Here is a 144,179-nt window from a genome sequence, read left to right on the forward strand (position 1 = left end):
TGTATATTAATTGTTGAAAATAAGTAAATTGCGTACAAAAGTTATGAAATTGACCTGAGTATTTCAGAGGAACGGAACGCAGGAAATGAGTACGATCTTTCAGTGAAAAAGATGAATTGACGGTAAATTACCCACGCAAACCGAGATTCAACATTTGTTTCGAATTCTCATGTTTTCTTTCTATTTAGCTCTTACGAGCTTCCGTTAACTCATATGAGTTTCAGTTAACCCTTTTGGGGTTTCAGTTCAGCTCTGGTGAGCTTCAGTTAGCCTTCGGGCTTCCGTTTAGCACTTATTTGCTTCAGTTAGCTTTCGAGCTTTCGTTTAGCACTTATGTGCTTCAGTTAGACTTCGGGCTTCAGATCACGATGTACTCAAATCCATAAGCCATTCTTTAAATAGACAAGTTGGTAAGTCATAATTGTAACGTGTGGAAAAAGAAATGTAAGTAATGTTATCATTATTTTTTAGCTCAATTAAGTAAATTATTTTTTAAAATGAGATTATGACTTACAGGATGAAAGTAACTTACTTGAAATGTCCATATGATTTGAATTTTGGGAACTAATATTTGGTAAGGTTTATGGTTTAAGTGTAACGCCCCCACGCCCGAGACCATCGCCGGAGTCGAGTATGAGGTGTTACTAAACTTAGTTTAACATTTTTAGAACTTTGGATTATTGTTTCTACATTCACAGCTTTTAAGCTACTTGCGTCACAGTCACAAGAAAAATCATATCTTGAGTTACGAAACTTGAAATCAAGATCCGTAAATTTTCCCTGAATCTAGACTCATATACCTATCTACTAATTGTTTTCTAGAATTTTTGGTTGGGCCAATTAGTACAGTTTATTAGTTAAAGTTACCCCTATTTTAGGACTCGACTGGTCTGACCTCTGTTTACTACGAACCACATTTCTCTCTGTAAAAAATTCATATGACTATGAGATTTGTTTCTACTAAAACTAGACTCAACAAGGATTCTAAGGATATAAAATATACCACCTAATTATATCTTTATAATTTATGATGAATTTCTAAAGTTGGAACAGGGGATTCAAAAACTACTATGACCCTGTTTCACTAAAATTCAAATATCTTCTAACATATAATTCCTTTACCTGTTTCATTTATTTCATGTGAAACTAGACATAATAAGCTTAAATTTGATATGTAGTCCATCACTAAATTCAATTTCTATGATTTTTAGTAAATTTTCAAACTCGTGTCAGTGTTGCTGCAGTATTCTGTTTATGGCAAATTTCATCCTTTTTATGAGTTTTTATGCACTAAGTATCTTAATAGTTTTCCTTAACATCAAACATAATCTACACTAACCATTTTCATAATTTATCATGATCAAGCATTTCCTCAACCATTCCACAACCATACCATAAGATCATTTACACAAAATAGGTATATTGCTATACATGCCATACTTAAATTTACAAGCCATTTACCAAAAGTCTTCCGGATAGTGTGGCTGAGCCTTCGACCTATCCCGACTCCTGAGCTGGCTTGTCCAAAACTACAATGAGTAAGAAGGAGGGAGTAAGCATAAATGCTTAGTAAGTTCATATGCAAATAATAAGTAACATAACAAACAGTTATACCAATCAACATTAGCATACATCACTAAAACACATATCACATTTCTGATCATTTTTCATCATCTTATTACCTTATAGTGGTTGTATCAATACTCAACCCGAGGGTTAAATACATACCTGTCCAAAATAACCATTTCACATCACTCACCAATACTTCTCTTTACATCTCAAATATTCCTCCATTGAGTAGAACTTTACCCGTTGAACACATCGGAATATAATTCGGATACATGGATAATTTGCATATAAGTGCCACATATTCAATCAAGCAATCATGTAACCCGCCCATAAGCGAACTCGAACTCAACTCAACGAGCTCGGGCGTTCGCACCCATAAGTGAACTCGGACTCAACTCAACGAGTTCGGATGCCTAGTTACATCTCACGAACTCGGACTCAACTCAACGAGTTCGGACATTCGCATCCATAAGTGAACTCGGACTCAACTCAACGAGTTCGGATGCTCAACCATCCTAGTGACATGTCACTTGTATCCTAATCTATTCCTAAGGTTCAAATGGGCTTTTCCTCGAACACTTATCCTTGCCGTCTTCCGTAGAATGCCAAATCAATACTCAGTAACAATTATATTTAACAAGTAGTTCACATAATTTACATATTATTTGAAATTAACCACAAAGCATACATTTCATAATAAAATTCAGCTTAACATATAATTAACATCAATAACTTAAAATAACCATTATGCTACATTATTTACACATGAACTTACCTTGGTACCAAAATACAAAGATTTTGCAATTTAGTCCACAATCTTTTCTTTTCCTCGATTGAGGTCGATTCCACGTCTTTCTTGATCTAAAATAACACATTTAGCTTATTTAATACTCACATTATCAAATTAATCCTTAACTCAAATTTTGGCAAAATTACAATTTTACCCTAAACTTTTGCATATTTACATTTTTGCCCCTAGGCTCTGGATTAAACTTTATTCCTTATTCTTATGTTTTACAACATGCTGATCACTTTTCTCTTCTATGGCAACATCAAATTCTCACTCTAACATGTACTTGTGACTATTAGGTATTTTTACCGATTAAGCCCTTTTACTCGTTTTTGCTTAAAATCGAGTAGTACAAGTTGTCTAACATAATTTAAAACTTCATATTCTATCATAAAACATCAAAATACACAAATTTCACCTATGGGTATTTTTCCAAATATAAACCCTAGGTTAAATTATTGCTAACATAAGCTTTATCGAGTTACCGGGATCTCAAAAACGTAAAAATCATTAAAAACGGGGCTTGGAATCACTTACTATGGAGCTTGGAAGCTTGAAACAAACCCTAGCTATGGAGAACCCTTGAAATTTCGGCCTAATGAAGAAGATGGACAAAAATTGGCTTTTAATTTTGTTTTTAATTCATTTTAATAACTAAATGACCAAAATACCCTTACTACTAAACTTTCCAAAAATTCCTTCCATGTCCTAATTTTGTCCATGAACTTAAAATTGGTCAAATTGATATTTAAGACTCCTCATTAATATTCCAAAACAATTTCATACTAAAAAACTTCTAGAATGCAAGTTTTGCAACTTATTCGATTTAGTCCCTACTTTCAATTTAAGCACTTTAGGCATAGAATTTCATCACGAAATTTTCACACAATCATGCAATCATATCATAAACCTCAAAATAATTATAAAATAATTATTTCTATCTCGGATTTATGGTCACGAAACCACTATTCCGATTAGGCCCTAATTCGGGATATTACATAAGCCGACGAACTTACTAAGCTATAGTCAGCTTACTTGTAATGTTTATTGCTCTTTGTAGATTAACGGGAGGGTCAGAGGATCGGATCATCACATTCAAGTTACACTATCTCGACTTTCCGGTAGATTTTGTTATAAATACTTTAAATGGTTTATATGGCATGTATATGAGCTTATATGACTGTTTTGTATCAATTCATGAATATATTAGTTAAGTTAATATAAGTTGATATATAATATGAATGAAAATTAATTAAGATGTTTAAATACTACTTGAAAGTATGAATGGATATAATGTTAGATAAAATAAGGATTAGTGATATTGTTATGAAACGAATGTGATTTGGATGAAGATTGTATTTGTTGAGTTGTTGTTGTGTTGAATTGGTTGCAAATTTGAAATTGCAGGGAAGGTTAGATGTTTCTAGAGGGGTTATATTGAATTTTTTTTAAAAATAATAATAATAATTATTATATTACGAAAAATTTTCGGAGTACTTGAATAAGTCCCTATTCATTTATAATACGTGATTTAGGCCTTGGGGGTTCATAAAAGAGACTTAATGATTTAATTTTAATATATTTGTTGTTTATTCATGAATTGTTTGTAAATTAACCAATATGTTCGGTAATGCCTCGTAACCCTATTTTGGCGACAGTTTGGGATTAGAGGGTGTTACAATAATGGAAAAAGAATGAAGAGTACAAAAGACGGAGATAAAAACTAAACCCCGAAAACCTAAAAACAAAGAACCCTCAAAACGTAAAAACAAAATTCTCTAAATGTGTTATGAGTTCTAATCTCTAATGGATGTATATTCTAAGGTTGTAAAAGAGCCTATTTATAGGCTAAATTCATAGGTCAAATAATAATGAAATAATCTAAACTAATTATTGTTTGATTGAAACAAATAAACGAAGTTTAACTAGAAGATTATTTCTCAAATTTGACTAAAATAGGAGTCATACTTAACAAATCTCCACCTTAACTCATATTTTCACAACGTCATCTTTGCTAAAACCCACCACGAGCCTCTCTTGAACTATGCAGGGAAGTAACTGAGTCGAATCTGTGCTTAGAAATTGGAAGACTTCTAGCCATCGACTTGTACACTGCCAAATCAAAACTAACCCAGGTTTGATTTTCACGAATACAGTGTCCTAACTTTTCAAAACCTGCATCCAAAAGAAAACCTCTCTTCAACAAAACGGTCGTACCTTTTTCCCTCCTATGACCAAGTTGCCTTCGTTCTAAACGAGTTGACTTCAACTTCGTAACGGACGAGGGACGTCCGATTTCACCGGTCACTGTAGAACCTTCCAGAATATAAAGACTGCCGGTTGTTTTACCGTTTAACAAAACGAGAGCTCCATGAGATACTTTAATGTCGCTCGACTCGATGTTGATTCTATATCCTTTCAAGTCTAAAATACTTAAGGAGATGAGATTCTTTCGTAAATCAGGTACATACCTGGCATCTGAGAGTGTCCTAATCGTCCCATTGTGTATCCTAATTTTAACAGTACCAATACCAATTTCCTTACTAGATGAATCGTTTCCCATGCGCACAACTCCACCTTCAACTGAACTGTATGTAGAGAACCATTCTCTATTGGGACACATGTGGAAAGAACATCCGGAATCTAGGATCCACTCGGACATGAGCTTGGAGTAAGAACATCCGGAATCTAGGATCCACTCGGACATGAGCTTGGAGTTATCGCTCGTTGACACAACAAGAAATCATCACTGCTTTCATCGACCAAATTAACACCAGCTACATCTTCCTCGTTACTCTCAGCAGCTATTTTATTTCGCAGTTTATAATAATCTGCTTTGACGTGACCTAACTTTTTACAATAACGACACCTTTTGTCTTATTTCTTTGATGCTACCAAAATGGAAGCTTGCTTATCTGCCTTGCTATCCAAACCAAACTCATTGTCGAGTTTGTTTCTACTCAACAAATGACCATTCACATCTTTAAACGAGAGTTTGTCTCTGCCATAAATCAGGGTTTCCTTGAAAGACTTGTATGCAGGGGGTAAAGAGCACAATAATCGCATAGCCTGATCTTCATCGTCAATATAAATCTCAACGTTCTTTAAATCATTTAAAAGAGTAATGAATTGACTGATGTGATCTCTAAGAAGCTCACATTTGTTCATGCAAAACGTAAATAGACGTTGTTTCAATACTAAACGGTTAGCTAGAGACTTAGTCGCATAAAGAGTTTCTAACCTTTTCCACAAGGCAAATGAGGTTTTCTCCATCAATACCTCCTACAATACTGTATTCGCGAAGCACAACTGGATTGCAGACAAGGCCTTTTCATCAAGCTCTTCCCTTTCTGTTTGATTTAGATTCTTAGACTTTTTCCCAGTAACAACATTTTTCAAGCAATTTGAACTAGAATTGCCATCATCCGAACTTGCCACAGATTGAAATTTATCTCACCATCGAACTTATCAATTTCAAACCTTGTTGCTGCTATACCTGAATGAGTTGATCTATGAAAAATTGAACTAGCTCTGATACCACTTGTTGGGATCGACCTGATTAAGCAATAAGTAAAAAAAGTAGCTGAATAAATTGAGAAATTGAATAGACAAATTTAACGTGAAAAAATCCCTCCAAAGAGGATAAAAAACCACGAGCAAAAATAATTTTACTATAATGGCAAAAAAATAAAGAGTACAAAAGATGGAGATAAAAACTAAACCCCGAAAACCCGAAAACAAAGAACTCTCAAAACGTAAACACAAAAGTCTCTAAATGTGTTATGAGTTCTAACCTCTAATGGGTGTATATTCTAAGGTTGTAAAAGAGCCTATTTATAGGCTAAATTCATAGGTCAAATAATAATGAAATAATCTAAACTAATCAATGTTTGATTGAAACAAATAAACAGAGTTTAACTAGAAGATTATTTTTCAAATTTGACTGAAGTAGGAGTCACACTTCAAAGGATATACTATTAAATCTAAATTGGGGTTATCCTCTAAAAACTACGGTATAGCAGTTTATAAATGTCTACGTGGCAAACTTGATTTTACCAAAGATGATAAGAATGTGAACTCCCAACCACTTATGTGCTAGAAAGACCGTTTTTTATTTTGTGCCGAAATAATTTATAGAGCATATGTTAAAATAGGTGGTGAAATCAAAAAATATTACTTGAATGTTACTATAGATACGTACATCTGAAGAAATGGTAAAAAAAGACCGTGTGTCATAGAATTAAGAGTTACTATCATAATGCACAACTACTTAATAGGTGGGTTTAGTACAAATATTAGCTTGGCTTATTATTTTTCAGATAATGGTCTATTTATTTACATCGATTGCAGTGAACACAATTATTAATAGACAGAAAAAATATGAAATGCACTTTCGTGTATTAACTAAAGTTTTATGTATATCTGGTGGAGATTATATTCACAATAATATTTATCATATTTAATATTATCATATAAATATGTATTAAATCGATAAGGGTTGTGGGATGGAATTATTGGGAGAATAATCCAACTAGCAAAATCAAATAAAAAACTGGAAAAAACCCCAAAAATCACGGGTGGACTAAATAAATTAACCACAAAACGTGTGACATGTGAACGAATTTTTTTTTGTTTTACAATTAAACAGACGTTTACAACACATAATGATAATTTAAAACCTTCAACAGACTTCATAATAAGAATAAGAATAAGAATAAGAATAATAACAAGCTTCAACAAAGGTGAGCTCGGGGTTATTACCATGGTGTTCAACAATGGATGATGATGGTCTTCAATCTTCATGCTTTTTCACACTAGAATTCCTTATAAATACGGTGTTTGATCCTCGGATGCTTCTCATAACTAACTTAATCACGTATTTTAACTTCAATCTTTGGGTTGGGATTAAAAAAAATGGCTAGTCCTTTTGCGAAAAGGAAGATGACAACGGTGCTGAGTATTGATGGAGGTGGCATTCGAGGCATTATCCCATCCACTCTTCTTGCTTTCCTTGAAACCAAGCTTCAGGTTCTTCATGAATCTCTACTTAATTTTTTCACAATAAATCATGTCTTCTATACTCATATGTGGGGAAACACAAGCTAAAGTTTTGTTACATGTGGTTGAGTTATGTTTTGGTAGGAGTTGGATGGACCAAATGCAAGAATTGCAGATTATTTCGACCTCATTGCAGGCACAAGCACTGGTGGGTTGATAGCCACCATGCTTACTACTCCAAACCAACAGAACAGGCCTTCGTTCGCTGCAAAAGATATCAACAATTTCTATTTAGAGCATAGCCCCAAGATTTTCCCCCAGCATAGGTGAATTCTAATGGCAATATTGCTTCTCTTTTGTTACTAATTTCTTCATGCAGAATCAATTTTAACGTATTTGTTTATTCTTTAGTCGCTTTAATTTCCTGGCATCAATGGGGAATTCAATCAAAGCAGCATTCTTGGGTCCCAAATATGATGGAAAGTACCTACGATCATTGACGAACCAATTATTACAAGACACTACACTCAAACAGACACTCACAAATGTGCTTATCTCAGCTTTCGATATCAAGCTTCTTCAGCCAGTCATCTTCTCAACCAACAATGTAGGTTTAGCTTATTATGGAGCTTTCCCATTTCAGTTTAAACAAGAATCCAACTTATATTCTTACATTTTTCTTCTCGAGTTGTAATTACAGGGAAAGTCGGATGTTGCGAAGAATGCAAGGTTAGCTGATGTGTGCATGAGCACCTCCGCTGCTCCCACTTATCTTCCGGCACACTACTTTGAAACTAAAGATGCTGACGGTAAAACCCGCACATTTGATCTCATTGACGGTGGAGTTGCTGCAAATAATCCTGTCCGTACGATTTCTTCATTTCGGCTTGTTGGTTTATGTTGGACACATGCATGACTGTCACAATCTCAAAGAGATGAAATTTAAACAAAAAGTATATAATATATTTGCAGACATTGCTAGCCATTACCCAGATTACCAAAGACATGTGGAAGGAAAAGAGTGAGATTGTGGGAAATGAGGCGATTGATTGCAGGAGGATGCTAGTGTTGTCACTGGGAGCAGGTGCAGCCAAGCATGAAGAGAAATACAATGCAGCAGCGGCATCCAAATGGGGTAGGACCGACTGGCTGTACAACGGTGGCAAAACTCCGATTATTGATGTGTTTTTGGACGCAAGCTCCGACATGGTTGATTTCCATACCGCTACTCTCTTCCACTCTTTTCAATCCGAGTGTAATTATCTTCGTATACAGGTACCAGGGTTCATTGGCCAAGTAGCTTCTTTAAACGTTATTTTTCAAACCTAATATCTTTATGGAAACCCTCCATCTCAAATATTGAACAGACTTGAGGGAGTACCACAAGTGTTTATATAATATTTCTACTCATTTTGGTGGCAAAACAGGACGACGCATTGACGGGGGATGCATCGTCGGTAGACATTGCAACTGAGAAAAATCTGAAATATCTTGTGCAAATTGGGGCAAAGCTGTTAAAGAAACCAGTCTCAAGAGTGAATCGGGAGACCGGCAAATATGAAGCTGTTGAAGGAGAGTCTTCCACCAATGAAGAAGCTCTTGTTGATTTTGCTAAGAAGCTTTCCCAAGAACGAAAGCTTAGGCTTGCTTCATAAATTTCAAACTTTTTTTTAATGTAGCGTTTCCTCTTATAAAGCTATTCAAACCATTTTCTTTTTAATGGGATGCACGGTTTTTATTTATTTTTATTGTAATTTTTTGGTTAAATTATTATTTGGGGTTTGAACTTGACAATAAATTTTATATTGGGTTTTAAATTTTTTTTCTAAATTAAGCATTGAACTTTATAAGTATTTCTATATTGGACTTTGAACTAAACAATTATTCTCATATTGGGCTTGAATATATTTTTTTGTTTAAGTTATTAGTTCCTAAACTTGGTAATTATTTTCATATTAGGACATGTACGAGGCAACCATTTCCACATTGGAGCTTAAATTTTAAGGGTTTCAAAGAAATATCATAAATTAACTTAGATAAAAAAAAATTCATGCCCCAATATAAAAATAATTGTCAAATTTATGAGCCCAAATATAGAGACAATTGCCAAGTTCATGACTTAACTTGGACCAAAAAATAGTTCTAAGTCCAATGTAGTAGTTGTCAAATTCAAACAATTTAACCCTAATTTTTTTATTCAATTATTTATGTAGTCATATATTAAAATTTAAAAAAATTAGAATTTTCGTCATTTAAAAAATTATAAAATAATAAACCTTAAAGAAAATTAAAAATAATAAAAATAAAATACATATATTGAAAAATACATACCGTTTACAATTTCTCGGACCATTCTTGACTAGTATTCTATATAACAGTTTTGAAAAAAAACCATAAATGTATAACCTAACAAATAAATGAAGAAGCATACAAAATTTAGTGAATAATGAAATATGTTTCCAAATCAATTTTTTTAATTATTCATCATTAAAATCTTAAATCTCATTTGTCGAAAATTTAAAACTAGTTAAAAAAAATACATGCTATACATTAAGCCTACTTATATTTAAAATTCATCCGATTTTAGTTTTAAATTTTTGAGGTTGTGTTTTAATGGATCTAATTTATTTCTTCAAACTTATTTTTCGAATCTAATATTTTTGTTAAAACCTAATTAAATTTCAATTAAGTCTTTGGGATTGCTTATGTTTATTTTTCATGCTATACATTAAGCTTTTGACGAAGGTGTTGTCACAAATCAATTAAGCACCGATTCAATTAAATAATGATTAAAATACAATTATTTTATAAAATAAATTATATTATTTTGAGGGTATTTTGTCCTTTTACATTTCATAAAAAAATAAAAAATGCACATAATATGATTTGAACTTAAAACTTTAAAAAACTTTATCATTTCAACCAAAGTCTCCTTTGTTTTTTATATCAAATTTTATAAATATATTTGTTACGTAATGTTTAGGAGTCTAAGGAGGGCCCTCTGTTAGTCATCTGTTAGTCTATTATACTCAAGTTGTTATACAGTTGCTGAATTGTTAGCAACAAATTACTCATACAACACTTATAAATACTTGTAATTGTACAGATTCAAGAAATAACAACAATCAATTCAATTTCTCTATTCAATTTCTGAATTACTTTTCAATCTTACTAGAGATATTAACATGGTATTAGTTGCCTACCTTTTGGAGACCTGATATATTGTGATTTCATGTCTACCACTGCTTCCGCCGACTCAACCACTGCTCCTCCTTGCTGCTCAATGTTCACTAGCACTCAGTTGGTTCAGTCCTTTCCTCATCACGATACTGTTAAGCTAGATGAAAATAATTTTGTGCAATGGCAACAGCACATACGTTTGATTACAAAAGGATATAATTTGACCCAGTTTTTAGAAGGCACATTACCTGCTCCATCAAGGTTCGTACAGTCACTGGATGGATTTTGGTGGCAAATCCGGAAGCCTCGGCTTATGTTTAACAGGATAAGTTGCTTGCTTCTTGGCTTCTTTCTACTATTAGCTCATCTCTTTTGTCTAGTTTCAAAGATGCGAAGTCGGCGTGTGACGTTTGGACCACCGCTACTCGTCTCTTTGCTGCTGTCTCCGGTGCGAAGCTCTCCCGAATCCGTCATGATCTCCACTTGATCAAGAAAGGTGCGATGTCAATCACGGAGTACATCGCGAAGATCTAGAACACATGTGCCTTGATAGATGCAGCTGGATCTCGGATTTCAAAAACAGAGAAGGTAGAGATCGTGTTTGCCGGGTTACCATCGGAGTTTGACGCTGTACTCACTCTTGCGTCCTTTTCGTCCGAACCTCTGCCATTGCAACGTTTGGTTGATATCTTGTTGGAGTTTGAGAGTAGGTAGATTCGTGCGATTCAGGAGGCACCGTTACATACACATCTGGTCGAGGCAACTCCGTCAACAATGGTGGTCGATTCCGCGCGTAGAGGCCGTTCGCTTGTTGGTTGTGGGAGAGGTTTTAGATCTTGCATTCCATGCCAAATATGTGGTCAGTCTGGGCACTTGGCTCAACGGTGTTATTACCATTTCAACCGTGACTATGGTGGTCCGGCGTCGGGGGCAAGGGTCTCATCTTCGTCCAGTTTTGCCAATCAAGGTTCTGGTGTGCTGTATGCTGCTGTGCCCGCCCCGATGTCAATCTCCAGTGCTGGTCTCCCCTCGATGGTGCCACAGTTGAATTTTCCTAATGGATGGTGGGGTGGTTCTCTACCAGTTGCAGCTCTCTTATTTTTGCAACAGACCAGGGTTCCTCAACATTTTATTTCACATGAGGATGGGGCTGGCTATTCGTTTTGGCCATCCGTTGGGCCTAGTGTAATGTGTCATCCGTTGAGCCTAGTCCTTTAATTGGACCTTCTAATCAAGCTGGGCCATATTCAGCAGGCACTAATTTTGGGCACCATTTCCACAATATTGGATCGTCCACCACTTTAGCTCTCCATGAGCCGATTTCGAACTGTATTCAATTTGAGGGGTCTATTGATCATGGTCTGGGTTTTCGGCCTATAAGTGGCGAGGATTTTGGGCCGAATTATGGGTCCCGCATTCCATGGATGAGAAAACCACGTGCTCGTGTTTTTCCTACATCGGCTCTGCCGTGTGTTGGGTTGCCCCATGTTCCCAACTTTCACACATCTAATGTCTCAAATTCCACTGGATCTAATATTAATTCAACTAATTTTGGGTCTAATTTTGATGATGATTCATATATTCCTATGCTTGTAGGGATGTCATCTTGGTCTCCAAATTTAGGGGCTACGTATCACGTCTGTCCAGAGGCTTCTGCCTTAAATGAGTTTACACCGTATTCAGGTATATCTCTTCTCCTCATGGGTGATGGGACTCCCACAAAAATTTTGAGTATTGGTAATTCTATTTTGTCCACGAAGACTAAATTGCTTTACTTGTCTAATGTTCTATATGTGCTGACTAATCTCCTGTCTTGTAACAGCTCGATTTAGACCCTATTTAGAAAAGTGGTTTCAGGACCACAAATCTGACTCAGAAAAATATTTTAATATTATTTTTGGTGTCTACAGCATGTTAATTTATATGTGTGAACTTTTCGTGATTTAATTTTATCGTTTGAGTGTTCGATTTAATAAAAGGACTTAATTGCGTAAAATGTAAAAGTAGCTTTCCATATGTTAAAGTGCTTATTTGCTTTGAGGAATTAATTATGGGGTCCTTATGTGGCAAATTGGAAATTAACTAATAGCATGGCCGGTTTTGGGCTTGAAATATATGGTTTACTAACTAAATTTATAAGGTTAAAATGGTAATTAATATATTAATATGTATTAAATAAAAAAAAAAACAAATGGCCATGCATGTGTTCATCTTTCTTGGTCAAATCTAAGAAGGAAATAAAGATTTGGAAGCTTGGAACATTCGGCATCTTTGGGAGCTTAATCAGGTATGTGTTTTGCTCGGTTTTTTATGATTTTTATGTTTTGAGATCGTTGCTTTGAATACTAGCTAGCCCATGCTTGCATTTTTGAATTTGATGATGTATTCATGAATTGCCATTGATGATAGGTTGTGGTTTTTGTTGTTTGGTGATGGAAAATAAAAATATGTTGTTAGATTAATATGTTTAATGAAGTAATTTTTAGTAAAAATGCCTAATTAGGATTAAATTGTGAATTTTGTAAATTGAGGGGCCAAAATGTGAAATAAATGAAAGAAATGGGCCTTGATGAAATTCGGTCAAGCATGGGTGTGATGAAATTTTGAATATTTTGTGTTTTGTGAAATAGGGACTAAATTGTGAAAAATGTGAAATGTCAGGGGCAAAAGTGTAATTAACCCATTTATGTGTTTTTGGATGAATTTGATTGAATATATGATTAAATAATTCGAATTTATATTGAATTAGATTAAGAAAAGAGGAAATCAGAATTGGATCAGGGGAAATCTAAAGTTGTCGAATAGTCGTCTCGGTTCATTCGTCTTTGTCCGAGGCAAGTTCATAAGTGAATAAATGATGTTAAATTGAATGTATTTATTTTATACATAGCCAATTAAATTGTATAAATGTGTAACTACCTAGCCGAATTATATTTAGCATAGAATGATTTGTTAAGAGTATGAAAAAATGATCGAGTTACGACGTCTGAAAGCCCTATACAACCTTAGGAATATTTAGGATACATATGTCATGACATAGGATTCTGATATGTGATTATGTGTAAGACCAAGTTTGGAACGTTGGCTCGATTTGTGATTTCCGTGTAAGACCATGTCTGGGACATCGACATCGTATATGAGTTCATGTAAGATCCTGTCTGGGACAGTGGCATCAATATGTGATTATGTGTAAGACCACGTCTGAGACGTTAGTGTTGTACGAGCTTTTCGACTATCCGAGTATCCTTATTAATTTTGAATGGTTTAACGGGAAATATCAAGTTAAGATCGAATGTGAAATTGAGCTAAAAGGTTAAGGTACGTGCTAAGTTAGATGATTATGAAAGTAAGGTATATACTTGATATGAATACATGAACCATGCATGATAAAAAAAGAAATTTATATATATGCTTATGAGCATGTTTGTATTCGGTCAAGTTTAGTATAATATGTTATTGTTATGTGATGATATATGAACTTGCAAATATGATAAATGTATATGTGATTAAGGTTTGTTTGATTCGGCTTAGTTTAATTGAATTATGTATGTCATTGAAATGATTTATTTGCTTATGACTTACTAAGCTATTCAAGCTTACTATGTTTGTTCGTTCAATGTTTTATAGATTTTTGGAAGCTAATTACGAGCTCGGGTATCGTCAAGGAAATTCATCACATTATCGATCGCTATTTCGGTATTTTATAAGTTAAAACTTTGAACCTATGGCATATATAGGCTAGATGACATATTTAATCTTGGAGTATGTATATATATTTAGCCATGCGAAAATGGCTTGATCATAATGTTAATATCTATGTGTATTGTTTGTGACTTAAACTTATTTTTGGAGGTATGTTTCATGGTTAATATGCTTGGAGTGATTGGTTTATGTTTCGGCAAAGGTGATTAAATCATATAGCTAATTGTTTAGTTATATGTAAATGTTGAATTTGGTGGTATTCACTATGTGTGGACTATGATGAATTGATTTGGAAATAGTGAATAATTTGCACGTGAGTATTCAACTATGGTTTTAGGTTCATGTTGATGAGTATGTAATATTGGTATTTGGTATGTATATATATAATTATGTGATCTTGCCGTATGCATTGGTCATTTTTTTTATTGAGTTGAAATGGAAATTTTAGCTTAATTTGAAGAGTAAGAACTCGTATCATTTTTGTGGTTATATTTGATTGCCGAATAGATGAGATGAGATTTGATTTTGTGTATGTATTCTAGGCATGATAAGTAGCATGTGGTTTAGGTGAAATTCAAATTGTTCTATGTGCTCAAAATGTTTTGAAATGATATGGTAAATTTTGCTATGGAAATTAAGCCATGTAAATTGGATGGTTTGGTTACAGGTGAGCATGAATAAAAGTATGGAGTAATATGTATGATTTTAGTTCTAAAATAAAGGTAACATCATATGCTTGGATGTATTAATGTATGCGTATATAATTTGTAATGTATAAGTTATTAAGTTAGACATGTTAGGTTCTGCAATTGAGTTTAGATTTGGTTATTGAGACCATGGTTAAATGTGCATATGGCTAATATGTTTAAAAAAATAAAACTTGACCATCTTATGAAGTTGTTTGTGCCGATTATAATATGATCAAAATCTTTGATTTATGATTCATTTGGTATAAAATGTGCATGGATGATTTATGAAGTAAAATAATTATTTTTATTAGGTGTTTGAATATTATTAACATGATAAGCACATGATTTGAATGATGTATTATTAAAGCAATTATGATATGACTTTGGGACTTGTTTATTGACTTGTAATTATGATATATGTTTGATATGGGTTCAATTGAACCTTGTGATATGATTTGTATACGATGGTCGTGTAACTAACTAAAAATTCAACTTAAGGCAAGCGCACCTATTGAACAGTAGTATAGTTATGGTGAGACCAGAAATATCGTATCCACGAGGACTAAAAGTACTAGTAATTACTATCTTTTTATTATCTAGCCTAAGAATTAAAGTGTGTTTTTAAACTAAACTAATTTTCTAATTTAACTAAGATTATGACAGAGATGAAAGTTGGAAAATACTTTAGAAAAAACCAATGGAGAAGACAATACCCAAGAAAGAATCCACCTAGACTTCACTTATTACCTTTGACTTAGATGATTTATTCACTTGATTTATTCCGTAGAAATCTTTGATTTATGTTATTATCCCTTTCGAGACTAAAAACAACTGACTCTAAGTTGATTAATTGAAATCTCTTTCTAATTAAAACCCTTATTGTCCCATTAACTCGATCTATGGATTCCCTTATTAGATTTGACTCTAATCCGACATATTTATGTCGTCCTATCTCTAGGAGTGCATTCAACTCCGCTTAATTATGGATGATCTACTCTTAAACAAGAACTTTTTCTCCACTGATTAAGTACATCAAAACCTGAATTAATACCCTGGAATATTAAAATAAAAATTTAGAACTCACAATTAAGAATAAGAATAAGTCTTTATCATATAATTCAAATAGTAATAAGATTCATCATAGGGTTCATCTCTCTTAGATATTTAAGGAGTTTAGTTCATAATAATAATGGAAGACATCTCAAAGTTTGGAAAACAACAAAACATAAAGAAAACCCAAAGAACTTCTAGGAAATTAGGTGGAAATCTTTAGTCTTGATGTCGATCTTGGCTCCGAGGTGATTTCGATGGCTATTCGCGAGTATTTTCTGCCTCCAACTCTGTGTGTCCCCCCTCATCCTCCTAAGGTGTTTATATAGGCTTTAAAATGCTTCAAAACTCTCAAAAGTGCCCTTTTTCAAATAGAACTAGGCTTGGGCTCGACAGGGACACGGCCGTGTGCCATGCCCGTGTGAAGGTGCTCAGGCCGTGTGCAATATTGAGTTGGTTTTTAATTGACACGGCCTTGACACACGGGCATGTATTCTACCCGTGTGTCACACACGGGCGTGTGGATTACCCGTGTGGAAGTGTCTAGGCCGTGTGCAACACTGATTTAGGCCCAATTTGTCCGTTTTTGGCCCGTTTCTTGCTCTTTTTGCTATCCTAAGCTCTCCTGAGTATAAAACATGAAATTAAAGGATTAGGAGCATCGAATTCAATAAAACCAAGGAAAAATCGTCCATAAATCTGCCAAGCATGGGGTAAAAATATGTATATCTTACGGTTTATCAAATAAAAAATATGTATATCTTACGGTTTATCAAATATCCTCACACTTAAGCATTTGCTTGTCCTCAAGCAAAATCCTCAACTCACAATTAAAATAAGTTCTTCTCAACTTATAATTCTTGCTAATAATGTTCGAAATAATCCACAAGTAATCATATGTTAAGGGCTTAACTATAAGAACATTAAATTTTCAAACAATCTAAATCAAGCATTTTAATCATAAAATTATAGGTATCCCCCTTTATCTAAGTAATCACCTTTAATTCCAAATCGACAAGGTTGACATCTTCACCATTGATTCACTCAAATCACCCAAAGTGTTTAGGGTTTAATAATTAAGCACTCAATAGTCAAACATGGAAAGTTATTACCATAGGCTTGCATGAAAATCAAACCTCCACCACTATAACGAAATGATACACAAATCAAAAGGTTTTTAACAGGGTTGTAATGGGGCTTAGGTTAAAGGTGTGGATAAAGGCTGAAAAAGATGGTTAAAATCGAGATTAATTTAACTAAATTACCAAATTTAGAAGAGTGAGGCGAAGTGCTGAATTGCAAGAGAGTGCCAGAATTTGGACTATCTAAAGCAAAAAATGTGAGCTTCTTTTTCATAAAATAACAACTTTAACTCATCTAAGCTCTTTAGAACAATATGTAACTGTATGAATATAAATATACGTTTTTTTTTTAAGAATAAGAATAAATAATGGAACATACATAATAAGAATTAATTCAGCAACTGGAATGAACGAAAAAGAAATAAATAACTAATCAAATTAAATCTCAATAAAAAAAGAAGTCAATAAAAAGGGAAAAATTCTTAATGAATCAAAAAGGGTTAAGTTATGGGTTAATATTAAGGGAAGAATTCAAGAAATAATAGTTAAGGCTCAAAGGGGTTCACTAGGGGTCAATTATGTGGGTAGGCTTTTTATGGGGTAGATGGGTTAAAACCTAGGTGCCTTTATCATTTTCGCATATCAAATTAAAGGTGTGGTCTCGACATGTATAATAAATGCAAGTTCTAGAATAACAAATCAATGTTGACACACTCATAACCAATAAAATCAGTAAGCAAGAAAGATATATGATCTAAAAGGCTTAAAATCTCACGAAAATTATGGGTATTTGATGTCAATCCTGTAAATTCAAAACTTCAATATAATACCTCAATTTAGGGAAACAACCTAGCAATTTTATTTCTCAAAAATCAACTCATCATGCTTGATTCCTTAATTTCTTAAAGTTTAAACAATTAATGCACAATTACCTATGGTTTAATTCAAAACATATCAATAAAAATCATAGATCAATCAGAATTTACTCTAATAATGATATGAGAAAATTATTTAAGAACAAGATAAGATAAAAAATTCAGTGATTTCTAATAATCACATAAATATCCTCCCCACACTTAAGGTGTGCATTGTTTTCAATGTACAGAGATAGATAATAGCAATATAAGCATAAGATTAGAAGAGAGGGAGAGAATAGAAACTGCCCTGAATTTGAATGTAATCCTTGGAAGAGTGGAAACAGGTTTAGAAGCATTGAAAGTGATGTGTATATGACATGTAGATAGAGGTGAAGGTGGTGGTAGAGGTTTGGTTCCACAATCACAGTGCCTAGCGAAGAGGTTATCGTGGTGGTCGATGTCGTGGTGGCTATGGTCGTGGTCGAGCAGGACATGGTAGTCATGGATGATTGTATGTATATGCCTTAGTAGTACCCATCGACTGAACCTTTTGAAACTACGATGCTATTGATAATATTTAAGGGATTTATATGTATATGGTTATTAGGATTAGTAATAATGAAATAACTATATTTAAGGGATTTATATGTATATGGTTATTAGGATTTATATGTATATGCCATTGATAATATTTGTAAGTAATGGATAATGAAAGTGCAAAAGAAATGTCAAAATAAAAATAAAAGAAAAAGAAAAGTAATTTAAAAATTAGATGGACTTAATAGTCCCTGTCGATAGTTGGATCGTGAGGTGGTTGTGCTGGAGGCGATATGTGAAAATGTTAGCAGATTTTTTGTAGTGTCGCCTCGATGTTGTCGAATTGCTGAGCGCAATACTGCTCAAAGCGATAAAGATGATCAAAAACTTCAGATATTGAAGCAGTCGCATGAACTGGTTGGTGACTCGGTAGTGGCTGTGAAGGTGGGTCCTCCTGAAATGCAGGGATATCATCAGGAATATCCTCGGCGTCATCCTCATCGGTAGCTCGTGCAAGTCGATACTGAGAAGGGTCGAACCCACGATGATGCTCAATCATTCACATGTGGAGCATACATTGGATGCTCTATGGGGACATCTGACCAATGGGAGTGAGCGATGAAGACTACGCCACTGTATTCAGGAGCCCGAAGTAGCGCGCTAGACGAGTTACATATAGGCCTAAGCTGATGACTTCCTTCCGGTGTCGCTCGGTTTGATGGCGAAAGGCAAGGGAAATTAAGTTGGCGAGGTCAAAAATGTGCCACTGCCTCATGCTCCACACGAAGTATGCATCGTGAGTGTTTACTACACCAGTTCTCTCTCGTCTCCCTATTAAGGTGTGTGCCAAAAGAGCATGGAGATATCACAAAGCTGGAGCTAGCGCCGATGCCTTGGAACAACTGGGGTCATAGATGCCTGTAGCAGGCATCATGACATTCCAACAGGATGAAGGTGTATAGTGGATATGGCGGTGGAGGTGAGGAAATTTTTCGGCCTCTATGAACTCGTTCGTATATAGTCCCAAAGCGACGCCAAATTCTGGGACACTCAACTGTCGTACTAGACCGCCAAGTCGGAATTGGACTGTTCTTGGGTCGTCATGCTCCGCCATAACTATTTGCATGTGAAATTTCAAGCATAATTCCAAAGTGAACTCTAGGTACATCGGCTTGACGATGTCAAAGAATCAGTCCCATGGAGCGGTGGCTAAGAGGGCTCGAACCGAATCAGCTAGATGGACCTGCTCTAGTACGGTCCAATCAATGCAACGGCTCACACTTAGGGGTCGGGCCTGTAGTATCTGGAGTAATTCCTCTTGGGGTCCCGGTGGAAATTAAAGGAATGGGTGTCGTATCTCAGCGGTAGGGCCAGAGGAAGATGTCGCTCTTTTTCATTTTTCAAGGCAGGAACCACAGTTTTCTTGCCTTTTGGGTTTGTCATGATATTTACAAATATGAGTTTAATCATCAAAATAATCCCTAAATCAAGAAGTCACCTTAATAGTCCAAAATACTAACTTGCTCGTAAGATAATTATGAACGAATATTCAAGCATTTCAAAACCAAATGGTAATACTGCATATGAAACAAAGAGCCAAAGAAATAGAAACTAACTAATGAATCACTCAATATAAGTTACTGCGAATCTTATTTAAAACAAATGGTCCTAATATCTATATAATATATTCCTACGTTCGATTTGAAACAATGAAAAGGAAGGAACCTTAAAAATATTAAAGCAAGAGTAGTAGTAATTATAAAAATACAGTCATATAGAACATGAAATAAAGATTTACTAATGAACTAAGAAAATTAATATTAAAATAGTAAAACAGAGCTAAGGATGCAAGAAAGAAAATCGAGAGTGGTGGTCAGCGATGGGGTGCGGTGGTGCGTGGCGGCGTGTGCGAGGTGGTCGAAGGTGGATGGGGAAGAAATGAGAAGAATAGAATAGAAAGGGAAAGAGAAGAGAAAGAAAAGTGGAAAAGAAAGGATGAGGGTGAAGAAAATTGAGGAGTAGTGGGGAGAAAAAGGGAGAAGGAGAAGGGAGTTTGTGGGTGAAGGGAAAAGGTTTAAATGGTGAAAAGGGGGGAAAGGGGAAAGAAAGATGAAGAAAAAGAAAGGAGGAAAAAGGGTAGCTGGAGGAAGAAGATGATGAATAGTAAATAGGATAGGGAAAAAGTTAGGGTTAAGGGTAATTTAAAAGGGGCCATGGTTGTGTAAGCCCCATTTTGGGCTACACGGCCATGGCCCATGCCCGTGTGTCTGGGTTGTGTGGTTCGTAGTCGTGTGCACGTTCATTCGCTTCTCCCACGTCCGTGCTGGATTCTCCATGCCCATGTTCATGGTTTATGCTTATGAATTGATGTTTCAAGTCAGTATCGCAAACTGCCGATGGACACGCCCTTGTCTCTAGATCACACGGCCACATCGCATGGCCATGTGGTGCTCCCTTTGTTTCTCCCACGCCCGTGTCCCATCCAACACGCCCGCGTCTATTAGTTAGGATTATGCATGACCCTTAAGCACGGCTGTGGCTTTCATCCGTGTTCTATCCTGACTTCATTTATTATTTTGATTTTTGGGCAAGTCCTCACACGGCCTTACATACGCCTGTGTATCAGGCCATGTGACTCCCACGGCCAACTTGTACGATCGTGGTGTTTTATCGTAGGTCGTGTCTCTGCTAAATTTTTGTGAAAATTAAGGTGCAGTTTTACCACAGTCTAGGACACGTCTGTGTCCCTTAACCGTGGGCTTCACACGGCCGTATCGCATGGCCGTGGCTCCCTTGTCACAACCCGTGTACCTCTATTTTGGGAAAAATGTAAGTCCTGTTTCAGTACGGCCTTGGCCACGCCCGTGGGTCCAGGCCATGTTCAATACTATTAATCATCTCATTAAAGTGCTCAAGGTCTACACGGTTCCAAGCATGCCCGTGTCTCCATCCCATGGGTGTCACACGGCCTAGGACATGCCCATGGGTCCAGGCCGTGTTCGCCCCTGTCAAATGCCATAATTACCTACAGTTGAACTATGAACAGTTAAAGAAAAAGTAAACCCTATTTAGTGAGGTTAGTGCTTGGGTTGCCTCCCAAAAAGTGCTTATTTAAAGTCTAAGCTCGACTTTACCTTGTGACATATTTAGGCAGGTTCGTGGAGCCGTAGCTCCTCTCTATTATCCTTAAAATCCTCACTATTATAAAGTTTAAGACGATTTCCATTGACCTTGAAGGTGCCGTGAGTTGGATGACTTACCTCTACTATGCCATATGGAAAAATAGTTTGGACGATGAATGGACCTAACCATCGTGATTTTACCTTCCCAGGAAATAATTTGAGCCTTGAGTTGTATAGCAAGACAAGATCTCCAGCTTCAAATTGCTTGTGTTGCTTTAAACGAGCATCATGGCGACGTTTCGTGGCTTCCTTGTATAGGCATGAATTCTCATATGCATTAGTTCGTCACTCACCTAACTCGTTCAACTGCATCAACCTGTTTTCACCTACAAGTTTGAGATCAAAGTTTAGAAACTTTATGGCCCAGACTGCCTTATGTTCTAACTCAAACAGTAGATGACAACTTTTTCCATAAACAAGTTTGTAAGGGGATGTTCCTATGGGGGTTTTAAAAGCAGTTCTATAAGCCTAAATCATCATCTACTTTCATCGTCCAATCCTTCCTGTTTGATTCTACTGTCTTTTCTAGGATACTTTTAAGTTCTCGGTTGGCTACTTCGACTTGTCCACTAGTTTGAGGATGGTAAGGTGTAGCTGTTCTATGGTGAACTCCGTATTTCTTAAGGGTCTTATCAAATTGGGCATTACAAAAATGAGTACCTCTATCACTGATAATTTCTCTAGGTGTTCCAAATCAAGAGAAGAGTTTCTTAAGGAATCGTACTACCACTCTAACATCATTAGTAGGTAAAGCTTGGGCTTCCACCCATTTGGACATATAATCGATGGCTACTAAGATGTATTTATTCCCAAATGAACTAGGGAATGAACTCATAAATTCGATACCCCAAACGTCAAATATTTCACATGAAAGCATGTACGTTTGGGGCATTTCGTCATGTTTAGAGATATTACCTGTTCGTTGGAATTTATCGCATTAGCAACATACCTGTTGGCGTCTTTGAATAGTGTATGCCAATAAAAACCTGATTCGAGTGTTTTATGTGCGGTCTTATTTCCACTGTAATGTCCTCCAGTCGGTCTTGAGTGGAAATACTCTAATATTTTAAATGCTTCTGACCTTGTAACGCATCTCCTAATGACTTGATCTACACATATACGGAAAAGAAAAAGGTCTTCCCAAAAGTAGTTTTTCACATCAGTAAAGAATCGCTTCTTTTGCTGATGTGTCAACCCTTTTTGGATAACGTTAGCGGCTAAAAAATTCGCAATGTCTGCAAACCAAGGTACTTCAGAATAAGATATAGCAAAGAATTGTTCTTCAGGAAATGAATCATTTATTTCAACTTCATCTAGCTCTTTGGTACTTGATTTTTCAAGCCTGGAAAGATGATTAGCCGCGAGATTTTCAGCTCCTTTCTTATCCTGAATCTCTAAGTCAAATTCCTGCAATAACAGAATCCATCGAATGAGTCGAGGTCTTGCATCAGTCTTAGTTAAAAGGTAGCGAAGAGCAGAATGGTCAGTATAAACAACAACTCTAGACAATATTAGATATGACCTAAATTTATCGAATGCAAAAACCACAGCTAGCAGCTCTTTCTCCATGGTGGTGTAGTTTTCTTGTGCGGCTGTCAAAGTTTTGCTAGCATAATAGATAGGTTGAAAATTCTTGTCTCTTTGCTGTCAAAACTGCACCTACTACAAAATCACTCGCATCGCATATTAGTTCGAAAGGTAAATTCCAATCAGGTGTGATTATAATTGGAGCATTAATCAATTTATCCTTTAAAGTATTAAACGCTTCTAAACATTCCTGATCGACATTAAAGGGCACATCTTTTTCTAGTAATTTAGTCAAAGGCTTAGCTATTTTAGAAAAGTCTTTAATAAATTTTCTATAAAACCCAGTATGTTCTAAAAAGCTTCTAATAGCCTTAACCGAATTAGGGGGAGGTAGCTTTTCAATGGTTTTAATTTTAGATTTATCAACATCAACCCCTTTACTAGAGATTTTATGTCCTAACACAATACCTTCTTGAACCATAAAGTGACATTTTTCCCAATTAAGTACAAGGTTCGTTTCCTCACATTTTATTAGAACTCGTTCTAAATTTTTAGGGCAAAGATGGAAAGAGTTACTGAATACTGAGAAGTCATCCATAAATACCTCCATGATGTCTTCTACGAATTCGTCAAAAATGGCCATCATGTAGCGCTAAAAAGTAGTAGGAGCATTGCATAATCCAAAAGGCATTCTACGATAAGCAAACGTATCGTATGGACATATAAATTTCGTATTTACTTGATCTTCAAGAGCTATTGGGATTTGAAAATAACCAGAGAGTCCGTCTAAAAAGCAGTAGTACATGTGCCATGATAATCTTTCCAACATTTGGTCAATGAATGGCAGGGGGAAGTGATCTTTTCATGTGGCATCATTCAGCTTCCTATAGTCAATGCAAACTCTCCAACCTGTGACTGTCCTTGTTGGGATTAATTTATTCTCCTCATTGGCTACAACAGTCATGCCACTTTTCTTAGGAACAACTTGTACTGGACTTACCCAATAACTATCAGAAATAGAATAAATAATTCCAACATCTAGGAGTTTAATTACCTCAGCTTTAACAACTTCTTTCATGTTAGGGTTCAGTCGTCTTTGAGCTTGCACACATGGCTTATATTCATCTTCCATTAAAATTTTTTGGGTGCAAAAAGAAGGGCTGATCCCTTTAATGTCAGAAATTTTCCAAGCTATGGCCCTTTTATGCTCTATTAATACTTAGAGTAATTCATCTTTCTCATTGGTTTACAAGTTAGAAGTAATAATCACTGGTAATGTAGATTTATTTCCAAGGAATGCGTATTCCAAGTGATTTGGCAATTGTTTAAGTTTCAATTTAGGAGGTTCTTCAATAGAGGGTTTTTGCTTAATTTCATCGTTTGCCTTAATACCCTCATATTCTGTTTGTCTTGGGAAGGGCTTATTAGAATTTAGTTCAGCTTTTATCTTACCTATCTCAAAATGATCATCATCTACCTCCTCTCCTTGAGTAAGACACAGTTCCAACGTATCCTTATGTACGATTTCCAGAAAAGAATCTTGAGTAGCATGATCAATAGAGTCAATAAAATAACATGAATCATCCTGTTCCCTAGAAAATCTCATGGCATCATAAATTTTAAAAAAATCTCTTCGTCACCTACTTTAAGCACAAGTTTACCATCACCCACATCAATAATAGCCCTAGCGGTGGCTAAAAATGGATGACCTAAGATTAAAGGCACTTCAACATCTTCATCCATGTCAAGCACAATGAAATCAACAGGGAATATAAATTTATCTACTTTTATAAGTACATCCTCTATAATACCCCTAGGATATTTAACAGATCTATCAGCTAGTTGAATACTCATCCTAGTGGGTTTAGGTTCCCCAAAACCAAGTTGTTTAAATATTTTATACGGCATCAGATTAATGCTAGCGCCTAAATCAGCTAGTGCCTTATCAACATTCAAACTACCAATTAAGTAGGGAATAGTAAAGCTTCCTGGATCTTTCAGTTTGGTTGGCAGTTTATCTGGAGTATGGCCGAGCACTTCTCGTTAAGTTCCACTGTAGATAAGTCTTCAAACTTCCTTTTATTTGTTAGCGCTCTTCTTTAAAAAATTTTCATATGTAGGCATATGCGATATAGCTTCAACAAAAGGTAAGTTAATATGCAGTTGTTTAAAAAGTTCAAGAAATTTACCAAATTGTGCATCCATGCGGTCTTTCTTCAACTTTGCTGGATATGGGATTGGTGGTTTGTATTCCTTTGGCATTGGATTGTCATTGTTTTCGAGTTTTCCCTCCTCTACTTCAGTTTTGTCAGCTTCTTGTGGTGGCTTCTTTTCAAATCCGGCTAACAATTTCCCACTCCTTAATGTAACTACTTTCACATGTTCTTTTGGATTGGGTTCAGTGTTACTAGGAATACTTCCTAGTGGTCTCTCTGAAATCATCTTAGCCAACTGTCTAATTCGATTCTCGAGCCCTTGAACTGATGCTTGCTGATTTTTAAGTGTAGTTTCAGTGTTCTAAAAATGAGTTTCCGTTACTGAAATAAATTTTGTCATCATCTCCTCAAGTTTCGGCTTTTTCTTTTGCTGGTAAGGTTGTTGTTGGAAGCCTGGAGGGGATTGTGGTCTCTGATTCCCTTGGCCTCCCCATGAGAAATTTGGGTGGTTCCTCCAACTTGTATTGTAAGTATTACTATAAGGATTATTTTGATGTCGAGGATTATTACCCATATAATTCATTTGTTCATTCTCCATTTTATGGCCATAGGGTGGGTATTCTAAATTTTTTGTTCCACCTCCACTTGCATCACACTGCATTACTGGATGAACCTATGAAGAACCAAGTAAACCATCAATTTTTCTATTCAAAAGTTCTACCTGATTAGAGAGCATACTAACCGAATCGACGTTAAACACGCTGGCCGCTTTCGTCGGCTTTGCCCTCATGACTTTCCACTGATAATTATTCAATGACATCTCTTCTACAAATTCATAGGCCTCTTCAGGTGTCTTATTATTAATAGTCCCACCAGCAGCTGCGTCAATCATCTGTGTAGTCGAAGGATTTAGGCTGTTGTGAAAAGTTTGAACCTGTAGCCAAAGTGGTAAACCATGGTGAGGGCACCTTCTCAATAGATCCTTGTATCCCTCCCATGCATCATAGAGTGTTTCTAAATTCATCTGCACAAAAGAAGAAATATCATTCCTTAGTTTAGTTGTTTTAACCGGCGGGAAATATTTAAGCAAAAACTTTTCGGTCATTTGTTCCCAAGCAGTGATTGATCCTCGTGGTAACGAGTTCAACCACTGTTTAGCCTTATTCCTCAATAAAAAGGTAAATAACCGAAGGCGAATGGCATCATTAGAAATGCCATTGATCTTAAAGGTGTCGCATAATTCCAGAAAGTTTGCTAAATGAGTGTTTAGATCCTCATCCTGTAAACCATCAAACTGAGCAAACTGTTGTATCATTTGAATCGTGTTAGGTTTCAGTTCAAAATTATTTACAGCAATAGCAGGTCTAACTATACTCGATTCAACTCCTGTTAAACTAGGTTTAGCATAATCATACATAGTACGAGGAGAAGGATTCGGATTTATTGGGTCTGCAATAGCCATAGGAGGTAACTGATTATTTTGATTATCAGCTATCTCCTCGGTTGTGGTTCGAATATCGTTCTCTTGTCCTTCCTCTATGTATCGTAGGCTTCGCCTTATTTCTCTTCGATTTCTGCGAGCTGTGCTTTCGATCTCACTATTAAAAAGTAGAGGTCCTGACGGGTTTCTTCTAGTCATAAACTATAAAAACCTCCCAGAAGTAAATAAAAGAAAATTTAGTGATATAAACAAAATTAAAATTAAGTTAAATTACAATAAAATAAATGGCTAAAGTAATAAAAATTAAGCGTTCTTAATATTTTAATCCTCGGCATCGACGCCAAAAACTTGATGGTCGTGTAACTAACTAAAAATTTGACTTAAGTCAAGCACACCTATCGAACAGTAGTATAGTTGTGGTGAGACCGAAAATATCGTATCCACGAGGACTAAAAGTACTAGTAATTACTATGTTTTTATTATCTAGCCTAAGAATTAAAGTGTGTTTTTAAACTAAACTAATTTTCTAATTTAACTAAGATTATAACAGAGATGAAAGTTGGAAAATACTTTAGAAAAAACTAATGGGGAAGACAATACCCAAGAAAGAATCCACCTAGACTTCACTTATTATCTTTGACTTAGATGATTTATTCACTTGACTTATTCCGTAGAAATCCATGATTTATGTTATTATCCCTTTTTAGACTAAAACCAACTGACTCTAGGTTGATTAATTGAAATCTCTTTCTAATTAAAACCCCTATTGTCGCATTAACTCGATCTATGGATTCCCTTATTAGATTTGACTCTAATCCGGCAGATTTATGCCGTCCTATCTCTAGGAGTGCATTCAACTCTGCTTAATTATGGATGATCTACTCTTAAACAGAGAGTTTTTCTCCACTGATTAAGCACATCAAAACCTGAATTAATACCCTGGAATATTAAAACAAGAATTTAGAACTCACAATTAAGAATAAGAATAAGTCTTTATCATATAATTCAAATAGTAATAAAATTCATCATAGGGTTCATCTCCCTTATGTATTTAGGGAGTTTAGTTCATAATAATAATAGAAGACATCTCAAAGTTTGAAAAACAACAAAACATAAAGAATACACAAAGAACTTCTACGAAATTGGATGGAAATCTTCAGTCTTGATGTAGATCTTGGCTCCGAGGTGATTCCGATGGCTATTCACGAGTATTTTCTGCCTCCAACTCTATGTGTCCCCCCTCATCCTCTTCTAAGGTGTTTATATAGGCTTCAAAATGGTTCAAAACTCTCAAAAGTGCCTTTTTCTGAATAGAACTAGGTTTGGGCTCCAGGGACACGACTGTGTGCCACGCCCGTGTGAAGGTGCTCAGACCGTGTGCAATACTGAGTTGGTTCTTAGTCGATAAGGCGTGTAGTCTACCCGTGTGTCACACACGGGCGTGTGGATTACCCGTGTGGAAGTGCTTAGGCTGTGTGCAACACTGATTTAGGCCCAATTTATCCGTTTTTGGCCCGTTTCTTGCTCTTTTTGCTATCCTAAGCTCTCATGAGTATAAAACATGAAATTAAAGGATTAGGAGCATCGAATTCAATAAAACCAAGGAAAAATCATCCATAAATATGTCAAGATGGGGTAAAAATATGTATATCTTATGATTTATTTGTATATGCAGTATGATTTATGTTAAATATTTAATTAGTAATAATATATATACGAATATGACTTATGTTTTATATGGTCGTGAAATATTCTGGTTTGTCCAGTAATGCCTCTTAACCCTAGTTTGGTGACGGATATGGGTTAAAATGTTACATTTAGTTGGTATCAGAGCTACGATTTAGTCGGTTCTAGGACTAACGTAGCGCATGTTAGTCTAGCTATACATGCCATATTTATAAATTACAATAGTGTGATGATTCCTGACAATTAAAATGTGTTTTCGTATAGTAAATGGATCCCGACTGAGCCATAGCAGATGACGTAGAAAGTAATGCGCCAGCTCTTGCTCAAGGGGCAGTGCCGACTGATTCTAGGCCGATTATGAGTAACCACGAGGGAGAGGCTAAGCAAGCCTTCTTCCAGATGATGAATGAGTGGTTCACTCAATATATTACTACTAATTCAACTGCTCAAGAACCTCCACCCCCGCCTAATCCTCCTCAGATACCTATAATACCTCAAGTTATTGATCCGATGAGATTAAATAAGCCCCAAGTTGATAAAATAAAAAAAACGGGGCTGAATAATTCAGAGCCACTGTTAATGATGATGCTGACTGATCTGAATCCTTTGTAAAAAAATGGCGTCATTCAATGGGTAAGGATCCGTACATTGACTCGATTAGTAGGCCAGATCCACGCCCTTTTGCTTAAAACGGGGAATGTGCGCGCTTGGTCCTCCACATTTGCACAAGTCTTCGATTGCGCCTTATGCATCTTACTTCGTTTTTTTTGAATTGGACTCTGTAATTTGTGTGTATATGCAATTTGGTCCGTGCTTCAATGCTGTGTTTTGGGATCTGGATTATTTCCAGCTTTAGTCCCTTGGCCTTTACGCGCATTACGCATTAGTTCTCTGTTTAATTTCCAGAATTTGTAAATTATCCCTTTTATTATGATTTTATTTCAATTAAGGTTTTTCATCATTTTTTAAATTCATTTCACATACATTTTTAATTCTTGCTTAATTATTTTTATATTTTGAGCTCCTTTGATAATTGTATTTTGTTTTAAAGTCATTATTGTACAATTTTTTTATATCATATCATTTTAACATTTTGTATAATATTTTATATAAATTTTTTGTACATTATTATTTATATATATGTAATTCATGATAAAATTAATTTTATTCCATGTATATTATTAATCTTATATTATTTTATACATATAATTTCTTTTAAATTTATTCCTATATTTTATTATATATCTTTGTTGTTTATAGAAAAATCCTACATATCTCATGTATTTTTAAATTATTATTATATATGCATGTACATATATTGGTACATATGTTTGACCTATATATATTATTAAATTCACGTATTTTATACATATAGTTTTTCTTTGTGTACATAATTATATATATATATTTAAAATCATTACATATATAATTTATAGCAAAATTAATTTAATTTTATAACTATTAATTTCATGCTATTTTTACAAATAATTGTTCCCAAATCAATTTATATACATATACATTTTGTAAATCCATTATGTGTATAATTTAGTTCTTAGGTTTATATCTTATTATGTGTTTTACTATCCATTCATATTTTATATATTATTTAAATTCTCTTTTATTGGGTGAATTGTTATTTTAAACAAATGTTTTTTTTACATTTTGCATGTTATTTAATTCAAATGTCTTAATTCTACAATATTCATTTTAATGATTGTAAATATCTCTAGTTTTTATACAAATTATTTCAAATTCATCAACTCATCAATTCATCTATTATATATTATGCATTCACTAATTTATTACTATTTTGAAATTGTCTTATACCACATTGACTTCTAATTTCCATCTTATTTTGTACATGTTTTGGGGATTGTTTTATATTGTGCCATATTTATTGTTGTTGTATATTATTTATTCATTGTTTTATTTGTTATATCAATTGTTGTCCATTCATGATTAAGAATTTGGTTACATTTTACTTAGAATAGTTGTACTTAATTGTTGGACTTATTAATTATGGTTTATTGTACTTTATGTGTGCATATTATCTCAGGTTTATTAATCCTTTTTTATACAAATGTTTTGTTACAATACATTAAATATTCCACCATATTTTAAAACGAATAAATGTGTTTTGAGCTAATTTTCCTTATTATGCAAAAATTTTAAAATTAGGCAATATCCAATATTTGGGAATTTGGGAAATCGTGCCCTACCGTGCTAGGTATGATTTTTTCATTGGACTAAATATTTGGATATCCTTTTATAATTTTAATGCATGAGTTTTTAAAAGTCAAAAATCAATCGTATTTTTGAAGGTATAAAGGATCGTGTCCAATCGTGCTGGATATGATGCTGCATATCTTTGAAACGAGAGAATTTTGACGACTGATTTGAACTACCCAAACATTTTAAAAAAAAAAACCATACTTTGAAAGATCTTTTTTAAAATCTTTTATATAAGGATAGCATTGAATCAATATGGTACCAATTTTTGGGCGTAATGAGGGTGCCAACCCTTCATCATGCGTAACCGACTCTCGAACCCATTTTTTTAATTTTACGTGAACCAAAATTGTTTTAAGTAAAGCAAAACATTTTAGTAGGTGACCCAATTACACTTAAACAAAGAGATTGGTGACGACTCCACATTTTGGTTTTAAAACGTCGATTTCTGTTTTTTCTTTCAAATGAAAAATGGTTTCGACACCCAGATTTTTAGCGTGATTTCAAGGAGATGTTCAGTCCTGTTGTCAAACCTACTACGATTCGAACCATATTATCTGTTGCTGTCTCTAAGGGCTGGCAACTTCATCAAGTTGATGTTACTAATGCCCTTTTAAATAGAGATCTCACTAGCGAGGTGTTTATGCAGCAACCTCTAGGATATGTTCAATATGGTCCCTATAGTAAGCACTTGGTGTGTCGTCTGACTAAAGCTTTATATGGACTACATCCAGCTCCTCGTGCCTGGTTCGATAAATTGAAATTCTTCATTTTTTCTGCTAGGTTTGTCTTATCTAAATCTGATGGTTCTTTATTAGTTCGTGTTACACCTGCCTCCACTTTATATGTCTTGGTATATGTGGACGATATTGTTGTTACTGAAAGTCTATCATATAGCATTGATATCTTTGTTCAACAATTACATAGTGAATTTTATCTTAAAGACATGGATGACCTCCATTACTTTCTCGGTTTTGAAGTTACACGGTCCTCCACTGGATGTATCCATTTATATCAGCGCAAATATATTCGAGAACTCCTTGACAGAAGTGGCTTGGTTAATGCAAAAAGTGTTCACACACCAATGATCAGTTCATCTGTTTTATCAAAGGATGAAGAAGATTGTTTAAGTGATCCTACTGAATATAGGAGTCTTGCTGGTGCTTTACAATATATAGTATTAACTCGACCTAATATTGCCTATGCCATAAATCGAGTTTGCCAATTCATGTATGCTCCAACTACTGTGCATCTGGTTGCGTTAAAATGAATTTTACAGTATTTACATGGCACTATTGATTTTGGGCTAGTTTTTCGTCCATCTAATAGTCTGTCCTTAGTGGGTTATGCCGATGCCAACTGGGGATTTGATGTTGACGATCGTCGGTCAACGACAGGGTATTGTGTGTACTTTGGACATACACCAGTCTCATGGTCATCCAAAAAGCAACAAGTAGTGTCTCGATCTACTACAGAGGTTGAGTACCGGAGTTTGGATGCCGTTACCAGTGATGTTACTTGGTTACTTTCATTGCTACAAAACCTACACCTGTGTTCTGCTGATCTACTTACTATTTGGTGTGACAATTCTAATGTCGTTGCTGTCGCAGCCAATCATGTTCTTCACTCTAAATTCAAACATGTTGAGCTCAACCTCTTCTTTGTTCACAAAAAAGTTGCTAATAGATCACTTGTTGTTGGTGAGGTTCTAGCTTGTGATTAGGTGGCTGACGTGTAATACCCTGAAAATTTTTACAGTAAGATATTATCCTTGATATAGAAAAATAAGGAAATAAAGTGACAAAAAGGGAAATTTTGAGTTATGTAAATATTGAGAAGTATATTATGATATATTAATTTAAGAAAAGACTAAATTATAAAAGTGAGAAAAGTTTTGTTGCACAAGAGTAAATACTCAAAATTTGAGGGGTTAAAGTGTAAATATAAAAAATTTGAAGGACCAATAGTGTAAATATTTTAAGAGTGGAATGATCTAGAAACTAAGGAAAATGGATGAATTAGGACCAAATTGAATAGGTGAAGAACTATGAAGGACTAAATTGTAATTTTACCAAATTAAATGATGACTCAAGGATGAAATTTTAAAAGATAATAAAGGGCAAAATGGTCAATTGGAAGAGAGAGAAATATAGAAAATAATGATGATGTTGATGATATTTTATGATTATTTAATTAGATATATATTATTTTAATGAGATATTTTATTATTTTATTATTATTTTTTATTAATTATTTAGTATAAAAGGAAGGAAAGATGAAGAATTTTCATCATTTTTCCATGCATGCAACCAACGTTAGAAGAGAAGGAAAAGAAAGAAATTTTCTTTTCTTTACAATTTGGTCCTTCTACCAAAAATTCACCATTTTCACCTAGAAATCAAAAGAATTTTCATAGCTACTAAAAGAGAAAAATGTTAAGGAGACCATGGGGAGTTAGAATATCAAGTTGGATTCAAGAAATAGAAGCTGGAGGAGAGAGAAAATCAAGTTAAAGATTAGTATCAATAGAATAAGGTAAGTATATCAAGATTTCAATATGTTTTTAAGTTTGTTATTATTGACAAAGTATGGAAATAATGTTATAGTAGAGTTTTCTTACATAAGGTCCTATGTTCTAACATGGTAAATAACATGGTAATTAATATCTTGTACTAAAACAGTTTTGGACAGCAGCAGTAGTCTAAATTTGAAAAATCATCAAAATTGTAGAAATTTAATTATAGGATGAATAAAATATGAAATTAAATCTTATTAAGTCTAGTTTCTTATAGAATAAATGATGTAAGTAATAGAATTGTAAATCATGAGATATGATGAATTTTGTGAGATAAGGTCAGAATGATTTCGGGTTCCCCTGTTCTGACTTTGTAAAATCATAACAAATTGGATAAAAATAATTAGGGGCTTAAATTTATATTTTTAGAATTCTTAATGAGTCTATTTCCAATAGAAACAAACAGGAACATCATTCAAATTTTTTACGAGGAGATAATTAATTTTTAGCGAAGAAGGGCCAGAACTATCAGACAGTAGAACAGGGGTAACTTTAAAGAATAAACCGTACTTATTGGATAAACTAAAAATTCTTAAAATTTTATGGTAAGAAGATATATGAGTCTAGTTTCAGGAAAAATTAGCGGATCTTAATTTGGAGTTCTATAGCTCCAGATATAAATAATTTAGTGACTATGACGCAGATAGACAGCTTGAATATTCATAAAAGTAAATAATAAAAATTATGGATAATGTTACTTACAAGTGTGTTATCTATATTAAGGATGTGGAATGGAGAGGAGGAGGAGGAAAAATATGTATGAATATTCATCTAGCATGGCTAATTTGTATATTTTAGGCTCAGGGACTAAATTGAATAAAAGTAAAACTTTATGGGCAATTTTGTAAAAATGACAGAAATGACCAAATTGCATGAAATGGATTATTTTATTATTTAAATTACAAAAGTGAATGAAATTATTAATTTAGTTCAAGATCGAGGGAAAACATGTTTTAGGGATTAAATTGAAAAGTGTTGAAATTATGAAAAATTCTGATATTTTATAGAATTCATGGACTGTTATCAATATGTATGAGAATAATAGCTAGAAATAAGGATTAAATTGTAAGAATTTTATTTTCCTGACCCTAAGGATGAAACCGTCATTAATTAAAAGTTTAGGGGAAAAATAGTAATTTTGCCTAGAGCATTAATTAAATGCATTAGAATATGAAATGAATGAAAATGATGATCAAATTTATTTATAAAGATCCGGACGACCCAAATATGAGACTTAATCATGGAAAAGAAAAGATATCAGATTAATGAAATTTTAAACACAAACAAGCAAGGAGGTAAGTTCGTATAACTTGAATTATATTCTTAAATGCTTGAAATGTATGTTTTTGATATGAATATGATTTGAATGTTCATTGTATGAAAATTGATGAAACATTAACATATTTGATAAAAAGGGAAAGAAATCCCGGTTGAATGAAAGGAAAATTCGATGGATCCTTGAAAAGGAATTGACGGTAAAAAGGATCTAGCCCGGATGGGTGATCCTATCCTGATATAGCCCTCCCGAAGAATACGTGTAAATGGATTTAGCCCGGACGGGTAATCCGAATTAGGGTCTGAATTTAGCCTAGGCTGGTAATTCAGATCCAAGCTCATTAGAGTAATTGTCGTTGCAGGGGATTTAGCCTGGATTGGTAATCCCGACAATACTCTATGAGTTTATATTACAGGGGATTTAGCCTAGACTGGTAATTCCACTGTAAGGATGAGGTTCGCGGGAGTGTGCTCTCTGATATGAAATGTGTAAGACCATGGTTGAAAGATACCATGGCAACCTGATATGAAATGTGTAAGGCCATGGTTGAAAGATACCATGGAAACCTGATATGAAATGTGTAAGACCATGGTTGAAAGATACCATGGCAACGTGATATGAAATGAATAAGACCATGGTTGAAAGATACCATGGCAGCGTGACATGAAATGAATAAGACCATGGTTGAAAGATACCACGGCAACATGACATAAAATGAGTAAGACCATAGTTGAAAGACACTATGGCATCATGTCAAAGATAAATAAGACCGTGGATGGGAGACGCGATGACATCTATTGAACAATTGATATTCAGGTAATATGTATCAGATGATGAATGGTTATATGAAATGGTTGTGTGAAATGTTTACAAGAACTGGTCATATGGAAATATATGTACAAAATAGTTGTATGAAATAATTATGAAGATAGATAGAAATAAGTATAAGTACATGGAATATAATTTATGTTAAGATATAAGCTATTACCGGAATAAATATACATAAAATATATGGAAATGATGGAGCATGAAATATTGATATAATGAAATGAATGATATATGCTTATGAAGAAACGGTAAGAGCATGATATGTTTCATGACATGTACATATATGATTATCTTTGATATGCTGATACAAGGAAATTATGTAAGTTGAGACTATTATTAAACTCAAGTGCGATATGTCGAGAAAATAGATATATCAATGTTGAATTTATATGAGATATGTGCAAGTATACTAACAATGTTGCTGTTTGATGCTTATACAAGTGTCAAACTGTTGATTGAATGGTAATATATTTATTTATATGATGCATTGAATCGGTAAGTATTTAAATTTTTTTTAGTGATCTGTAAATGGTAGTAATGCTCCGAAACCCTGTTCTAGCAGCGGATACGGGTTAGGGGTGTTACATGACGTCCTCACCAAACCCCTATCTGTTTCATCCTTTGTGTGTTTTCGCAATTTTCTTCAAATTTTACCTGTAGAGAAGTTGGGAGAATGTTAGGAGTCTAAGGAAGGCCTTCTGTTAGTCATCTGTTAGTCTATTAGTCTATTATACTCAAGTTGTTATGCAGTTGCTGAATTGTTAGCAACAATTACTCATACAACACTTATAAATACTTGTAATTGTACAGATTCAAGATATAACAACAATCAATTCAATTTCTCAATTCAATTTCTAAATTACTTTTCAATCTTACTTGAGATATTAACACATAATTTTGTTTTTCACCCATTTTGTAATTGTAGATTATGACAAATTTTAGGAAATATTATTATTTTAACATATTTGTAATATTAATGAGTAAATTATACTAGTAGTCACTTAACTATTAGTCTGTTTCTATTTTCGCCAACCAGTGTGTAAAGATTCTATTTTAGTTAATAACATTATCAAGTATTGTCATTTGATATTTTAGTCACTCCTCCATAAAATCATAAAAGAAATGTTAACATGACTTTTTATTGACATAATAATAAATTTAGTCTGCTAATATTTATAAATTCTATCAATTTAGTCCTAATTTTGAAAAATTCAACAAAATTGACTCTCAACTTTACACATTCTATCACTTCAGTCCTCATTTTAAAAAAATAAAATACTTTTAAAAATAGAAAATTATCTAAAAAATTCGATAAAAACACCTAAAAATATTAAATATGTATATAAATTTTAAAGGGTAAACTATAAAGTAGTCACTTTTGTTTGCCTCAGATTACATTTTAGTCACTTTTGTTTGAAATGTTAGATTTTAGTCACGTTATCGTTTTGTTACGAAGTGATCACTCTACTGTTAAACTTCATTACCTCCCTAACAGCAGTCCAAATAGGTTTTAAATGCCAACTTGGATGTTCAGTTGCTGGGATGAAAATAGGTTTTTAATTAAATAAATTTAATTTGGACTGCCACATAGGACATCCAGTTGGCATTTAAAATCCATTTGGACTGTCACGTAGAATCGCAGTTAGGGAGATAACAGAGTTTAATAGTAGGATGGTCACTTCGTAACAAAACAATAACATAAGTGACTAAAATGTAACATTTTAAACATAATGACTAAAAAGTAATACGAGGCAAACAAAAATGACTATTTTTATAGTTTACCCATTTTAAAAACCATATTTTGACTAATAAACAAATCAACACCTGAGAACAATAGTTTTCTTCTTGTCTTGTGTAATTTTTTATGATGATAAGCTCTACTGGAGTTGATTTTGCAAACTGCTTCTTAGTATTAGCATCTTTAGATTTTCACCTCCTTTAAATTTTTGTGCTGTACTATTGTTTTTTTCATTGATGAATAAATGGCTTTTGAAGCTTTTCTTACTAATTTTCATTGAAGCTTTTTTATTTTTACCTTTTTTTATTAACGGAAACATACTAATTTAAATATAAAATAATTCAATATAAAATTTAGTTTTTTATTATTTAAATTCTTTTAATAAAATTAAAATTTATTTTTAAATATGACGACTTTTATTATCAAATAAATTTTAAGCCAATTTTTTAATAAAATTAAAATTCTTATTTATAAATATAATAAACCTTATAAGTAATAGCAAATATTTAAACTGATAAATTCAAGAATATAATGAAGAGGAAAGACTATATTAGTCAGTTCAAAATTTTCTCTAGATTTGTGCTTTTTATCATTATTATGTTCTTCATCAATCTATCTATCTATTTATATTCAATTGTGAAATTACTAAAAATCCTCTCATACTTTTACTTTTTATATACTAAATCAATAAAAATTAATTATGAGATTTTAACCTAAAACTGTAACTTTACCATTTCTAATTAAAAATCAATTAATTATTATTTAAAATTTTAAAATATATATTTTTTCGTATGCCATGAATCTAATATTACATAGAATAGGTATAGATCATAGATAAAATATAAAAATAATTAGTAACAGAAAATGTAATTAGATTAGAACTCTAAATCTGATTAACTACAACGAAAGACTGCCTACCGGTTCGACTGGGAAGTTGAGTCCGAAATTTTTTTATTCCTTGTGATTACAATGACACATGAGACAAATTCTTCAACCGTAAAATCTGGACTTGCAGCCACTGATAGCCACAAACAGCGTTTCAAAAGAGATGTGTATTGCAGGAGGATGCTAGTGCTGTCACTAGGAGCCATGTTTGAAGAGAAATATAATGCAGATATCGCCCTCCAAATAGGGCTCCATCAACTGCCTCATTTACAATGGAAATTCTCCATTGCTTGATGCTGTTGGGAATGGTTGACTTTAATATCACTGAGAGTTCCGGCTAAGGAACGCTTAGGCTTGCTTCACAAATTGGGACCTTTAGAGGCCTTTTCTTACTAGTAACTTTATGCGTCAAATAAATGTAAAATCGGTTTCAAGCTTTGCTCGATTGTGTGGTTCAGTATGGTCTACGTCAATCAAATATAAGGTTGTCCTGTGTCTGTAAGAAGAAAGTTCAAACCAGCTCAAAACATGTAAAGAACAATCCAGTTTCTACTAGGAATAAAATGCCAATCCGCTTGATTAGGAATGAAAGAATAGGAATGAAAGAAAGTAACATTCCCAATTAATATTCATCCAAGTTTGAGTATGTCCTAAACAGATATCCTGCAACTTTTTGCTGATGCTGAAGCCTGCCCATTGGAATAAAACCAGTAAGACATTAGGATATAAAAGCATGCTCCAGTCCATGGGAAAAGTTGGAACAAGAATTCATACCTGATTTTCCTCCCAACCAAACAGTAATCAGCAGAACTAGTAAGGATTTACATGGTTTTGGCTAAGAATCTACTGAAACATTCTAGAGTATGCTTGTTTCTCTCGGTCTCTTCGATCAGCAATCTGCAGTAGGTTTACAAATTCAATCACCTCATGAGATGAAATCAAAGGTACGTGCAGGGATGAAAGTATCAAATATTTGACAAGTTTCACAAAGGAAACAGTGATGATAATTTACCTTCTTCTTTGCAGCTGCAAGCTCTTTTTTTATTCCACCTGAAGGGTCGAAAACACGGTATGAGATGAAAATCATCGCGGAGTTCTACTAGAAGTATATAATTGTATGGTTTTGCCAAACTAATACCAAGGGTAATAGCAACAATTTATTGAGGGATGAGATACTCTAGGCTGTAGATCCATACTGGAGTAATGGTCCGTAAGCAATTTTACCATGGCAATGATACCAATTACATTAACAAAATATTACCTCCTTCCAAGCCTCAAAACAGTAAAAAGGGAGCTAGGAGTCGAGGGGCTTAAAAGTGAATTATGCTGGACAAATGTGTTAAATGAAGACTGCTATTTTGCAAGAAACAATATTGCACTGACCATCATTTGGCTCCAAGTCCAATGCCTTTTTAAAGCTCTCAATTGCGGCATCTATGTCATTAAGTGCCATATGTGCCTGACATTGATGAAAAATTGAAAAGCATTTTGAGAGACAAAGCATCTTAGGAAAAGTGGAGTTTAACCATTCAATAGTTTGGACAATTGTGTGTAACTGCAATAGCATGCAATGCCAAAGAATGAATGAACAAGGCTTTGAATGTCATTCAGATAGTAAGCACTGAGACCTGGCCTTGTCGAAAAAAAGCTTTCACATTATCTTCACCATCACGAATTGCAAAGTCCGCATCCAACAATGCTCCTTTTAAGTCTCCGAGTTTCAACTTGCAGGCCTGAGGCAAACAACACAGACTGCGCTTTTATTAAAGAAAACAAACATCAATAAAGTGGAAACTATATGTATGATTGTCATCCAATATTTGAGGAACTCCACACTGCCACATACTTTCAGTCCAACATTACAGAGCAGATTCAACAAATGAGAATCTGAAACACGACAAAGAATATTGAAATGATCTAAAGTTTTCATTTTAGATGCCAAGACCTATGAATTATCTATGAGCTAACATTTTCAAGGATTTCAGAGATCTTACGGAACAATTTGTAAATATCTGTGACCTGGTCTTCCGCAAAGTCGAGCTCTTCCCTGTGCAAAGACAAATAGGAAATGAAGAATTTTTCTTTAAAAAAAAACAACCCAAGGATTCATGGCAATCACAATATAAATCACGATCGTCAAATAAAGAAACTAAATTATGCACCTGCATCAATGCCCTTCAGCTCCCAGCAAACATCCAAGTAGCGCAAAGCCTTGCAATATTTTCTAAGAGCAATCTTATAATCTTGTTTCTATAAGAGGCAAAACCATTCATTATAATGAATATTGTACCATGTTTAGTCTAGGAAAAAGGTTAAAAAAAGAGAACTATACCACAGATAACCATATAATCATATTGAATACCTTGAATTGCTCATTCCCAAAAGCTTTGATAGAGTCTACTGCCTTCATCCACCAAGATATTTCATCCGGTTTGTTGTCGACATCAGCTGGCCAATCAGGATAAATATCACCATCCTTGAAAAAGTTGGATATTCCATCATCCACTCCCTCAGGAATTTCTCCACAATCTGCAATTACAACCTCTTGAGTGGGGTAATTAGTACCATCCTCACCAGCAACGTGTTCGATGGAACGAACAACACCCATTCCTTTTATAACCTTCCCAAAAACCACATGTTTTCCATCGAGATGAGAGGTTCTATTAGTGGTAATAAAGAATTGAGATCCATTGGTGTTAGGCCCCATATTAGACATTGATAACATTCCTTTTCGTTCATGCTTTAAGTCAAAGTTTTCATCTTCAAATTTCAAGCCATAAATGGATTCTCCCCCAGTTCCATCACCAGCTGATATATCCCCACCTTGTATCATAAAACCCCTGATAATTCGATGAAATCGGACACCCTGTATATTAATATTGCACTATAATTAGGAATAATTAGGAAACAAAGAAAGAATAGCAGTATAATTTACAGCCTTCCTAGTATAAACATTCATCTTAACATTCCCATTGCAGCTACACATATATTGTTTTTGAATATGCAGTATTACATCACATAATACACAATATGCAAACACAAAAACATGTAAGCTCTACCAAATAACCATTCATTAAGATCAAACACTGCAGACACTTTAAATTTCATTGTATAAACACAAAAAGCAAAAAGGGTTTTACTTCACTCAAACTAAAGATCGTTAACGCTTTAACATTCCATGAAGAAGAAGAAGAAGAATAAAAAGAGTAAATACCAATCAAGACATACTTCCATGCATTTACACGTCTATTTGTGTGTGTGTGTGTGTGTGTGTGTGTGTGTGCATATAAGAAAGGGAAAGAAAAGAACCTTGTAATGCAGGGGAACAGAAGTATTAGGTCCAATGCCTTTCTCACCAGTACACAAAGCCCTGAAATTTTCAGCAGTTTTAGGGACAACATCCTTGTATAACTCCACTATCAACCTCCCTTCTACTTCTCCTCCTATACTTATGTCCAAATAACATCTGGGGTTCACCATTTTCGCCCAAAAAGAAAACCCAAAACAAGCCGAAACCCGCTTCTCCTTTTGAACTCAGAAAAAAAAAGGAATGAAAGAAAGAAAAGGGCTGTTGTGGGTTAGTTGATGTTATGGTTAGAGGGTTTGAGGGTTATTTAGGGTGGGACAGTAACATTGGTTTTCAAGCTTTGTCCTTTTAGTGTAGGTTAAGGGAGAGGATACAGATGTTGGGGCCGTCACAAAGTTGGCTTTTCGTACCGTACAATAGTGTCTGTCTTACCTTAACAGAGCCCCGCCTGTCCGCTGATTTTCCGGATATTATTATTATTGTCAAGATTCTCAGTACATTGTAATTTATTGACAGTTGAATAGCAAAGAAACGATTGAAATTCGCAAAGACTATGCATGCCTATGGACTCGCGATAAGAATGGGCAGTAAAAGAAGACAAAAAAGGATTACAAGTAATTTTAATAATTTGGTTAAATTCTGGTCAATTAAACATTTTCTTTTTGTTACATCGCTATCCAACTTCTTTTTTTTAATTTGAAAATATCACATCAACCTGATACTCTTTCGACGCCGGTAACGATGGAGAAAGTTACAAATGACACGGTTCCGTTGAAGGCACCAAAAATTGATGGGTTGAATGTCCTATTTTTCCAATAAAAATTATCTGTCACCGAGATGGTTCGATTGGTGTTTTGTGGACATCCTGTTGAACACAACCTTAATAAGACTTTGTTGGTCCTTATGCCGCTTATTACTGCTCCAAGTCAAGTTAGCTTCATAGTGGGGAGGAGTATCATAGACAACATTCTAGTTGCACAAGAAGCTCTTCACACAATGCGTACTTGCAAAAATCTAAGAAAGGGTGGATGATAATTAAGGTTGACTTGAAAAAGACTTATGATAAAATTCATAGGAAGCTTTCTTCAATTTGTTTCTATAAGGAAGCTTTATTCAGTTTGCTGCTTTGGGAATGGATTATATTAAATTTGGATAACAAGTGAGGAGCTTCGCTTTCGAGTATTAGCTTGGAGTTATGTTTTTGGCTATCTTTGTTGGTTCCTTTGGAGAACAAGGAATTTAGTGGTTTTTGGCGAAGACTCCTTTAATTCAGGACAGGTCATCGAATCGGCGTGTAGGTGGGCCTCATATTGTTTTTGCAGGCTTGTTGTTTCGAATAATTTGTAGTCAAGAGATGGCAGAGCTAATCCTTGGAAGAAGCCTGTTGTAGGATGGATAAAGTTGAATGTGGATGGCGCCATGCTGCCTAGTTCTGCTCATGGTTTTGCTGCTGGTGTTTTTAGAGATGCAAATGGGCAATGGGTACTAGGCTTTGGGAGGAATATAGGATGTTGCACTTCTGTTCAAGCTGAGCTAAAATGTATGGATTCAATCAGCTGGTAACTGAGTGTGATAGTCTCCAAGTGGTTAATATGTTGTTGAAGAAGAAGAATGGAATCGGGACGGTTGCGTTAGCACGTCGAATACAGAACCTTCTGGCTACCATAGACTACATCAGGATCAAGCATGTTTATTGGGAATCAAATTTATTAGCAGACTACTTGGCCAAAGCAGCAAGGAAAATCGAACCTGGCTTGAAGGAGTATCCTTTACTGTGGATGAGATTCGTGAGCTGTTAAGGAAGGAAATGCATTATGCTGCTGAGTTTTGTTAGTTTATTAGCTAATTAGTGCTAATTCTCTTTTGTTAAAAAAAAAATCACATTAATGAATTTAATAGAATATTTTTAACTAAGTTAACAATTGAACATAAATTTTGAAATCGAAAAAGTGAAGGACTACATTCGTGAAAATAAAAGGAACTAAATTTCAAATATACGAAGAATATAAAGACTTAAGCATATTTTTTGTTTGGTTAAATGGTAAAAATGAAAAAAAAAATTAATTATATTAATATGATTTTTAAGTTAGGTATTGATACTTTACCCCTTTAGATTAGGTTGTGACTACTGACTTGTCAAGATATTGCTTAGTGATACCTCAAGAACATGTATCGAGACTTAACCATTAAAATGTTTTAAAATCATTTTTGAAATCAAATCAAAAGCATTTTGTTTGAGTCAAATACTATTGAAAACATGTTTTTAGGTATTTGTAACACTTGAAAATATTTTAAAAATATCTTTTGTTTTCCAACACAAATGACTTAAGAAGTACTATGAAAAATTAATATTTATTATTGTTATATCAAAAGCTTCATAAATCAAGGCTAAACTTTACTATTAGTCCTTGTACTTTACAAATGTTGTAGATGCAGATTTGTACTTTAATTTAGTCATTTTAGACCTTAAATATTTTTCGAATTTTAAATTTTGGTACTTGCCAAATAATAACTATTAAATTCATTAAGTTTTATTATTTTCAAAATATGATATGGCAAACATATTACCATGTATCATGTCAACTAGTTATTTTCACATATTACTCACTAAAATCTAGTTAATGGATTAGCTACTATCGTTTGCATCAAGATTTAAATTTTAAAATTCAAAAATAGGCAGACTTAGAATGATTCAATTGGAGAATATGGACTAAATCTAGAAGTGTACTGTAACGCCCCGTACCCGAGACCGTTTCCGGAGTCGAACACGAGTTGTTAACGGACTTAATTCATTACTTAAACAGCTTATACAATTCATTTTAAAATTTCTAGACAAGCTGACTAACTGCATCACAGTCGCTTTAAAAATCATATCTCGAGTTCCGAAACTCGAAACCCAATTCCGTAAATTTTTCCTAAAACTAGACTCATATATATATCTACTAATTTTTTTCTAGAATTTTTGGTTGGGCCAATTAGTACAGTTTATTAGTTAAAGTCTCCCCTGTTTCAGGGTTCGACTACTCTGACCTCTGTGTATTACGAATCAGATATCTCCCTGTACAGAGCTTCAATGACTATGTCGTTTGTCTCTAATAAAACTAGACTCAATAATGAATCTGTACATATAAAGCATGACTTCTAATTATCTTTTTAAAATTTATGGTGAATTTCCAAAGTCAAAACAGGGGATCCAGAAATCACTCTGGCCCTGTTTCACAAAAATTTAAACATCTCATAAAATATAGCTCATATACCTGTTTCGCTTCTCCCATATGAAAATAGACTCATCAAGCTTCGATTCCATACTTATTCATTTTTTAATTCCATTTCTACTATTTTTAGTGATTTTTTAAATTCACGTCACTACTGCTGTCTGAATCTATTTTATGGTAAATTTTACCTATTTCATGGTTTCCATGGATTAGCTAGTAATTTGACATACATAACACCAAATATGATCATGATTAGCCATTCCAATGACTAATCATTACCAAGCATTTCCATACCACTCAATAACCATATCATAAGACCATATATACAAAATGATTATAATGCTATACATGCCATACTCAAAATATACAAGCTATTATGCCAAGATGGTATACGGATAGTGTGAGCGTGCCTCCGACCGTTTCCGATTTCCGAGCTGGCTTGTCAACACTACAAGGAATGAAAAGGAGGGAGTAAGCATAAATGCTCAATAAGTTCACATGCAAATAGCAAGTAACACAACTATATAAGCAAATATAAAACATCATTTGCATAATCATCACCGAGATATTCATATCACATTTTCATTTATCATCTTACCATATTGTTGTTATATCGAGTTTTCAACCCGAGGGTTAAGTACATACCTGTTCAAAGTACCCATTTCACAATACTTACCAATACATCCCTTTCATCTTGAGTATTCCTCCATTTCAGTAGAACTTTACCCGTTGAACACATCGGAATATAATTCGGATACATGGAAAGTTTGCACATAAGTGCCACATATGTAGCCAAGCTACCATGTAACCCGCCCATAAGTGAACTCGGACTCAACTCAACGAGCTCGGTCGTTCGCATCCATAACTGAACTCGGACTCAACTCAACGAGCTCGGATGCCTAGTTACATCTCTCGAACTCGGACTCAACTCAACGAGTTCGGACATTTGCATCCATAAGTGAACTCGGACTCAACTCAACGAGTTCGGATGCCCAAACATCCTAGTGACATGTCACTTGTATCCTAATCTATTCCTAAGGTTCAAACGGGCGTTTTCCTTGATCACACATCTTTGCCATCTTCCACGGAATATCGAAATTGATACTTCGGTGATAGTTCATACTCATCAAGTAATTCACATAATTACATATTATTCAACAATAACCACAAAGCATAATATTTCATGATAATAATCAGCATCATATCATATAAACAACATTAAATTGCTTAAAATGACAATTATGTTACTACATTTACACATGAACTTACCTCAGATGCTAAAATGGCTACTTTTACCGCTTTCGTCCACAACTTGGTATTTTCCCCATTTTAGCTCAATTTCAGTTTTCCTTGCTCTATCATTTAAAATATAGTCTAATTAGGACTCACATTATTCAAATTGACCCAAAATCATATTTTGGAAAAATTACAATTTTGCCCTAAACTTTTGCATATTTACACTTTTTCCCCAAAGCTCGTAAATTAAACTTCAGCCTATTTTCTTATGTTTTATGACATGCTGATCATTTTTCCTTCTATGGCAACATCAAATTCTCACTCTAACATGTACTTATGACTATTAGATATTTTTACCGATTAAGCCCTTTTGCTCGTTTTCACTTAAAACCGAGTAGCACAAGTTGTCTAACATAATTTAAAACCTCATATTCTATCATAAAACACCAAAATACACAAATTTCACCTATGGTAATTTTTCCAAATATAAACCCTAGGTTAAATTATTGCTAGCATAAGCTAAATCGAGCTACGGGACTCCAAAACGTAAAAATCATTAAAACGAGGCTAGAACGGACTTACAATCGAGCTTGGAAGCTTGAAAACCCTATCCATGGTTTCTCCTTGCTATATTCGGCCATGGGGTTGAAGATGAGCAAAATTGGCTTTTAATTTTGTATTTTAATTCATTTTACCCTAAATGACCAAAATGCCCTTACTACTAAACTTTCCAAAATTCCATCCATGTCCAATTTTGTCCATAGACTTAGAAATTGGTAAAATTTCTATTTAAGACCTCCTAATTAATATTTCAAAACAATTTCATACTAGAAACTTCTAGAATACAAGTTTTGCAAATTATTCGATTTAGTCCCTAATTTCAATTTAAGCACTTTATGCATAAAATTTCTTCACGAAATTTTCACACAATCATGCAATCATATCATAGACCTTAAAATAATCATAAAATAATTATTTCCATCTCAGATTTTGTGGTCACGAAACCACTATTCCGACTAGGCCCAAAATCAGGATATTACAACTCTCCCCCCCTTCAGGGATTTTCGTCCTCGAAAATCTTACCAGAAAAGTGGTCTTCACTTTTAATCTCATATTCAGTCCCGAAGAACTTGCACTTAGACTGTACCTCCAATACATCTCTTCAATTTCTCATATGATCTAAAAGCTTACAGTCTCAACTCTCAACTGTTCTTAAATTTTCAACCCTTCTCAGTTTCCTATGATATCATGACATAAAACCCGGATCTCAACTTGATTTAATGGAGGCCGGAATTCCAAGAAATCCAACAATCAAAGAGACTTGAAATTCCATGAATCTGATGAGTAGGAATTCATTCAATACAGATATGATTTATAGATCTCGCCAAACATTTAACAATAGGATACATCACATTTTCCTCTTTCCGCCATAGAAATAATTCTGATATGGCCTCAAGAATAATCCTTCTCATTTCCATCCCAATATCAACACTGACAAGGATAATTTTGATAGATCCCAATGCTCGGCTTTAACCCCTTTAACAACTCTGATTTTATGTAACATCGGGTGCTCTAATCTATCACATTACCTCACCCTTACCGAAGTGGTACTTATAATAGAATTTCATGAGATTTGTATTGAATAAGTTTTCGGTTGAGAACCCAAAGAGTACAGTGATAGAATAATTATAAGTATGATTAGAGATTGAAAATGAGCTGATAAGTAAAGTCAGAGCCAGTAAAGTATCGGATTGACGTAAAGATTATTGGAGTTATGCACTGTCCCAGTTAGAAAAGGAATTCTCCTTGGTAAACCGAATTACTCAGGTTCAAGGTCGAGAAAAGTGTAAATCGAAATTTATTCAGAATTGGCCTTCTTTAGTGAATGGTTTAATATGAAATTTGTGACAGCAGAACTAGTTGGGGAAATGATAATTGAAATGTGAACTATCTGAGTGTGACAGTTATGACTGGACAGATTTAGCAGTCTTTTTTTGAGATGTTCTATGTGTTTACCCGTTCTCAGAAATATTTCTATGGCTATTGATCTTCTGAAGAAATTCTTGCTATATGGGAATGTCTTCTAATTCTAGTGTTGGATGAAAGCATTGGTAGTCTGACTGGTTTATAATTTATATTGCTCTATTTCATCGGGTATTCTATTTCATTTCGTCTGATAAGAATTGATGAGAGAATACGTATGATATTATGATTCTGTTTCTTCTACTTGATGCTTCATCTGATATATATGTATGGGAAGATATATTGATCTTGTTATATTTGATTTCAGTGGGATTAAATGATGTTTTCTTCTGGACTTTCTTTCCTTGAAGAATTATCGGGGTACTCCGTATTTTCTCTATGAGTTTGGTTTTCGATTCTCCGGCATAGTATCGTATCTTGGGTTTCTTTATCCTGGATCTCTTTATTCTGGATTTCTTTATTCCGGGTTAAAATTTCTATTTAAGACCTCCTAATTAATATTTCAAAACAATTTCATACTAGAAACTTCTAGAATACAAGTTTTGCAAATTATTCGATTTAGTCCCTAATTTCAGTTTAAGCACTTTATGCATAAAATTTCTTCACGAAATTTTCACACAATCATGCAATCATATCATAGACCTTAAAATAATCATAAAATAATTATTTCCATCTCGAATTTTGTGGTCACGAAACCACTATTCCGACTAGGCCCAAAATCAGGATATTACATGTACGCATAGTAAAAGGCTAGTAATCAAATGAAACCAAATGGATTTAACTGTTATTGTTTGAGTCAGGACTAAAATGTTAAAATTAAAAAATATATAGAGACTAAAATTGATCAAATTAAAGTGTAGGGACTAAATGCACAACTTTCACAATGTATAGGGGCTAATAGTGGAATTTATTCCTTTTTTCAGAAAAAAAAAAGGAAAAAAATTAAGTTTTACGGGGAAACCTAAATTTTTACATAAAAACTCATTTTATTTATATTTTTCCTTTTAAAATTAATTTTATTTTATTTCTAATAGAAGGAGAAAACATGTGGATTTTAGAAGGAATTACTTAGGTTTTATAATAAAATTTTGATTTTTATAGTAAAAATCCTTTTAATGTTTTTTTAGGATTAATTTTATTTTATTTTCCAATAAATAGGAAAATTTTGGGGTTTTATAAAGAAATCTTAGGTTTTATAGGAAAAACATTTTGTCTTTCCAATTTTCTTTATTTTTCTCTTTTAAATTTAATTTAATTTTTTTGGTAAAAAGAGAATCACATAGGTTTCTCCCGTGAAATATATAGGTTTTACAAGGAAAATTTTAAATTTTTATGGGGAATTGATTTACAGTTAAAAACTTGAGTTTTATCTCTGCAATTCAATAACTCAATTCTCTATAAAATCTCAAGTTTGATTTCTTTTTGAAAAAATAATTTTAATTTAAAAATAATATAAGTGACTAAAATGAAAATTTATTATAGTTGGGTAACTAAAATAAATGTACAATAACATTAAATTAATGACGAGTGACTAAAATAAAAATATTTTGTAATGATAATGCCCTATTTTTAAATTTTATTTTTGACAAATTTTATTTTTTGGTGACCAAAATTAATATTTTTAAAACATTGAATTAACTTTTTTAATCTTTCTTTAAATACAAAATTTTCATTATTTCATTTTCTTTTCAAACCCATATTTTTCTCTGCTCTCGGTTAGTACTATCTAAAAAAATGCAAAAATTGTCTCCGGTAGTGATTATGGCCACCATGCTCTGTCATGCCAATCATCAACTCAAGTTCAAGCTTCGTCTATTTAAAGTTCTCATGGTTCTAGGGAAAATGCAAAAATTGTCTCTAATAGTGAGTATGACCACCATGCTTTGTCATGCCAATCATCAACTCAAGTTCAAGCTTCTTCTATTTAAAGTTCTCATTGTTCTAGGGTAAATGTAAAAATTGTCTCCGATAGTGATTATGACCACCATGCATTGTCATGCCTATCATCAACTCAAGTTCATGCTTCATCTATTTAAAGTTTTCATGGTTCTACAACCAATTACGACCTTCATTTTTTTTTCAAAACTTCCCCTCAAAACTCTACAAGTATGTTGAGATCTAGTGCCTTTAGTATAGTTGTAACACCCCAAACCTGGCCTAGACGTTATGGCCGAATCTGAAGTAATTATGTAAAATGGTTGAAAATTTAACTTTCTAGAAATGTTAAAAAACAACACAATTTCTGTTACCAAAGAAAATACCAATTTAATAGAAATTATTCTTAATTAGCTTTTTAGTTGAAGCCAAGTTTCAATTACGTTTTCTAAAAAAATCAGTTACTTTATAGCGGAATCACTTAGAAAGATGTATTTTTGGAAACATAGTTTGCTAATTGAAACCCGTTGTTTTTGTAGAAAATAATCATTTTTGATAAAACGTTTAAACCGTATTATACGAAAATGAAAAATAAAGTCCAAAACCCTAAACAGCCCTGAATGTCCAAAGAGTCCAAAATTTACAAAATTCTTAAACCAAAACTGAATAAGTCAAATTTAGGAAAAATTACATTATTCACTGAGCTTTTATTTGCATCGATCCGTCTAAGTTTGAGGTTTACCTGAAAATAACAGTCAAACAGAATATGAGTTTTTGAATAACCGTATTAATTTTGAAAATAACAATCAAACAGAATAACCGTATTAATTTTGAAACTTAGTGTGTAGCAAAAACTCAAATAGATAATTATTTACAGACAAATTTATCAGTACGGAATATTAACAAAGCAGTTCAAATTCAGATATATATATGTTTCCTACCCTCAACTGCTGCGCACCATATCCGATCATCCCAACACACCATATGCGTTTGAAACACCCATCCAACCCTACACACCACGTAGTGTCATTAAGACACATACAAAATATCTGCAGCTATGCTGCTAGTATAGTAGGCGAGATGTTGTCTCTCACAAAAGCACTTCCTCCACATAATATACATCCCATCCCAGAATCAAGTATAATCAGAGCAGAAATCATGCATAGCATATCAGATACAAACCACATTTATAACATTATTCTCGGATTTATTTATCATATGACATCTCAAATACACTTGTAGATAGTAGAAAGTATACTAACAGATGACTAAATTTCATATTTTATAATATATTTAATCACGTATGACCCTAGAGAAAAACTCTGAATTTTTGGACCCATACGCCCGTGTGGCCCACACCGCCCAAATAGCCTAGACCGTGTATCACACACAATCCCACACACGACCTGTCATATGGTCGTGTGGTGTCGACAATATTATTTTTCGGCTTTTATCGTTTGCTGATTTTCAGGTTTCTTGTTACATACCTAGTCTAGTTCTGATACGAGTGCACCCCCAAGATAACCAGTACCTAAAAACATCACAAACTTAACAAATTACGAAACTAAAGTCCATCAACTTCCTAATGAGTCAAAACTTCAACAACCATAACTATACTAAATTGACAAAATCAATTACCCTTGAACGAACAGTACTTTCCTACGAGGATTAATTTGTCAGAGGAGCATTAAACTCAAGATTCTCACCTAAATCAACAGATTCACAACCATTAATTCTTGTTACAAAAACCATTCCCACGACTTTTCCACTTCAAAATCCTTAAACCAAACGAACATACAAAAATCAAGAAATTAAAGAAGAACAAAGTCCTACTTACCAAGACGAAAAAAGAAATAAAAGGAAATTTAAATCACAGCGATTTAATCAAACAATTAGAGGTCGAAATTAAAGAAAGAAGTAAAATGGGGAGGGACCAAAAAATGTCAGAAGGAAATTACAGAGAAACAAAAACGTGGGGAAGAGGGAATTTTTGGGAACAAAATAAAAATAAAGATAATAATCTCAACTCCCCACACCCTCACTACCAACCAAATCCCTCAAAATTCTACACACTAATTTCCATCCAAATACTACAGAATTTCAATTCCACAAACCTCTACTACAAAAATGGCACGCACACACAGAAGCAAAAATTATTGTCATTCGCTCACGCAGGAATTTGAATACAAGATCTTAGGGCAAGCTAACACCTTACCACTTGAACCAGTAGACTCATTCTGACATGGGTTGACCGAAAATATTATTGAAACCATACAATTAAGGATAAGGCTAGGAACAAAAATAATTTAATTTTCCCAAAACCTCAAACGCAAAATCAATGCACTAACCACAGATACAAAGACTTAATTACTTATATATTGACTAAATCCAACAAATCGAATACTTGAATTTCTGGGGTATTACAATAGTGATTACGTTTATAAACTTATAATTTTTCGAACAAATCGATTTAATAAATTCCATCATTATCATTAATATTTTTTTTTGTATAACATCCTCAATGATTTTTGCATGCAAAATCAAATCAAATCAAATTTTAGCTCATTGATTATTTGACATTTAACTAATACTAAGTTGCATTATGTGGTCGGATTATAATGTGAGAAGACAACTTATATTAATAGATAATCTAAACAAGTCCATAGTTTAATTGAATTTGAGCAAGTCAATCAAAAGACTATTATGACATCTATCAAGTCCAATTAGGGAGATATTTTGTCTTAGGTATCGGATTGGATGACTCCCAAAAGATAGAGACATAGATATGATTATCTAGACTGACAATATATCGATAGGACGCAAATAGAATAAATCCTACATCCATTTATGGATTTATTCGCTCATAGCATTCATAGTGTGACTTACCTCAATCCTGAGTTAGTGACAAACTATGTGTGTGTGACTCATATACTTTGATATATATATAGTCTTAATTTCAACTAGTAATAGAGTGAAAAGTTGGTACATTGCGTATACGAATTTTACATTACATAGCGTCACTTACAATAGTGGAATTCATAACCCAAAAAAGGGTAAATGATGTCCTCTCATTGGCATTACATGATGATGAAAAGTAACGTGACCATGGGTTTTTTGTCCTAAGACAAATTATTTAATTACTATTTGTTAATAATTGGTGTTTCATTAAGAGATATGTAATGGTTACCATGAGATGAAATAGAATCATATTAGGATAACAATTTTTATCCCAAAGAGATTGAGGATATCTTATAAGAGTAACACATATGGAAAAGTCATTAGATGAACACTTGGTGTAATAGCTTTCATAATAGTAATATAATGGGCAGAGTTCAATCATAGCACTTTAGTGGAATAACTCCATAACTAAATAATGTTCTAATTAATAAACGAAGAGTCTGAACTTAATTACATATTATTTGAGCCCAGATTATTTATGTCTAATCGATTCCTCCGCTAGCTCGAAATAATCTTGATGGTTTATATTAATCGATTATATGAAATATGTGAAACAAAGAACTAGATAAATAGATCACATGTATCATTATTCATAGTGAATGCGTTTTCACGTTATGAACAAGAAATGACTCAATAATTAAATTAATTTTTCAATTATTATTTAATTATTTTTAATTAAATAATCAAAGTTCAAAGTGGAAATCAAATTAATAAAGTTATCATACTTTCATGAGAATAAGTTAATTAAATTGATTTACTCGTAGATTCTAATACAATAAAGTCAATATGACTTTAACGAAATTAGAATTAGGTTGAGAAAATAATTTAATTATTTTATTTTATTAATTAAATGAATAAATAATATTCGGGTATAGAAAATATATTTATTAGGCGGGATAAATTTTATGATTCGGTTTAAATACTAGATAACATGTATAATTGACTCTATAAGTGACAAGGTCCAAATAGGCTTGAGTTAAGGGAAGGGGCAACAAATACTAGTCCTAGAAATGGTGTTCCCTCTTGTTCATTGGGGGTCATTCTGCCCGATAGGACTAGCCCATTGCTTGGAAGAGACTCAAGGCCCATCTTCTTGGATCCTGATTAAATTGTAAACATTGTATTTTACTAGGGTAATTGTTGTAAATCCTAAAGGATAAATGACCTAACGTCACTTGTGGTAGTTATTTTAGGTCATTTCCGCACTTAACAAGTCTGTTTTCTAGTACTTTTATAATTAAATATTATGTTTTAGGTATTAATAGGTTAGGAATAAAATATTAATAAAAATAAGTGTTTTTACACATTTTTTGCTATTTCAATGACTTGTAAGACCGACTCGGGCCTCGTGAGTGACTAGTGAGCTAATTAAGTGTGTAGGATACCATTTGAAGCCCAAGAATACAAGGAATAATGATTGAGTTGTGAGATATTGAGCCCAATAAGCCAGCGACGCTGCCAAATGTAATACCTCGAAAATTTTTACAGTAAGATATTATCCTTGATATAGTAAAATAAGAAAATAAAGTGAAAAAAAGGGAAATTTTGAGTTATGTCATCATTGGGAAGTATATTATGATATATTAATTCAAGAAAGGACTAAATTTTAAAAGTGAGAAAAGTTTTGTTGCACAAGAGTAAATACTCAAAATTTGAGGGGTTAAAGTGTAAATATGAAAAAGTTAAAGGACTAATAGTGTAAATATTTTAAGGGTGGAATGATCTAGAAACTAAGGAAAATGGATGAATTAGGACTAAATTGAATAGGTAAAGAATTATGATGGACTAAATTGCAATTTTACCAAATTTAAATGATGACTCAATGATGGAATTTTAAAAGATCATAAAGGGCAAAATGGTCAATTAATAAGGAGAGAGAAATCTAGAAGGTAATGATGATGTTGAAGATATTTTAGATTAATTAAATAAATAAATATTAGTTTATTAATATTTTAATTTGATTTTTAAATGATATTTTATTATTATTTTATTTAGTATATATAAGGAAAGAAAGATGAAGAGCCATCATCTTTTTCCCATGCACCCAACGCATGAAGAGAAAAGAAAGAAAGAAACATTCTTTTCCTTACAATTTGGTCCTTTCACCACAAATCCACCATTTTCACTTAGAAATCAAAAAAAATTCCATAGCCATCAAGAGAGAAAGATGACAAGGAGACTATGGGGAGCTAGAATATCAAGTTATATTCAAGAAATGGAAGCTAGAAGAGAGAGAAAATCAAGTTAGAGATTGAAATCAATAGAACAAGGTAAGAATATCAAGATTTCAATATATTTTTAAATGTGATATTTAGTGAAGGAAAATAAGAGAAAGTGGTGGAAAATATTGTAGAGAAAGGAAATAAGGGTGTTATAAACTTGGTAATCAACATTTTGTACTAAAATAGTTTTAGACAACAGCAATGGTCTAACTTTTAAAAATCACCAAAAATTGTATAAATTTAATTAGAGGTTTAATAAAATATGAAATTAAATTATAAGAAACGGTGTAAGTAATGGAATCGTAAATTGTGAGATATAATAAATTTAGTGAGGCAATCTCAGAAAGATTTCAGGTTCCCCTATTCTGACTTTGGAAAAATAATTAAAAATTTTATAAAAATAATTACGAGATTAAATTTATATTTTAAAATCCTTAATGAGTCTATTTTCAAGAGAAATAAACGGGAACATCATCTGAATCCCGTACTAAGAGATAATTGATTTTTAGTAAAGAAAGGTTGAAGCCGTCAAACAGCAGAACATGGATAAATTTGAAGATTTTACTGTACTTATTGGCTAAATTATATATTCTGGAATTTTTATGGTAGAAATATATTTGAGTCTAGTTTCTAAAACAACAAGTGGATCTTGATTTAGAATTCTGTAGCTCAAGATATAAATAATTTAGTGACAATGACTCAAGTGAATAGGTTGATATGAGTATATAAGCATATAGTGGAATTATATACATATCAAGGATGTGGAGTGGAGAAAAGGAGGTGAAAAATATATGTGAATATTCAGCTAACATGGGTTTACATTAAAAATGGCAATTTGCATATTGTAAGCTTAGGGATTAATTTGAATAAAAGTAAAACTTTAGGGGCTATATTGTAAAAATATAAAAAATGACCAAATTGCATGAAATGAATTGTTTTATTATTTAAATTAATAAATTGAATGAAATTATCAATTTTGGTAAATATCGGGTGGAAAATAGAGAAAAATAAAAATTTTCTAAAATGCCCCTGAATTTTGGTATTTCTGCAATTTAGCCAGGTAAGTTCATATGATTGAACTTTCATGATTATTTGCTAAATTAGGACTGATATAATGTATTGTTTCATATGCTTGCTATTGAATTATGAATATTGTTAAATTATAGAAATCAGATCAAAAGTTCAAATTGAGTAGAACGCTGAATTGAGTATGACCATTCAGTGATCAGTGATGAATTGACGGATAAGACCATGGCTGGGCCATGGCAATATATGTGTAAGACCATAGCTAAGCTATGGCATCCTGATGGTAAGACCATATCTAGGATATGGCACCACGAGTGTAAGACCATGGCTGGGCCATGGCAATACACGTGTAAGACCATAGTTAGACTATGGCATCATACAAAAAATGAGTAAGACCATAGCTGAAAGACGCTATGGCATCGCGATTCAAATGTGTAAGACCATGGTTGAAAGATACAATGGAAACGTGACAAGAAATGAATAAGACCATGGTTGAAAGATACCATGGCAACATGATAGAAAATGAGTAAGACCATAGTTGAAAGACACTATGGCATCATGTCAAGTATAAATAAGACCGTGGATGGGAGACGCTATGACATTTGTTGAACAATTGATATTCAGGTAATATGTATCAGATGATGAATGGTTATATGAATTGGTTGTACAAAATGGTTGTGTGAAATGTTTACAAGAATTGGTCATATGGAAATATATGTACAAAATAGTTGCATGAAATAATTATGAAGATAGATAAACGAAATAAGTATAGGTACATGAAATATAATTTATGTTAAGTTTGATATGAACTATTACCGGAATAAATATACATAAAATATATGGAAATGATGGTGCATGAAATATTGATATAATGAAATGAACGATATATACTTATGAAGAAATGGTAAGTATTTAATTAAAATTTTTGTTAAATGATATGTAAATCCTAGTAATGCCCGAAACCTTGTTTAAGCGATGGATACGGGTTAAGGGTGTTATAGGCCTAGAACACAGCCGACGTCGTGATGAGAAACTACCTCTTGTCACGACGACGCGACGGAAATGGGAAGACATTACATGGTGGGGATGCTGGGATGAGAAGCATTCCCATATCCCAACAACGTGACTTGATGTGGAAGAAAATAGTTGATTTCCTTGGATGAAATATTTGGAAAATTCCCATAATTGGACCCTAGATTTTAGCATAATATTTTATTCACTAGTATCTAACTGTATCTCTGGACTGAGTGGTCACCAAGCAGGTCGTTGCCTATACAAGCAACCTTAGGGTCACCAGAATTGTAAGCAGTTTTAGACAGACAATTTTTCTATTCAATTTTCAGCTTTCATTTCATGGTTCGTGTAGTCAAAAATTTTCTATTCCGATATGAAGACAACTGCAAGCAGAGACTGCTTCTGCATCGCTATGACACCCCTAACCTCTCTCCGTCATTAGATTAAGGTCACGAGTATTACTAACTAATCAAACAATTAATTCAATCATAATTAACATATAAACTAACTAATAACATTATAATATGTAGGGGTAGGTCACGACAATTTGATACTTTCATGCTAGATTCTTATACATTTGAATAATAAATTATGCTATGCATTTCTAAACTTGGTCTTCCACTATCTACACTCTAATCACTAGCTATCCTTTCTAGAATGTCCAAATTCGGACACATATAAGACTATTCCAATTATTAGCATCAAGGTATTAGTCCATACTCCGTCTACGATTACCTTTTTAATTTATCTTCGATGAGGTTAGTGGAATGAACTTAATTTAGGTTTGCTAAACCACCCCAATTTCAAGTAAAAGTTACTCTTATAGCCCCTATTACGAGTCTACGGGGCCCTAAAAATAGTTCAAAATAGCCGGGACTAATTTGAAACAATTCTGGAAGTTTGGGAAATAATTATAAAAATTTTAACTACAAGGGTCACACGGCCAAGTTACATGCCCGTGTGTCTGGCCGTATGGGCATTCGAAGTAAGGACACACAGCCGTGTCCCAGCCCGTGTCCGTGCCCGTATAACTCACTGACTTGGGTCACACAGCCAAGCCACATGCCCGTGTGGACCTAAAATGTGTCTTAAATCACAAGTTTACCATTTCCTATTTACTTGAACACTAAGCAACTCAATTGCTAATCGTTTAACCTATTTAAAACACGATTAAACTCAAAATACACCAAATTCATCACCTATTATGCCTAACCAATGTACCCTCATTGGTACCACATTTTATATGTTCAAATATACCAACAACACATTAAACATTCAAATCTTCTTATCACACTTGTCATATTTGAACTAACTTCCAAACTTTTAAAGTTTCCAAATATGAAGCTAAGCACATACCAAGCATTATGCTAAGCTACCAACTTTAAATTATCATATACCAAAATATAAACTAGGCTAGCATTCCAATATAGTCTCAACCTAAACCATATACACATTTAACCATCATTTTACTAGCAACTAAGTTAACAACATCTTATAAACGATATCAACAAAAGACTCCCTAGGTACATGCCATTACAAAATGAAATATCACCACAATTGAGCTCGAGATTTGTGATTTGATGCTGAGTCGCAAAAATTCAAACAATACCTAGCCTGCACAAGAAAAACAAAACCGCACGTTGAGTAAAACTTAGTGGTATTTCTATAATCCGGATAACATAAACCTGATATAAATATTTAAAATACAAAATGCAACAAGTAAGCTATATTCATGTGTTTCAATTCAATAGTATAATTTTTGCTCATTCCTTATTCACATCTATTAAGATTTTCACACGTTCAAATATACAAGTATAAATATTAATGGCATTTCCTTTAACATTTGAATACATCATCTCATGCAATGTCATGATTCATACTTTGATCAATACTTGAATTCATTCAAGTTTCACATCTCGATTCATCATTTCATATTTCATTTCTCATATCATAATCATTTCCCATATTTTCCATTTCAATATTTTCTCATCTCATAAATTATTATTTTACTTTCCCTATTAACACGACACGGACTCGAACGGATACACGAATCCAACCAATACACCAATTTGGCTCCCAGTGTCTCATCGGATAAATTTGAAGTAATAATTGTGCCCAGTGCTATATAAATTGACACCCAGTGTCTCATTAGTTAAATCGAAGCAAATTGGCACCCAGTGCCTCATCGACTCGAGGTCGAAGTAATCCCTGAACTTTTCATATCCTATGGCATGCCATCTATATCTAACTCAGCCCGATACAGTTAATAAGGATTCGTTTCACTTTTCAATACAACCAATGTCTCAGCCTCATGAATATATATATCATCACATATAAGTATATATTCAATTTGATAATTATCACATTTTTCTAAATACACATACATTCAAAATCAATATATTTTATGATATACAAAATTAATTCATTTCATTTCATTTCAATTATGAATTTAATTCAATTCCCAAGTATCAAAGTACTCACCTTAATTTCTTACCTTATGCAAACAATTATATTTGCAATAATCTACTATTTAATGCGGATTATAGAAACACAAACCATGATTTTCGACCTATTCGACGTCAATTTTATCCTTCCCTTTTTTATTCGAGGATTTCGGTATGACGTTAGCTACGGAATAAAACAATTAAATCACATTAATATTACATATTTCAATTTCATATTACATTTCAATTTTCACACTATATTTTTCTTATTTTTCAATTTAGTCCCTAAACTAAGACTGTTTTTATTCATCACATTTAACTTCATATTTTTGTACTAATTTCACTCTAGACCACATTTTGCTTCCTCTTTTCCAATTAGACCCCATAATTTCAATTTTTTCACAATTTAGTTCCTATTTTTCAAAATCAATAATTAATTCCACAATTTAGTCCTTTTCCATTTCTAACTTAAAAGTCTATCTATTTAATCTCTAATACTTAAACTATTCAACAATGTCAACATCTAAAATCTTGAACAATACTAAAAATTACAATATGGGTCAGGTAGCTCTAGTTATCAGGATTCCAAAAATATAAAAATTACAAGAAAAAGTGACTAAATTGACTAGCCAATTGAAATTTGAAAGCTTGAAGCCCTTAGGCTGTGCGTTCTCTCCTTTCTCCCTTTCTTTTCTTTCTTAATTTTGCATGTTTCCACTTACTTTTATTATCTTTTATTATAACTTTAATTTTAATTATTATTATTATAATAAATATATATACATTAATGTTAATACATATATATAATATATAATATATACATGCATTTTTACTTAGCCACATTCAGCCACCTATACATAACCATTTATTAAATATTACAATTCTATTTTAGCCCCTTTAGTTTATTTTTATATTTTTAGAATCTCGGTACCTAGGACTATTCGACCCATATTGAAATTTTTAGTATTTTTAAGATTTTAGATGTTGATATTTTGAATAATTTAAGTGTTATGGATTAAATAGATAGAATTTTAAGTTAGAAATAGAAAAGAACTAAATTGACTAACTCACTGAAATTTGAAAGCTTGAAGCCCTTAGGCCGTGCGTTCTCTCCTTTCTCCCTTTCTTTTCTTTTTTCTTTCTTTTATTTCTTAATTTTTCATGTTTCCACTTACTTTTATTATTTCTTTTATTATAACTTTAATTTTAATTATTATTATTATAATAAATATATATATACATTAATGTTAATACATATATATAATATATAATATATAATACATACATGCATATTTACTTAGCGACATTCGGCCACCTATACATAGCCATTTATTAAATCATCTAATTTCTATTTTAGCCCCTTTAGTTTATTTTAATTTATAATTCAATTTTTACCTTGTACACGATTTAGTCATTATACTTAATAATTTTTAATTCATGCAAATTCACTTAACCGAAACCTAATTAACTATACAACTAACTTCGTAAATATTTTTTTATAAATATTTACGAGTCTGATTTACGGGAATGGAGTCCCGAGAATGCATTTTCCAACACCCCTGACTATCGGGTCATTACAACCGCTCTTCAATATATATTCATGAAGTTTCTCCTATATCTTATTCTTTTATTTATACTTTCATTTCTCTAATCAATTTGCGTTTGTATGAAAAAATGAATAATTTCTTATGCTTATTTTATATCTCGCATGATTTGATTATTAAACTAATTTATTTTATAAGTAATTATTTATCTGAAGTTAGCTATTTATTCAAGGACACTTTGTATATTAAGGAGTGTTGCCCCTAATAGAATATCAAGACGGGTGAGATCGGAATGGTATCTTGTTGTGTATAACTTGTGCCAAGCAATGAGACCGAAAGGGTATCCGTATACCTAAGAAGAGACCAGAAGGATGACTTAGGTGGTAATCCTTAATGAAGATGAACCGAGAGGGTAGTCATAGCTAAATGTGATAAATAACTCAATATAGGATAATTAATTATTTAATTAGAAAATTAGGGATTTAATCGATCATAGGTTAGAAGCGCACATTGTCGACACTAGGAATAGGAAAATCCATTAGGTTAATTTAGGGTAGTTAAACTAGTTAGTTTATTTAAAATATTAATTTAGATTCGCACTACTAATTTGTGACTCAATTAGATTAGTAATTATTTTCTATAATTGATTTAATATTAATTTCTCTAATCTACAATCCATTGGGTAAAATCCTTGGAATACTTACCGGTATTTTGTTGTAACATAGATTATATTACAATTTGACTCGTACTCTTGCGGATACCACCATTCTTAATTCTTATATTTTTGGTGTGATATTTATTCTATAAATGATAACACATTTATAGGCAGTCAAGTTGTTGGCACCGTTGCTGAGGATTGGGATGATGGAATTTTTATTAGATTGATTATTGTAAAATAATATTAGTAGAAAGATAAAATAGCTAGATAGAGTTCTAAATTTTAATTAATTAATTTCATTTTCTTAGTGTGCAAAAAAAATATAATTAATCTATTACAAAATAATTATGATTTTTATTTTTATTTACCTTGTTAATTATTAGATTTAATCATGAATATTGATTTTTATAGGTCAGTGTACGAATAATCCAAATTGAGTTGGTTGTACAGAGATTCAACTAACCATGGAGTGGTGATTACAAAGTCAAGCAGCCTAAGTGTTAGAACGAACTCCCACCGAAGCCAAGTAAGTATACATACGAGAGCAATGGAGGTTTGACGAACTAATGGGACGAGGATGAAGTATACAAGTAAGGAGTATACAAACAATGAGAAATTATGGATAACCAAAAAGCACTCATGCTATAACTTTACCAATAAAGAAACGAAATAATAACTGCATTGAAAGAGATAGATAAGTGACAACTAGAAAGATCTGAACATCTAACTAAAACCCTTTGTAACTCGAATGACTATACTCCTGAACAAGAAAGTCAATAACAAGAATTCCAAGCTAAATTAAAGTGAAACCCACGATAAAGTAAAATAGTGTCAGAAAGCTTTTGATAAAGTAAAACAAGTAATAATTGAAGAGCTAATGCTTGTCTTGTCGAATTATACCAAATCGTATGAGGTGCATACAAACACATCAAACTATGCCATTGGGGGAGTATTGATGCAAGATGGGCATCCGATTGCATTTAAGAGTCGAAAGCTTAATGATACTGTGCAACGGTACTCGGTTCAGAAAAAAGAAATGACTGCAGTGGTGCATTGTTTGCGCATACGGAGACACTATTTGCTAGGTTTCAGGTTCATAGTATTTATGAGCAATGTTGCAAATAATTATTTTTTGACTTAGAAAAAGTTGTATCTCAAGAAGGCTCATTGGCAGGTGTTTATGATTGAATTTGATTTCAATATGGAATATAAGCCAAAGAAAGCCAAGACAGTGATTGATGCTGTAGCACCCCAAACCCGGCCCAGAAGTTATGGCCGGATCCGACATGCCACATCAAAAACGTAAAAAAAAATTTCCATTCAAAGTCCAGAAAATCGTACTTGATGTTCAAAAGATTAATTCATTAAGGGTTAAAGTGAATGGAAGCTGTGTACCAGGTAGGAAACCAGAAAAGAGGTGGTGAGTCCATCGGACTGCTTAAGTACCAAGCTCCCTTCGGATCCAATCCTAGACATGCATACCGCCATTGCCACACCTTAACGTCATGGATATTTCTAGGAAACCGATTTGATTAAGTCATTTTTAGGAAAAGTGATTAATTTTGGAAAATACTTTCATTGCGGAAGCTTTGCTTGTTGTCGTGTTATTTTGAAATCAATTGTTGTTTTTGAAAACGCGCCTAAAGCTATCCAATTTCAACAGTTCAAATAAGTAATACCTATCTTAGTAATACATATTAAAACCATCAAAAATAATTAAGCGGCCTTATTACATTTAAAACCCAAAACTTCAAACGTAAATAAAAGGATGTTCATTCACGGAAGAAAATCAAACTTTCGAGCGGGTGGCCACTCTGAATTCCCTCACGACTCCAAGCCCACTATGGTTGGGGATTACTGCGTGGATGAAAATAAAAGGGTGAGTTTGGGGAAACTCGGTGTAAATTAACCCAACCATAGCCTATATCAGCTCAAACCACGAAATAGAATAATTTGGCCTTAGCCCGAGCGAATTCGAATAAAGCCCATAGGCCCATAGCGTAACGAGCAGATATTACATGTTTATGCGAAACCCAACCATATCCAACCGTATACACCCCATACCAACCTTACACCGTGTGGGAGACAACTCGACCCACCCAACCGCTACACACCACGACTTTGCAGCATGGCTGCTGAGCGAATAATGTGACAGAGTCACCAGATCTGAGATAATCGTGGCGAGCCACGGAATCGATATATGTGGCGAGCCACCAGATCGATATTTGTGGCGAGCCACCAGATCAAATATTTGTGGCAGAGCCACCAGATCAGATATTTGTGGCATAGCCACCGAACACTTCCTCCATAATATAACCCATGTCCCCATGCAATGATATATAATCATGGCATACATCATACGTAATCGATCGTCATGCTTTTCAACAAAATTAACCCTAGGGGTATAACGGTAATTTTGCACCTAGAGGTATAACAGTAATTTTCCATACATAGGGGTATTATAGTAATTTAGCTACTTTTAGGGTTTTCATGCATATCTTAACTATTTACGTACTATCAGAACACTTACCGCGCATACTTACTGAATTGGGCCCGTTGACCCATGAACCCGATCTTTGGCACATTAAGCCCAAATTATCAAAATATACTGAAATCGCTGCATCTTTGCAGTTTATTACTTTAGATTACCAAATATACAAACCCAACTATCTTACAAGCATTCGCACATCAAAATTCCCAAAATACCGACTTTTCGGCATTTCGCTTTTCGCTTTTGCCAATCTAGTCTATGAGAGGGTGTCGGTTGCACACTTGCTTATGACGATATATGTCTTGACGAGATCCACACACGAACCGCCTACAATTGGATTACTAACACGTTAATCTAACTATTCAAATACAAACTACGATTAACCCCTTACAATATTCGCCAACCACACCTACAGATCATAGTAAGCTTATAAGAAATCAATAAGCAACTCATTAACAAATTTTTGTCAATGTTTACCACATAATCATAATTTCACTGCAAGCTGTCTTCCTGAGCAACAGTCACTAAATTATTTATAACTGGAGCTACGAAACTCCAAATCAAGTTCCGTTAATTTTACCTGAAAATAAACTCATATATCTTCTATCCATAAAATTTTCAGAATTTTTGGTATGGCCAATCAATACCAGATTTTTCTTAAAGTTTCCCATGTTTCACTGTTTGACTAATCTGACCACTCTTCATTACAAATCAAATTTCTCATTGTACAGAATTCAAAATATGTTCTCGTTTATTCCATTTGAAACTAGACTCATTAAGCTTTAATTACATAATTTATGCAGCTTCTAACTCATCTCCCACAATTTATGGTGATTTTCCAAAGTCACGTTACTACTGCTGTCCCAAGCAGATTTATTACCAAATCACTCTTTCACACCTAACTTGCATGCTTGTTATTTAAACATGTATATCACCAATCAATCATCACATATCTATGATTTTACTTAAGCATAATCTCCATTTCATCATTTTAAAGCACAACATGTTAGCCGATTTTTCCCTTTAGCATCTAAGGCACATGCATGCTGATTTGTTTGGCTCAACTTCACCTATCTTCCATTTTTCATCAAAAGAACATGAAACAACAACCATTTCCTTCATTTTAATTCATGACTAAATGCTCACAACACAACTAAAAATCAAAATATACTTCAAGAGTTAAGGTAGAATCAAGAAGAACTCATGAACCTCAAAATAGAAGCAAGGTACCAAGAACTTACCTTTAATTTTCCTCCTCCTAATGACCGAATACTCAAGAGCTTTCTCCTCTCCTTTCTCTTCTCTAACTTTCAGCTATGATGAACAAAGATGGACAAAACTTTGTTCTTTTCACCCCTTTTTCTTTTAATAAAACTTCATATATCATCCATTTAATTCTTTAATACAAAAGACATGAAATTCTTATCATGAAACATTTACCTAACCCATTATCTGAAGCATTTACTAACCCATTATCATGGAACATTTACCTAATCTATTATCATGGAACATTTACCTAACCTTTTATCAAATTGTATCAATTTGTACCATAAATTATGGATATCAAGTGTACATTTTGTCTACAACAACATGATGGCTGGCCACTTCATGTAAAATGGGAGGTTTGTCATGCAAATCCTCCTATTTTGCACTCCTATTTATTTGGCCACTTCAATTTAGCCTATAGCATTTTCAAACATTTTCACATAAGTCCTATTTCATAATTTCACTCCCTTTTTCTTATGGAACAAAAATTAACTAAAATTGTCGGGTTCTATCTTAAGCTTGGGCTTTCTAGAGGCCTACTAACATAATTAAACCTATGCCAACATTCACAGGATTCCCGAAAATTGGGGCGTTACAGTTGCATTAAGCCGAAAAATAAAGTTTGCATAACTAGTCAGCCCGATAGCTCTCTATTGGAGCGGATTCAAGAGGGATTTTCTCATTATCCCACATCCAAAACTTCGATCGAGCTCGCTAAAGAAGGGGAAATGAAGCGATTTTGACTTGAAAGAAAGTTTTGTACACTCAAGGGCATTGCTTTTATGTGCTTTAATACAAGAATTTGCACAAACAGGTCATGAATGAGTGTCATAATTCAAGATGGGCTGGCCATCTAGGTATGCACCGTACGTTGGCTCTTTTGGAGGACCGCTATCATTGGTCTTACATGGGTGATGGTGTTGACACCTATGTAAAGACTTGGCAAGTGTGCTAATAAGACGACGTGGAATTAAAATCGTAGGTTAGTTTATTGTAACCATTTCCCATTCCGAAACTTTCATGGGAGAGTGTACCCATAGATTTTATTATTGGTTTGCCTAAATCTAACGGGTTTGCGAGTATCATTGTTGTGGTTGACAAATTTTCTAAGTATGTAATTTTTATTCCAACAACCAATGAATGCTTTGCTAAGGAGGTAAATCGTTTGTTCCTTAAATATGTGGCAAAATACTAGGGAGTGCTACAGTCTATTATTAGTGATCAAGATAGGCAATTCATGGGTTGGTTCCTAACAAAATTGTTCAAGTTGATGGGGTGAGACTTGAACTTTTTCACTAGCATGTATCCGCAAATTGTTAAGCAAACCAATAGAGTAAATGCTTTATTGCATACCTATCTTCATCACTATGTGAGTGCCACACATAGCAATTGACCGAAGTTGTTGGATGTGGCCCAATATTCTTATAACTTGCAGCGAAGTGGGGCCGTGAATAAGAGTCTGTTCGAGATAGTGATAGGGCAACAACCACTCACACCCAATGCTGTTACGACCTATTATGAAGGACCAAATTCAATAACTTATCGATTTGCTAAAGATTGGCAAGAGAAAAATGACTTAATCAAAGCTTGCCTACACAAGGCAAGTAAGCACAACAAGAAGTAGATTGATCAAAATCACAAAGATGTACAGTATTAGATTGGTGACTCAGTCCTTGATAAACTACACCTAATTTTGCACCACACTAGTTTGCACAAAGGGCTTGTGTGTTGATATGAGGGACCTTTCAGAGTTCTGAAAAGGGTAAGTAAGGTAGCCTACAAACTAGAGTTGCTAGTGAAACTCAAGGTTCATCCGGTGTTCCATGTCAGTATGCTTAAGCCTTTCCATGAAAATCATCCAAAGCACGGCAAGTCTGAACGAGTGCTAACTGGGGTAAGGATCTTCTATGATAGTGATGTTAAGTGCATCTTCGTGGACTGAGTAATCCGACGAAAGTACAACAAGCCAAGGCATGAGTACCTTGTTTAATGGAAGGGACTTTCCGATAGTAAGACTAGTTAAGAACCTGCCAAGGCTTTATGACAATTCTAAGAGATGATAGACCAGTTCCATTCTGAAGACGTAGCGAGGGCATTATAAGGACAAGTACGGGAGAACGTCATGGGCCACATAAAGAAACTCGTAACCAAGGCACACTTTAATGTTCCCTCTTGTTCATTGGGGATCATTCGACCTAACAAGACTGACCCATTGCTTGGAAGAGATTCAAGGCCCATTTACTTGGATCCTGATTAAATTGTAAACATTATATTTTACCAAGGTAATTATTTTAAATCCTAAAAGATAAACATGTATAAAATTTAAATCCCTTAGGACTCTCTTATTGTAGATGGGAACTGATCTCAACCATTGATGTAATTCAATCGATACCGCTTGATCTGGGGGAGCTAAACTATAAATAGAGTTCTCCATCTTCATTTGTAATTATTTCATTCATAGTTGTGAATATATTTGAGAGTATTTACTTAAACACTTGGTGTGTTCTATCTTTCCTTTGGCTTTTATGTTCGATATTTGCTCTCTTGTTTCGAGTTTCTTTCCGTTTTGTTTCGTTGCTTTAGAGAAATTCTACGAGAATTCTCATTTTTTGATAGTAAGACTGACTTAGGCAGATTTGAAGTAAGAAAAATGTCTAAAGCTGCATGGTTTGCCAGACTAAAGTTCCAGCCCTGTGCTACTAGTATTCTCTTAGCGAGAGTCGGTTTTTCTATTAAAATATTATTAATTTAGTTACACATTTTTCAACTGAAACTCTTGTTTTTTTCTCTATAAATAGAGACTAAGGACTAGGTCAATGACACGCCTCATATTTATGTTGGCATTTTGTCAACATATAGTTAATTTATTTTCACACAATAAATTTTATACTTTGATAGAAGTCATCTTCAGTTTCTAGCTCTTGAAAGTTTCACTAAAATTTCTATTGATTTGTGAATAAAGTCCATACTCTAGCAAACAAAGATTAAGATTAGTCGAGAACAACAAATTGAAAACACAAATAACATTGAAGTAATACATTTATTATTGTAAATATCTTGACTGAATTTTAAAGTAAATTTTAAAAACTCCACTCTGCTTACATTCAGTGTTTTCAAACTTATTTCCAACAACAATACCCAACCCTTTTCATATAAAATTTGAATTATCTAATCAAACTCGGACCAAAATCCCCACCATTACGATTTCAAAAAAGAAAAAAAAAAGCTATCCCAACCATTCATGAAACCATATTTGGGTTCTTTTTCATTTTCTTTCTCATTTCTTGTTTTAGAAACTATGAGACCAAATCTGGGTTTCTTTTCTTTTTCATTTTTTTTTATATCCCTGAAATCGGATCTAGGTTTTCTTTTTTTAATTTTCTTTCATTTTCTATATTTTTTCATACCTCAAATTTCAAAAATTTCCAACCATTACATCGATGATGCATCTAAGAAGATGATCGCTAATTAAGTGAAGGGAATGGTTCAACAAGCCATTTCTTGCCTCAACCCCCTAAATAAAATAGGAAGAGGGGTACTTTACAAATAGGGGGGTAATTGCTTCCCATATGATTGCCATCGGTGTTTTTATAAAGTAATATTTAAATCATAACTAATTAAAATATAGTAATAATATTTATTTTGATTAAAAATAATGAAGCATAAAATTCTATAACTAATATTTTTTCAAGTTATCTAAATTCTCTCTATTTACTAAAAAAGAGTGACAATTTTGTAGACATGGTATGCTTGTAAGTATGTTATTTTTTGTTTTTGGTTGGTGATTTGAATTGTCTCAAATTTAGGTAGCTTAATTATCATTCTTCTATATTAATACTTTTTTTGAGTTTTGCAAGTCATATCTCTATTAACTGAAGCACCCCTCTTTGTGGACCGCACACAACTCTCACAAAGGGCAGGGACAAAACTCCAACACGAATACAATATATTTGGTTGTTGAGGGACAAGTCGACTTTCCGAAGGACAAAACTTCGAAAATTTCTCTCGAAAGAGTCGGCCCACACTCAAAAATTACTAATTAATACAAGCATTAAATTAATATGATTTTATGTCCTATATACCTTTTCTACTAACGAATCATTAGATTTATTAATATGATTGTACTTGTCATGTATATAAAATTTTAAATCAATTTGATATCTCTATTTTATCAATCTAAATTATTATCTATATTAAATGTAACACCCGTAACCCGTATCCGTCATCAGATTAGGGTTGTAGAGTATTACAGTACAATCGGAAACATTTAAACTTAATATCATTAAATAATACAATCACATTGTAAACCAACCAAATACATGCATAGCGTCCTAAATTGAGTCCTCGAGGCCTTAAAAATATCTTAGAAGCAATTCGGGACCAATTTGAAACCATTTGGAATGTCTAGGAAAAAGTCACAAAAATTTAGAAACAGGGGGTCACACAACCGTGTGGCTCACACGACTGAGATACACGCCCGTGACTGAAGCTGTGTAACCTTCAAACTAGGGACACACGACCGTGTCCCAATCTGTATCCTCTCCCGTGTGACCTTAACTCTTTGAGTAGGGTCACACGGCCGTGTCAAACGCCTGTATTCCAAGCCGTGTAACTCTCTGAGTTGTCTTACACGCCGGTGTGTCCGTGTGTTAGGCCATGTAACTCATTGACTTTAACGTTAAGAACCTCCCAAATGACACACGACCGTGTAGCTTGTACCCCCTAACCCCAAACCATCGCCGGAACAGGGTTACGGAGTATTACCAGACCTATCGGACAATTTACATAAAATACCTATGTTCAACCCATCTAAACACATTTAAATATGCTCAAAACTTGCTAAATTTAGACATTTTATATATTATCCAATACTCAATTCCAATCACTTATCATATATTATCAATATGATTCAAATTCATACTAAAATAGTCAAGTCCTATTATATACCATTACCAAGCTTAATTCTACTTATTTCATCAATACATTAACAATTCAAAATGACACATACATAAAACATCCTAGGTACATGCCATTACCAACTATTAACACGCTTTACCTCATTGAATTTGGGATCGGCCTGGGATGCTGATTCAACGATCTAGCTTTAACTTAACCTGCACACGGAAACAACCGTACGCTGAGTATGAACTCAGTGGTATTTCTATAATCCGAACACTTAATAAAATAAAAATATAACAAACACTTAAAAATCATATGTCATATACAATTGTATAATTATTCAATTCATAGATAAATCATTTATAACTTATTCGATTTTTATCATCTATTAACCCAATTAGCTTTCAAAATAAATTCACAATCATTTAAATAATAATATTTTTCATTCATATGTTTCATTTATACTTCTATTCACTATTCAATATCGGTAAATAATTTTCAGATCGATCAATTTTTCGTTTCATTCAAGAACATTCAATCATTGAATAACAATTAGTTGTTCAATAATATTTAGTCACTCTTTAACAGTCAATTATTCAGTAAGGATAAATTATTCAGTAACGATAAATTATTCAGTAATAATCAATTATTCAGTAACATTTTTTTACGCAGTAGCAGTCAGTTATCCAGTAACAATCAGTTATTCATTAGCAGTTAATTATTCAGTATCTATTTACCCCTATTAACATGACTCGGACTCAGACGGATACACGGATCCAACCCACACACCGGGATAGCATACAGTGTTTCATCGGCCGGAGCCGGAATACATCGTAATAAAGAATAAAGAATAATAATAATAGCGGTACACGAGTACCTTATCGGAACAAATCCAAACGATAATAAAGAATGAAAAGGTACGGAGTACCTCTTCGGAACGAATCCGAACGATAAAGAATAAAGATAAGAAGACGACACTTATAGTGTCTCATCGACACAAAGTCGGAATATTCCTAAACACTTCCAATCCTATGGCATGCCAACTATAACCGACTTAGCCCGATACTGTTAATAGGGTTTCTAATTCATTTTCCAGTTTCCAATCATTTCACATCTCAACAATCGTATATATTCATAATTTGATATAATTCATTTCACTTTTTAATAACAAATATTTAATTTTACAATAATCACATATATCCGTATAAATTCAATAAATTTAACACATACCTAATCAATCCATTTCAATTATATAACACAATAATTCTCACCTCAATTACTATCAACATATTCAATCAAAATTCAACAATAAATAAATAATTTCACTTTTCAATTCTAACCAATATCTATTCTAATTCAAATATTCATCTCAAAGCACTTTCTATATAAATTAAGTAATAAATTCAATAATTAAATATTAAGTTCGAATTGTAGAATACAAACCGTAATTTCCGAGCTAACCCTTGTCGACTTTGCCTTTTTCTTGCTTAGCCGAGATTTCCGGCACAATGTTAGCTACAGAAATTAAAACAATTAAAAATTCATCAATATACAATTTCATTTTATTTATTCCAATTTCAACTCAATATTTACATAACTTCTAATTTAATCTCAATTCAAACTAACTTGTTTTCTTTACAATTTATTCTCTATTTTTCAATCAACTATCACTTAAAATCAAATTTCAACTCTCTAATTTCCCATAAATCCCTAATTTCAAATTTCTTTCAATTTAATCCCTAAAGCATAAAACTTATGAATTACTTTACAATTCAATCCTTATTTCACTTCTAACTTGAATTTCTATCAATTTAATCCCTAATTCATCATTTTATTCAACATGAACCATATTTAGAAATATAATAACTTTCAAAATATCAACTTAATTTCATCAAAACCTTATTCCAAAGCTTCTAAAACATCAAAATTAAGTAAAAATGACTAAATTAACTTACCTATTAAACTTTCAAACCTTCAAACCCTAATTCTCCCTTTTTCTTTTCTTTCTCCTTTCTTTCTTTCCTTTTCGTTTGCCTATTCTGTTTCTTTTCTTTGTTTCAATTCTTTTCTTTCTTTATTTACTATATAAATATATATATAAAATAACAATAAAATATTTATATTAAAAATCTATTTAATAACAAATATTTATTTAACACTTGTATGCATATATATTATTACACTTGTACCAAAACATTTTTATACACTTGTCTTTCTTTTATTTATTTTATTTATTTCATATAAAATCTATTTATTTAAATAAAAAGCAATTAAATAAAATATACTACAATTGTACAAATATATGTATTACACTTTTATATTTTATTTACCATACATTTGTCTTTATTTAATTTATTTCATAATATAATATCAATTTAATAATAACAAAACATTAATATTTACTTAAATAATAAGTAAACTACATATATTACAAATGTATGTAAAATTATTATTACACATTTATTTTATTTTTATCACACACTTGTCACAATTTAATTTATTTATCATATAAATATCTTATAATATAATTATAATAAATTAATTTAATATCATTTATTACTACTAAATATATATATTTCATAATTAAAATCTAAGTAAAAATCTTAAATTTTTATTTTATATGTCACCTCACTTATGCTAAATGACATAATTGCCATTTTAGTCCTTTTATTTTCTTTTAATCTATAATTAAATTTTTACACTTTATTCAATTTAATTCTTTTATCCAATTATCCTTAATTAAGCTAAATTCAACTAATTAAACTCTAATTAACCACTTAATTAACTTTTTAAATATTTTTATAAATATTTACTGATCTGTTTTTAGTAACGGAGACTTGAAAATATACTTTTCCGATAACCGTAAAATTCGAGTCATTACATAGCCAAACCATGTGTCTCACACGGCCGAGACACACACCCGTGTCCTAAGTCGTGTGTACCCCGAATTGCTTCAAAAACAAGGAAATTTTCATACCTACCTTGACTACCAAACCATGCTTAAAATCATACTAAAATCATGACAAAAAACTCACTCATATATGTCCAAATATACCAATTACCTAAAATTCAAATGTCTAACCAATATGTCGTCATTGACACCACAATTAAATTCTCATTCAATTAAGGCAATTCTTAATCTTCTATACATCTAACTCATAGCTCTTATAAACAAATACCAATTCAATAAATCATGCCTTACATTTATCAAAATAACCAATTTCATTGAACTTATAACATGAAATATACATTCAAGCAAATCCAACCAACACCAGAACATGCTAAATAAACATATATCTATATATATTCAAACCTATAATCACATATTCAAAAGATTCAACTTCTAGGACATGTTTACACCTTAGGTACATGCCAAAAACACAAAAGAAAACATTGCCAACATTGAGTATGGGATTCTTGTAGGACGCTGAGTCCGAGTTTACTATGTATATCTAACCTGCAAACAAAGGAACCAACATTTTGTAGATTCCACTTATTTAACTAATCATAAGTATAACCAAAGCATTTGAGTTTATTCCACAATCTTTAAAATATAATTCTTCTTTAATAATACCTACATCCAATCCCTTTTCGATGGCTGATATTACTTTGCCGTATGATTTATTCGTGACATGGCACCTGATGCCTAGCAGATAAACCACAAAAGAGTTTATCGTAGTGCTAGTCGAATAACCCGACGATTTTAAATGTGAGCCCAGCTCTAGTTGGATAAACCAACGATATTTGCACCCAACGCTAGTCGATTAGACCGACGACTGTGTGCCCAACACTAGCCAGATAAACTGAAGAAAATTGTGCCTAGCGCTAGTCGGATAAACTAACGATATTAAATGTGAGCCCAGCTCTAGTTGAATTAACCAACAAATTGACACAATTTCATTCGACAATTTCCTCATTCATTAAATATCATCTTCATTCAAATATAGACATAATATTGTATATCAAGTATTCAAATAACATCTAATAATAAATAAATAAATAGATAAAAGGTTAAGTTCAAAACTATGAACTTAACGAATTTACAATAGTTTCTGGTGAACGAGATGAATTAATCGAGTGCCTTCTCCTTCCCTCGACTTACGACTGCTTTACTCGCTTTCAATTAACTAATTCAAAATTACAATCGTTCTATTTAAACAATCCATCTTAAAGTCATATCTCCACATTTAGTTCACAACAAATAGTCAATACACAATTCAATCCTTAATATCAAAAATTAATTTAATCTCATATATTAATTCCATTCAATCAACCCCTAAATGAAATTTTACAGTATTGCTCTTAATTTATGTCTTCTATCCAATTAAATCCTTATGCCAAAGCTTAACCGGTTACTTCCTAAACCACATTTTAACTAACCGAAATTCATATGGTTTCAAAAATAGTCCCCCACATTTCTCAAGTTTACAATTTACGCTCATAATAACATGAGTTTATACAATATAAATCATTAGAGAATAAAACTAACAAAATCCTTCTCCCAAATAGTTAAGTTACCCATAAACTTCAAAATAAACCCCAAAAACCTCCAGCACCTTTACAATAAAACTCAAAACAGTCCTTAACATAATATAATAATCTAATCCACAAACTAGTTTGGTCTCAAAGGTTCCAAAAACACAAAATTCATGCAAAACAAATTAAGAAAACACTTACATGCACTAGCTTAGAGAACCAAACATCCAAGCTTCAACAATGGCTATTCTCTTTTTCTTTTTCCTTCTATTTTCGGCACCCCCATCAAGAAGATGACCCAATTTCCTTTTTGTTTTACTTAAGTTTATTTCTTTAATTGATTAATTACATAATTACCCTTACTTATAAATTTGTCATTAATTAAATTCAGTCCTAATTTGTCCACTAACATTATCCATGGTTTAATTTTCCCCTTAGACCATCAATTATTAATAATTTACTAATTAATACCTTTAATTACAGGCACTAACTTTCAATTTTTTACGACTTAATCCTCTCCCTTAATTTAATTAACTAAACAATAATATTTCTTAATAAATTTTAATACGAGTCCCCTCAAGCTTCTTGAACATTGATTTAAATATTAAAGTACTGACTCGCTTGCCTGAATTGGGTTTCGAAATTATCGTTTCCAACACCATTGAAAATGGGTCATTACATTAAATATATATTTAACAGTTAAAAGTTTTTATATAAAAATAGTTAAAAGGAATTTTCTTTATTCTAAACTTAACATGCATTATCTACATGAATAAAACATGAAATATGACGGTTAGAATGTTAAAATGTCGATCTTAAAAAAAGTAATGGAAGTATTTATTAGTTTTACATTAGTACAGTGGATCCTTCGTGTGTATTTATATATATATATATATATATGAATGATTGTATTAGGTATAGATTATCATAAGTAATATTTTAGTATTAAACACTCTTCTATGCTTAAATTTATGATTTAATCTATATACTTTTATTTCATCTAATTTGGTCGTTCTATTATTATAATCTAATTAGACATTTAATGGTTTCATTAGGTAGGAGCACCATCTTACTCCCATTCATCATGTCAAAATTATTTTTAAAAATCAATATCAACATTTTAATTAAAATAGTTAATAATATTAATTATTTAGACTAAATAATAATACTATAAAAATATAAAACCAAATCATGTTTAAAAGTAGAGTACATAAATTAAATCCCAGACAATAACACCAAAAACTGAAATTTGACCACTTTCCTATAAAAGAATAATAATAATGCTCAGTTGTCCATAAATGATTTTAACTTAAAATCTACTAATTCATTCAACTAATGGAGTTGAGAATGTCATCTTCTGTAAGACATGCATGAACTCAAAAGCAAGCTCTTACAAATTGTCAATAGTATACAAAACCCTGTTTTATGCTTTATACATCATGTTCTAGCTATGCGTCTAGCTCAGGAAGTTCAACCAGTCATTGATGAGACAGAAATCAAGTAGCGTGTCTTTGGTTCAGCTCTCCATGCCAATGCTTGAAGCTGCCTTACCAGCAGAATCCTTGAATTTGTTTTTACACTGCTTCTTCCTCTCTTCCTTGTTATCCGAGAATATGCTTCTCCTTAGACTCCGGCTTGAAAGATATGTTAATGGTAAACAGTAGGACATGGATGATGAGTTATCTTGACCCCAGCATGAAAGCAACGAACTAGGAAGAGCCTCAAAGGTAGAACGAGGAGGGTAAAATGCAGACACTGTTTTAAGTCGGAACTCTTGTAATTCTCATCGAGCAGTTTCACCGGAGAAAAGAGATTAATGCGAGAAGCTGGACTGTAAGGTCAATAATAGGGTATAAATTTACCAACTTGATTGAGTGAATCAATAAGGATATGCAAATGGCAATGCGCCATGCAACTTCTTACCTGTCAGGAGTAGCAATTTTTTTACTTCGCAGGCTTTGCTGAACTGGCAATTTATCCAATTTAAGTTCAAATCGGTCTCTTGTTAAACCGATTAGTAAATAAACTACTAGATGTCAGCAACAGCGGAAGGGGAAGTATTCTTATCTACCATGGACGTTATCCGTTAGATGATGAGACACCCGACTGTTGGGGCATTTTATAAACCGGTGCTCTAGTAACATGCTCGCAGATGGTCTGTCTGCTGGATTTCTTTGGAAGCAGCAGCGCAGGAAATCCTTCCCCTCGGGTGATAATGTTTCAGGTGTTGGAGGAGTATCCCTCAGCACTTTAAACATAGCTGCAGCCTGCATTGAAAGTGACAATTTTGAGAAATAAGCAATGGCTTTTACTAAAAAACAAACTAGACCAAGCATTTGAACCATGTCCGTATCACGGAGACAATTAGTGCATTCTTAAGTCTTAATTAGTAGGCGAGAAAGGCCATCCCACACAATTGAAATGGCACACATGTTTAGATTTTCTCCATTCCCCACAATGATTAGTAGAGTGAAATAAGATACATTAGTAGCTTACCCCTTCATATTCACTCCATGGTGCTTTACCGGTGTACATTTCAATAATTGTACAACCCAAACTCCAAATATCAACAGCTAGAGCAAGTTCAGAACGATTATCTTTCTGCATCACGGCTTGCAAGAGCTGCAGTGAAATGAATTATGTCAGCATAATTAAATTAAAGACCACTATCTATTGAAATAGTAGCAATATGGCACCTCTGGAGCCATCCAATATGGGCTTCCCTTCAAAGATAGATCAGCTCTTTGTCCACTAAGCTGTGCAACAAACAGATCCAAAGTTATTCAATCGGAAAAAAAAAAAAAAAGAAACAAAGCTACACCAAGCCTTATCCATGACAAGCAAGGGGAAGACAGAGACTTACATGTTTGGACATCCCAAAGTCAGCAAGCTTGACAACTCCCGAAGCATCAACAAGCAAATTAGCACCTTTAATATCCCTATAAAGAACATATAAACAGCATAATTAAGCCACTGATAATTCATGCAAGAATAATAAGATGCCATTCACTTTTACACTGTAATTAGCTATCTTAATTGGCTATCTACCTGTGGATCGTCTTTGTGCTGTGCAGGTAAGCCAACCCGGAAAGAATATGGCGAGTAAAATTGCGAATAACAGATTCAGTTATGGCACCGTAGTGATCACGAACATATTTATTAATTGAACCAGGATGAACATACTCCAAATATATATAGAACTTGTCTTCAGCCTGCGCATGCAAAATTTGAATTCTTAATAGAAGTTATTAAGACATTGTGAGGCAAGCGGAAAAAGTGAAAACCCTAAAAATGCAATCGGCATATTACTTACTATTTCACTACCATAATACTGAACTATGTTTGGATGCTTGAGGTGGCTAAGAACCTTAATCTCCTGCAATGATAGAAAGTAATTACAATGGCCGTAGAAGAAACAAACATTCTAGAGCAAAGAAATGTAATATTTGTGGCGGAAAAACCTGCTCTAATTGCTTTATACACTCTGCAGATTTTGGGTCATCCGGACATATCTCAACTTCCTTCATTGCACATAAAGCTCCAGTTTCTCTGTCCAAAACAAGTCCCTTTAGTGTTTAGATAGCAAGAGCAACAGGGCAAGTGGCAAGCAAGATACATAAAACTTGCATACCTGTTACTGGCAACATAAACACTTCCAAATGTACCACGCCCGATAAGCTTGCCTTTTAGCCATTGACAATTCATCGGCAATGGGTCTGGATTAGTTGTAACTTGGGTAATTGAAGCTGATGTACAAGCTATGGCCGCTCCAGGAGGAAGGGGTAATGGATGGACATTGATATGGCCGTTGCTTTCAAGTCGGGATGGTGAGATGTCAGGTGAAACCCATTGTTGTATTGGTGAAGTAGGTCCACTATGGCTACTTTGCCTTCGATGAGGACTTCTATTTGGTGGACTGTGAAATGGAGTATTATCAGAGCTAAATCCACCGTAATCATAGAATGCTAAGGGAGGAACCACTGGAGTGCCTAATGTTGACATCTCTGGTGCAGACCAAGCATGATAACTTGGAGAAAACATGTGGTGTGGAAATATGTCCCCTGCATTCTTGCTCTGTGGGCAAATTATAGCATGACTGCTTGACGGACTCGCAGGGGCACTCCTAATTGGAACATTCGCCCTAAACTCATCCTCGAAGCTGTCCTCCATAATCATTTCTTGACTTAATGCTTTCATAGATCTTGTTTTTGCATGATCCGTTGTTTTCCATGAGCCACGACAAGCAAACACACTATTCGGAAAATTTAAGGAACTTTCAATTATTGCAAAAAACTAGTAAAGCAATTATGGTAATGTCTACAAAAATAAAAACCCAAAACTTCAGTGCAAAACATAAACCACATTTTATTACAGCATTATGGTCGAGATATTAAGAACAAATTCATATATGAACAAGCTTTAAGTTTTTAGATTTTCAGACTATCAATCAAAAGCTACAGCGGTCTATGAATAAATTATCCTCTAGATCATAATTTACTTGAAAAATACCCTACAATTGGCTAAAAAAAAAAGGAATTTCAATCTCCTTAAAACTCTTCTAAGAGAAAACATCAAGTGATTCATGGAAAGAAACAAAAAGAAATGATAATTAAAAAAAAAAAACCCTTCTCTTTTTCTTCATTGTAATTAAAAATTAAATAATAATTGCAGAATCTTATATAAAATGTTAAAACAGAAGCTTGACATTAATTAAAACTAATAATTGAGAAGGGGAAAGAAAAGCAAATTCACCTTAAATTGGGAGGAGCTCCATCTGCTTTTTCTTTATCTCTATCCTCTAAACCTTTACCAAGCCCAAATTCTTTCGGCGACAACCGTTGCTCGCTGTCTCCTTCCGGAACGGGAAGCGGGAGCGGCAATGGCACCGGCAAAGCAGGCGTTGTTCCCCTAAAAGACGAAGTCGGCGAGGACAATGGAGTATGGTAACCGGCGGAGAGCAGCGGCGCCGTCACTTCCTTCGTGGGAGCAACCTCCTGATCTTTTACACGCCTCAGCTCCCTTGGCCTCGTCAGCTTAGATACCCCCAGGCGAAACCCAAAACTGTAACATTGCTTATGGTTTTTATTATTATGATTCTCTTTACAATTTTTCCCCGTACAGGTTGATGAAGAAGACGAAGATGAAGATGACGATGAAGAAGAAGAAAAAGAAAGACTCTGAAGCCAACGCATGGCTAAAAACAAGAAATCAGATTTCCAATTCGATTCATAAAAATGGACTCCACGTGAAATTTTTTATCAAAAACTAAAGGACGGGGAAAACCCAGAAATTTTAGGTTTAAAAAAAAAAAAACACAACAATAACGAAGATTTGATGGAAACCGACTCCTCCTGCATTGTTAATGTTTTGCCTCAAACAAAACAGGCGGTTTACAACAGAACGCCCTTTTGTTTTATTCTGTTTTCATTTTTATTTAATAATAAATTTTATATTATATTTTAAAAAAAGTAGCGAGAAATTCCATTATAAGGAGTGGATGTTGGATTAGTTGAGGATTTGGTTAATCAAACTCACTTTTGCAATAATTATATAAATTAAAAAAAACTGAATTAACGAGTTTATGATTAGTAATGGAGGTTTAGTGGTTTCAGATTCTATATCTAAGTAAAAACAAAAGCTGCATTTTGTATACATTATTATTTTTGACAAGTCACACTACTTTTTAATTCTTCTATTTATTCAAAATGTAATATAAATAAAATATTATTCGGTAAATTGAAAATTAAATACTAAATCTAAATTATAAAATTATTTTATATATTACTTTAAATTAATTATAAAACATAATCAGCTTGTTTGATAAATATATTTTTAAATTATTAAAATAAAATTTTACATTTTATCCTTAAATTTTAAATATTTTATTTTATTCTAAACAATAACTGAATTCTAAGGCTAAATAAGTATAGGTCGGTTTTTTTTATTTGACTTTTTAGGTCGTTTTTTTTAATTTAGGGAAATAGGTTGTTTTTGGAAAAAGTATGTGAAAGCGTATCTAGCTGAGTGCGCTTTCTACAAACGGTCATTTTTTTAAACGTTGGCAACGGTAAAATTTTCAAAGAACCCTAGTAGTAATTTTTTTTCCTATAAATACCAGGCCATTTTTCTTTCTTTTCACTCAAATTCAACTTTTTCAATTCTTTCTAAACTCTCAACTCTCAAATTTCTCAAGTTTTGTTCTAAATTTTACTAGACGCTTGTTTAAAAATATTAGAGTTTTATTTAATTATTTCATATATTATTTGTTTTGATTAAATTTTCACGAATGACAACCTCTCTGATTCGTTTTGATGACAAGCACATTTCCGCTGCTCAAGCAATAATGAAGACGAAATTTAAAATTTCGTTATTTTCAATTAAGTTAAATTTAAAGTATTTTATCTTTTAAAATATTTTAAATAAATTTTTTATCGATATAAATAAGCGAATGATCGTGTTTTGGAGGAGTTCATATATAACCTGTCAAAGAGCCCAGATACCAAAATTTGTGGTTACTTCCAAGATGCGGGATTCTTGTATACGTCTCGTATGCTTGGCTACAAACTCGATCCTACCTTCATCAGTGCGTTGGCGGAAATATGGAGGCCTGAGACACACACTTTTCATCTTCTAGGTGACAAGTGTAAAATCACACTCGAGGACGTAACTTTACAACTCGGTTTACCAATGGATGAGCCAATCGTCATGGGGTCAACAATCGTTCCCAGTAAAGAAGGCCTTTGCAAGGCATTTTTGGAGAAGGTGCCGAATAAGTTTTACGGTGGTTGGATAGATATGAAGTGGTTGAAAACCAATTTCAAAAATCTGCTTAAGGATGCGTCCGACATCGTCAAAGAAAAATATGCTTGAGCATTCATCCTGAGGTTAACTAGGGGCATTCTAATGTCCAATAAATCTTGAAATTTGGTACACATAAGGTGGCTATTGAGCCTAGTCGACTTTAAAGAAAGCAGATGAATGAGTTGGGGATCAGCTGTGTTGGCCATATTGTACCGAGACTTGTGTCAGGCAACGAAACCGGATAAGATGTCAATTGCCTACTCCTGTTGCAGTCATGGATTTGGTGGTGACTACCATTTCTACATCCCCGAGTGAACGACCCATATATGTTAACATTGATGACAAGGTAAAAATTATTTCTTAATAAATATGTAGTTTATATAGTAAATGTTGTTTATTTATTATATGTTTGAATTAACATATCGCTTGTATAGGTGGAACCATGGGCCGAGTTATGTGAGACTACCCAAGCAGATTAAAAATATCGGGCTGTTGTTAGATCAACGCTCGGAAGCCGAGGTTAGTTACTTATTTTTTTTAAACCTATACTAATTATGCAATTATTTCTAAAATAGAATTTCATACATAACAAAATTTACAATTGTGCACTGCAGTTTGAATGGATGTCATATGCCGACCTGAATATCATAGAATGCGTTTCGTTGGAAATTTTGGCCAATTGGAGTATGTAGGATGCGAAGGTGCCATTGATAGTGTATACAACAATGGAAATGCATGAATCAGATCGAATGATGCGACAGTTTGAGTAGAGGTAATAAATTCCACCGCGAGACATGGACGCACTACACAAGTTGGATTTGCGGGGGAAGAACAATGAAAATTGAAAAGATTACCACAATGAGTACATCGACATTTGGGATCGTAAGATGAAATTCTTACCTATCTGCGAACCCTTTTTTTCTCATTGGACACAGTTTCCTATTTGGAGTATAAGCCCTGATTTAGAGTCACTGGCAAGTCGTATTTGCTATCAGTGGAGGCGAGGAGTAGACAACTTCATCAGAAGAGGCAACGACGAGTGGCCTAGCAACGTAGGTCCGAAAGAGGTACCGCGACGGGTTCGTCATCGACTCTACCCCAACAAGCATCACTGATGTCTATGCCACATGTCGGTCAGTTCATTCCATTTATTACTATTCATTTCACTAATCTCGTTTTTTCACAAGTACCACATTATGCATAATCGCAACACCCTACTTTTATCCTTCCCGCAGGTACATATTTCGAGGCACCTCCATCCCCTACATTCTATGCCTTTCATGCTGATGTAAATGTCGAGCCAAATACCGATGCTAGTACCATTATCAATGTTGACACCAATGTCGTCATCGATGCCAGTATTAATGCCCGGGTTAATGCCAACGTATTTGAGTTTTGCGGCATCATACGATTATTCAGCGATAGTGTCACAAACACCCACTGCATCATTATTTTATCAAGGTAGGTCATCGGCGCAACCATATTCTCGTGGAGTGGAAGACACACAATGGGAGATTAGGATGATACCGCACTCAAGCATAGAGAAAGGCGATGGAGACAAAGACGAAGCCAATGGTGGACATGAAGATGAAGACGATAGTGGAAATGAAGACGAGTACGAGGGTAAAAGGTGAAGACAAAGAAGATGAGGACGATGGTCACGATCAAGCGGAGGAGCCGACACCACTAGTTGTGCGCAAAAATCTTGCACGCACCCATCAGCCACCGCCCTATAGCACATATTTGGCCCGACGACACCAATGATATATTTTTATTTACCTATTGAGATGTATATTTAGATAACATCAATAAAGAAATAGTATTTTTTTTTGTATATTTTTATTGCAACTCATATTTGTATTTATTAAAATCTAACGTAAGTTATATGTAAATTTCAATATATTTAATATTTGATATGAAATATGTAACCTTGGATAGACACCTTTATTGAAGTAGTGATTAATAAATGATACATGGACTAACTCATAAAAATGGAAAAAGTTTAATTCCCCGAGAAATTGTAATTGGTACTTGAATATGTGCTTAAAGTAGCAATTCTTACACTACGTAAATGTTAGTAAACGGTGGCAAATATAGTTGAAATGCAAGTTAAAAAGAAAGACAAATTTTTTACAAAAAAATATGAAGCATTGTAATCAATTTTCTATCGTTGGGAAAAAAATGAATGTCAAAGACGTTGAGGCCCCAATGTACCCCAAAGCAACCTAGAAGTTGAGTAACCAAAATGAAAGTGTAAACATGATTTGGTGTGTACAACCAACCACTAGTAAGGATTTAATGCTTGAGTGAATAAAATGAAAGCATCCTAAAAATTAGGTGACCAACTAGGTAGTTTTCCCTATTATAAAAAGATAGTACACATACATGTTTAAGAACATATAATATATAAATTATTATATATATGTAAATTATGAATGTATAATAAGTATTATACAAATATAATATTATAATTTGTATTTTTTTAGTAATGATATACAATCTAAACCTTGAACTTGTAACTAAATTTGTGAAAGATTTTAATATGCATGTATAAAGTTAGCTTTATATAATTAAGGTAGATTATTAATGATACGCAACTTTATATACAATTGTGATATTATAAGGTTGAATTCGCTATTAGTCCCTACACTTTACAAAAGTTGTGGATTTGATTAATATTTTTTTTTACTTTTCGAATTTTGAAATTTTAGTCCTTATTCAAATAGTAGCAACTAAATTTGTTGGATTAAAATTTAATTGTTACTCTTGTACTATGCGTACAATTGTAGATTTAGTTTATATTCTCTAATTAGATCATTCTAAGTCCCCATACTTTTTGAATTTTGAAATTTTAGTCTTGACGCAAAAGATGTCGTTAATCCATTAGCTGAATTTTTAGTGAGTAATATGTGGAAATAACAAGTTGACATGTCATTACACATATGATAATATGTTTACCAAATCAAAATTTGAAAATAACAAAACTTAACTTAATAAATTTAAAAATTATCATTTGGAAAGTACTGGAATTTTAAAATTTGAAAAGTATAAGGACTAAAAATGACAAATTAAAGTATCCACAACTTTGACAAAGTACATGGACTAATGAATAGAGTTTAACCTTATTATAATGTGTTTTTTTTTGTGAAATAAAAAAAACCTTAGAAAATTACAAAAAGAACGATTGAGTGAATGTATCACTTATAAGCTTGTCTTTATCAATAAGACTACAAGACCTCTCTGGAGGAACGTCAAACACTTGCATATTAGCTTTTTCAATCAAAGCTTGCTTAGCAAGATAATCTGCAACTTGATTTTGTTACCTTGGGATGTATCTTAGAATCCACTAATTTTCTTGGAGTAATATGTTATGAATACGCCTGATTAGAGCAGAATTAGAAGATGTAGATGAACTTCCAAGAATGGCTTTGACTTCTTCTAGACAATCAGAAAGGATGATAACTTGATCATGACCTCGTCATTGGACAAGTTTGAGCCCATCAAAAATGCCCCAAAGTTCCACATCAAAAGCTGAGCATTTACAGGAAATCTATGAAAGCCAGCAATCCAATTGCCTTCTTTACCACATACAATGCCCCCAGCTGCAGCAAATCCAGAATTAAGTTGTACAGCTCCGTCAGTGTTGAGATAAACTCGACCCTCAGTGATGTAAGTTTCAAAGGATTGACTGAAGCAGGTGGAGAGGACATCCTGAAGAGCAGAGTGTAGTTGAATCGCCCAACTAAAGAATCCTTGAACAATTTCTTTTGAGCTCTAAGGTTTGCCTTGAAAGATGTATAAGTTGCAATTTTTCCAAATACGCCAAATAAGTAGACCAAAAAGATAGGAAAAACTGGCTCCCCCTCATGAATCAACCTATTAATGAGAAAAAATTGGATATATACTTACCTGGATTAACTTGTCCCCAAACATCCTTAGCAGTAAGACAATCACGTAAAATATGTAAGGAGTCTTCCGAGTAGTGTCCACAAATAAAACAAAAGGAATCATCAGAAAGTCCTCTCCTAACTCTTTCAACATTACTCAGAATTCTTCCTTGTAATACCATCCAAATGAATACACGAACTCGCTGAGGACCAGAACACTTCCACACAATCTTCCATTTCTCATCTTTCGGACTCCAGTCTCCCTCTTTAAGCGCTTTATAAGCAGACTTAACAGAGAACACACCAGACGAAGTGTGACACCAAGAAATTCTGTTTGGGCCTTCAGAATACTGGGGAGGTGATATACCCTTAATGATTTGAATCACATTTTCTGGTAGCCAAACCCAAAAAAGATCAAGGTTCCATGAACCATCCTCTGAAATCATCTCATGTAAAAGGCATTCGGGACTCAGATTGAAATTAGGTGGAATATAACAAAGAAGAGGTCCGGTGTGAGGAATCCAATTATCCTTCCAACACCAAATTTTATGGCCATCTCCAATGGGCCAGTATGGGTTTTCACAAAATAATAACCAAATTTTGGATAGAGATTTCCAAAGAAAAGAGCACCTATTTCTAGCAATGCACTTTGGTACCTCATCCTTCATTTGAAACTTTGATCTAACCACATGAACCCAAAAAACATCTTTATCCGACACCAATTTCAAACCCAGCTTCATTAAGAAGGAAATATTCTGATCACGGAGTTTCCTCAACCTTAAACCTCCACACGTTTTAGGTTGACAAAAGGAATCCCATCCAACTAGAGACATATTTTTTTGCCTTTCAGAAAACCTCCAAATAAACTGTTTAACCAAACTTTCAATCTCATCACGAATTTTCCTAGGTATCATTATGGATTGCATGAAGTAGCTAAGGGTAGATAAGAGGATTGATTGTGCCGGAGTGACACGCCCAGCTAAATTTAAATTTTTGGCTTCCCAACTTTGAAGCTTTCCACGCACTTTCTCCACCACAAACTAAAGAGTGCTACTAGTAACCCTTTGGTGAAAAAGAGGAACTTCAAGATAGTGACCAAGATTATGGACACGTTGAAAGGTGCTAATCAAATTCACCATATTACCATCCACTCCTTTAGAAAAGAAAATGTTGGTCTTCCTAGCGTTAATTTTGTTCCTAGACAACGCACAAAAATTATCCAGAATGGTTTTTAAAACTCCACCATGCCTTGAATCAGCTTTACTGAATCTGCAAAAAATAATGAGAGATAGTAGGCCCATTTCTAGATAATTGAATAGGGCTTTATTTACCTTTCGAAATAGTAGACTGTATCAGATGACCAAGCCACTCCATACAAAGTACAAAAAGATATGGGGAAAGAGGACACTCTTGTCAAACTCCTCTAACAGGTTTGAACTTAGGTAATGGTACTCCATTCCACATAACCTGCATAGTAGAATTGGAGATAGAGGACATAATAACATTAATAAGAAAGTCAGGGATACCTGCTGCTTGAAGAGAAGCTTCAATGAACTCTTAACTAACTCTATCATAGGCCTTCTCCAAATTTATTTTGATTGCCATCCATTTTCATTTCTTCTGACTTTGCATTTTATGGATCACTTCTTAAGGTAAGATGAAGTTTTCATTAATGTTTCTCTCAGCAATAAAACCAGCCTGCTCATGTGTAATAATATTAGGGAAAATATATTTAAACCGATTTGCAATAACCTTCATCGTCAACTTGTAAAGAATCGAACTAAGGTTAATAGGCCGAAATTGGCCAAAAGTATCTAGATTTTGGACTTTCAGAATAAGTACGATCAATGTGTTATTCAAATCAAACTCAATAAAGTTTCCTTCGAATACCTTTCGAACCAAGTCACAAACCACTTCCCCTAGGGTGTCCCAATGCTTCTGAAAGAAAATGGCATGGAAACCATCACTACCTGGAGCTTTAAGAGGTGCCATATCAAACATTGCCTCCTTAATCTCTATATTTGATGCTGGTCTCCCCAAGAAACTAACGTCAACTGGATCAAGTTGTGGGAAACCACTTGGAGGCAAATTACCCAAAGGAGCAGGAATTTCCCTATACAGTCTTTGAAAAAACTCATTTGCTTCACCTTCAATATCCTCAGGGTCATAAATCTAATTACCTTCAGCATTACGAATAGCAGTAATGCGATTATTTTTCTCTTTTATAGAGTACGAGTATGGAAAAACTTTTTATTCCGATCCCTTAATTTCAACCAGTCACACATTGCTTTTTGTTTCCAAAGAAGCTCTTCATGATGAAGAACATTCTCAAGCTCTTGACAGAGAGACAAATCCACTTGATTTAAATACAGGAAACCAAAGAAATCCCTTTTCCTCTGAATGTTAGCAATTCTTTTAATAAGATCTCTCTTACGAGTGGTAATGTAACAATAAACATGTTTATTCCAATCATTGAGATCATGAGTGAACTTTCCAAGGGATTCAGCTATACTGGAGAAGTCCCATTTTTCTTTCAAAAGGCCCTAAAAATCAGGATGCTCTGCCCAACTAGCTAAAAATCTAAAAGGCCTCCCCCTAGGAGTGAAGAACTCGGATTTAGTACCAAAAAGAGAGGACGATGATCCGATTTAATCTTTAGAAGGTGAGTAACCATGTAATTAAGAAAATTGCATAACCAAGCTTCATTTCCCATAGCATGATCTAACCTTTCAAACAAAACCCCCTTTATGCCAAGTAAAAGGAGGCCATCTAAAACCTAAGTCATGAAGTTCAGCAGAAGCTACAAAGTTACCAAAATATGGGCACCTTCTACCCCTTGAAAGGCCCTCGTATTTCTCAGAAGAGGAGAGAATTGCATTAAAATCTCCAATAGCAATCCAAGGGCTTTGACCAAGTGGAATAGAATTCCTCAACTTATTCCAAAGAAGTTGGCGCTTCTGTCTATTAGGGCTTCCATAAACATAAACGATAAAAATTGGATACGATGAAGACAAATGCCAAACTCAAGATAAAATGAATTGTGGATGACTATGAATTACTTCGAGACAAACAAAATCCCCCCATCCTAACCAAATACCCCATGAGAAACCGATTACTTCAACGCGATGGGAAAACTAGAATCCCAACTTAGCAATAATGCTATCAACCTTGGAACCACTAACTTTCGGCTCAAGCAAGCTAACAATATCTGGTTTATGCTCTATGTTGTATTCCCTAAAAATTCTAAGGAATTTAACGTTTGCACAACCCTGACAATTCCATAAAAAGAAAGTGATATTCATTAAAAAATAATAAAAAAAGGTATCATACCTGGCTTTCAGGACCGATATTGCAATTTGACTTTGAGACTGCACCATCGACCTCGACATTCGAATTTCTAAAGATAACTTGAGGGGATAAAAGTTCCGCCATTGCCACTATAGACTCAGCCAAAGGAACACGTGTGTTTCCAAAAGATTTAAAACAGTTCCCTCGACCTCGTAGTGCGAAATAAGTCTTCTTAGTATTCTGACTACCACTTTCTCTACCACCGTTTCTTCTCTTTTTGGGGCCATTTGACTTCGAAATCGAATCCGACTCTAAAAATTCCACAGACCTTGGTTCCGAATTATCCCGATGAATAGGATTAATATTTTTATTAAATCTAACTACAGAGTGCTTACTTGGATCAAGAGTGTTATCTGATATAGATACTATGAACCCCTCAGATTCATCAAAAACAAGATTGTAGTGTGCTTTTATTTTTTTCCAAAACTCCAGCTTCATTATTCTCCTGCACTTTAGGATCCAATTTACCTTGATTAATTGTGTCACCCATAGAGAAGTTTTTAATAAAATTCACCTGCTCCGAACCTACAAATTCAGAAATGTTCAAATTAGAATTGGACAAATTTTTAATAAACCCCTTATTATTTCCCACATCATCCTCCGATCCCATAAGCATTTCCCCTAATTTCTTGTCCAAAGAAATTTTGGATTTTTGACCCAAATTTTCCTTATCATTATTGCCCAGAATTTCCTTCAAATTAGACTCTTTAGAAAGGCCCAAATTCTTGTTTTTCCTTTGGCCTATAGCCATAGAGGAATTACCAACTTTTTTATTGTCCCTAGAAACTATTCTCTTTGACTTGTCAGCCAAAACATCATTCAAAGAAATCCCTAAGAATCCTTCAGCCGACTGTTCAGTTTTCATATGTGAATCCTGCCCCGATTTCATATTAAAATCCTGGCTAGATTCCGTGCTTAAATTTTTCCTTCTAATAGCGCCAAGAATTTAGAACTAGAAGGAAATTTATCTTGCTTTGCCGAGATCCCCGTCGTGGAGTCACGCTTCCCTCGCCGTGAAAATTTCTTTTCCACCAACATCTACAGCCCAAAATTCAGGCCATTTTCTCTGCTACCGGAAATAGATTTCCCACATCCATGCTATCCATCGGAATAGATCCCATCACTGCCGTTGGTTTGTCAGAAGTTTTGTCTGCCTTGTTAGCCAAATTCGTAAGGTTTTGGCTCGACACAACCAAATTACACATCTCCTTTACATGCCCATACTTGCCACAAGCGAAGCACACGATCGGAAGGGCTTCGTATTCAACACGTTGAGCAACTTCGTCAACAAGAACCTACGAAATCAATGGCCTATTTAGATTAAGGTACACGACTAACCTAGCAAACCGTCCTCTGGTCTGATTATCATTCTGCACATCCAGTTTAACCACCTTCCCAATGAGACCCCCGATGGCTTCGATAATCTTTCATTTATAGAGATATCCCGGGAGATTTGATAGTTGTATCCATGCCATCACCGCACTCGGGTAAGGTTGCAAGGGGCTAAAATGTTTAGTCCATGGTTGTACGGTTATGTACTGACCATAAACTATTCACGGGCCCTATGAAAAAACTCTGTTATAGTCATTGAGAGCCTGAAATTTCACAAAAAAAAAAATCCATTAGTAATATCCATTATCCTAATAGAATTCACAGGTTTCCAAAGGAAAAGAATGCTATAGTGAAGGGCGTTGTAACCGATATTACGCCCTAGGAATTTAACAATGACCGTCAACTCCATTTCTTTGAAGAGAATTTCCTTCACACGATTTGAAAAATCGATCTAGGAATTCCGTCAATGATGGAGGTATTAATGTCCCCTTCGAGTAGTTCAAATTCATTCTCATTCCCTACGGAAGGTACATCTTGGTCAAATTCAAAGGCTACACCGTGTCCCCCAGCAATTTTTCTTTCCACGACGTACTCGATTGTGATTCAAGATCCACAGCTATAGTAGTGTCTTCATCAGCATCATTCTCTTTAAATCTTACTTTTTTAGTATTTCGATCATCATCAAGGGAGCGACACCCTTCCCATCGTTGCCAGAATTTTGTGAAGTTGAGAGCATATTCAAACTTTTGTTACACATAGTGGTTCCCCAACCATTTTGAAATTAAAGCAGTTGTGCATTTATTATTATAATATATTTTTTATATTAATGATGTGTAAACTTAAAACCTTAAATGTATAATCAACTTTATGGTAGATAACAATATATACAATTGACATTATATAATTATGGTAGATTATTAATTATTGATAATAATTTAATACATTGGCATTGAGAAATTTAAACTCCACAAGCAAGGTTTAGATTTTATCACATGTCCTATTTATTTATTTATTTATTTTTTAATTTTTAAATACAACTTATTTATACATGGAAAAATCTCAACCCTACTTGTGGAGTTAAAAATTTCATCACCAATGTACCAAATGATTATCCCATTAATTATATGTAACATTATATAAAATTATGATATTATAATGTACACTTTTATATGAATGATATGTAAGTTTGAACACTAAAATAGGGATGTCAATTGGGTGGGGCGGGGCAGGTGCGAGTACAAAATCCAAAACCATCCCCGCCTCGCGACCCACAAGACTAAAACCATCCCCGCTCCACCACCCACGTGGTCCCTAGACCCATCCAATCCCCACTATACTCGCCCCGCAACCCATTTCATATAATATATTTTTAAGTATAAGTTAACCAGGAGTTTCAAGTTTGCAAGTTGCGACTTGGAGTAATGGTGAGTAATTTTAGGGTTTTCATGTAAAATAGAGAAAGTGAGAAACCAAAGGAGTGAGGTGTGTTAAAATTGGGTGAGAAATTGTAGAATGCTCTTATTTTTTTCTAAAAAAAATAGTGAATGTGAGTTGAGTATTGTTATCAAAATTAAATTTTTATTTTTTAAATATACTTATTACATTATGCGGGGCGAGCGAGGATGGGGCGGGTACAAGGTCATACACACACATGCCCCACCACCTACGATGGGTCTAATTTTTGTCCCTATCCCCCTCCTACCACCCATGAAACCTGTAGCCATCTCCGCCCAATTGGGTGCAAAGTGGAACGGACCCCGTGAAATCCGCCCCACTAACGCCCTTACTTAAATATGTATATAAATTTATAGTAAATTATAATATATATACAATTAATATTATATAATTAAGGTAGATTATTAATCACATCTAATCTTATATACAACTATAATATTATTGTAACACCCCTTACCCGTATCTGGAGCCGGAACAGGGTTCGAGGCATTACTGGATTTACATCGAATCATTTAGTCACATTTCACAACATAAACTTGCATACAATTTAAAACTTTTATACATTCATCCATATTGTCCCTTATAAGGTTCTACGATACCTTAAAACATGCTTAAAAGAGGTTTGGGACTAAACCGATAACTCGAGAAAACTTTACAAAACTTAGAAAATTTTCCTCACTGGATGGGTCACACGCCCGTGTGAATAGGCCGTGTGCCTCACATGGTCTCAGACACAATCGTGTGACCAAATCGTGGCCAAACAGGGCATACTTACTGACTTGATCACACGGCCAAACCACACGCCTGTGTGTCCAGCCTGTGTTCCCTTCATACGCCCGTGTTCAGGCCGTGTGCTAGGCCATGCCAAAACTGGAAGATATATTGACTTTAATTTGAATGGCTACCCCAGGGGACATACGGCAGTATTCCATGGCTATGTGTCACACACGGACGAGGCACATACCCGTGTGCTCGGCCCTGTGGAGTGAAAATAGGCTTAGTTAAGGCCACATTTCTCACCTTCCACAAGCATACCTAAACACCACACTTCATTCCATTTCAATACACACATAGCAATCACAACATGCCAAATTCATATACAAATCAAGCCATTATATCACAATCCAAATCACTACTCAAAACTCAACCTTAAACATATCCAAAGCAACATATCATTATCAATAATTTTACCTATCTTTCTTATGCATTTTTCTCATCCTTTCATCATCTATTTCATGCCATGAAATATACCAACTCAACCATACCAAAACATGCCAAAACACAAGGCTATATATACATCATACATCATTAACTAAACTTATGTATCAAGCCAACTTAAATGGTTATTACTCAACAACATTTATAAGCCAAATCACATGGCTAAAATCACAACAAAATATACCATCTTAACACTAGGCTATACATGCCATAAACCAAGCCCCAAAGTATAAAAATATCGCAAATCAATAACCGAATAGTGTGATACGATCTCTGTTGACTTCCAACCCAAGCAAACATCTGAAACACTATAAAACATAGAAAATAACACAAAGTAAGCTTTACAGCTTAGTAAGTTCGTATATGAGCCTAAAATGATCATAACATTCATATAACAGTTTCGAATTAGATAAAGCTTTAACACTTAAAGCATCAATTCATGAACTAATTTCAAATTATTCAAGTCCTCGTTCGTAACTTCTCAATTTCATATAACTCGATACTTAAGTAGTTTTCCATACCCAACTGTACTGATACCTTCTATATATCACACATACAGTTATCAAACCTTTCTAGTTTATAAGTACTTATGATACAAATTCATCGATTTTCCGATACCATAGTCCAACTATGGTCTTACTCATATATTGCCAAGGCCTTGCTGTGGTCTTTCTTTTACGTGCCATAAGTATAATTAATTAAAGCAACTATAATTCATATCTCACATACCGTTCAATACATACTTCATTATAGTCAAATAAACATATTTTGACATGAAACATATCTATACACAATTCATTCTTATATAATATACATAATACAATATGAACTCACCAATTTACTTTCATTCAATTCTCACATAGGTTCTGTACGTACCTACATTGCTTAATTCATTTACACTTTCTTTCTCGACTTTACTTTGCCAGTTGAAACATTCGGAATCGTTAAGGATACTCGGTAATCACATATAGCTCGTACAATGCCATATCCTAGATATGGTCTTACATGTTATCACATATCGATGCCACTGTCCTATACAAGGTCTTACACGAAGTCGATTAACGATGCCGATGTCCCACACATGGTCTTACACGTAATCGCAATACAATGCCACTGTCTAACACTGGGTCTTACATGTAATCACAATACAATGCCACTGTCCCATACAGGGTCTTACATGTAATCACATCTCGGTAACTTAATGTCATGACATTTGTATCCTATACTATTCCTAAGGTTCTTATGGGGCTTCCGAACGTCGTAACTCTATCGATTTCAGCTCGTAATCATGACCATTCAGTATTCAATTCAATTAAATAATAAATAAGTATTTATAACACAATTAAAGTACATTTATTAGCATACGAACTTACCTCGTTCGCAGTAACGACGAATTAGATCGGCGAATCTGATACTTTGTTTTTCCCTCGATATAGACTCATACGAAACTTAACTTGATCTAATCAATCAAATTCAACTATTACAATTCATATTCTATTCATTTTAACTCAATTTCATATTTTGATAAAATTATTATTTTACCCCTAAAGTTTTACATTTTTGCAATTTAGTCCTTATTACTTAAAATCACAATTTCATGAAATTAAATATAAACCCAAGCTAGCTGAATTTTTTCATATATTACTATCAGCCCATATTTTCAATTACTTCACACTTTTAACCACAACATTTCACATTTTCTCAATTTAATACCTAATTGACATTTTTATCAGAAAGCACTTTATAACACTTGTTAATCTAACTTCAAATATTCATATTTCACTATTAAAGATCAAAGAACACATAATCTCATCAATGGAAACTATTAAAATCTTTAACAATTTCAAAAATTAAAGTACGGGCTAACTAGAACACAAAGTAATGATCTCAAAAACGTAAAAATCATTAAAAACGGAACAAAATTGAACTTACATGCATTCAATTCTCCATGGCCGAATGCTTCAAACAATAATGGCTTTCTCTTCTTCCACTTTCGGTTGAAGAAACAAAAGAAATAAAATGCATGTGTTATTTTATTTCTTTATTATTTAACATTTATTAACTATTTACTTATTTAAACTTAAAGCCAACCCAAAATTTCAATATTGCCAAACCATTGCCATCCACTAACTCTTTAATGGGTTAATTACCATTTGAGGACCCTCACTTTAAAAGCCAAGAACAAATAACTCCCTTTTACTAATAGCATGCAATTTTTGCATTTTACGCGATTTAGTCCTTTTTATCGAATAAACCACTCAAACGGTAAAATTTTTCAACGAAACTTTAATATCATCTTATTACCACTCCGTAAATATTTATAAAAATATTTACAACTCGGTTTATAGAAACGAAGTCCCGATATCTCATTTTCTAAAACCACTTGAACTTAATAAATCGCTTATAAAGCAAAAAAAATCACAATATCAAAAACCTTTTTTTTAAAATCACAATTAACTCGTAAATATTAAAATAATAATGAAATAAATTTTTCGATATCAAATTTGTGATCTCGAAACTACTGTTTCGATTAACCCTAAAATAGATCATTACAATTATAATGTACAACATGTGACTATAAACCTTAAATGTGTAGACAACTTTATGATACATTATAACAGTATTATATAATTAGGTTAGATTACAATTAACAATTATTTAACAACTTTTGTTATTTTATTATGCATTTATTTATTATTATTAATAAACTTTATTCAAAATTAACTTTTTTTGATTTTATAATTTTTCAAAATAATAATTTTAGCATGTTTTGATTAGATTTTTTTTTGTTTTGATTTAAGCATTCGAACGTATGATTGAAAATGTTAAATTTAAATATCCTATAAATAAATATATTTAATTCAAATTTAAAATATTTAGTTTATTTATCGATAATTTACGAATTTAAATTTTAAATAAATTTATAAATTCGAATTCCAATCATCCAAATATATATATATCTAACCTACTGTGATTCATATACTGGACCACCCTTACAATGGGCCAATGTTGAGATGGACCAACAATACACTCAGTAGAAAGTGGGATAGAGTGGAGATCAACCATGGTTGGGCTTGGCATCCTCAATTCAGAAATACCATGGTTGAGTTGTTAACCCCTGAAGCTTCTGATCGTTGTCCTGCTATAGTTAAAACGAAAAAGCCCCAATCAACGCCCTCCCTCTAAGGCCATATAAGTTTATTAACTTGTGGGCAAAACATGAAGCTTTTTTGAGTATTGTCCCATGATTCATGGAGGGAACCAGTAGGAGGCAGCCCCATTTATGAGTTACACGCCAAAGCTTAGAAACTCAAATCAGCACTGAAGGGTTTCAATGTAGAGAGCACTGTGGCAATATATCGAGAAGAGTGAAATAGGAGGTTGATGAGACACAAATAGCCATCCGCTAAACTCTGATATTAAAGAACATAACAAAAAGCTATTAGAATAGTTGAAAGCTGAAGAAAGTTTGTATAAGCAAGAATCTAGTAGGAGGAGGAGGAGAAGGAGGGGGATCTTCTTTTAATTTAGTGGTTTCCAGGCTAAGGAAAAACTGAATACAGTAATGGCAATAGGCTTAACACTTTTGAACAGATACCAATTCCAAAGGAGGATATAAGTACTTCCAACTGTTGCAAACCACTATTACTGGAGATGCTCTGACAATGTGTTACTAACGAGGAAGAGATTAAAGAGCCCTTTTTTTATGTCCAAGCTGGGGACAAAGGTCCAGGGCTGGATGGGTGGGTACACACTAATTTGAGGATGATTTTGTTGCCGCAGTCACCTATTTCTTCTGAATCAGTAATCAACTCCTCCCTGCATTTAATTCAACCATTGGTTCTTGTGTCGAAGTTCCCTGGTGCACGATTTTATGTTAAAATTAGGTATTATTTAATCGAAAAACTTAAAATGGTAGATTGAAACATATTGATATTGGTGCTTACCAATAGAATAACAAAAATAATAAGCTCAATGGTATGATATTGATTGTCTTGATATATTAAAAAATTCATTGGGCTAGCTTATTCATGTCTTTTGGCCCATCATGAATGTATTATTTTGAGAGGATGGCCTATCAACAATGGTAACAGCATTTTTTATTAGTGGCGAGTGAAATTTAATTCAATTTAAAAAATTAAAATTTTTTAAATTTGAATTTAATTAAATTAAGTTATTCGATTTTTTTGAATTAATTCGAATAAGTGATTAGGTTTTTCGAATTCGACTCGAGCTGAATTATACAACTCATATAACTTGAATAATAAATTGATATAAATACTCCTAGATTCTTGATAATTTTGAAAATCTGCAAATTAGCCCATCTGAAAAATAATTACAAAAATTCAAAATATTTATAAGATATTTTTCATAAATTTTATAAATATATAAATTTTAAAAATATAAAATGCTAATTTATAATTTTTAAAATCAAAATGATAAATTTAAAGCGTTAAAGAGCAAATTATTACTAATTAGAGGTGTCCATGGGCTGAGCTGGCTCAAACAAAATTTTAGGCCCGACCAACCGAAAAATGTGCCTAAATTTTTACCCAAGCCCGACCCATATAAAAATACTAAAATTCGGACCGCACCCACTCGTATTAAAATTTTTAGAAAAATATAATGCATCAAAATACTAAAAATATTAAAATAAATATTTTCTAAAAAATTGAAAATAAATTAAAAATATATATGTATACTTAAATAACACTAAGATAGGTGCAATTTAACAAGCAAATGCCTCTAAAATAGTAACAAAATTAACATAAAACAAGAGTTATACAATATCTAAACAATAATAACAAAATAATAGCAACATAATAGTAAAATACAGCAAAATAGCGAAAAGGCAACAAAACAGTAAAAAATAGCAACAAAAAAACTAATTTTTTTTGCATATTTGGACCAGAGCGAGCTCGGCAAAAAAAAAGTCTTACCTGAGGCTCGCCCTGTTTTCTAAATGGGCCTTATTTTTTTTGCCTAAGCTCATTTTTCGGGTCTATTTTTTTACCTAATGCCTCCCACTTTTCGGGCTGGCACCCGGCCCGGTCCATGAACAGGTCTAATACTAATTATCTTGTTTTTTTATTATTTTTTTTAAAAGAGATTTTCAAATATCAATGATATTTATGTTCTTTAACATGAAATTTAGTCATATTATCAACAAGATCTCAATATAGTCCTTTTTTAATTTAATTTAAAAAATTATTAGGCTCAACTCGATCTCATTTCACTTGTCTTGAATAAAAAAATTTAAATCAAATTAAAATAATAAAATAAGACCAATAAATTTGAATAGCTCAAAATTATTTTACTCGATTTGATTTGATGGAACACAAACCCTTACTTTTTATACTTCACAATATTTTTCATTTTGTTTTCTCTCTCACATATCTCATTGTTTATTATCTTTAGTTTTTTCATTTGTAATTTACATTGGCTAGGTAATCTTTTCATTTCAATCATAAAATATGTCTTGGATAATTTTTCTTTCAATATTTGCATTTATTTTTAATTTTAAATTAAAAGATCCATAAATGGGTTAAAAGAAAAGAGATATTAAATTGTATTTAATCTCTCCATTATAATTTGATATTTTTAATTTTGATGTATTATACCATTTTAATGAATTTAATCTCTTTATTAAATTGTATGCGTTTGGCTTATGCTTGTCACCACGCAATTTTTAAAACAAAATTAAAAACAATTTAAACTATATTTTTATTTTAATATCCATATAATTAAATTTAAATAAAAATATTATTATTTAATTTGTGTTCAAGTTGAGTAATTCTTAATAAAATTTATCTTGTTGAAATTCAACCCTAATTAATTTGTACATATCAGATCATGCTTATTTGATGAGGCATACCACACAATCCATGAACTATTTTTTTTTTTGAATAAATCCATGAACTAATTTAATTGTAAATAATAAGTTCAAATTCAGATTGGGCTGTTTTACAATTCAGATTGCTACATCTGAACTAATGTTTTATTTTTTCACAAAAATTCAATTTTGAGGTTGCTTCAATTGTTAAAAAAGCTTGAAGCCAAATGGTGAATTTTAACAAATCAATTATCCTGTTCTTGGAAAACACCCGCAACTCGAATGTGCTAGGGGTTAATGATATGTGCCACATGGGTTTACCCTCAATTTAGGGACAAGGTAAAAAGGTGGTCCTGAACTTTGTTAGTGATGAAATCAATAATTGAACACAGATATGAAAAAAGAAATTTCTCTCATAGGCAAGACGTGAGGTTCCCCTTAAAGTAGTTGCTATGGCTATTTCAGTTTTTGTTATGCAATGCTTTAAACTCCCAAAGGCTTTCGGACTGTCTTTGAATGGAATGCTTAACAAATTTTGGTGAGGTAATTCTGATTCGAAAATTAAAGAAATTCTTGGATGAATTACCTTAGGAATCAGGTTGTGGAGCAAGTTATGTTAACCATTGTGGCCACATGTATAACCACAACTTCTGCAGCAACTTGATTATTGTTGGCAATTTTTGAATTTGTATTTATCTTTATCATTATAGTTATATTAAGCATTAAAAACATGGGATATACATGGGATATCTATCTCTTCATGCAACATGCTTAGGAAACTCCAAGATAAAACATCAAGATAAAGCTTTTGAATTTAAATGGTTTTATCCCATGGAGAGAATTCTGAGAATATTTGAAGCCTATATTTATGAATGGTTCATGAGATGTAAGGTTAATGTACTTTTCATAAAGCTTATATGTTTATTGTAAGCAACTTTAATGTGAGATCATTTAATTGTTTTTCACCTTTGAGAGATTAAGGTAACAATCTTTAATAGAAGAGGTAGTTTGGAGAGAGTTCAGACTAGATGTACTAAGGTGAGGTCGCAATTATCCAAGGGATAAGGTAGTTTAGGCTTAAATTACTGATTGCACCATGATTTAGTAATTGATTTCTTCTCTAGACAAGACCCTACAAAGGTAGGTGGTGCACTGAACTGTGTTACCAATTTGCTCATGTTCATTCTAATATTTTTCTACTTTGTTCGTATAGTTGTGCTAATAGTTGTGTCAAATCTTGTGGCCACAAAAAATACTACAATCAGTTGCCACAACTAGCTAGATGTTCTTTCAATTGATATTAGAGCCTCTAATGTAATTGGTTAGATCCTATGTGTGGCAATCAATAAAAGGGTTTATGAAGGATGATAGTTTGACTATACATCTCACCACTCTTGAATGGATCCAATTATGTCTAATAAAAAGCTTGAATGGAAGTTTTTATCAAATCAATTGATGAAAAAACATAAAACATTGTGTTTAATGGATGGAATCCTCCCCAAACTAAAGAAAGAACTCCAAAACCCAAATAATTCGACTTATTCTTGCCAACCACTAGAAGTAGTCCCAAATATAAGCTAGGCTTATCCATTACATGGACACCAAGGGCACTACTCAAGGATCTCCATGCCTTCTCCGTCGTATTAAGATTGAAATAAAGCATGAATTGTTGGGAAAATTGCTTTTATGATAAATTTGAGGCATATGCTCAATAGGTAAAGGTGGAGAGTTGAATTATAAAATTATAGTTTCATATTCTACTCAAAGAGAACTTTACAATGGTATATCATATGCTCAAAATGGTTGAGTGATGAATGAGAAATTGATGCTCAACGTAAGCTACTTGGAAATATTGTTGAGGAAAAGTAAAAGCTTAGATCCCACATTGGTTAAATACCAAGTGTGAGATGTGTTTGTATATGTGAACTCTCTTGAAAGATAATTGAATGACTAAGCTTGTAACCTTGCCTTGTGCACAGGGGGGTGTAGGTCCAAACCTAACAGGGTTAGGGTGCACTTGCATGACGTGAGTGACGCAAAATGTTCGGATCAGTCAGGTTCAAGTGGGCCTGTAGGTATTTTAAGCCCAACACGAATTTATTTTTCCTCAGCAGACATAATCTGCTTATATATGGATAGTATCTGATTTGATTTAATTTTTAAATCAAATTAATTTTTGGCTCTTTAATGGTAGATTTTATGTTTATTTCTAAAATTTTCCACTATCCTAAATGCCTATAAAAGGCTGTGTATTCTGGAGGATTAAATAAACATTTGAATAATTTCCTATACCAAAATTTTGTTCATTTCAAAGCTCTTCCTTTTCCTCTCCTCTCCGTTTTCAAATGTTCTGGTGATAGAAAAAGGCAAAGTTCGTTTGTTGATCGTTGTAGAGGTGCTACTACTTTGATCACTATTATTGTTTGAATCTCAGAAGCTAGTTTTTTTTAAAGGGGGAATGTATGTGGGAAGGGGATATGTACTAAATAACATGTGGAAACTTAATGCAATATCTGTAAAAGCAAAGACAATGAATAAAAATGTCGCTTCTTCCTATATTTTTATGCTTGAGTCATTTGATTTATGGCATGGTAGGCTTGAACATGTTAATTATGATACATTACGAAGATTAATTAACTTAGACCACATTCCTCCATTTCACATTAATTATAAAGATATATGTGAAACGTGTGTTGAGAAAAAAGTAACAAGGTTTTCATTTCAAACTATTAAAAAAGGCACAAAACCACTTGATCTAATACATAGTGATGTTTGTGACTTAAAGTTTGTTAAAAAAAAAGGAGGGAATAAATATTTTATTACCTTCATTGATGATATCACAAAATATTGCTATGTTTATTTGCTTAAGAGTAAAGATGAAGCTATAGAGAAATTTATTCTCTATAAGCAGGAAGTTGAAAACCAACTTAATAAAAAGATTAAGATGGTAAGAAGTGATCGTGGTGGTGAATATGTTGAACCATTCAGTGAATACTGCGCACAACATGGTATTATTCATGAACTGATACCACCATATTCTCCTCAATCAAATGGAGTAGCCAAGTAAAAAAAAAAGGACTCTAAAGGAAATGATGAACTCATTGCTAGAAAGCTTTGGGTTATCACAAAACATGTGGGGGGAAGCTATTCTATCAGCTAATTACCATTTAAATAAGTTTCCCCCCAAGAAAAGGGACAAGACACCATATAAGTTATGGAAAGGTAGAAAACCTTCCTACAACCACTTGAAAGTATTAAGGGTGTCTTGCAAAGGTAATAACCCAGTTACCAAAGCAAATGAAAATAGGTCCTAAAATGGTGGATTGTATTTTTATTGGCTATGCAGATCTTAGCAATGCATATAGGTTTCTTGTGTATGAATAGAAAAATCCGGACATTCACAAGAATACCATATTAGAATCAAAGAATGTTTCATTATTTGAAATATCTTCCTTTGTAAAGCTAGAAAAGTTTATTCAAGTTCAACAAAATGAACTTCAGAGACTATTAATGAAAATAGTCCTAACGAGGCTAAAACTGAGATAGAGCCAATGAGCAGTAAATAAGTAAAGGTAGAACAGTCTTTTGGATCAGATTTTCTAACCTTTATGCTAGAGGCCAAACCTCTAACATATAATGATGCTATACGATCATCCGAAAGCACATCATGGAAATATGTTATTAAAAGTGAAATTGATTCCATAATGCAAAATCACACATGGGAATTAGTAGATCTTCCTCCAAGAATTAAACTACTAAGTTCTAAATGGCTTTTCAAATGGAAAATGAAAGTAGATGGAACAATTGAGAAGTACAAGGCTAGATTGGTTATAAAAGGTTATAGACAAAAGGAAGGTTATAGACAAAAGGAAGGCCTTGACTACTTTGATATTTTTTCTCCAATATCTAGAATAACTTCTATAAGGATGATACTTGCAATTTCTGCTTTGCGGGATCTAGAAGTACATCAAATGGATGTTAAAAACAACTTTCCTAAATAGAGATCTTGATGAAGAAATCTATATGGTACAACCTGAGGGTTATGTAGTTATAGGACAAGAACAACTTGAGGGTTATGTAGTTCTAGGACAAGAAAAGAAAGTTTTTAAATTAGTAAAGTCTTTATATGGACTAAAACAAGCACTAAAATAATGACATGAAAAGTTTGATAATGTCATGATGACAAATGGCTTCAAGGTTAACGAGTGTGACAAATGTGTGTATGTCAAAACTACCGATGTTGGATATATGATCCTATGTTTATATGTTGATGACATACTCATTGTTGGAAGTAACAATGGAATGGTAAAACGTACTAAAGACATGTTAAATTCAAGATTTGACATGAAAGATATGGGACTAGCTAATGTAATTTTGGGTATCCAAATTAAAAGGTCATTTGAGGGTCTCATATTAACTTAGTCACATTATGTGGACAAGATTCTTGAGAAATTTAGTTAGGACGATTCCGATATAGCTAGAACTCTAATTGATATGAGCCAACATCTGTCTAAAAATAGAGGTGAAAGCATTAACCAAATGGAATATGTTAGGGTCATAGACAGTCTAATGTACCTTATGAGATGTACTAGACCAGATATTGCTTTCAGCATGAGTAGGTTAAGTAGATTCACAATCAATCCAGGGGAAAACCACTGGAAAGAAATTGTGAGGATACTGAGATATCTCAAATATACTCGGGATTATGGATTACATTTTTCTAGAGATCTTGTTGTTTTAGAAGGTTTCTCCGATGCCAGTTGGATAAATGATATTCAAGATACTAAAGGTACAAGTGGATACGTCTTCACATTGGGAGGAGGAGCTATGTCATAGAAATCCTTTAGACAAACGATTATAACTAGATCCACAATGGAATCTGAGTTTGTAGCTCTAGACAAATTTGGAGAAGAGGCAGAATGACTTTAAATTTCTTAGAGAATATTCTTAACTGGCCAAAACCCGTGTCCACAATATGCATATATTGTGATAACCAAGAAAAATTGGTAGAGCACAGAATATAATGTATAATGGTAAGTCGAGACATATGCGTTATCGACACAATACCGTTAGATAACTGATCTGAAACAGAGTTATCTCTATTGATTTTGTAAAATCAAAAGATAACATTGCAGATCCGCTAACTAAAGGCTTGAATCGAGATCAGGTTGATAAAACATCAAAAGGAATGGGACTAAAGCCCAGGAAAAACTAAAAGACGCTATGTGAAGGAAAACCCTACCTAGTTGACTAGAGATCCTAAGATTTAGGTTCCAAGGGAAACCTAATTACATAGACCTTGTGAGGTTACTATTGGGGTACTTATCCCAAGTCCGTTCCTATGGTGTAAATAGTGACTAAAAATGGGATAGATTAAGTAATGGTTTTAATGACCATTATGTGTTTTGGTGAATCGAACAACATAAGTCACCTATGTGAGAGTGAAGTGGGGCCGCTTCAAAGAGACTATTGGGGCATAGTTCTCTCAAATTCTTGTAGAACCCGAAGATGTTCAAGGCTATATGAACATACTTATGAGAACTAAAACCTTTCTAGGGAGGTAGTTGTGTGAGGTATATCATCATTTACACAAAAGGCAAAATAGTTCAAGGACATCACGTTTACTGGTCAGCTAGTAAAGTAAATATACTTTCACAAGGAAAGGTTCAAGGGTGGATGCCTACCTATCCTATACAACTATTGATCGTAGATTCTATCACCACACTGAATTTATGTTTTTCGATAAAACTATCAATTTTCATTCATGTGAGGGATTGTTGGAAAAATTACTTTTTTGGGAACTTTGAGGCATAGTCTTCATAGGTAAAAGTGGAGAGTTGAATCATAAAATTATGGTTTCATATTTTACTCCATGAGACCTTTATAATGGTATATCATATGCTCAAAATGGTTGAGTGATGAATGAGAAATTGATGCTCAAAGTAAGCTACTTGGAAATATTGTTAAGGAAAAGTAGAAGCTTAGATCCCACATTGGTGAAATACCAAGTGTGAAATGTGTTTATTTATATGAATTCTCTTGAAGGGTAATTGAACGACTAAGCTTGTAACTCTGTCTCGCACACAGGAGGGTGTAGGTCCAAACCTGACGAGGTTGGGGCATACTCGCATGACGTGGGCGAGGCAAAATGTTAGGACCAGTCGAGCCCAAATGGGCCTGCGTATATTTTAAGCCCAACACGAATTTATTTTTCCTCAGCAGACATAATCTACTTATATATGGGTAGTATCTGATTTAATTTAATTTTTAAATCAAGTTGATTTTTGGCTCATTAATGGCAGATTTTATGTTTATTTCCAAAAATTTTCCACTATCCTAAATGCCTATAAAAGGTTGTGTATCCTGGAGGATTAAACCGACATTCGAATAATTTCTTATACCAAAATTCTGTTCATTTCAAAAACACTTCCTTCTCCTCTCCTCTCCTCTCCTCTCCGTTTTCAAATGTTCCGGTAATAGAAAAAGGCAAAGTTCGTTCGTTGATCGTTGTAGAGGTTCTACTACTTTGATCACTGTTGTTGTTGTATACTGGGAGACATTCAACCAACCTTTCTCCAAGTCCCGTAGGAGCAGCCGAATCTATCTTAAGGAAACTATGTTTCACAGGCCTTAATGTTTCGTAAAATCCTATTCCTCCGTCTGATTTAAACTCATATTTGATTTTAATTTTAATTTTTTTTCGTATTTGATAAATTAAATATAAATTATTCTATATTTACTTTATATGAGTTTATTTGTATTTAATTTTGTTCGCTAACATGTTTTTTCTAACATGAATTTGTCCAAATTATCTGCTACCTCGAACTCTACTAAAAAACCTTCAAAATGTTCTTGACAATCTCTACCTCTCATCTCTTGTTGCAATTGAAAAGAATACTATCATTTGTAAAAAAGGAGATGGTTCAACCTAGGACCATTTTGGCTCACTCAAATGCCTTTTACCCTTCCCTCCTCGTACGCCTTTAGGAAAAGAGCTAAGAGACCTTGCATGCACAAAAAAAACAAATAAGGTGACAAGGGATCCCCCTCTCTAAGTCTTCTCTAGAGGTGAAGAAATTAGTCAAAGTACCGTTAAAACGAACACAATAATAAATAGAAGTATCCTATCATAAGATCAATCCATATACTCTTAAAGCCTATGTTATTCAACCCTATCATATGTTTTGCGTCCAATTTCCTAGAATATTAAAATTAGCATGGAAAGACTTTTATTTGAGAAGAGAGTATTATGAGATATTATTTATTTATATATTATGTTATTCCTTAATTGTTAGGGTCAACTGAGCATTAAACTAAATGAAAAAAAAAACTCGAACATTAAGCTAAATTTGAAAAAAAAGGAAGGAAGAAACTAAATCATCTTTCATTTTGGTGATTTGCATTTCCCAAAATTTTAGATCTGTGAATACTTGATGATGATTTAATGTTAGAGAATATCAACAGTATTTTTATATTATTTTTGTAAATAATTGATTTGATAAATCATTGAGTCCATCATGGCGTGGTTTTAGTTTATCTTGTGTTCTCGGTTTCTGTGTCTGCCATTCATCTAGTTCCTTGATCTGTAGCCTTTGCTCTTCATAGATGGGTCCTTTGTTGTTACTTAAACATGGCTTATTTATGCTTTTCAAACGTGTTTCCTGCAAAAAAGGTTGCACCGCATGATTAGTATTAGTAGCATGATTTATACAACCACCCTAGATATTCAATGTGTTACTTGAATTTCGAGCTTGAAGAGTGATTGTTTCATCACCCACACGAAGTGTGAGTTCCCCTGTACCAACTTAATAATAGTTCTAGCAGTTGCTAAAAAGGGTCGTCCTAAAATCAAAGCCACGTCACTATCCTCTTCCATGTCTAGAACAACAAAGTCAATTGGGAATATAAATTTATCGATTTTGACAAGTACATATTCAATGATACCCCTAGGAAATCTGATGGTTTTATCAACCAATTGAATGCTCATCCTAGTTTGTTTGGGTTTCCCAAGACCTAGTTGCTTGAACATTTTGTAGGGCATGACGTTAATGCTCGCCCCTAAATCAACCAATGTATTATTAACATCTAAGCTACCAATTAAATAAGGAATCGTAAAACTCCCTGGATCTTTCAATTTGTTGGGCAGCTTATTCTATAGAATGGCTGAGCAAACTGCGCTTAACTCCACATGTGACGCCTCATCCAACTTCTATTTATTTGCTAAAAACTCTTTTAAAAATTTATCTGTGTTTGGCATCTGTGAAAGAGCTTCAATAAATGGTAAGTTAATATGTAATTTCATTAATAATTTAAGGAATTGACCAAATTGTTCGTCCGTGTGGTCTTTCCTTGTCGCTCTGGGGTATGACACACGAGGTTTGTACTCTTTACTTACCGATTTTCGCTCACTGTGGTCCACCTCATCCTTACTTTTACTTACCACAATTCCTTGCCTCGCTTCTGGTTCAGGTTCAACTAACTCATCTTTATTTCGATCGGTAATCGAATTAAGCTGTTCCCTTGGGTTAGATTCAGTGTTACTAGGCAAGCTGCCTTGTGGTCATTCAGAAATCAATTTAGCAAGCTAGCCTATCTAAGTATCGAGCCCTTGGATCGACGCTTGTTGATTCTTAAGTGCGGTTTTGGTATTCTAAAAATGAGTTTCTGACACCGAGATAAATTTTGTTAGCATCTCCTCAAGGTTCGGCTTCTTTTCCTGTTGGTAAAGTGGTTGTTGAAAACTTGGGGGATGTTGTGGCCTTTGATTTCCTTGGCCACCCCACGAAAAGTTGGGATGGTTCCTCCAACCTGTATTATAAGTGTTAATGTATGGGTTATTTTGAGGCCTAGAATTATTGTTACCCATATATTGAACTTGTTCCTCCTCGGTGCTAGGGTTGAAGGATTGATATTCTGTGTGTACTTCTCCTCTATTTGAATCGCACCTCATCATTGGATGTACCTGAGTAGAACCATACAAACCGTCAATCTTTTTATTTAAAAGTTCTACCTGGTTAGACAGCATAGTAACCTTGTCGAGGTTAAAAACGTCGGCCGCTTTCTTCGGCTTTGTTCCCATGACTTGCCACTGATAATTATTCAGTGACATCTCTTCTATAAATTCATAAGCCTCTTCAGGTGTCTTATTGTTCAAAGTTCCATCGGCGGCTGCGTTGATAAGTTGCCTTGTTGAGGGGTTCACACCGTTGTAAAAAGTCTGAACCTGTAACCATAAAGGTAACCCATGGTGAGGGCACCTTCTCAATAGGTCCTTATATCTCTCCCATGCATCATAAAGAGTTTCTAGATCCATCTGCACAAAAGAAGAGATATCTGTAGCACCCCAAACCCGGCCCAGAAGTTATGGCCAGATCTGGCATGCCACATCAAAAACGTAAAAAAAAAAATTTCCATTCTAAGTCCAGAAAATCGTACTTGATGTTCAAAAGATTAATTCATTAAGAGTTAAAGTGAACGGAAGTTGTGCACCAGGTAGGAAACCGGAAAAGAGGTGGTGAGTCCATCGGATCGCTATACCAAGCTCCTTCGGATCCAATCCTAGACATGCATACCGCCATTGCCACACCTTAATGTCATGGATATTTCTAGGAAACCGATTTGATTAAGTCATTTTTAGGAAAAGTAATTAATTTTGGAAAATACTTTCATTGCGGAAGCTTTGCTTGTTGTCGTGTTATTTTGAAATCAATTGTTGTTTTTGAAAACGCGCCCTAAAGCTATCCAATTTCAACATTTAAAATAAGTAATACCTATCTTAGTAATACATATTAAAACCATCAAAAATAATTAAGCGGCCTTATTACATTTAAAAACCCAAAACTTCAAACGTAAATAAAAGGATGTCCAGTTCACCAGAAGAAAATCAAACTTTCAGAATGGGTGGCCACTCCGAATTCCCTCACAGCTCCAAGCCCACTATGGTTGGGGATTACCTGCGTGGATGAAAATAAAAGGGGTGAGTTTGGGGAAACTCAGTGTGTAAATTAACCCAACCATAGCCTATATCAGCTCAAACCACAGACATAGAATAAGTTGGCCTTAGCCCGAACAAAATTCGAATAAAGCCCATAGGCCCATAATGTAACGTAATGTATATTACATGTTGATGCGTAAACCCAACCATATCCAACCGTATACACCCCTGCACCAACCTTACACCGTGTGGGAGACAACTCGACCCACCAACCGCTACACACCACGTAATTTGCAGCATGGCTGCCGTAATGATAATGTGATAGAGTCACCAGATATGATAATCGTGGCGAGCCACCGTATCAGATATATGTGGCGAGCCACCGTATCAGATATATGTGGCAGAGCCACCAGATCAGATATTTGTGGCATAGCCACCGTAACGCTTCCTCTATAATATAACCCATGTCCCCATGCAACTGATATATAATCATGGCATACATCATACGTAATCGATCGTCATGCTTTTCAACAAAATTAACCCTAGGGGTATAACGGTAATTTTGCACCTAGGGGTATAACAAAAATTTTCCATACATAGGGTATTATAGTAATTTAGCTACTTTTAGGGTTTTCATGCATATCCTAACTATTTACGTACTATCGAATACTTACATACTTATTATCGAATTGGGCCCGTTGGCCCATGAACCCGATCTTTGGCCCATTAAGCCCAAATTATCAAAATGTACGAAATCGCACAGTCTCGGTTTATTACTTTAGATTACCAAATAAACAAACCCAACTATCTTACGAGCATTCGCACACTCGCAAATTCCCAAAATATCGACTTTTCGGATTTCGCTTTTGCTTTTGCCAATCTAGTCTATAAGAGGGTGTCGATTACACACTGCTTATGATTTATATGTTGACGAGATCCACACACGAACCGCCTACAATTGGATTACTAACACGTTAATCTAACTATTCAAATACAAACTACGTATTAACCCCTTACAATATTCGGCCAACCACACCTACAGATCATAGTAAGCTTATAAGAAATCAATAAGCAACTCATTAACAAATTTTTGTCAATGTTTACCACATAATCATAATTTCACTGTAAGCTGTCTTCCTAAGCAACAGTCACTAAATTATTTATAACTGGAGCTACAAAACTCCAAATCAAGTTCCGTTAATTTTCTCTGAAAATAGACTCATATATCTTCTATCCATAAAATTTTCAGAATTTTTGGTTTAGTCAATCAATACCAGAATTTTCTCAAAGTTTCCCATGTTTCACTGTTTGACTAATCTGACCACTTTTCATTACGAATCAAATTTCTCATTGTACAGAATTCAAAATATGTTCTTATTTATTTCATTTGAAACTAGACTCAACAAGCTTTAATTACATAATTTATTCACCTTCTAACTCATCTCCCACAATTTATGGTGATTTTCCAAAGTCACGTTACTGCTGCTGTCCCAAGCAGATTTATTACCAAATCACTCTTTCACACATAACTTGCATGCATGTTATTTAAACATGTATATCACCAATCAATCATCACATATCTATGATTTTACTTAAGTATAATCTCCATTTCATCATTTTAAAGCACAACATGTTAGCTGATTTTTCCTTTAACATCTAAGGCACATGCATGCTCATTTGTTTGGCTCAACTTCACCTATCTTCCATTTTTATCAAAAGAACATGAAACAACAACCATTTCCTTCATTTTAATTCATGACTAAATGCTCACAACACAACTAAAAATCAAAATATACTTCAAGAGTTAAGGTAGAATCAAGAAGAACTCATGAACCTCAAAATAGAAGCAAGGTACCAAGAACTTACCTTCAATTTTCCTCCTCCTAATGACCGAATACTCAAGAGCTTTCTCCTCTCCTTTCTCTTCTCTAACTTTCAGCTATGATGAACAAAGATGGACAAAACTTTGTTCTTTTCACCCCTTTTCTTTTAATAAAACTTCATATTTCATCCATTTAATTCTTTAATACAAAAGACATGAAATTCTTATCATGAAACATTTACCTAACCCATTATCATGAAACATTTACCTAACCCATTATCATGGAATATTTACCTAACCTATTATCATGGAACATTTATCTAACCTATTATCATGAAACATTTACCTAACCTATTATCAATTTGTATCAATTTGTACCATAAATTATGGATATCAAGTGTACATTTTGTCTACAACAACATGATGGCTGGCCACTTCATGTAAAATGGGGGGTTTGTCATGCAAATCCTCCTATTTTGCACTCTTATTTATTTGGTCACTTCAATTTAGCCTATAGCATTTTCAAACATTTTCACATAGCTCCTATTTCATAATTTCACTCACAAATGAAAAAAATTAAAGCATGAAATTTTGTCAACATTCACAGAATTCCCGAAAATTGGGGCGTTACAACTCTACCCTCCTTAAAGAAATTTTGTCCTCGAAATTTACCTAATCCAAACAGATGAGGGTATTGCTGTTGCATCGTCTCTTCTGGCTCCCAAACTCAGAAGTTTCCCCTTCCTTAACTTGTTGAAAACGAGCGACCAAAGACTCATCGTTCAACTATTTTTCCTTAATCTGATCCACCCAGGTTGGCCTCACTTGCAACTCAGCCAATAGACTTCCATCATCATATGACTCGCATTTAGCAAACATTGCTCTCGGATCGATCATGACTCTACGACTTAGAGCATCGGCTACCACATTAGCCTTGCTTGGGTGATACTCGATCGAATAGTCATAATCCTTAAGCAACTCAATCCATCTCCTTTGCCTAAGGTTCAGCTCCTTCTGAGTCAACAAATACTTAAGACTCTTATGGTCGGTGTATATAATACACCTTTCTCCGCATAAGTAATGTCTCCAAATCTTAAATGCAAATATCATCACGCCAACTCTAAATCATGAGTCAAATAGTTTCCCTCATGAGGCTTAAGCTATCGTGATGCATATGTAACCACCTTACCTCTTCCATTAACACGCAGCCCAAACCCATGTGTGATGCGCCATCGTACACAAGAAAATCATTCCTGCACTCATCGAATTAACACAAGTGCTTCAATGAACTTTCTTCAACTTCTCAAAAGCTTCTTGCTGTTTCTTAGTCCATACAAACGGTACTCCTTTCCTTATGTGTTTTGTCGAGGTGCCGCCATCACGTAAAAACCTTCCACAAACCTTCAGAGTATCCTCGCCAATCCTAGAAAACTCCGTATTTCTGACACTAACCTAGACGGCTTCCACTCCAAAATCGCTTCAATTTTCCGAGGGTCCACCTTAATCCCCTCAGTAGAGACCACATGTCCTAAGAAGGTTACCTCCTCAACCAAAATTCACACTTGCTGAACTTCGCAAAGAGTTCCTTCTCCTTAATACTTACAAAGACTATACGGAGATGCTCATCATGTTTCGCTTCAGCCAGAAAATACTAGAATATCGTCAATAAAGACGACTACGAACTGATCCAAAAATGGTTGGAACACACGATTCATCAGATCCATAAACGCTGTAAGAGCATTCGTTAGTCCAAATGGCATAACCAGAAACTCATAATGACCATACTGAGTCCTGAATGTCATCTTTTGGATATTTGCCTCCTTGACCCTTAACTGATGATATCCAGATCGAAGGTCGATCTTGGAAAATACAGAAGCTCCTCTAAGTTGGTCGAATAGATCGTCAATCCTTGGCAATGGATACTTATTCTTAATCATCAGTTTGTTCAACTGGCGATAATCAATGCATATCCGCATCGTACCATCCTTCTTTTTCACGAATAGCACTGGTGCTCCCCATGGAGACACGCTTGGCCTAATAAAGCCTCTATCCAACAACTCTTGAATTTGAGCATTTAACTCTGCTAACTCCTTCTGTGCCATCCTATACGGTGCGATAGACACAGGCACCATTCCAGGCAACAAGTCTATTCCAAACTCAACTTCTCGATTCGGAGGCAATCCTGGAAGCTCCTCCGGAAAAAAAACATCTTGGAATTCCTTTACGGTCCTAACCTTATCCACTGTCAGTCCCTCCTCTTCTGACTGACTTACAAATACCAAATAGACCTCACACCCTTTCCGAATCCACTTTTTGGCTCTTAATGCCGACACCACATTGGACAAATAATCCCTTCGCTCACCTATCACCATAACCTCCTCATCCTTTGTGGTCCTTAACACTATTCGTTTAGCAGCACAATCCAGAGTCGCTTTATGCTTAACAAGCCAGTCCATTCCCAAAATGAGATCAAACTCTCCGAATGGTAACTCCATCAGATCTCTAGGGAAAATCTTACCTTGAGTTTCTAAGGGTACATTCCTATACAGTTTGTCTACCCTAACCGAGTAACCCAAGGGACTTAGTACAGATACCCCATTCACAATCTCCTCAGAGCAGTCCAAGTTGTCCATAATCCGTTCTGTGGCCTCCAACCAATATTCCACCACATTCGGGGCTATACCAGACACGCCCCTAAAGATCTCCGTTCCGTTAGCCCGAAGTCATTCAGAAATAGATCCCTAAACTCCATTGCCCGCACTTGCCTCGGCAACCCTTTCCAGAACACGAAGCATTTCCTGTGACAGGGCATCATCCTTGGCACCACGGTCATGAGACTCTACCTCTGTTGTCGGTGGTACCGGTGCATCCACCGACGGCATATGTCTCGAAGATGAAGATCTCGCTCGAGCACTTCTTCGGCTCCGTCCACGGCCTCTTGTACTCATATCGTATTATCTTGATTACTAATTTTATGCATCAATTAATATTCCAAAGTTTATTACGATGTTTTATGAATCGACAAGAGTTCGTAGTTTGTTTTCACGTAATCAAGTCTAGCTACGCTTTCATCTTTTATCGATTTTCCTATGGTTTCAGATCATCCTATCTAGAGTGTCCTAGTAGGGTTTCAAGATGCAGATAATTCAGAAAATATAGAAAATTTAGAATACTTACAGACTTGAGCCGAGATTCTAATGCCACATTCTAAAGATCTAAATTTTGAAAATCAATTTTTTCAGATTCTTTATAAAATTTTCGTTTTCAAAATCTTTGTTTTTGTAAACCCATTCCACACCGAGTTGTTGCAACCTAGGCTCGATACCATAAAATGTAGCACCCCAAACCCGCCCGAAGTTATGGCGGATCCGCATGCCACATCAAAATGTAAAAAAAATTTCCATTCTAAGTCCGTAAAATCGTACTTGATGTTCAAAAGATTAATTCATTAAGGGTTAAAGTGAATGGAAGTTGTGCACCGTGTAGGAAACCGGAAAAGAGGTGGTGAGTCCATCGACCGCTATACCAAGCTCCTTCGGATCCAATCCTAGACATGCATACCGCCATTGCCACACCTTAACGTCATGGATATTTCTAGGAAACCGATTTGATTGTCATTTTTAGGAAAAGTAATTAATTTTGGAAAATACTTTCATTTCGGAAGCTTTGCTTGTTGTCGTGTTATTTTGAAATCAATTGTTGTTTTTGAAAACGCGCCCTAAAGCTATCCAATTTCAACATTTAAAATAAGTAATACCTATCTTAGTAATACATATTAAAACCATCAAAAATAATTAAGCGGCCTTATTACATTTAAAAACCCAACACTTTAAACGTAAATAAAAGATGTCCATTCACCGAAGAAAATCAAACTTTCGAACGGTGGCCACTCAATTCCCTCACGACTCCAAGCCCACTATGGTTGGGGATTACTGCGTGGATGAAAATAAAAGGGTAAGTTTGGGGAAACTCAAGTGTAAATTAACCCAACCATAGCCTATATCAGCTCAAACCACGACATAGAATAAGTTGGCCTTAGCCCGAACAAAATTCGAATAAAGCCCATAGGCCCATAATGTAACGTAATGATATTACATGTTGATGCGTAAACCCAACCATATCCAACCGTATACACCCCATACCAACCTTACACCGTGGGGAGACAACTCGACCCACCCAACCGCTACACACCACGTAATTTGCAGCATGGTGCCAGAATGTATAATGTGACAGAGTCACCAGATATGATAATCGTGGCGAGCCACGTATCAGATATATGTGGCGAGCCACCGTATCAGTATATATGTGGCGAGCCACCAGATCGATATTTGTGGCATAGCCACCGTAACGCTTCCTCTATAATATAACCCATGTCCCCATGCAACTGATATATAATCATGGCATACATCATACGTAATCGATCGTCATGCTTTTCAACAAAATTAACCCTAGGGGTATAACGGTAATTTTGCACCTAGGGGTATAACAATAATTTTCCATACATAGGGTATTATAGTAATTTAGCTACTTTTAGGGTTTTCATGCATATCCTAACTATTTACGTACTATCGTAATACTTACACAAGATACTTATTTAATTAGGCCCGTTGGCCCATGAACCCGATCTTTGGCCCATTAAGCCCAAATTATCAAAATGTACTAAATCGCGCATCATGCGGTTTATTACTTTAGATTACCAAATAAACAAACCCAACTATCTTACGAGCATTCAGACACTCGCAAATTCCCAAAATACCGACTTTTCGGTATTTCGCTTTTCGCTTTTGCCAATCTAGTCTATAAGAGGGTGTCGCATACACACACATTATGATTTATATGTCTTTTAGATCCACACACTAACCGCCTACAATTGGATTACTAACACGTTAATCTAACTATTCAAATACAAACTACGATTAACCCCTTACAATATTCGCCAACCACACCTACGCACATAGTAAGCTTATAAGAAATCAATAAGCAACTCATTAACAAATTTTTGTCAATGTTTACCACATAATCATAATTTCACTGCAAGCTGTCTTCCTGAGCAACAGTCACTAAATTATTTATAACTGGAGCTACGAAACTCCAAATCAAGTTCCGTTAATTTTCTCTGAAAATAGACTCATATATCTTCTATCCATAAAATTTTCAGAATTTTTGTTTAGCCAATCAATACCAGAATTTTCTCAAAGTTTCCCATGTTTCACTGTTTGACTAATCTGACCACTCTTCATTACGAATCAAATTTCTCATTGTACAGAATTCAAAATATGTTCTTGTTTATTTCATTTGAAACTAGACTCAACAAGCTTTAATTACATAATTTATTCACCTTCTAACTCATCTCCCACAATTTATGGTGATTTTCCAAAGTCACGTTACTGCTGCTGTCCCAAGCAGATTTATTACCAAATCACTCTTTCACACATAACTTGCATGCATGTTATTTAAACATGTATATCACCAATCAATCATCACATATCTATGATTTTACTTAAGTATAATCTCCATTTCATCATTTTAAAGCACAACATGTTAGCTGATTTTTTTCCTTTAACATCTAAGGCACATGCATGCTCATTTGTTTGGCTCAACTTCACCTATCTTCCATTTTTTATCAAAAGAACATGAAACAACAACCATTTCCTTCATTTTAATTCATGACTAAATGCTCACAACACAACTAAAAATCAAAATATACTTCAAGAGTTAAGGTAGAATCAAGAAGAACTCATGAACCTCAAAATAGAAGCAAGGTACCAAGAACTTACCTTCAATTTTCCTCCTCCTAATGACCGAATACTCAAGAGCTTTCTCCTCTCCTTTCTCTTCTCTAACTTTCAGCTATGATGAACAAAGATGGACAAAACTTTGTTCTTTTCACCCCTTTTTCTTTTAATAAAACTTCATATTTCATCCATTTAATTCTTTAATACAAAAGACATGAAATTCTTATCATGAAATATTTACCTAACCCATTATCATGAAACATTTACCTAACCCATTATCATGGAATATTTACCTAACCTATTATCATGGAACATTTATCTAACCTATTATCATGAAACATTTACCTAACCTATTATCAATTTGTATCAATTTGTACCATAAATTATGGATATCAAGTGTACATTTTGTCTACAACAACATGATGGCTGGCCACTTCATGTAAAATGGGAGGTTTGTCATGCAAATCCTCCTATTTTGCACTCCTATTTATTTGGTCACTTCAGTTTAGCCTATAGCATTTTCAAACATTTTCACATAGCTCCTATTTCATAATTTCACTCACAAATGACAAAAATTAAAGCATGAAATTTTGTCAACATTCACAGAATTCCCGAAAATTAGGGTGTTACAATATCATTTCTCAATTTAGCTGTTTTAGCCGGCAAAAAATATTTAAATTAAAATATTTTCGGTCATTTGTTCCCAAGTAGTGATTGACCCTCGTGGAAACGAGTTCAACCACTGTCTAGCCTTATTATTCAATGAAAAGGGAAACAACCGAAAGCGAATGGCATCATCAGAAATTCCATTGATTTTAAAAGTGTTGCAAAGTTCCAAAAAATTCGCTAAATGAGTGTTTGGATCCTTATCCTGCAAACCATCAAACTGAACAAACTATTGTATCATTTGAATCGTGTTAGGTTTTATTTCAAAATTATTTGCAGCAATAGCAAGCCTAACTATACTCGATTCAGTTCCTATTAAATTAGGTTTAGCATAATCATACATAGTTCGATGAGCAGGATTCTAATTTATTGGATCAACGGAAACCACAAGAGGTAGCTGATTATTCTAATTTTCAGCCATCCTCTCGTTTGTAGTTTGACTATTGTCCTCTTGCCTTTCCTCTATGTATCGTAGGCTTTGCTTTATTTCTTTTCGGTTTGTGCGAGCTGTGTTTTCGATCTCACTATCAAAAATTAGAGGTCCTGAAGGATTTCTTCTAGTCATAAACTATAAAAACCTACCAGAAGCAAATAAAAGAAATTTAGTAATATAAACAAAATTAAAATAAAATTTAACTTGCAATAAAATAAATGGCTAAAGTAATAAAAATTAAGCGTTCCTAATATCTTAGTTCCCCGGCAACAGCGCCAAAAACTTGGTGTGCATGATAAGTTTTATATTTATGATTGATCGTACTTGAAAACTAACTATTATCACGATAAAAGGCAAACGCACCTATCGAACAGTAGTATAGCTTATAGCAAGACCAGAATGTCGAACCCATAGGAACTAAAAGTACTAGTATTAACCTTCTTTTTATTATCTAGCCTAAAAATAAGGGGATTTGCTTTATCTAAACTAATTAATTAAACTAAAAATGCACAGGAAGTAAATTGGGTAAATACTTTTGGGAAAACTGATTGATTTAGACAATACCCAAGGAAGAATCCACCTAGACTTCACTTGTTATTTGACTCTGAACTAGACGATTTATTCACTTGACTCGATCCGTAGAAATCCCTAATTTATATTATTATCTCTCTCGAGACTAACAACATCTAACCCTAGGTTGATTAATTGAAACCTCTTTCTAATTAAAACCCCTAGTGTTGCATTAACTCAATCTATGGATTCCCTTATTAGGTTTGACCCTAATCCGACAGATTTATGTCGCCCTATGTCTAGGGGTGCAATCAACTCCGCTTAATTGTGCTAGATCTACTCTTAGACAGAGACTTTTGCTTCTCTGAATAAGCACACCAATACTTGAATCAATATCTTGGAATATTAAAGCAAGAATTAAGAACACATAATTAAGAACAAATCAAGTATTTATCATATAATTCAGAAAATAGTAACAAGATCTGTCTTAGGTTTCATTCCCCTTAGGTATTTAGGGGATTTAGTTCATATGTGTAAAAGAAAACATCTCAGAAGAATAATAACAAAACATAAAGAAACCCAAAAACCCCTAAAGGAAATTGAAGGGAGATTTTCAGTCTTGAAGGAGAATCCGACTTCTGAAATGGATTAATCGGCTTTCTTTGAGTAATTCCTTACCTCCCACTCCTTGTGTCCCCCTTAATCCTCCTCTAGGGTGTTTATATAGGCTTTAGAATGCCTCAAAACCTTTAAAAATGCCCTTTTTTTTAATAGAATTAGACTTGGGCTCAACAAGGACATGGCCATGTACCACGCCCGTGTACGAGTGCTTCAAACCGTGTTAGAGTCTGTTAAATAGACATAGGCGTGTAGTCTACCCATGTGAGGAAGCCCAGGCCGTGTTGATTTCCCACGTTGACCCATTTTCTCCGTTTTTGGTTTGTTTCTCACTCTTTTTACTCTCCTATGCTCATCTAAGTATAAGACATGAAATTAAAGGATTAGGAGCATCAAATTCCACAAATCTAATGATAATTCATCCAAAAATGTGCTAAGCATGGGATAAAAATATGTATAAATTGTGACTTATCATGAAGGTTGGTCTAATTTGTAGAACCAACAGGCTATCGCCTATGTCACTATACAAGTCTGCTAACTCACTTGCTCGATTCCTTCCAGCGGTGCTAATATCGTGATGATGTACTCGTGATAGGTCTTCCTCAAAGAGAAATAGTCTTGATAGACATACTGTCCCCTTGACAAAATCCTTATCTTGGAAATGAAATTCCCATCCATCCCACAAGATTTGCTTCTCGTATACAACTTCATTGAGCATATCATTGTGATTCTTGGCTGTGGATCATTTCTTTTTATCCTTGGAGGCTTCTTATTAGCACTGACCATGTACAGACCGTTCACTAGTCTTCAGTTCTTTCTCTGACTCTTACTGGGTCCTTGCCCACCTACCTTATCAGCATTCATATGTATCCTAACCTACTTTCATCATTTTTTGCAAATTTTTCAAGATTCTCTTGCCACTACTTGCACTTTCTTTTAACTCTTCTTCCAACTGTGTGGTTTCTCATTCTTGACGCATTGGCAGTAGTATACCCCTCGCTTGAGGTCCCGATGGACTTCTCACGTTTGTTTCCTGGTGGACTCTATGGGTTACTGTAGCCAAACTATGGTTTTAAACCCTTTTTACCTTATTTCCCTTATATTGGCAGACTTACCCTGTGTATATTGTCCCAATGGACTCTATCTGTGGTTATTGTCCCAGTAGACTATATCTATTCTGTGTTTACTGTCTCAGTGGACTATCTATGTTCTGTGTTTACTGTCCTACCAGACTATCTCTGTGGATTGCATGAAGTCTTTCATCCATGGTCTTACACTACCTAGTCATCCAAGCGTACTATCATATAATGCCAGGGAGTCTTTCATTCATGGTCTTACTTATTATACCTGAATGTCATAACATCTTTCATCTATAGTCTAACATTGTATACCTTATACCTTGTACCATGTTTCTATGGCATCTTTCATCCATGGTCTTACACTATGTACCTTACAGTAGACTACCATAGCATCTTTCATCTACGGTTTTACACCATATACCGTTCTTACTGTAACGACCCAAAATTCTCGAGTCAACATTCGAGTGTTGACATGGGTTGGTGATGGATAAATTTATTTTGGGATTGGGTTTTGTTGGAATTAATTTGGGTGGATTTTGGACCTTTTTATAAGAAATTAAGAATGTTGGGAAGCTTGTGTGAAGTAGAGGGAAGATGGATGGCTAATATAGCGATTTTACCATTTTTAAATAAAAGTCTTCTCCCAATTAACGAGAAAAGATGGCTTTGCAGATTAAGGTATGAGATAAAGTGGATTTGTCCCCATTTTCCCTATATTATAATCACCCTATTTTTCTTCTTTTACATTTCTTCATTTTTTTTCTTCTTTCCATCTATTTCCCTTAGCAAATCGTGTAGAAGGAGAGAGATTTGAGTGAGTTCTCACCATTTTTTTAAATCTAAAAGAAGGTAAGGTCTTGATCTAGCTTTTTTTTAAAGTTCCATGGAAAAAAAATATTTATGTTCATCAAGGATAAATGTGGAGGTTTTTAGATGTTTGAGAGGGTTTGCGTGTAATGACCGATAGTCGGGTAATCGAAAAGTGTATTTTTGGGTTTCCGTTTTCGTAAAATGGATTTGTAAATATTTATTAAAAATATTTACGAAATTAGTTTTGTGGTTAATTAGGTTTTGGCTAGGTGAAATAGCTTGAATTAAGAGTAATTAGGTATAAGGACTAGATTGAATAAGTAGTAAAGGTTGAATGTAACGTCCCTAACCCGTATCCGTCACCGAAATAGATTTACGGAGCATTACCGGAGTTATCGATTAATTTATCAGATATTTCATTTCATCTAACGATCATATTTAGAACTAATTAAAATCAAACATATTGTCCCTTAACGTACTTATTTTTCTCGATATGTTTTACTTGAATTTATTACTCATCTCAATTTACTTAATTTCCTTGTATCAACGTATCAAAGATAATCACATATTTACATGTCATGATAAATATCATTCTCTTGCCATTTCTCCATAAACATAAATCAGGTATGTAATATCCTAAATTAGGGCTTAATCGGAATAGTGGTTTCGTGACCACAAATCCGAGATAGAAATAATTATTTTACAATGATTTTGATGTTTATGATATGATTGCATGATTGTGTGAAAATTTCGTGATGAAATTCTATGCCTAAAGTGCTTAAATTGAAAGTAGGGACTAAATCGAATAAGTTGCAAAACTTGCATTCTAGAAGTTTTTAGTATGAAATTGTTTTGGAATATTAATGAGGAGGTCTTAAATAGAAATTTTACCAATTTTAAGTTCATGGACAAAATTAGGACATGGAAGGAATTTTTGGAAAGTTTAGTAGTAAGGGTATTTTGGTCATTTAGTTATTAAAATGAATTAAAAACAAAATTAAAAGCCAATTTTGTCCATCTTCTTCATTAGGCCGAAATTTCAAGGGTTCTCCATAGCTAGGGTTTGTTTCAAGCTTCCAAGCTCCATAGTAAGTGATTCCAAGCCCGCTTTTAATGATTTTTACGCTTTTGAGATCCCTGAACTCGATAAAGCTTATGTTAGCAATAATTTAACCTAGGGTTTATATTTGGAAAAATACCCATAGGTGAAATTTGTGTATTTTGATGTTTTATGATAGAATATGAAGTTTTAAATTATGTTAGACAACTTGTACTACTCGATTTTAAGCAAAACGAGTAAAAGGGCTTAATCGGTAAAAATACCTAATAGTCACAAGTACATGTTAGAGTGAGAATTTGATGTTGCCATAGAAGAGAAAAGTGATCAGCATGTTGTAAAACATAAGAATAAGGAATAAAGTTTAATCCAGAGCCTAGGGGCAAAAATGTAAATATGCAAAAGTTTAGGGTAAAATTGTAATTTTGCCAAAATTTGAGTTAAGGATTAATTTGATAATGTGAGTATTAAATAAGCTAAATGTGTTATTTTAGATCAAGAAAGACGTGGAATCGACCTCAATCGAGGAAAAGAAAAGATTGTGGACTAAATTGCAAAATCTTTGTATTTTGGTACCAAGGTAAGTTCATGTGTAAATAATGTAGCATAATTGTTATTTTTAAGTTATTGATATTAATTATGTGTTATGCTGAATTTTATTATGAAATGTATGCTTTGTGGTTAATTTCAAATAATATGTAAATTATGTGAACTACTTGTTAAATATAATTGTTACCGAGTATTGATTTCGCATTCTACGGAAGACGGCAAGGATAAGTGTTCGAGGAAAAGCCCGTTTGAACCTTAGGAATAGATTAGGATACAAGTGACATGTCACTAGGATGGTTGAGCATCCGAACTCGTTGAGTTGAGTCCGAGTTCACTTATGGATGCGAATGTCCGAACTCGTTGAGTTGAGTCCGAGTTCGTGAGATGTAACTAGGCATCCGAACTCGTTGAGTTGAGTCCGAGTTCACTTATGGATGCGAACGCCCGAGCTCGTTGAGTTGAGTCCGAGTTCGCTATGGGCGGGTTACATGATTGCTTGATTGAATATGTGGCACTTATGTGCAAGTTATCCATGTATCCGAATTATATTCCGATGTGTTCAACGGGTAAAGTTCTACTCAAATGGAGGAAAATTTTGAGATGTAAAGAGACGATTGGTAAGTGATATGAAATGGATATTTTGGACAGGTATGTATTTAACCTTCGGGTTGAGTATTGATACAACCACGATAAGGTAATAAGATGATGAAGAATGATTAAAATGTGATATGTGTTTTAGTGATGTATGCTAATGTTGACTGGTATAACTGCTTGTTATGTTACTTATTATTTGCATATGAACTTACTAAGCATTTATGCTTACTCCTCCTTCTTACTCATTGTAGTTTTGGACAAGCCAGCTCAGAGTCGGGATAGGTCGAAGGCTCACCACACTATCCGTAAGATTTTTGGTAAATGGCTTGTAAATTTAAGTATGGCATGTATAGCAATATACCCATTTTGTGTAAATGATCTTATGGTATGGTTGTGAAATGGTTGAGGAAATGCTTGATAATGATAAATCATGAAAATGGTTAGTTTAGATTATGTTTGATGTTAAGGAAAACTATTAAGATACTTAGTGCATAAAAACTCATAAAAAGGATGAAATTTGTCATAAACAGAATATTGCAGCAACACTGACGCGAGTTTGAAAATTTACTAAAACTCATAGAAATTGAATTTGGTGGTGGACTACATATCAAATTGAAGCTTATTATGTCTAGTTTCACATGAAACAAATAAAACAGGTAAAGGAATTATATGTTAGAAGATATTTGAATTTTAGTGAAACAGGGTCATAGCAGTTTCTGAATCCCCTGTTCCAGATTTAGAAATTCACCATAAATTGTAAAGATATAATTAGGTAGTGTATTTTATATTCTCAGAATCCTTATTGAGTCTAGTTTCAGGATAAATAAACCTCATAGTCATATGGATTTTTTACAGAGAGAAATGTGGTTCGTAGTAAACAGAGGTCAGACCAGTCAAGTCCTGAAACAGGGGTAACTTTAACTAATAAACTGTACTAATTGGCCCAACCAAAAATTCTAGAAAAAAATTAGTAGATAGTTTTATGAGTCTAGATTCAGAGAAAATTTACGGATCTTAATTTCAAGTTTCGTAACTCGAGATATGATTTTTCTTGTGACTGTGACGCAAGTAGCTTAAAAGCTGTGAATGTAGAAATAAATAATTCAAAGTTCTAAAAATGTTAAACTAAGCTTAGTAACACCTCATACTCGACTCCGGCGACGGTCTCGGGTATGGGGGCGTTACAAGGTAATTCATTATATTGATATTTGATGCATTTAAAAATACAATTCAAGCTACACTAACTTACCTCGTTGCTTGTTCACGTTTATAATTTCATTAATCCGATATCTTTTCTTTTCCACGATCAAGTCTCGTATTCGAGTCGTCTGGATCTTTTTAAATAAATTTGATCGTCGTTTTCATTTATTTCATATTCTAATACATTCAATTAATGCTCTAAACAAAATTACCATTTTATCCCTAAACATTTAATTAATGACGATTTCATCCTTAGGCTAAAATAAAATAAAATAAAATTCTTGCAATTTAATCCTTATTTCCAGCTGTTATTCTCATACAAATTGATAACAACCCATGAATTCTATAAAATATCAGAATTTTCCATAATTTCAACACTTTTTCAATTTAATCCTTAAAACATGTTTTTCCCCCGATCTTGAACTAAATTAATAATTTCATTCAATTTTGTAATTTTAAATAATAAAATAATCCATTTCATACAAATTGGTCATTTCTAACATTTTTACAAAATTACCCATAAAGTTTTACTTTTATTCAATTTAGTCTTTTAGCCTAAAACATACAAATTAGCCATGCTAGCTGAATATTCATACATATTTTCCTCCTCCTCCTCTCCATTCCACATCCTTAATTTATATAACATGCTACAAGTAACATTATCAATAATTTCACTATTTACTTATATGTATATTCAAAACTGTCCAGTTGCGTCATAGTCACTAAATTATTTATATCTTGAGCTACAAAACTCTAAATTAATATCCGCTAATTTTCCATGAAACTAGACTTATGTATCTTATTACCATAAAATTTTCATAATTTTTTGTTTATCCAATAAGTACAGTTTATTCTTTAAAATCAGCCTTATTCTGCTGTCTGGCAGTTCTGACCCTTCTTTACTAAAAATTAATTATCTCATTGTACAAGATTCGGATGATGTTCTCGTTTGTTTCTATTAGAAATAGACTCATTCAGGATTTTAAAAATATAACTTTAAGAACCTAATTATTTTTATCAAATTTTTTATTATTTTCCAAATTCAGAATAGGGGAACCCAAAATCATTCTGACCTTGTCTCACAAAATTTATTATATCTTATGATTTACAATTCCATTGCCTACAATGTTTCCTCTATAAGAAACTATACTCAATAAGATTTAATTTCATATTTTTTTCATCTTCTAATTTGATTTCTAAAATTTATGGTGATTTTTCGAATTTAGACCACTGCTGCTGTCCAAAACTATTTTAGTGCTAAATATTATTTGCCATGTTTATAACACCCTTATTTTCTTTCTCTACATTATTTCTTATCACTTTCTCTTGTGTTCTCTTCACTAACATATCAAGAACATAGGACCATATGTGAGGAATCTCTACATTAACATTAATCCCATGTTTTTCCAATAATATCAAACTTAAAAATATATTAAAACCTTGATGTATTTACCTTGTTCTATTGATTCTCATCTTTAATTTGATTTTCGCTCTCCTCCAACTTCTATTACTTGAATCCAATTTGATATTCTAACTCCCCATAGTCTCCTTAACATTTTTCTCTCTTGGTAGCTATGGAAATTCTTTTGATTTCTAGGTGAAAATGGTGAATTTTTTATAGAAGGACCAAATTGTAAAGAAAAGAAAACTTTCTTTTCTTCTTCTTCTCTCACGTTGGTTTGCATGGGAAAGGAAATATGATGATAATTCTTCATCTTTTCTTCCTTTTATACTAAATAAATAATAAAATAATATAATAATACTAAAATATCTTATTAAAATATTAATCAAATAATATTTATCTAAAAATATCAACATCATCATCATTACTTTCTAGATTTCTCTCTCTTCTAATTGACCATTTTGCCCTTCATCATCCTTTAAAGTTCCATCCTTGAGTAATCATTTAATTTGGTAAAATTGCAATTTAGTCCCTCATAGTTCTTCACTTATTCAATTTGGTCCTAATTCATCTATTTTCCTTAGTTTCTAGATCATTCCACCCTTAAAATATTTACACTATTGGTCCTTCAACTTTTTCATATTTACACTTTAACCTCTTAAGTCTTGAGTATTTACTCTTAGGCAACAAAACTTTTCTCACTTTTACAATTTAGTCCTTTCCTGAATCAAGATATCATAATTTACTTCCCAATGTTGTCATAACTCAAAACTTCCCTTTTTATCACTTATTTCCTTATTTTTCTATATCAAGGATTGTAACGCCCCAATTTTCGGGAATTCTGTGAATGTTGGCATAGGTTTAATTATGTTAGTGGGCCTCTAGAAAGCCCAAGCTTAAGATAGAACCCGACAATTTTAGTTAATTTTTGTTCCATAAGAAAAAGGGGGTGAAATTATGAAATAGGACCTATGTGAAAATGTTTGAAAATGCTATAGGCTAAATTGAAGTGGCCAAATAAATAAGAGTGCAAAATAGGAGGATTTGCATGACAAACCTCCCATTTTACATGAAGTGGCTAGCCATCATGTTGTTGTAGACAAAATGTACACTTGATATCCATAATTTATGATACAAATTGATACAAATTGATAATGGGTTAGGTAAATGTTTCATGATAATAGGTTAGGTAAATGTTCCATGATAATGGGTTAGGTAAATGTTTCATAATAATGGGTTAGGTAAATGTTTCATGATAAGAATATCATGTATTTTGTATTAAAGAATTAAATGGATGAAATATGAAGTTTTATTAAAAGAAAAAGGGGTGAAAAGAACAAAGTTTTGTCCATCTTTGTTCATCATAGCTGAAAGTTAGAAAAGAGAAAGGAGAGGAGAAAGCTCTTGAGTATTCGGTCATTAGGAGGAGGAAAATTGAAGGTAAGTTCTTGGTACCTTGCTTCTATTTTGAGGTTCATGAGTTCTTCTTGATTCTACCTTAACTCTTGAAGTATATTTTGATTTTTAGTTGTGTTGTGAGCATTTAGTCATGAATTAAAATGAAGGAAATGGTTGTTGTTTTATGTTCTTTTGATGAAAAATGGAAGATAGGTGAAGTTGAGCCAAACAAATGAACATGCATGTGCCTTAGATGCTAAAGGAAAAATCGGCTAACATGTTGTGCTTTAAAATGATGAAATGGAGATTATACTTAAGTAAAATCATAGATATGTGATGATTGATTGGTGATATACATGTTTAAATAACATGCATGCAAGTTAGGTGTGAAAGAGTGATTTGGTAATAAATCTGCTTGGGACAGCAGCAGTAACGTGACTTTGGAAAATCACCATAAATTGTGGGAGATGAATTAGAAGCTGAATAAATTATGTAATTAAAGCTTATTGAGTCTAGTTTCTAATGAAATAAACAAGAACATATTTTGAATTCTGTACAATGAGAAATTTGATTCGTAATGAAGAGTGGTCAGATTAGTCAAACAGTGAAACATGGGAAACTTTGAGAAAAATCTGGTATTGATTGGATAAACCAAAATTCTGAAAATTTTATGGATAGAAGATATATGAGTCTATTTTCAGGGAAAATTAACGGAACTTGATTTGGAGTTTCGTAGCTCCAGTTATAAATAATTTAGTGACTGTTGCTTAGGAAGACAGCTTGCAGTGAAATTATGATTATGTGGTAAACATTGACAAAAATTTGTTAATGAGTTGCTTATTGATTTCTTATAAGCTTACTATGATCTGTAGGTGTGGTTGGCCGAATATTGTAAGGGGTTAATACGTAGTTTGTATTTGAATAGTTAGATTAACGTGTTAGTAATCCAATTGTAGGCGGTTCGTGTGTGGATCTCATCAAGATATCGTCGCAAATGTGTGTAACTAACACCCTCTTTCTTAGTCTAGATCGGCAAAAGCCGAAAAGTCAAATGCCGAAAACCGGTATTTTGTAGATTTGCGAAAAGTAATGCTCGTGAGGTAAATCGATTAATGTTTTTGGTAAGCTGCAATGTTTGGACTGCAAAGTGCATGATTTCTATGCCCTCAATATTTTTGGGCTTAATGGGCCAAAATTGGAATGATAGGCCAACGGGCCCAATTCGGTAAGAACCCTCAGTACGTGATTCTGTTAGTACGTGAAAAGTAGGAATATGCATGAAAAACCCTAAAATAGATAAATTACTGAAATACCTTTAAAAGTGGAAAATTTACAGTTTTACCCCTAGTAGATAAATTACCAAAATACCCCTAGGGTTAAATTGACCTAAATGCATGTTTGACTGTTGTTATTTACTGCATGCCATGTTGTTATTATCGATGCATGGACCGGGATATTGACGGAGGAAGTATCTGAAAGTGGCTTGTCCACGCATCGGAGGTTTTGCCTCAATTTATCGTTAACTAAGCAAAAGGTTCAAGCAATCGTGGAGTGTTAATGGGTGGGTTGAGCTATTCCCACATGGAGTGTATGGCTGGTACGGGTGGAGTGTTGTGGTTGGTGGGTTGAGTAGTCTCCCAAATGGGCTTGCATATGTTTACTGATGTTGCATGTATTTTGAAATGGGCCTATGGGCCATACTGTTATCTGAATAAGGGCTAAGGCACGCTTTATTGTAATTTGAAAAGGGCTTTGGCCCAAGATCACTTTATTACCCAAATGGGCTTGCATATGTTATTGATGTTGCATGTATTTTGAAATGGGCCTATGGGCCATCTTGTTATCTGAATAAGGGCTAAGGCCCGGTTTATTGTAATCTGAAAGGGCTCGCCCAAGACCATCATACTGAATGGGCTTAGGCCCAATAGGCTTGAGTGACTTGGGCTTCAATGGGTTTTCCTTACACACCGAGTTTCCCAAACTCACCCTTTTATTTTCATCCACGCAGAAATCCCCAACCATAGTGGGCTTGGAGTCGTGAGGGAATTCGGAGTGGCCACCCGCTTTGAAAGTTTGATTTTCTTCGTGAACTGGACATCCTTTTAATTACGTTTGAGGTTTTGGGCTTTTAAATGTAATAAGGCCGCTTATTTATTTTTGATGGTTTTAATATGTATTACTAAGATAGGTATTACTTATTTTAACTGTTGAAACCGGATAGCTTTAGGCGCGTTTTCAAAAACAACAGTTGATTTCAAAATAACACGACAACAAGCAAAGCTTCCGCAATGAAAGTATTTTCCAAAATTAATCACTTTTCCTAAAATGACTTAATCAAATCGGTTTCCTAGAAATATCCATGACGTTAAGGTGTGGCAATGGCGTTATGCATGTCTAGGATTGGATCCGAAGGAGCTTGGTACTTAAGCAATCCGATGGACTCACCACCTCTTTTCCGGTTTCCTACCTGTGCACAGCTTCCATTCACTTTAACCCTTAATGAATTAATCTTTTGAACATTAAGTACGATTTTCTGGACTTAGAATGGATTTTTTTTAACGTTTTTGATGTGGCATGCCGGATCCGGCCATAACTTCTGGGCCGGGTTTGGGGTGCTACAAGGATAATATCTTACTATAGAAATTTTCGGGGTATTACCTTGAATTATAGAATAGAGAAAAGTTAAGGGACTAAATAAGCAAATAAACCATATGCAACACTTGTATAGTAAAAAGAAAATACAAGTGTGTGGTAATTGTAAAATACATGTGTATAAATACTATACATAAGTATAAAATAATAATAAATAAATACTTAATATTTAAGTATATAATATAATAACATATTATTATAATAATAACTAAATAATAAACAAAACAATAAAGAAAAAGAATAGAAAAGCATAAATAGAAAACGAAACAGGGGAAAAAGAAAGGAAAGAAAGAAAGAAAGGAAAGTTTAGGGTTTTAAGGTTCAAAGCTTGATTGGTAAGTCAATTTAATCCATTTTCTTGTAATTTTGATGTTTTTAGAATCCTAGAACAAAATACTACTTGATTTAAGTTAAAATTTTGAAAGTTGGTGAATTTTTAGAAGTTGTTCATATTGAATAAATTGAAGAATTAGGGATTTAATTGATAGGATTTCAAGTTAGAATTGAGAAATGAATTAAATTGTAAAATAAATCATAAGTTTTAAGTAAGACGGACTAAATTGAGAGAATTTTGAAATTAGGGTTTTATGGTGAAATTAGGGAGTTGAAATTAGATTAAAGTGGAAGTTGAATTGAGATATGGAATTAGTTTTGTAAGAAAAAGAGTTAGTTTAAGTTAAGGACTAAATTGGAATTTAGGAAAAAGTTGTGTATAAATTGAAATATTCAATGTTCAATTGTGTTGTGTTGATGATATTCAATTATTTTAATTCCGTAGCAAACATTGAGCCGGAGACCTCGGTTAGGAAAGGAAAAGACAAAGTCAACGAGGATTAACTTGGAAATTACGATTTGTATTTCTATAATCTAAATCTAATAATTAATTTTTGTAATTCTTATTTAATGTGTATTGTAAGTGAATTGAGGTGAGTACTTGATATTATGGTATTGAATTGAGTTGAATTAAATTCATGAGTATAAATGATTATTTGATATTGAATTGAATCTATGTGAATTTATGATTGGTGTGGATTTTGATTGAAATTGAATTGAGAAATTGAAATTGAAAACCCTATTAACTGTATCAGGCTGAGTCGGTTATAGTTGGCATACCATAGGATTGGAAGTGTTCAGGGATACTTCGACTTCAAGTCGATGAGACACTAGGTGTCAAATTATTACTTCTGATAAATTCAATGAGGTACTGGGTACCAATTTACTTCAGCATGGCCAATGAGACACTAGGTGTCATTATATTACTTCGAATTATCCGATGAGGCACTGGGTGCCATACTGGTGTGTTTTGGTTGGATCCTTGTATCTGCCAAAGTCCGAGTCTTGTTAATAGGAGTAAATAAATAAATTGATAGTAAGATTGATATTGAATGAAAATAAATGTGAATTTGAAATTGGATATTGATTTGGATTGTACAATTGTAATACATGGACTAAGAGTTCATGAAAAGAAAATTGTTATTGCCAATTGATATGTGAATTTTATTGAGAAAAGTCTATTTGAATAGCACTTATGAGATTGATATAGCAAGAGATGAGAATTGAAAGTGTTGATGTAACACCCCTTACTCGTATTCGATGTCGGAACAGGGTACGAAGCATTATTAGACTCACATCACAAACAATCATACAATTCTGAGTCATAAATTTTCATCCAAATTAAAACCATTTGAAATTAATCATAAAGTCTCTATTACGAGCCTACAAGGCCCAAAACATGCTTTGGGAGTGGTCTGGAAGGTTTAGAAATTTTTACAAAACTTATAAAATTTTTGCCCTAAACAAGGGTCACAAGCCAATGTGGTTTGGGACACGTCCGTGTGGGCAGGCCGTGTGGTTACACATGCCTGTGTCCCTAACCTGTGTAATTCTCTGTTTTGCAATGCATGAACAAATTGATGTCACACGGCCAAGTCACATGCCCGTGTGGATAATTAATTTTTCACAAAATACGTGCAGATTTCACACAACCAGGACACAGGTCCGTGCCTGAGGCCGTGTCATCTGCACGGCTGAGACACACGCCCTTTGCTCTGCTCGTGTGCTTAATTCTGAGCCTTCTGTTTCTCAAAATTTAAGTGCAGGGGACACACGGCCGAAACACATGCCCATAGGGCAGACCATGTGTCACACACGGCTTATACACACGCTTGTGTGTCTATCTGTGTGGACAAAATAAGGGCTATTTACCAAGCCATTTGTCACCTTCATTTGCATAAACACATATAAAATTTCAATGACACCATTAATGACATGTTTAAGCAACCAACACACCCATAATCAAGGCTAAAACATATCGTTCATTACCAACACTTAACATATTTACTATAGCATATCTTATCAAATGAATTCATACCAATCTCACATCCACAAGTGTCAACATGAATACCTTCATCATGCACAATTCTATTTAGATTTCCTAGCACACTATCAATCTCATCCATTTCACAACAAATTATTTAACCATAATATACATATAGCAACCTATTACAAAACACATAAACAAAATGCATTAGCACATGTACATAAATAGAACTAGGCTTACAACCATTTTAGCCAAAATAAGCCAATTTCATGGCTAAATACCAAATCACCTTAAACAAATATAAGCCAATACTTTTGGCCAAATCAAATGACACATATAACAAAATGACCAAGTCCTTATACATGCCATACTTTCAAAATACTAAGATCATCAATACCCAAAATAAAAGTTTGATAGTGTGATTCGACTCTTATATGATCTCCAATATGAGCTAGCTTGGTAACACTATAAAGACATGGAAAATAACAGAGTAAGCTATATAGCTTAGCAAACTCGTATGCAATAAATAAGCAACATTACCATGCATATAACATTCTAATAATATAACATAGTTAGATGTAAATTTACCATGTATCATAATTCGTTTCATCACAAACTTACCTCATTTTCATCATTTCAAGCATTTAACACACATGAGCTTTACGTAAATACCTGAGCTGTCTCGAAATGAACTTACACATATTCTCATCTTTGACATACCCGTGAACCACTCGGAATAATAAATATCGGATACTCAGGATTTTTCCACACTAAGTGCCACATATGTAGCCAATGCTACCTCAATCTCATATCACATAATCGCTCGCTCTCGAGCTATCGACGAACTGCTCACACAAGTCGTCAACAGACGTAGCTATCTGGTGCTCTTGCACAAGTGTCAAGTATCTACAACATATGGCGGTATACTCAGCCATCAGTAGGACGTATAAGACCAACTCACGGATCACAAAATCACATAATACATAATGACCCTAGTGACATGTCATTTGTATCCTACCCTATTCCTAAGGTTCAGACCGGATTTCTTGCTTGTCGATTCATCTTCGAACTCATTCATAGGATTAAGCTTATCCATATTTATAAAACATAAGATTCATGCAATATTAAAGCAATAAAATACAATCATATTAAAGCTTATTTTTAAAATACGAACTTACCTCGGTACAAAATGGCTAGTAGTTCGATTTAGTTCACAACTTTGTTCTTTCCCCGGTCTAGGTTAGAACCTCGTTTTTCTTGATTTATAATACCACATTTAACTTATTCAATCATCACATTATTCAATTTAATCCCCAAAACACCTTATGGCAAAAATTACATTTTTACCCCTAACTTTCAACATTTTACATTTTAGTCCCTAGGCTTGTAAAATAATTTTCATTCAATTTTTTCATTACCCAAGCCTAGCCGAATATTAATAGTACTCATAACAGCCCAAATTTTTCATTTTTTCACATTTTTTCACACATTTTATAGCTTTTACAACTAGGTCCCTATTTAACATTTTCATCAAAAATCACTTGGTAAATGTTGTTTACCTAACATCAAACATATATTTTCTATCATTAGACATCAAAATACACAAATATTATACATGGGTAAAATTCTAGACTTTGATTTTCTTTTAAATTAGTCCTTGAAATAGCTAGATTAGGTTACACCGATCTCAAAAATATAAAAATCATTAAAAACAGGACAAGAACGGGCTTACAATCGAGCTTGAAAGTGGCCAAACCCTAGAAATGTCTTCTCTTGAGAGATTTGGCTATAAGGAGACTAAATTGGGGAAGATGACATCTTTTTATTAGTTTTATTTGTCTTTATTTATCAAATGAACAAAATGCCTTTCACTTAAAACTTTGAAATTTTATCTAACCATGTTCATTTTTGTCCATACTAAATTATAATGCTCAAATTACCATTTAAGGACCTCCAATTTAAAATTTCATAGCAATTAGACACCTCTAGCTTCTAAAATACATATTTTGCACCTATTGCAATTTAGCCATATTAGTCAAATTTGACATTCAATCGATAAAATTTCTTAACAAAAATTTCACACAATCATTCAATCATAATATAGACCTTAAAGAAATAATAATAAAATAAATATTTCTACTTCGAATCTATGGTCCCGAAACCACTGTTCCGATTTGACCCTAAAATGGGGTGTTACAGTTGAAAATGATATGTTATGAAATTAATTATTAAATGATCTTTGTTATGTGTGATTATATATAAATGTTATAAGTTTTATATTTAATGTATTTAGATTATAGAAATACCACTGAGTTTTATACTCAGCGTATAGTTTGTTTCTGTGCGCAAGTTAAATTAAAGAAAAATTGCTAAATCAGCATCCAAGGCCGATCCCGAACTCAAAGTGGTGAAGTACATTTCTTTTTGGTAAATGGCATGTACCTAGGATGTTGTATTTGTTATGTAACAACCCGATTTAGGGCCTAGTCGGAACAGCGGTCTTGGGACAACAGATCTGAGGATAGAAAAACTATTATTATTTTTATGAGGTTATAGTACGATATTATTTGTGCATGGAAAATTTGGTGAGTTAATTTCAATGTTTTCAAGCCCGATTGCGAAAAAAGACTAAATCGAATAAAAGGAAAAAGTTACATTTTAGTACCCAAATGTGTTAAATAGCTAGAGGATCAAAATTTAGGGATGTTAAAGGGAAATTACACCCTTTTAATAGTGTTGGCCGGCCATGTGATGAATTTTTAAACAAATAGTCAAAGTATTAGGTGGATGATGTCATGATTTGGTGAAAAAAAACAATGCCTAAAAGCCTAGCTATCATTCCCTTCTTCTTCATCTTCTTTATCCATCGAAAATATTAGCAAAAATGGAGTTTTGAAAGCTGAAAACTTACAGCAACATATTCCTCTCATAATGTAAGTGATCTTGATGATTTTCTTGATGATTTTCACATTTTTAGTATGCTTGTTTCATGGGCTTTCAAATGAGGGGTCTATTTTGCATAATGATTGAAAGTTTAAGATGTTTCCATGAAAGGATTTGTGATGTTTTCTGAGTTTTTAAGGAGGAATATGAGTCCTAGTTGTGCTATAAACAACTTTTGTGAAAGGTGGTAGCATGAAAACACCTAAAAGGACTATTTTGCATAAGTTGCAAAATGGGTGGTTAGTGCGTAAAATAGTGAGAATTTGGGATTGCTATAGTAGTAAAAAGAGTTTAGCTAGACTTGAAATACGAAGAAATTTGATAAAAATTGATTTTCGAACATAGGGTTAAAATGGTCATTTTGCCAAGGCCTAAGGGCAAAATGGTCATTTTACCAAAGTTGTGAATTTATGAATGCCTAATTGTGTTTAGTGACTAAATGGACGCATATTTTTATATAGATCAAGATTTGCCAAAATCAAGCCTAGACCGGGGCAAAGCCAAGCAATCCGATTAAGCTGTGTAGTCAAGCACTTTTTGTAATCCGAGGTAAGCTGTATGTAAATAGTACAACTACATTGTTAATACTAGTTTTCATATTGTCATTGTACGAGTTGTTAAGTTATAAATTGAGAATGCTTTGCAATAATTGAGATAGTAGAAATATCTCGTTGAAACCATAGGATATGAACCGGATATTCGTGCCAAGACATTGGGTGATTTGTGTGCCAGTGTAAGACCATGTCTGGGACATGGCATCGGCATCCAGACGAGGGCTAGTGTAATACATGTCTGGGACATGCTTCAGCCATATTATAAGTGCCAGAGCAAGACATGTCTGGGACATGCATCGGCCTCAACAGAGATAGCCAGTGTAAGACGTGTCTGGGACACGCATCGGCCAAGAGTTATGCTAGTGTCAGACATGTCTGGGACATGCATCAGCATGCATATATGAGAGCCAGTATAAGACAATGTCTGGGACATGGCATCGGTAATTTATTCCATGTTGAAGGTTCATAGAATATCCAGTAATATCCCTAATGGTTCAATGGTGAAAGTTGTAGTTAAATTTTTATAAAGAAAGGATAATCATGTTACGAGTGTTACAGGTACCTATAGGATAAGCATGAGTAACGAGCATAATTTAGAAAATGAGACTCGAGTAGATGATAATAAGTAAGTTAAGTTGTGTTTACCTTTGAGCTATAAGCATGATCGCAAATGGTGAGATTGTTGTTGTATATTAATTTATATCCAACTTACTAAGCTTTATGCTTACTCTCTTTCCTTTCCCTTTTCTTTTAGTACTGCCAAATTGTTCGAGGATCCCTTAAAGTCAGAGATATCGATCACACTATCAGCCGCAACATTCGGTATAGTTTGATTTATATTTTTGAAGGTGGCATGTATAGGACTAGACTAGTAAGCTGTATTATTGAGAAATTGTTCATGTATTTTGGCTTAAGATAAAATCCCTCCATTTTGTATTAAGCCTAGTTGATGGCTAGTATTCATTGTGGTAATATATGTGATGTTCCTTCTTGAATGAATTGATGTCTTTTGGGATGGAATTAGCATATTGAAATGATATTGTGTAAGTTGTGAAAAATGGGTGATAAAATGGCTTGGAAGATAGCCTAGTTTGTTCACACGGGTGAGATACACGCCCGCATATGACACACGGCTCACCCCCATGGGTGTGTGTCATGGTCGTGCATCCCCTGCACTTAAAACTTTAAAGTCATTTTAGTACACGGGCAGGCCACATGGGCGTGTGCCCATGCCGTGTCATAAAGTCAGTATGCATGCTAGTTGTACACGGGCAAGAGACACGACCTTGTGTCTCGGTCGTGTAAAGGACACAGTTATAGGGCACGGGTGTGTGCTTGGGCCGTGTGGTTTTGGCAGAAAGTCCAGGTTTTCAGACACGGGTTTGGGACATGGGTGCGTCCCTATCACACGGTCGTGTGTTCTATATCCACACGAGCGTGTGAGGTCTTAATGTATGAAATTTTCTAAGTTTTTCATGAGTTCTCGGTTGGATTCCGAACTACCCCAGACCTATGTTTTGGGCCTCATAAGCCTGTATATGAGACAAATCTTTTGTGAAAAGAGAAGTTTTTAAATTGTTTGAAATTTCACGGCCCAGTTTTATACAGTTGGTCGAGTTTAGGTCAGGTAGCATCACGAACCCTATCCTAGCGTTGGATACGGGCGAGGGGTGTTACATGTAATTTTAGGAAATGCTTGTAAATGATGTTATAATATGATAATGGTTAAATATATATATAAATGTTAAAGTTAACAAATGACAAGTTTTAGTAATAAATTTGTATGAAATTAAAAATTGGTTTGAATGAGTTCTAATTGAATTGAATTGATTAATATATGTACAATACTTATGTTATTATATTAATTTGGTCTTTAGATTGATGAATTTGGCATGTATTAAAGGTATTTGAATGTGTTTGAATTGGTTGAATGATTAGTTTTTGTGTTGCCTGTGGTTCAAAGTTTACCGGGTTGGTATATTTGATGTTAAATGCTCATTTTGAGTCCACACGACTTAGTACACAGGCGTGGGACCAGATCGTATGAGACACATGGCTTATACATAGGCGTGTGGATACGCCGTGTGTCCCTTTCAATTTAAAGATTCAAAATAGAATGCTTGAGAATCTCCACACGAGCAGAGACATAGGCGTGTGTCTCAGCCGTGTGAGGCACACGGTCTAGCACACGGACATGTGTTTTGGCCGTGTGAAAATTACATTTAAATTTTGTTTAAGTTAGAAAGTTACACAGGGTTAGACATTTTAGTACACGGGCAAGCTACATGGGCACACGTGTCAGAAAGTCAGTATGCATGCTAGTGGTACACGGGCAAGAGACACGACCATGTGTCTCAACCGTGTGAAGGACACGGTTATAGGGTACGGGTGTATGCTTGGGCCATGTGGTTTTGGCAGAATGTCCAGGTTTTTAGACACGGGTTCGAGACGCGGGCGTGTCCCTATCACACGGTTCATGTGTTTTATATCCATACAGGCGTGTGAGGTCTTGATATATGAAATTTTCTAAGTTTTTCATGAGTTCTCGGTTGGGTTCCGAACTACCCCGGACCTATGTTTTGGGCCTTATAAGTCTGTATATGAGACAAATTACTTGTGAAAAGAGAAGTTTTTAAATTGTTTGAAATTTCACAGCCCAGTTTTATACAGTTGGTCGAGTTTAGGTCAGGTAGCATCACGAACCCTATCCTAGCATTGGATACGGGCGAGGGGTGTTACATTTGGTGGTATCAGAGCATGGTTTAGTCAATTCTAGAACTAAACTAGCCAGAGTATGAGTCTAGCTATACATGCCGCATATATCCATATTGATAGTGTGATGATTCCTAACGATTATAAATTGTGTTTATTATAGTAATGGATCCTGATAGAACTATGGCAGATGACATGGAAAGTAATACGCTGACCCCCACAGAAGGGACCTCGCTGATAGAGAGTGAGCCCTTAAGTTTGGGCCAAGACGGTGGGACTAGGGAAGCCTACCTCCGAATGATGGATGCTTGGTATACAGAGTTCGTTTGTGCGAACCCGAATACTCCACCTCCCCCACCTCCTCCGATTCCTCAGTATGCCCCGGTGGCTCCACAAGGTGCGGACGTATTCAGGAGAGAAAAGCTTCCAGTAGACAAGATCTGGAAACAAGGGGCCGAGGAATTTCGGGCTAGTGTAGATGATGACCCAGAGAGAGCAGAGTTTTGGCTAGAGAATACCATGAGGGTATTTGATGAGCTATCATGCACACCCGATGAGTGCGTAAAGTGTGTCGTGTCACTTCTAAGAGACTCGACTTATCAGTTGTTGAACACTCTCGTGTCTTTAGTACCGAGAGAAAGAATAACTTGGGAATTCTTCCAAGAAGAGTTTCGAAAGAAGTATATTAGCCAGAGGTTTATGGACAAAAAAAAGAAGGAATTCCTAGGGTTGAATCAAGGTAATAAGACTGTGACGGAGTATGAGCGTGAGTTTGTGAAGCTCAGTAAATATGCGTGAGAATGCGTATCCAATGAAGCTACTATGTGTAAGAGGTTTGAGGATGGCCTCAACGAAGACATTCGAGTGTTTGTGGGCATCCTAGAGTTAAGAGAATTTGTAGTACTAGTTGAGAAAGCGTGCAAAGTAGAAAAGTTGGTGAAGGAAAAGAGGAAAGTGGCCAGCGAGTTGTGAAATTTGAAGAGAAGACAGATAGGGAAAGCATATCAGTCCTCCTCCAAGAGGTCAAAAGAGTTTACTACCCGATCGAGTACTTCGGTTGGATATTCGAAGAGAAATAAGAATCGACAGAACATAGCATCTAAAGCCCAAACTACTTCAGTGGCAAGTGTTGGTAGTGCTCGGCCAAATAGGTCGGAGTGTTCCCAATGTGGAAGACGTCACTTGGGAAAATGTCGAGTAAACGAGAGTGGCTGTTTCAAGTGTGGGTCAGTTGACCACTTTATCCGCGAGTGCCCTGAGATGGATGAGAGAGAGAGAAAACAAGAGGTGAAAGCAAGCAGTGCTCCATTGAGGGGTAGGCCTTAAAGGAACCCTGGGAGTGGGAACAGTAGTAGAGGTGCACTAAGAGAGACCGCGATAAGGTCTGAAGGCAAAGCGCCAGTGAGGACCTATGCTATACGAGCTCGAGAAGAGGTAGAGTCTATAGACGTGATCACAGGTACCTTTTCTATTCACAATATAACTGTTGTTACTTTAATTGACCCGGGATCTACCCAGTCTTACATATGTATGGAATTAACACCTCGTATAATCATGCTAGTAGAGTCCACTAAGTTTGTAATAAAAGTGTCTAACCCTTTAGGCAAACATGTATTAGTGGATCGAGTATGTAGAAATTGTCCTTTGACGATTAGAGGCTATTGTTTTCCGGTCGACCTGATGTTGTTGTCGTTTAATGAATTTGATGTTATTCTTGGGATAGATTGGTTGACCTCCCATGGCGTTGTAGTAGACTATGGGAGAAAAATAATTCAATTAAGATGTGAGGATAGAAATGTTCTTCGAGTTGGGCCAGATAACTCAAATAACTTGTCTATGGTAATATCGCCTTTGGCAGTCGAAAGATATTTAAGAAAAGGTTATGAAGCTTATCTAGCTTTTGTGCTGAATAGCTAAGTGTCTGAGTCAAAGATTGAGTCAGTATCGGTGGTTTGTGAGTTTATAGACATTTTTCGGAGGAGTTACCAAGGTTACCCCCATAGAGTGAGGTTGAGTTTGGTATCGAGTTGGCTCCTGGTACGACACCAATCTTGATTGCCCCTTATAGGATGGCTCCCACTAAGTTAAAGGTGTTAAAAGTACAGTTGCAAGAGTTAACAGATAAAGGTTTTGCTAGACCGAGTTATTCACCATGGAGTGCTCCAGTACTTTTTGTGAAAAATAAGGACGGGTCGATGAGGTTATGTATCGACTACAGACAGGTTAATAAGGTGACAGTGAAGAACAAGTATCCCTTGCCGAGGATCGATGATCTCTTCGATCAGTTGAGAGGAGCCACTATGCTCTCTAAGATAGGCTTAAGATCGGGCTACTACCAGTTAAGAGTCAAGGAACAAGATGTACAGAAGACTGCTTTTTGGACAAGATATGGGCATTATGAGTTTCTTGTTATGCCTTTTGGATTGAAAAATGCCCCGACGGTATTTATGGACTTGATAAATCGTATCTTTCGACCGCTTTTGGATAGGTTCTTCGTCGTTTTTATTGATGACATCTTGATTTATTCACATAATGAGAATGAGTACACGGAGCATTTGAGAACTGTGTTATAGATCTTGAGGGATAAGCAACTTTATGCCAAGTTTAGTAAGAGCGAGTTTTGGCTCAAAGAGGTCAGGTTTCTAGGACATATAGTGTCGGGTGATGGAATCCGTGTTGATCCAAGTAAGGTCACCGCTATTGTGGAGTGGAAACCGTCGAGGAATGTGACAGAGGTCCGTAGTTTTCTGAGGCTAGCGGGATACTATAGATGATTTGTAAATGGATTATCCATGATAGCTACACTGATAACAAGGCTACTGTAGAAAGATGTCAAGTTCGAATGGACAGAAGAGTGCCAACAGAGCTTCAAGAAGTTAAAGGTTTTGTTGACCGAAGCCCCAATTTTAGTGCAACCTGATTCGGGCAAGGAATTTGTAAATTTTAGTGAAGCCTCCCTAAACGGTTTAGGGTGTGTGCTAATACAAGAAGGCAATGTTATAGCATATGCCTCAAGACAGCTAAAATCTCATGAGAAGAATTATCCAACTGATGATTTAGAGCTAGCAGCTGTGGTGTTCGCACTGAAGATTTAGCGACATCATTTGTATGGTGAGAGATGCTGAGTATTTACAGATCACAAGAGTCTAAAGTATCTAATGACTCAGAAAGAGTTGAATTTGAGGCAACGACGATGGTTAGAACTAATAAAAGATTATGAGTTGATTATCGACTATCATCCGGGAAAGGTGAACGTATTCGCTGATGCTTTGAGTAGAAAGTCGTTATTTGCCTTGAGAGCTTTGAACGCTCAGTTGACTATGTCTAGTGATGGATCGGTCCTTGTAGAGTTGAGAATCAGACCGACTTTTCTTTATGAAATCCATGAAGCACAAAAAGACGACGAGAAACTACAAGCTAAGAGAACACAGTGTGAATCAAAGATTGAGTCATATTTTCGTATTAGTATTGATGGGTGCATAATGTTCAAAGATAGAGTTTGTGTACCCAAAGATAGTGAACTCATTTAGAAGATTTTGTGAGAGGCACACAGTGGTTGTTCATCAGTTCACCTGAGTAGCGTGAAAATGTATAACGACCTTAAGAAAATGTATTGGTGGTCGGGTATGAAAAGAGACATTTCAGATTTCGTATCCAAGTGCCTAATGTGTCAACAAGTAAAGGTTGAACATCAAGTGCCTTCGGGTTTACTTCAGCCTATTATGATTCTCGAGTGGAAATGGGATCGTATCACCATGGATTTCGTGACCAGTTTGCCTCTAACCCTAAAAAGGAAAGATGCGGTATGGGTTATTGTCGATAAACTTACTAAGTCAGCATACTTCATACCAGTGCGTGCCGACTACTCCCTTGAAAAGTTGGCCAACTTATATGTTTCTGAGATAGCGAGGCTTCATGGTGTGCCGTTATCGATTGTATCTGATCGAGACCCAAGGTTCACTTCAAGGTTTTGGAAGAAGTTACAAGAAGCTTTAGGAACTAAGTTGAGTTTCATCACAACATTTTATCCACAAACTGACGGACAGTCTGAAAGAGTAATACAGATATTAGAGGACATGTTGAGGTGCTGTGTTCTCGAGTTCCAAGGAAGTTGGGAAAAACACTTACCATTGGTTGAATTCGCCTACAACAAAAGCTATCAATCGAGTCTAAAAATGGCGCCTTATGAGGCTTTGTACGGGCAAAAGTGCCGAACATCCTTATTCTAGACTGAGTTGAGAGAGAGTTAGATTCACGGGGTTGATTTGATCAAAGAGGCTGAGGAAAAAGTTAAGGTGATTCGTGACTGTTTGAAGGCCGCCTTGAATAGACAGAAATCCTACACGGATTTGAAATGAAGGGAGATTGAGTTTGAAGTCAGGAATAAGGTATTTTTGAAAGTTTCCCTATGGAGGAAAGTCCTCAGATTTGGTAGAAAAGGCAAGTTGAGTCCTCGTTTTAGAGGACCTTATGAGGTTACCGAGAGAGTAGGGCCTGTTGCCTATCGTTTGGAATTGCCGCCAGAATTAGAAAAGATTTACGAGATGTTTCACGTGTCTATGTTACGTCGATACAGATCAGACCCTCTACACGTAATTGCACCAACTGAAGTTGAGATTTTGCCAAATATAACTTATGGTGAAGAACCAGTCAAGATCTTAGCTCGAGAGGTCAAATAGTTAAGAAATAAGAATATACCAATTGTGAAGGTTTTATGGCATAGACATGGAATCGAGGAAGCCACATGGGAAATCGAAGAGTCTCTAAGAGAGCAGTATCCAAACTTATTCACCGGTAAGATTTTCGAGGAAAAAAATCCCTAAGGGGGGAGAAATGTAACAACCCGATTTAGGGCCTAGTCGGAACAGCGGTCTCGAGACCAAAAATCTGAGGATAGAAAATTTATTCTTATTATTTTTATGAGGTTATAGTACGATATTATTAGTGCATGGAAAATTTGGTGAGTTAATTTCAATGTTTTCAAGCCCGATTGCGAAAAAGGACTAAATCGCATAAAAGGCAAAAGTTACATTTTAGTACCCAAATGTGTTAAATAGCTAGAAGATCAAAATTGAGGGCTTTTAAAGGGCAATTACACTCTTTTAATAGTGTTTTTCGGGCATGTGATGAATTTTTAAACAAATAATCAAAGTATTAGGTGGATGATATCATGATTTGGTGGAAAAATACAATGCCTAAAAGCCTAGCTATCATTTCCTTCTTCTTCATCTTCTTTCTCCACCAAAACAATCAGAAAAAATGGAGTTTTGATAGCTAAAAACTTACAGCAATATATTCCTCTCATAATGTAAGTGATCTTGATGATTTTCTTGATGATTTTCACATTTTTAGTATGCTTGTTTCATGGGCTTTCAAATGAGGAGTCTATTTTGCATAATGATTGAAAGTTTAGGATGTTGCCATGAAAGTATTTTTGATGTTTTCTGAGTTTTTATGGAAGAATATGAGTCCTAGTTGTGTTATAAACAACTTTTGTGAAAGGTGGTAGCATGAAAACACCTAAAAGGACTATTTTGCATAAGTTGCAAAATGGGTAGTTAGTGTGTAAAATAGTGAGAATTTGGGATTGCTATAGTAGTAAAAAGAGTTTAGCTAGGCTTGAAATATTAAAAAATTTGATAAAAATCGATTTTCGGGCATAGGGGTAAAATGGTCATTTTGCCAAAGCCTAGGGGCAAAATGGTCATTTTACCAAAGTTGTGAATTTATGCATGCCTAATTGTGTTTAGTGACTAAATGGATGCATATTGTTAAATAGATCAAGATTTTCCAAAACCGAGCCTAGACTAGGGCAAAGTTAAGCAATCAGATTAAGCCGTGTAGTCAGGCACTTTTTGTAATCCGAGGTAAGCTGTATGTAAATAGTGCAACTACATTGTTAATAGTAGTATTCATATTGTCATTGTACAAGTTGTTAAGTTATAAATTGAGAATGCTTTGCAATAATTGAGATAGTAGAAATATCCCGTTGAAACCTTAGGATATGAACTGGATATTCGTGCCAAGACATTGGGTGATTTGTGTGCCAGTGTAAGACCATGTCTGGGACATGGCATTGGCATCCAAATGAGGGCTAGTGTAAGACATGTCTAGGACATGCTTCATCCATATTATGAGTGCTAGAGTAAGACATGTCTGGGACATGCATCGGCCTCGACAGAGATAGCTAGTGTAAGACGTGTCTGGGACACGCATTGGCCAAGAGTTGTGCTAGTGTAAGACATGTCTGGGACATGCATCAGCACGCATATATGAGAGCCAGTATAAGACCATGTCTGGGACATGGCATCGACAATTCATTCCATGTTGAAGGTTCATAGAATATCCGGTAATATCCCTAATGGTTCAATGGTGAAAGTTGTAGTTCAATTTTGATAAAGAAACGATAATCATGTTACGAGTGTTACAGGTACCTATACGATAAGCATGAGTAACGAGCTTAATTTAGAAAATGAGACTCGAGTAGATGAGAATGAGTAAGTTAAGTTGTGTTTACCTTTGAGCTTGAAGCATGACGGAAAATGGTGAGATTGTTGTTGTATATTTATTTATATGCAACTTACTAAGCTTTATACTTACTCTCTTTCCTTTCCCTTTTCTTTCAGTACTGCCAAATTGTTCGAGGATCCCTTGAAGTTAGAGATATCAATCACACTATCAGCCGTAGCATTCGGTATAGTTTGATTTATATTTTTGAAGGTGGCA

General features: G+C 34.1%; 3 protein-coding genes, 2 long non-coding RNA genes and 2 other non-coding genes across 8 annotated transcripts; 3 read left to right on the forward strand and 4 right to left on the reverse strand.

The window, feature by feature from the left end:
* Window positions 1-7,069: 7,069 nt before the first annotated feature.
* On the forward strand, window positions 7,070-9,141 carry LOC108488529 (patatin-like protein 1). The gene is made up of 6 exons (XM_017792809.2): window positions 7,070-7,387; window positions 7,502-7,683; window positions 7,769-7,964; window positions 8,058-8,219; window positions 8,330-8,632; window positions 8,785-9,141. The coding sequence occupies exons 1-6, from the start codon at window positions 7,274-7,276 to the stop codon at window positions 9,010-9,012; spliced, it is 1,185 nt and encodes a 394-aa protein (XP_017648298.1). The 5' UTR covers window positions 7,070-7,273; the 3' UTR covers window positions 9,013-9,141.
* Window positions 9,142-26,269: 17,128 nt separating this feature from the next.
* LOC128283337 (small nucleolar RNA R71) lies at window positions 26,270-26,376 on the forward strand. The gene has a single exon (XR_008273679.1). It is a non-coding gene; the product is annotated as a small nucleolar RNA R71 (small nucleolar RNA).
* An 11,567-nt stretch (window positions 26,377-37,943) lies between these two features.
* On the reverse strand, window positions 37,944-41,877 carry LOC108487521 (peptidyl-prolyl cis-trans isomerase CYP40-like). 2 transcript variants are annotated; one of them, XM_053019643.1, is made up of 9 exons: window positions 41,287-41,877; window positions 40,310-40,843; window positions 40,140-40,227; window positions 39,972-40,024; window positions 39,606-39,710; window positions 39,361-39,436; window positions 38,990-39,027; window positions 38,752-38,874; window positions 37,944-38,666 (listed from the first exon to the last, which is right to left on the reverse strand). In XM_053019643.1, the coding sequence occupies exons 1-8, from the start codon at window positions 41,455-41,457 to the stop codon at window positions 38,821-38,823; spliced, it is 1,119 nt and encodes a 372-aa protein (XP_052875603.1). In that variant the 5' UTR covers window positions 41,458-41,877; the 3' UTR covers window positions 37,944-38,666; window positions 38,752-38,820. The 2 variants fall into 2 exon arrangements, with proteins under 2 accessions (XP_052875603.1, XP_017647368.1); XM_017791879.2 differs by having other exon boundaries at window positions 40,340-40,843; window positions 41,287-41,876.
* A 28,175-nt stretch (window positions 41,878-70,052) lies between these two features.
* On the reverse strand, window positions 70,053-74,915 carry LOC108488705 (uncharacterized). Its single transcript, XR_001871800.2, has 3 exons — window positions 74,793-74,915; window positions 71,559-71,630; window positions 70,053-70,330 (listed from the first exon to the last, which is right to left on the reverse strand). It is a non-coding gene; the product is annotated as an uncharacterized LOC108488705 (long non-coding RNA).
* Window positions 74,916-75,893: 978 nt separating this feature from the next.
* On the reverse strand, window positions 75,894-80,033 carry LOC108488353 (mitogen-activated protein kinase kinase kinase 5-like). Its single transcript, XM_017792640.2, has 10 exons — window positions 79,344-80,033; window positions 78,223-78,843; window positions 78,053-78,140; window positions 77,905-77,967; window positions 77,640-77,803; window positions 77,455-77,530; window positions 77,288-77,347; window positions 77,088-77,213; window positions 76,515-76,858; window positions 75,894-76,422 (listed from the first exon to the last, which is right to left on the reverse strand). The coding sequence occupies exons 1-9, from the start codon at window positions 79,781-79,783 to the stop codon at window positions 76,655-76,657; spliced, it is 1,842 nt and encodes a 613-aa protein (XP_017648129.1). The 5' UTR covers window positions 79,784-80,033; the 3' UTR covers window positions 75,894-76,422; window positions 76,515-76,654.
* Window positions 80,034-107,704: 27,671 nt separating this feature from the next.
* LOC128283269 (small nucleolar RNA R71) lies at window positions 107,705-107,806 on the forward strand. Its single transcript, XR_008273611.1, has one exon. It is a non-coding gene; the product is annotated as a small nucleolar RNA R71 (small nucleolar RNA).
* Window positions 107,807-108,218: 412 nt separating this feature from the next.
* Window positions 108,219-110,406, reverse strand: LOC128282646 (uncharacterized). Its single transcript, XR_008272995.1, has 2 exons — window positions 110,266-110,406; window positions 108,219-108,418 (listed from the first exon to the last, which is right to left on the reverse strand). It is a non-coding gene; the product is annotated as an uncharacterized LOC128282646 (long non-coding RNA).
* Between the last annotated feature and the right edge of the window lie 33,773 nt (window positions 110,407-144,179).

Source organism: Gossypium arboreum, chromosome 10 (genome assembly GCF_025698485.1).
Source record: "Gossypium arboreum isolate Shixiya-1 chromosome 10, ASM2569848v2, whole genome shotgun sequence".
In the NCBI taxonomy this organism is placed as follows: domain Eukaryota; kingdom Viridiplantae; phylum Streptophyta; class Magnoliopsida; order Malvales; family Malvaceae; genus Gossypium; species Gossypium arboreum.

What these genes read in the sequence shown, in the direction of transcription:
- LOC108488529 (XM_017792809.2), top strand. Translation starts at nt 7,274, where the DNA reads ATGGCTAGTCCTTTTGCGAAAAGGAAGATGACAACGGTGCTGAGTATT. An exon ending in TCCTTGAAACCAAGCTTCAG is followed by an intron (nt 7,388 to 7,501) that starts GTTCTTCATGAA and finishes ATGTTTTGGTAG; the next exon opens with GAGTTGGATGGACCAAATGC. An exon ending in TCATCTTCTCAACCAACAAT is followed by an intron (nt 7,965 to 8,057) that starts GTAGGTTTAGCT and finishes TTGTAATTACAG; the next exon opens with GGAAAGTCGGATGTTGCGAA.
- LOC108487521 (XM_053019643.1), bottom strand. Translation starts at nt 41,457, where the DNA reads ATGGTGAACCCCAGATGTTATTTGGACATAAGTATAGGAGGAGAAGTA. An exon ending in GGACTTGGAGCCAAATGATG is followed by an intron (nt 39,028 to 39,360) that starts GTCAGTGCAATA and finishes TCGACCCTTCAG; the next exon opens with GTGGAATAAAAAAAGAGCTT. An exon ending in TTGCAGCTGCAAAGAAGAAG is followed by an intron (nt 38,875 to 38,989) that starts GTAAATTATCAT and finishes AACCTACTGCAG; the next exon opens with ATTGCTGATCGAAGAGACCG.
- LOC108488353 (XM_017792640.2), bottom strand. Translation starts at nt 79,783, where the DNA reads ATGCGTTGGCTTCAGAGTCTTTCTTTTTCTTCTTCTTCATCGTCATCT. An exon ending in CATATTGGATGGCTCCAGAG is followed by an intron (nt 77,214 to 77,287) that starts GTGCCATATTGC and finishes ATTTCACTGCAG; the next exon opens with CTCTTGCAAGCCGTGATGCA. An exon ending in CATGGAGTGAATATGAAGGG is followed by an intron (nt 76,859 to 77,087) that starts GTAAGCTACTAA and finishes CTTTCAATGCAG; the next exon opens with GCTGCAGCTATGTTTAAAGT.